Genomic DNA, 108909 nt, shown 5'->3' on the forward strand with positions numbered 1-108909 from the left:
AGGAGAAATCCCTAGTCACTTGTACTATTTGTCAAGATCTTGTGAAGACAGACACTCCACAATCCTCCTCCTCCCTGAGGGTACCCCTCTGTTTCTTCCTCCCAGAAATTCAGGGTTTGCCAAATTTCCCTAAGTGCTCTGCTTATGTTTGACCCTCATTGCTCTTAAAGAGAAAAGCTTTGAAGCAAATAGCTCCAATGGGGTAAGGATTGTGGGTAGGGTCTCAGAGCTTCCCCTAGGAAGCGAGCAGACGATTTGTTTATGTTATTCCTCAAAGTGCCATGTTTTCTGTCCTTGAAGCCATTTTGCTCAACGAGGAAAGGACTGGCAGGGTAGGAGTCAGACCTAGCACTGGCCACAGCTGCTGTATGCAAAGATGTATCGTTCTGGCTGTAACAAGGGAGTGAAGGCTGCAGGTTCTTCAGTGGTCTTGCGACTTTCAAAACAGAAGAGGGTGCCATGGGGAACAGGAGTCAGCCCAGGAAAGACAGGAGGCAGTCTTTCACCATCAGTCAAGGTTTCCTACAATTCCGTGACCTGGCTTACATGGCCAACCAGTTACTTTGCCCATAGTCACTTTTGGCAGTTGTGCACTAATGAGACACTCCTGGAAGCTGCTGGTGATGGAAGAGTTACTCACCATCTAGATCAGAGGGTCTGAACCTTGGTCAACATTAGAATCACCTGGGGACCTTTCTAAAATTCCAATTCCTGGCCGAGCGCAGTGGCTCACATTTGTAATCCCAGCATTTTGGGAGGCCGAGGTGGGTGGATCGCCTGAGGTCAGGAGTTCGAGACCATCCTGGCCAACACGGTGAAACCCCGTCTCTACTAAAAATAGAAAAATTAGCCGGGTGTGGTGGCGGGCACCTGTAATCCCAGCTACTTGGGAGACTGAGGCATGAGAATTGCTTGAACCTAGGAGGCAGAGGTTGTAGTGAGCTGAGACTGCGCCATTGCACTCCAGCCTGGGCAACAAGAGCAAAATTCTGTCTCAATAAAATAAAATTCCAATTCTTGGTTACCACATCTCCTAGAAATTCTAATGTGTTTCATCTGGGCCTCAGGCCAAGCTTTTTATTTATTTATTTGAGACTGGGTCTCGCTCTGTCACCAGGCTAGAGCGCAGTAGCACAATCATGGCTCATGGCAGCCTTGAATTCCTGGGCTAAAGTAATCCTCCTGCGTAGCTGGGACCGCAGGCACATGCGATAGCGGTACCTGATAACACTTGGGTAACTTCTGTATTTTTGTTAGGGACAGGTTTTGCCATGTTGCTCAGGCTGGTCTCGAACTCCTGAACTCAAGCAATCCGCCCACCTCAGCCTCCCATAGTGCTGGGATTACAGGTGTGGTCTGGGCCACAGTCCAGCTATTTAAAGCTCCCCATTAATTCTAATATGCAGCCAAAATTGAGAACTAGTGCTCTATATATTAATTTGAGTAATGGCATAAGAAACTTGGAAGGAAAAAACAGGCCTGATAGAGAATTTCCAAATAGGTGGCACATTTTTCTTGACTGGTAAAATAAATGAAGGATAGTGTGCTCTATTTTAGTGAATGTTGTTATAAATCATAGGTCAGGCTGGATTTCTTGTTAAAAAGTCTTCATTTTTTGGCCGGGCGCGGTGGCTCAAGCCTGTAATCCCAGCACTTTGGGAGGCCGAGGCGGGTGGATCACGAGGTCAGGAGATCGAGACCCTCCTGGCTAACACGGTGAAACCCCGTCTCTACTAAAAAATACAAAAAACTAGCCAGGCGCGGTGGCGGGCGCCTGTAGTCCCAGCTACTCGGAGGCTGAGGCGGGAGAATGGCGGGAACCCGGGAGGCGGAGCTTGCAGTGAGCCAAGATCGCACCACTGCACTCCAGCCTGGGCAACACAGCGAGACTCCGCTCTCAAAAAAAAAAAAAAAAAAAAAAAGTCTTCATTTTTTAACATTACATAAAAAGCCTAACTTGAAACTGCCATGCTGTGAGGAAGCCCAAGCTGTCCACATGGAGTGAAACAGATGTTCAGTCATCAGCTGTTTCTGCCATCCCAGCGTAAGCACTAGACAAATGAGTGAAGAAGCAATTTGGCACACTCCAGCCCCAGCAGAGGCAAAAAGAAGAATCAAGGAATCCATCTATACGCCAGGCACGGTGACTCACGCCTGTAATCCCAGCACTTTGGGGGGCTGAGGAGGACTGATCGCTTGAGGTGAGGGGTTCAAGACCAGCCTGGCCAATGTGGCAAAACCCCATATCTACTAAAAATACGAAAATTAGGACCAGCACTTTGGGAGGCCAAGGCACGTGGATCACCTGAGGTCAGGAGTTCCAGACCAGCCTGGCCAACATGGTGAAATCCCATCTCTACTAAAAATACAGAAAACTGGCCGGGCGCGGTGGCTCAAGCCTGTAATCCCAGCACTTTGGGAGGCTGAGGCGGGTGGATCAAGAGGTCAGGAGATCAAGACCATTCTGGGTAACACGGTGAAACCCTGTCTCTACTAAAAAATACAAAAAAATACCCCGGCATGGTGGCAGGTACCTGTAGTCCCAGCTACTCGGGAGGCTAAGGCAGGAGAATGGCGTGAACCTGGGAGGTGGAGCTTGCAGTGAGCCGAGATCGCGCCACTGCACTCCAGCCTGGGCGACAGAATGATACTCCATCTCAAAAAAAACAAAACAAACAAACAAACAAAAAACACAGAAAATTAGCTGGGTGTGGTGGCGTGTGCCTGTAATCCTAGCTACTCAGGAGGCTGAGGTAGGAGAATCGCTTGAACCCAGGAGGCGGAGATTGCAGTGAGCCAAGATCGCACCACTGCACTCCAGCCTGAATGACAGAGTCAAACTCAGTCTTAATTAGAAAAAAGAAAAATAAAAAGAAATCCAACTATAGACAGCAAGTATCAAAACCCCAGATATACAACCCCAGTTTAACTATTCCAGTGTTTTCCAGCCATTAGAGCCACCTTAGCTGAAGATTCAGCCATTGTGGAACGAGATGAATTGTGCCTCTGTGTCTTGCTTGAAATCAGACCACCAAGTTGTGAGCATAACAAAAGGGCTGCTCTTTCACACTATTAAGTTTTGGGGTGTTTTTCATGCAACAATAGATAAGTGGAACAACAGGCATGCATGAATAAACCTTGTAGAAGATTCAATGAATATAGATGTATGCAAACAAAATGAGGGTCTGGGCACAGTGGTTCATGCCTGTAATCCCAGCACTTTGGGAGGCCAACGGGGAAGGATCACTTTAGGTCAGGAGTTCGAGACCAGCTGGCCAACATGGTGAAACCCCGTCTCTACTAAAACTACCAAAATTAGCCGGGTGTGGTGGTAGGCGCCTGAAATCCCAGCTACTTGGGAGGTTGAGGCAGGAGAATCGCTTGAACCTAGGAAGTGAAGGTTGCAGTGAGCTGAGATCACGCCACCACACTCCAGCCTGGACAACAAAGCGAGACTCTGCCTCAAAAAAAGAAAAAAAAAAAAAGAGAGGGACTTTTCCATCACCCCCACCTAATGTCTCCATGCTGTGCATCCTCCCAGCCTCCTAAGGAACTTCATGTACCTATATGGATTAATTATATGTACATATCATGCTATACATATTTTGCAGATCTTCTTTTTACATATTAGCAGTGTGCCTTTGATATCTATCTAGGTCCAGATGAATAGGCCATTGCCGCTCTTAACAACTGTAGAGCATGCATACTATGCATATACCACAGCTGTATTGACTATCTCCCCATTTAGATTGTCTCCAATTGTTTCCTTTAACAACCAATACTCCAATGAACATTTCAAACATGCATATTTGTGTACATTGGATATAGTCTTAGAAATGGAATCACTGAAGCAAAAGGCTTGTGCTTTTTTTTTTTTTTCTTTTTTCTTTTTTGAGACAGGTTCTTGCTCTGTCACCCAGGCTGGAGTGCAGTGCCATAATCTTGGCTCACTGCATCCTTGACCTCCTGAGCTCAAGCAGTCCTCCCACCTCAGCCTTCAGAGTAGCTGGGACCACAGTCATGTGGCACCCAGCTAATTTTTTTATTTCTTATAGCAACGAGACCTCACTTTGTTGCCCAGGCTGTTCTCAAACTCCTGGGATGAAGTGATTTGTTCACCTCAGCCTCCCAAAGTACTGTGATTACAGGCATGAGCCACCGTGCCTAGCCTAGGCTTGTGCATTTTTAATTTTGAAAACTTGCATCAAATTGCCTTCCAAAACAGCTTCACAGGCCAGGAGTGGTGGCTGACACCTGTAATCCTAGCACTTTGGGAGGCCAAGGTGGGCAGATCACCTAAAGTCAGGGGTTTGACACCAGCCTAGCCAACGTGGTGAAACCCCATCTCTACTAAAAATACAAAAATTAGCCAGGCATAGTGGCGGGTGCCTGTAATCCCAGCTACTCGGGAGACTGAGGCAGGAGAATCGCTTGAACCTCACAGGTGGAGGTTGCAGGGAGCGGAGATTGCGCCACTGCATTTCAGCCTGGGTGACAGAGTGAGACTCCGTCACACACAAAAAAAAAGCTTCACAAATTTAACTCCTAACTTGAGATGTGAAAGTGCTTCTATGTCTGCATGCTCATTAAAGGTAACTGTGGCAATCATATTAATTTGTGACAATATAGTGGGTGAAAAATCATGTCCCCTCATCCAGGGGTGGTGGCTTAGGCCTGTAATCCCAGCACTTTTGGAAGGCCAAGGCAGGAGGACTGCTTGAGCCCAGGAGTTCTAAACCAGCCTTGGCAACATAACAAGACTCTGCCTCTATTTTTTAAAAAGTAATATCCCCTTGTTGCTTGTCATGTTTCTGATTACTAGGAGATTGAGCATCTTTTCACGTGGTACTTTGTATTTCCTCTCTGAGTTGCCTATTTTTTTTTTTTTTTGAGACAGAGTCTCACTCTGTTGCCCAGGCTATAGTGCAGTGTCAGGATCTCAGCTCACTGCAACCTCCACCTCCTGGGTTCAAGCAATTCTCCTGCCTCAGCCTCTCAAGTAACTGGGACTACAGGCACATGCCACTACGCCTGGCTAATTTTGTGTATTTTTAGTAGAGACGGGGTTTCACTATGTTAGCCAGGATGGTCTCGATCTCCTGACCTCATGATCCACCTGCCTCAGCTTCCCAAAGTGCTAGGATTACAGGCATGAGCCACCACGCCCGGCCATGAGTTGACTATTTAAGCCTTTGAGCATTAAAAAAATTGTAGTACTTTAACATTTCAGGTATTATTGTATGTACAAATACTTTCTCTGTCACCTTTTTAATTTTTATTTTTTGAGACAGGGTTTTGCTCCATCACCCAGACTGGAGTACAGTGGTGCAATCACAGCTCACTGCAGCCTTGACCTCCTGGGCTCAAGCGATCTTTCCAATTCAGCCTCCTGAGTAGCTGGGACCACAGGCGCATGCCACCATGGCCAGTTCATTTTGTCGTGGAGGGTAGATATGGGGTCCCCCTACACTGTGGTCTTTTAACTGTATTCATGGCTGTTTTTGTCATACTGAAGTTTTCTAATTTTTCTATTTACTTGAAGTTTTTAATTTTTTCAGCTTTTTGGTCTTGGTTAGAAAGATCTTCCTCACTGCAGGCCGGGCGCGGTGGCTCAAGCCTGTAATCCCAGCACTTTGGGAGGCCGAGACGGGCGGATCACGAGGTCAGGAGATTGAGACTATCCTGGCTAACACGGTGAAACCCCGTCTCTACTAAAAAATACAAAAAACTAGCCGGGCGAGGTGGCGGGCGCCTGTGGTCCCAGCTACTCCAGAGGCTGAGGCAGGAGAATGGCGTAAACCCGGGAGGCGGAGCTTGCAGTGAGCTGATATCCGGCCACTGCACTCCAGCCCGGGCGACAGAGCGAGACTCCGTCTCAAAAAAAAAAAAAAAAAGAAAGAAAGATCTTCCTCACTGCAAACTTTAAACAAATTTACAGATGTTACACTTTGTATTTCTTTAAATTATCTGGGCCCGCTGCAGTGGTTCATGCTTATAATCCCAGCACTTTGGGAGGCTGAGGCAGGTGGATCACGAGGTCAGGAGTTCAAGATCAGCCTGGCCAACATGGTGAAACCCTGTCTCTACTAAAAATACAACAAATTAGCTGGGCGTGGTGGCACATACCTGTAATCCCAGCTATTTGGGAGGCTGAGGCAGAGAACTGCTTGAACTCAGGAGGTAGAGGTTGCAGTAAGCCGAGATTGCGCCACTGCACTCCAGCCTGGGTGACAGCGTGAGACTCTGTCTCAAAAAAAAAACAAAATTAAAACTTACAGACGACACAGACGGAAAAGGCCAACTCCTACCCCCAATTCTACTCGAGAGATAGTCATGTTTATTTCTTGCATTTCGCTCCAGATACTTAAATTTTAACAATATTTTTTCTCTTATTTACAAACATTGGATCATACTATTTGAACTTTACTGCCAACGTGCTTTTTCTACTGAATAATACGTAGATCATCTTTGCACATTAGAACACAGAAATTCACCGCACTGGCGCCGGGCGTGGTGGCTCACGCCTGTCATCCCAGCACTTTGGGGGGCCGAGGCAAGAGCATCACACGTCAGGAGACGGAGACCATCCTGGTTAGCATGGTGAAACCCTGTCTCTACTAAAAATACAAAAAAGGAGCCGGGTGCAGTGACGGGCGCCTGTAGTCCCAGCTGCTGGGGAGGCTGAGGTGAGAGAATGGCGTGAACCCAGGAGGTGGAGCTTGCATTGCAGTGAGCCGAGATCGCGCCACTGCACTCCAGCCTGGGCGACAGAGTGAAACTCCGTCTCAAAAAACACAAAAACAACAACAAAAGAAATTCACCGCACTGTTTTCAGTGGATGCTGTGTAGTCCAAGGAATGGATTCACCATTATTCAGCCAGTGCCCGGGTAACAGACATTTAAGTGGTTTACAGCTTCTAACTAACTGGCACGTGTGGCAGGCAGGGAAATGATCTAGGATGATTACCATCATTTGTGTAAGAAAGTGCCCCTGAGACTACCATGAAGGTGAATACGGCCTCGATATGCTTACCTGAAGACAGTAATCTTGATGGGTAGGACTTAAATCGAATGTAGGAACTAGAAAAACAGACCATCTAGCTGGGTTTCCAAGCTTTTTTGTGGGCTGCAATACACTTGGATCAAAGGAACTCTTTCTTGACGGTTCAATATGTAAAACAGTTAAAAAGTTGTGGCTGATCTGGCATTAGTTGGTGGGGAGGGAAGGGAAGGAGGGAGGTCTATGCCTAAGAAGCTCCTGAAATAAGAAACCAGATACATGTGCCTTCTTTGAGCCAAACCATTACCTCTCCGGCTCATAGCATGTTACTAGATTCGTTCAAAAGCAAAAAAACAAGTTTCAGAAACTGTACTCTAGGGTTCTGAGGGGGCAGAGTTTGAGAATCCTTGCTCTAGCTCGCCTCTGCTAATTATAGATGAGAAAACGGCAGTGCTGCTGTTAGGCTGAAATATCTGTTCCTTTCACAGCTTTGTTATAACTGGTAATTACCATTTATCTGTTCTAGACCGCTTTAGAACACGGATCTTGCCTGACACGTGCATCCTCGCACGTGGCACGGTAAGTGGGACACAGTCGGCGCTTGTAAAATATTTGCTGTAAACGTGAACGAAAAACGGCGACAGGCTAATAACGGGTGGAAGTATTTTGGGGTCAGCATAGCCCCAGGACGTTCCATCCCCGTGGGCCGTGGGCCGCCCGAAAATACGACGACTCCACTTCCCGGCGCCGCTCCCGGGATACCAGCAACAACAGCTGCTCTTTCCCGGTAAAGGGCGCTCGGCCCCTCCGGCGAAAAGCCGCTATAGGCTGTCGCGGCTGCCAATCAGACCAACAGAGCCGCTACCCGGAGACCTCTGGGAGACGTGGGTCCCCGCTTACCCGCCCTCCAATTGGCTCGCGTGCTCCCGGGGCAGTCTGGGAGATGTGTTTCTGGGAGTGTTCCGCGCATGTGCGTGCGAGAGGGCGGGGCGCCGGGGTCAGAGTGGCGTGTCTGTCGCGCCTTCTGTGGGCCCCTCGGCAGAAGACACGCTTTCGGCAGAAATCGCCCTGGGTCCCTTCCGTCCCGCAGGCAGCCCGAGACCCCGGCGGGAACTGCACGCGGGTCGAGTCTCGCTAGACCCCAGCGCCTCTCAGCGTCCGGGCGCACTGCGGACACTTCCTCTATATCCTCGGCCGCTCTTCCCGCACGTCTCCTCCCCCAGGCCGCTTCCCCTTGGGGCGCCGGGCCGGAGACTCCCGGAGTGGCGCCGGCTTCCGCTCAGGCGTGGGGTCCGCGGGGCGTCGGCGGGAGGGGTCGGCTGTGCCGGGTCGGGACTCACTGTTCTCTCCACAGAGGCGCCCCTGACAGTCGTGCCAGGCGCCGCCCCGGGCTCTGGGGACGTCCAAGGACGCAGCTGGCGGTTCCTCCCGCGGTGCCCGGCACTGTTACTTCCCCGAATTCCCAGAACAACCCATTTGATAGGAAACGGAAGCTGAGAAAAATCGAGTAACTTACCCACGTCACACGGCCAGCAGATATTTGAATCTCGTATTTCCCACCACTTCGTGGCTTCCAGACTCATAAACAAGCAGTTGCAAAACAGGGTGATGCGTGGGAATGACAGCAGCAGGGGGCAGGGAGGGGAAGTAGGAAGCGCCTTAGACGCCAGGATTCAGCAAACGGAGCCTCAAAGGAGAGAGTGTCAGTGCTGCTTCTTGGTAAGAAAACACAGGGCCGGGCGCGGTGGCTCACGCCTGTAATCTCAGCACTTTGGGAGGCCGAGGCGGACGGATCACGAGGTCAGGAGTTAGAGACCAGCCTGACTAACACCGTGAAACCCCTTCTCTACTAAAAATTACAAAAATTAGTCGGGCGTGGTGGTAGGCGCCTGTAGTCCCAGCTACTCAGGAGGCTGAGGCAGGAGAATCGCTTGAACCCAGGAGGCAGATGTTACAGTGAGCTAAGATCGTGCCACTGCGCTCCAGCCTGGGCGACAGAGTGAGACTGCGTCTCAAAAACCAAACAAAAGAAAAGGAAAAACGGGGGGGGTAGTTGCCTTCCAGACACAGTTTTGTTATTTTTCTGTCCCTTTTGCTAGCCTGTCAGCCCTCTGGTGGCCGGGGACTGCGTGTCTAAAGCCTGGCTGCTAGTCATGTCCCTATAAATATATTGGTAGGACAGAGCGTTTTAAAGTTTTTGTAAGTTTTTTTTTTTTTGAGACAGAGTCTTGCCCTGTCGCCCAGGCTGGAGTACAGTGGCGCAAGATCTCAGCTCACTGCAAGCTCCGCCTCCCGGGTTCACGCCATTCTCCTGCCTTAGCCTCCCAAGTAGCTGGGACTACAGGCGCCCGCCACCACGCCCAGCTAATTTTTGTATTTTTTTTTTTTTTAGTAGAGACGGGGTTTCACCATGTTAGCCAGGATGGTCTCGATCTCCTGACCTCGTGATCCGCCCGCCTCAGCCTCCCAAAGTGCTGGGATTACAGGCGTGAGCCACCGCGCCCGGCCTTTATAAGATTTTTAAGCATAGGAAAGCTGAGGGAGTAACATGAGTACCCACGTACTCTCCACCTAGATTTAATAATCTGAATAATCTGTGTAGGCCTTTATTTTTTACAAACCCTCTTGTTTAACGTTACCGCATTCCACATGAAACTCATTGGTGAGTGGTGTGGGGATCTCTCCAGATCCCCATGACTGCAGCCCTTCAGCAGAGGTAAGGCCACCTGCCACACCCCACTTTGGGAAGCTGGCTTCCTCTCCCTCCGTTTCCATCCTGTTCAGGAGATGCCCTCAGAAAGATCAGTTACAAATATGGTTATCTGTGCGTAGGGGCCTGGGCAGCAGATCTCATTAATCTGGGCTGGGATAGGCAGGTGGGTTGGTCCAAATTAAGACGGAAATCCTACAGAAACTTAGCTGCCTGCAGGATTCAACACGAACTCCTTAAGGTAGCAACAAGGGCCCTTTGTAAAATCTGGCCAGAAACAGGTGTCCTAGATGCCTCTTCACACCCCTTAGTATACAATGTATCCATATCATGTCAGCCTGGCTTTCAAAATTACCCAGAATCTGACCCTTTTGCCTCCACACTGGCTCAGGGCCCTGCAGTCGTTTTCCTGCATTTTGACAATAGATTGCTTTCTCCTGTTTTCACCTTTCTCCTCTCTTGTCTCTTATGGAAGCCAGAGCCCCTCCCCTCCCCGGAAACAAGATTCTCGCTCTTTCACCCAGGCCGGAGTGCAGTGGTGCGATCACGGTTCACTGCAACCTCCGCCTCGCAGGTTCAAGTGATTCTCCTGCCTCGGCCTCCCGAGTAGCTGGGACTACAGGTGCATCGCCGCCACACTCAGCAAATTTTTGTATCTTCAGTAGAGATGGGGTTTCACCATGTTGGCCAGGCTGATCTCGAACTTCTGACCTCAGGTGATCCACCTGCCTCAGCTTCCCAACGTGCTGGATCACACGTGTGAGCCACCGCGTCCAGCCCAGAGTGTTTTTCTTAAAGTGTAACTCCAGTCATGTCACTGCTTTGCTCAAACTCTCCAGTGTCCCCTCATCTCAGAGTAAGAGCCAAGTCCTTGTTGTGTCCTGGGAGCCCTCCTACTTGATAGGCGACCCCATTTCCCTCTCTAACCCCTCCATCCACTCCTCCTCCCTGCTTCTGCCCCAGCCACCACTCTTCCTCAAACACTAAACACAAAGTTACCCCTTTTGCACTCTGTAAATAGGCAAAGACTGCTCATCCTCAAAATGAATACCTGGCTTACTCCTCGTCCTTTGGGTCTCTGTTCAAGCACAAAAGCCTTCTTCAAGTGCCCTATTAAAATATGAAACCGGGGGCACAGTGGCTCATGCCTGTAATCCCAGCACTTTGGGAAGCCAAGGCAGGCGGATCACTTGAGGTCAGGAGTTCGAGACCAGCCTGGCCAACATGGTGAAACCCTGTCTTTACTAAAAATACAGAAATTAGCCAGGCATGGTGGTGTGCGCCTGTAATCCCAACTACTTGGGAGGCTAAGACAGGAGAATCACTTGAATCTGGGAAGCAGAGGTTGTAGTGGGCCAAGATCGCGCCACTGCACTCCAGCGTGAGTGACAGAGTGAGACTCTGTCTCAAAATAAATAAATAATAAAATATGAAACCAATCCCCTATACTCACTATTATTCTGCTGTTTTTTCCCCCAGTTTATCACTCCCTGATACATTGTGTATTTGTTTGTTTATATCAATTCACACTTTCCTATAAGAATGTGGGCTCTTGGCTAGGTGCGGTAGCTCACACCTGTAATCCCAGCACTTTGGGAGGCTGAAGTGGATAGATCACTTGAGGCTGGGAGTTCGAAACCGGCCTGGCCAACATGGTACATTTTAGTCTCTACTAAAAATGCAAAAATTATCCAGGCGTGGTTGTGGGTGGCTATAATCCCAACTGCTTGGGACGCTGAGGCAGGAGGATCGCTGGAACACTGAAGGCAGAGGTTACAGTGGTGAGATTGCGCCACTGCCCTCTAGCCTGGGTGACAAAGTGAAATTCCATCACAAGAAAAAAAAAATGTGGCTTCTTCTGAAGGGCATTTATATCAGAAAAAAAAGAATGTGAGCTCTGCAAGAAATTTTTTTCTGTTCAGTTCTGTACCCATAGTACCTAGAAGAGCATCTGGCATACAGCAGGTGCTCTATGAGTAAATTAATGGCCCTGTGGTGCCTCTTCCTAGCTAGACATGTGTTCAGTATGTCAAGTAACCCATCTATACAGGGTGGGCAATTGTCCCAATTTCCCAGGACTGAGGTCGTTCCCAGAACTAGGCTTTCAGTGCTAAGACTGGGCAAATTGGGTTTTGCTCCTAAGCAAAACGTGTTGGTTACCCTACCTCTAAGCCTACATTTCGTCATCTGTGAAGAAAATAGTTGGCTGGTCACGGTGGCTCACGCCTGTAATCCCAGAACTTTGGGAGGCTGAGGCAGGTGAATCACAAGGTCAGGAGTTCAAGACCAGCCTGGCCAACATGGTGAAATTCTGTCTCTACTAAAAATACAAAAAAATTAGCTGGGCGTAATGGCGGGTGCCTGTAATCCCAGCTACTCGGGAGGCTGAGGCAGGAGAATCGCTTGAACCCGGGAGGCGGAGGTTGCAGTGAGCCGTGATCTTACCACTGCACTCCAGCCCAGGTGATAGAGTGAGACTCCATCTCAAAATAAATAAAATAAATAAATAAATGCATACATACTATATACCTCCTTTATCATGATGGTTTACGGGCACAGGACTGATACTCCCTTAGAAGTTAAGCTAATTCTGAAAGACTTTTTTTTTTTTTTGTAAATATAGAATCATGCTCTGTTGCCTAGGCTGGAGTTCAGTGGTGCAATCGCGGCTCACTGAAACTTCCGCCTCCCGGGTTCAAGCAATTCTCCTGCCTCAGCCTCCAGAGTACCTGGGATTACAGGTGCGTGCCACCTTGCCTGGCTAATTTTTGTATTTTCATTAGAGATGAGGTTTTGCCACGTTGGCCAGGCTGGTCTTGAACTCCTGACTTCAAGTGATCCACCCGCCTCGGCCTCCCAAAGTGTTGAAATTACAGGCGTGAGCCACCGCACCCGGCCTGAAACACTTTTTAAAGCTATCTTTTCTGCTTATTACGAATGTAATACAATCTTCATTTTTTGAAATCCCAAAATGTGCAGAAGTGAATGTCATAGGAAGTGAAACCCCTGGTGACCAGCAATGGAGTGAAGGTCGTGGCGTCCGAGCCACACATTTCCCAGGAATAACAGCAGAGAGTGGACCCTTTGCAGCAGCTTCGTAGGGTTTAGATTTGCCATGTCCCCCCAAATAAGGTCACACATCCAATGGCAGGGGCACACAAGAGAGCCCATGACCATTCCACTTTGATTATTAAACACTTAAATGACATCACAAGGGCAATAATTCTATTTTCACTCTGAGAAATTACTGGAACCCCTCCAAACAAAAGCTTTGTGAGCCTGCCTTGCCCTAGAAAGTCCAAAGTGGCGTCAAAACACTGCCTCCCAGAAGTCCTGCCTCAGAACAGCCTCTGTTGCAAAACGTGTCACCACAATTGCAAAATATCCTGCTTTAGACCAGAAAGTATCGTTCCCTGCCCAATTCTGTCATGGGGTTTTGGTCTCAGTTCCGAGGAGTTTTCTGACCAGTCAAGATGGGATCACACAGCACCCACAGCGTCACTGCACAGTCTCATCCTTTCTCCATCTGGTAGTGGGAGACTGCCTGGGAGGTGCTGGGTTGCCACTGTCCAGAATCAGGGACAGATGCTGGCCCCAGTGATACCCTAGTCAACACCCTTCTTCTGGCCCAGCCTAAAAATTCCAAAAATCTGTCATCTGCACCATCAATGTGCATTTCACCCATGGTTTTTTTTTTTTTTTTTTTTTTTTTTGAGATAGGGTACCTTGCTCTGTTACCCAGGCTGGAGAGCGGTGGTGCAATCACAGCTCATTGCAGTCTCAACCTAGACTCAAGCAATCTTCCCACCTCAGCCTCCTGAGTAGCAGGGACCACCAGTGTGTGCCACCACACCCAGCTAATATTTTTTCTATTTCTTGTAAAGGCAGGGTCTCCTTATGTTGCCCAGGCTAATGTCGAACTCCTGGGCTTAAGTAATACTCCTGTCTCAGCCTCCCAAGGGCTGGGATTGCAGGTGTGGGCCACTACATCCAGCCCAATTCACCCACTTTTTAGGGAAGATGCTGGGCTCAGAAAGATCTAGTGAACTGCATGTTTGTTGTCAGCTATGAAAATAAAGCAAAAGCACCAAATACTCTGTGAAACAGAAAACAGGTGGACCAGCTGGACAGTAAGTAAAATTCAACCAATCAGAACTCATCAAAGCCTTGAATCCCCGGCTGGGCACACACAGAGGCGCTCACACCCAGAGATGAGTATTCAGCTAGGCATCACAATGTTGTGACTGACCTGTGGAAGTGACCCATACGGGACCTCAGTGGTCAGCTGGAAATGGGACATCCATGGGTAGTCATGAATAGTAAAATCACAAATTATTGTCATGCAGGAGACGATGTTGTGAAGTGGTTTGATGTTTGGATCCTGGCTCTGGGCAAGTCACTAAGCTACAGATTCTTGGCCGCAGAGGGGGATGATAAATGCAGTCCTGCAGGGTGCAGTCCTAGAGATTCTAGGAGGTAGTGTTTATAAAGCAAGTGGTGGCTGGTGCAGAGGAAGTGCTGGTGAAGAGTAAATTGCATTATTAACAAAACTTCTGGACGGGCATAGTGGCCAGATTACAGGGATTACACACCTGTAATCCCAGCACTTTGGGAGGCCAAAGCGAGTGGATCGCTTGAGCTCAGGAGTTCAAGACAAGCCTGTGCAACATAGTGAGACCCTGTCTCTATAAAAAAAATACAAAAATTAGCCGGATGTGGTGGCGTGCAGCTGTAGTCCCAGCGACTTGGGAGGCTGAGGTTGGAGGGTCGCTCAAGCCCAGGAGGCAGAAGTTGCATTGAGCCAAGATCCCGGCAATGCACTGCAGCCTGAGTGACTGAGCAAGACCCTATCTAAAAACAAAAAATTAAAAAAATTAGGGTATGCAAGTAATTTTTTATTTTTTATTTTTTTGAGACAAAGTCCCGCTCTGTCGCCCAGGCTGGAGTACAATGGCGCAATCTCAGCTCACTGCAACATCCACCTCCCGCGTTTAAGCCATTCTCCTGCCTCAGCCTCCCGAGTAGCTGGGAATACAGGCGCGCGCCACCACGCCTGGCTAATTTTTGTATTTTTAGTACAGATGGGGTTTTACCATGTCGGCCAGGCTGGTCTGGAACTCCCAACCTGAGGTGATCCACTCACCTTGGCCTCCCAACGTGCTGGGAGCCACCACGCCCAGCCCTCAACCTGTAACTTCTGTTAGCTTCAAAGCCACCTCTGGGGCCCTGCACCAGACTATGAGCTGAAGGACACCCGTGCCTTTTCACCCCTGTAGCTCCAGCAGCCTGGCACACTGTCTAGAATGTTCAGTGAATGTGCATGGAAGGGCATTCTGGCTCCAGGGAGCGAGAACTGAGTCAGCTCTGGGAACAGATGAGTCAGGCTGGTGGTCGAGGCATTGCTTTTCAAGCCCTTCATGTGGCTGGAAGAACCAGACAACTGGAACTGGATCAACAGGGGTGATGGCGTGGCAAGAGTTATCCCCTGGCAGTGCCCTTCTGGCCTCACTTGCCTTCTTGGGCCAGGAAAGGCAAAGCTCACAGGGCTGTATTCACTGCCCACCCCTTCCCCCATCCCATGCCATTGGCTCTGGAGGGACTGTGAAACCTGGAGTCTAGAGGAGAACAGTTGACCAGCGGGGCTGGCCCTCAGCATAGTCCTCTCTGTTCCCACTCACCTGCTCTGCTAGCCCCAGATCCTGGCAGGAAGGGAGATTGGAGGGAGTGTCTGGAATCCAATCCCAGACCTTCCCTTGCAGACTTGCCTACCTGTCTGTGGTCTAGTGTGGAGATGAGGTCCAGGGTTTGGGAGGGGTGTGGGGACACATGTCTGCCAAGGCACTGAGCCCTCCCAGCTGGAAAATCCTCTGAGCCTGTAAGAGAACACAGCCAGCATGGACACACCCTTACCCTTAGTCTCAGTTCCCACCAAGACACAGAGCATTTCCTGTGCCTTTTCCGCTATTTCACAACCTGCCTTTTCTTCCTCACCAAGGTAGAGGCTTCTTCTCCTGCCCGAAGCCAGACAGCTGGCTCCAGCCTCTCCTGCTCAGCGCCATGGCTAAGACCCCTAGTGACCATCTGCTGTCCACCCTGGAGGAGCTGGTGCCCTATGACTTTGAGAAGTTCAAGTTCAAGCTGCAGAACACCAGTGTGGAGAAGGAGCACTCCAGGATCCCCCGGAGCCAGATCCAGAGAGCCAGGCCAGTGAAGATGGCCAGTCTGCTGGTCACCTACTACGGGGAAGACTACGCTGTGCAGCTGACCCTGCAGGTCCTGCGGGCCATCAACCAGCGCCTGCTGGCTGAGGAGCTCCACAGGGCAACCATTCAGGGTAAGCGGGCCCAGGCCGCCTCCTCACCCAGCGCTGAGGGCTGGTTGCTTTGTGGGAAAAGGGACCAGGAGCTCAGAGCAGCTCACTCTGACTTGGGGGTTGGGAGTCTCAGGTCTACCAAGATCCAGGTGACTTTAGTTCAGGAACGTCCCTTCCTTCACTCTGGCTTTTGGCACTGGGTTAGTAAACTTCCTTAAGGCTCCCAATGGGTTTTTGAAGAAGCAGGTCAGGGTCAGGAAAGGCAGGAGCTGGAGCACCTGTTCTTTGAGATTTCTTCACTTCATTTATGATTAACACTCATGTCAGACAAACATCTCTAGGTTAGCAAAAAGGGATTGCTATGCAATCATATGAACGGGGTTGGTATAGAATCTTCTCAGTGCTGTTTACCATGTTGGCCAGGCTGGTCTCAAACTCCTGACCTCAAGTGATCCTCCCGCCTCAGCCTCCCAAAGTGCTGGGATTTCAGGCATGGACCACTGTGCCTGGCTTATTTTTATTTTTGAAACGTATAATCTGGGTTTTGCTGACCTGTATAAGATCTTATTTGAAACAGTTGTCCTGCTTAAAACGTTTGAAAAGTATTATTTGAGAAATACATGGTGGCTCACACTTATAGTCTCAGCACTCTGGGAGGCTAAAGTGGGTAGATTGCTAGAGCTCAGGAGTTCGAGACCAGCCTGGCCAACATGGTGAAACCCTGTCTCTACCAAAAATACAAAAAAATGAGCCAGGCGTGGTGGCACACACCTGTATTCTCAGCTATTGAAAAAACAGAAAACAGGCTGAGGTGAGAGGATCGCTTGAGCCTGGGAGGCAGAGGTTGCAGTGAGCCGAGATCACATCAGGGCCACAGAGCAAGATCCTGTCTCAAAAAATAAAATGAGAGAGAGAAATATATTGCAACATCAAGCATGTTCTTACTGAATGGTAATTGACTGCCGTTGTCTAGGAAGTCCTGAACTTTTGTTTTTGAGATGGAGTCTCGCTTTGTCACTCAGGCTGGAGAGCAGTGGCGCGATCTCAGCTCACTGCAACCTCCACATCCCAGGCTCAAGCGATTCTCATGCCTCAGCCTCCAGAGTAGCTGGGACTACAGGTGCACACCACCATGTCTGGCTAAGTTTCGTATTTTTAGTAGGAACGTGGTTTTGCCATTTGGCCAGGCTGGTCTCGAACTCCTGACCTCAAATAATCCTCCCAATTTGGCCTCCTGAGAAGCTAGGATTACAGGCATATGCCACCACGGTCAGCTTATTTTTGTATTTTTAGTAGAGATGGGGTTTCACCCTGCTGGTCTTGAACTCCTGACCTCAGGTGATCCTCCCACCTCAACCTCCCAGAGTGCTGGGAATACAGGCATGAGCCACCATGGCCGGCCCGTTTTTTCCTCCATTTCTAAACTTTAATATCCATGGGGATTCTCTCTCCTCTCCCCTGAATCTTGGGCCCTAAACATGGGACAGCTTCATGACTGCAGCTGGTTGTCTTTCCAGAATATTCCACACAAGAAAATGGCACAGACGATTCCGCAGCGTCCAGCTACCTGGAGGAGAACAAGCCCGGGAGCCTGAAGACTCCAGACCACCCCGAGGGGAAGGAGGGAAAGGAGGGGAACGGCCCTCGGTCGTGCGGGGACTGGGCTGCCAGCCTGCGGTACAGCCAGCCCGAGGCCGGGAGGGGGCTGTCGAGGAAGCCCTTGAGCAAACGCAGAGAAAAAGCCTCGGAGGGCCTGGACGCGCTGGGCAAGCCTCGGACCCGGAGCCCGGCCCTGCCGGGCGGGAGAAGCCCCGGCCCCTGCAGGGCGCCAGAGCGGGGCCAGGCCGAGGTCCTCCTGCGCAGGAACTCCAGCTCCGCGGGGAGGCTGCAGGGGCTGGCGGGGGGCGCGCCGGGGCGGAAGGAGTGCAGGCTCTTCGAAGTGTGCCTGCCCTCGGGAAAGAAGCGGCCTAAAAGCCTTGAGCTCACCATTTCCACAGGGGAGAAGGCGCCCCCAAATCCAGAAACTCTCCTGACCGTAGAGGAAACGACAGCTGCGAATCCGGACTCGGCAACAGCCGCCCAGGCAAGGCGCACTCCGGCTGGAGGGGCGTCTGCGGACCTGGAGGAAGGCCCTGGGAATCCAGAACATTCGGTCACCGGTAAATTGTGTTCTTTCCTACTTTATATCGGCTGCAAAGAAAGAACAGCTGGTCGGGCACGATAGCTCACGCTTGTAATCCCAGCGCTTTGGGAGGCCAGGGCGGGAGGATTGCTGAGGCCAAGAATTTGAGACCAGTCTGGTGAACATAGTGAGACCCCCGCCATGTCTATAAATAAAATTTAAAAAATAAAAACCCAAAGGTTGGACAGGGCGCCATAGCTCACGCCTGTAATCCCAGAGCTTTGAGTGGCCTGCACGGGAGGATCTCTTGACCCCAGGAGTTCCATACTAGCCTAGGCAACACAGTGAGACCCCATCTCTACAAAAAATACAATAGTGGCACACGCCTGTAGTCCCAGCTGCTCGGGCTCACTTGAGCAGGGGGAGTTCCAGGCTACAGTGAGCTGAGATCATGCCAATGCACTCCAGCCTGAGCAACGTAGCGAGATTCCACTTCTACAAAACTAAAAAAAAAAAATTAGCTGGGTGTGGTGGCACACGCCTGTAATTCTAGCTACTCGAGAAGCTGAGGCAGGAGGATTGCTTGAGCCAGGGAGTTCCAGGCCTCAGTGAGCTGAGGTTGTGCGGCACTGCACTCCAGCCTGGGCAACACAACAAGACCCTGTCTCTTAAACGTTTTGCGGGGGAAAAAAAAGAAAGAATGTCCAATTGAAAAAGGCAGTCAGGTTTTATTCAGTGGCCAAAGAATAGAGAAGGGGAGCTCACCTCTGCAGGCACCTGCTTGCCAGGGATGGGAGGCAGGGGGATTTTAGAGTCCCAGGAGGGGAAGGGAGGTAGGTAAGCAGGTCCAGGGCAGGATTCCATACATGAAGGCGCTGTCCCCAGCGTGCTTTTTCCTACATCGCATGGCCATCTTCTTTTAGGGGAGGGGCCGTTAGCCTTACAATGATGTGTAAATGATCTAAAGGTAACTGGAAGTTACCTGTTCCAGTTTGCACTGGTTTTGCTCTGATCTTAACTTCCTCTGGTTTTTGGCAAGGGATCAGGCGGCTCCAGGCCATCTAGATTTTTTAAAGCAGCTGTCCCTATAGGTAAAGAGACCAGAGAAAAACTGTGAAAGAAAAATGCCACCAGTTTTTTTTTTTTTTTTTTGAGACAGAGTCTCAGTCTGTCTCCCATGCTGGAGTGCAGTAGTGTGATCACAGCTTACTGCACCCACAACCTCCTGGGCTCAAGCGATCCTCCCACCTCAGCCTTCCGAGTAGCTGGAACTATAGGTGCTCACCACCACACTGGTTAATTTTTTTTTTTTTTTTGTATTTTTTGTAGAGAGGAGGGCTCGCTATGTTGCCCAGGCTGGTTTTGAACTCCTGGGCTTAAGCAATCTACCTGCCTTAGCCTCTAAAAGTGATAGGATTACAGGTGTGAGCCACTACACCCAGCCTATGGAACACACTTTCTAATACATTGTTGGCTGGAGAGGAGAAATCACAGCATTCAAAGAGGAAAAATAGAACTGGGGGTCCAGGCCAGGTGCGGTGGCTCATGCCTGTAATCCCAGCACTTTGGGAGGCCAATGGGGGCGGATCACCTGAGGTCAGGAGTTCGAGACCAGCCTGCCAACATGGTGAAACCCCATCTCTACTAAAAATTCTAAATTTTCCGGGCGTAGGGGCGGGTGTCCATAATCCCAGCTACTCAGGAGGCTGAGGCAGGAGAATTACTTGAACCCAGGAGGCAGAGGTTGCAGTGAGCCGAGATCACGCCATTGCACTCCAACCTGGGCAACAAAAGCAAAACTCTGTCTAAAAAAAAAAAAAAAAAAAAAATTTGGGGGTCCAGGGACCCCTGAGACCTGGGAGGGAACAGGACATGGTGTGCTGCATAAGCCTTCAAATCCAGAAGTCCCTGGGTCTTCTGGTGAGAAAGGACCCTGGGATCTGGAAAACCTAGCATCCTTAGGAATAGTGACCTGAAAAGTACTAAAGTACTTCCCCCCTAATTTTCTTTTATCCCCACTGTATTTTTTTTAATTTTTATTATATATATATATTTTTAGATATGGGGTCTCGCTATGTTGCCCAGACTGGTCTCGAACTCCTGATCTCAAACAATCCTCCCATCTTTGCCTCCCAAACTGCTGGGATTATAGGTGTGAGCCACTGCACCGGATCCCCACTGTATTTCTATAATTGGGATTCCTGGGTCCCTCCTGGGGCCAGTTTGTTAATCTGGTGCAGGCTTAGACCCTGAAAAATGCATATATGCACAGCTTCACAAATGTCACATCAAATTTCAGGTAGTTCTTGGACACTCTGAAGTCCATCTTTAGAATCCAAGGGCTTTGTGGACACCAGGAAGAAAATCTGGGGAAGACTGGTTAAAAATACTGCCTCTCACAATAACCTCACAGCAATGTGTCATAATGGGGTTGAGATTCTACCATTTGCCTTTCCTGAACAGAAAGGAAAGCCTATTGGCTAACGTTCTAATTATCTACTGCTGAGGTAGTCATTAAAATTATGTTTGGTTGTGAATAATAGAAACACCCAAATAACAGTAACCTCAACAGAAAAGAAGTTTGTGCCTCCTTCACATAAATAATACACAGGCAGTCCCAGGCAGATCCGTGGGCCGGGACCCTGGGATCTTGCTGTTGCTCTGCTCCACCAAGTTTGTCCTCAAGCTCGTGCTCTCAGAAGGTGACGTCCTCATGCCAGGCAGCAAGATGGAGGAACAGAGGGGAATAGTATCCCTTAGGGAAGGCTTTAGAAATTTCTAGAAGCTGCTTGTAGATCCCTCCATTTACATCCCTTTGGTCATATTATGGTCAAACAGCCACACCTAACTGCAAAGGAGGCTGAGAAATGCAGAGCATTTGGGGGGCAATGGGAAGAAGGGAAGCAGTCCTGTGGACAATTAATTCTATCATGAAAGAAGGAGGAAGAATAACTTCTGGTGGCTACTAGCAGTCTCATTTACAGATGTGCTATGAATTTCTGGGACACCGTGAGGTAAGGAGGTAGGAGGGGCTAAAGGATTGAGTGTGTTTCTATATCTTTTTTTTTTTTTTTTTTTGAGATGGAGTCTCACTTGGTCACCAAGACTGGAGAGCAGTGGCGTGATCTCGGCTCACTGCAAACTCCGTCTCCCAGGTTCAAGCAATTCTCCTGCCTTAGCTTCCCAAGTAGCTGTGATTACAGGTGCCCACCACCACGCCTGGCTAATTTTTGTATTTTTAGTAGAGACAGGTTGTCACCATCTTGGCCAGGGTGGTCTTGAACTCCTGACCTCATGATCCACCTGCCTCAGCCTCCCAAAGTCCTGGGATTACAGGTGTGAGCCACTGCGCTTGGCCATGTGTTTCTGTTTCTTCTTGTATCTCCTGGCATGTCTGCTTATGAAGTTGCAATTAGAGTCTTGGGGTAGAGCTATTCATAACTGTTATGTCTTCATGAGTTCCACTCTTTAGCCCTATAATGCCCCCCTTCTGTGCTTTTTCTTTTAAGACAGCATCTCACTCTGTTGCCCAGGCTGGAGTGCAGTGGTGCAGTCCTAGCTCACTGCAGCGTCGACCTCCTAGGTTCAAGCAATCTTCCTGTCTCAGCCTCCCAAGTAGATGGGATTAGAGGTGTGCACCACCATACCTGGCTAATTTTTTAATTTTTTGTAGAGATGGGCTCTTGCCATGTTGCCCAGGGTGGTCTCAAACTCCTGAGCTTAGGCAATCCTCCCACCTCGGCCTCCCAAAGCGCTGGGATTATAGGCATGAGCCACCACACAGCCCCTTTTTTGCTTTTATTGAATGGTTATTGAACTCAGATGTGAGCAGTGGTCTATTTATTCCTTCATTCAATACTAGTTTTCCAAATGCTTACATTTGCCGGGTACTCTGCTAGGGGCTGGGATCCAGCTGGGGGCGAGGCACACAAGTCACCATCCCCTGGGAGCCTCCACTCACGTTATGGGCAGCCAGGGATGGGTTCAAGTGGCAAAGGAACACTGGTCAGAATGTCTCTTTCCTTGGCATCACCTGCTAGATCCATGTCTGTGCAGGAGGAATAGCACAAGGCCATGGATCTGTCTTTAGGATAAATGCCCAAGAATTCCAAGTCTCAGGAACGTCTGAGGTCTAGCCCTTAGCTCTCAGGCCCAGTGGCCTGTTTGCTGCCTCACTGGATGGAAGTCGGAGGAGGACAAGCTAGGAAGTGGGCAGTCTAACCAAGAACTCACAGGTCTCAGGCAAGGGCTGTTTCTGCTGTGCTTTGTGATACCCCTGTGTAAACAACTTGGGTTTGCCATTCAGGGGATTTTTCCACTGCATGTCCCCAGGAAGGCCACCAGACAAGGCTGCGAGTCCCCGTTGCCACGCCCAGGAAGGAGACCCTGTTGGCGCTATCTGTGTGCGTGATTCCTGCAGCTGCCCCGAGGCAGCCTCTGGGCACCCCCAGGCCTCAGGCAGCCGCTCACCTGACTGCCCCCGGTGCCAGGCCTTCCATGAAAGGAAGAGCATGGGAAGTCTAAGCCCCCAGCCCCTTCCACAGTGTAAGCGCCACATGAAGCAGGTCCAGCTGCTCTTCTGTGAGGATCACCGTGAGCCCATCTGCCTCATCTGCAGTCTGAGTCAGGAGCATCGAGGCCACCGGGTACGCCCCATTGAGGAGGCTGCCCTGGAACACAAGGTAGGCACTCCCTGCCTGTGGGCCCTTCTCTGCCAGGCACTTGGACACACTGGGCCTTGCTTCATTTTCCCAACAACTCTGGGATGTTGGTGCATTAGCCAGCATTCCTGGGCTGGAAATGGCTAGAACACAATATAAACCAGTCCAGCAAAGAGGGGAGTTACAGGTTTATGTTGCTCAGAGATCCAGGGGGAGCTAGTTTCAGGTATAGCTAAATCCAGAAGCCCAGAGGAAGTGCCTCTCAGCTCTGCTGCCTTTGGCGATGCAGCCATTCCTCCCTCCTCTTTTCTGAGCACCCCTCCCATGCTGCTGGCAGCAACACCCTCAGCCTTGCTACCAGAAGGAGATGTTCCCTTCCAGAATTGGCACCAGCTAAAGATGGCAGGAGCCAAATTCAAGCTTTTCAACAAGTGCTGTTTTTCCAGAAGCAAATTCAGAAGCAGCTGGAGCATCTGAAGAAGCTGAGAAAATCAGGGGAGGAGCAGCGATCCTATGGGGAGGGGAAGGCAGTGAACTTTCTGGTAAGGACAGTCGTGGCCGGTGGTCCATCCTTCCCTGGGAGGAGGGTGAGAAGAGTGAGCAGGGGTCCCCGAGATTCTGCTGTGGTTCACAGGGCAGCAGGGATGGCCACCTCCTCTCAGGGTGCAGAGGGGTAACCAGCAGCCAAGGGTGAACTCATCCCTGTAGAGGGAGACCACCCCCAGCAGGCAGGGGTCACCTCTGAGGATCCTGTCATGCTTTCTCATACTCACCAGAAGATAGTATACAGCAACCTATGCCGGTGACTGTCGCAGGAAGATGGGATTGAGGAAAGGGGAGGAGAACGCCACATTTTTTTTTTTTTGAGACGGAGTCTCGCTCTGCCACCCAGGTGCAGTGGCATGATCTTGGCTCACTGCACCTCTGCCTCCCGGGTTTAAGCGATTCTCCTGCTTCAGTCTGCTGGGTAGCTGGGACTACAGGCGCCCACCACTATGCCCGGCTATTTTTTGTAATTTTAGTAGAGATGGGGTTTCACCATGTTGGTCAGGCTGTTCTCGAACTCCTGACCTCATAATCCGCCCACCTTGGCCTCCCAAAGTACTGGGATTACAGACATGAGCCATCGCGACCGGCCAAGAACACTTTTAACTTTAAAATTCTCCTCTGTTTTTTTTTTTTTCCCAAGGTGGAGTCTCACTCTGTTGCCCAGGCTGGAGTCCAGTGGCACAATCTTGGCTCGCTCCAACCTCCACCTCCCAGGTTCAAGCAATTCTCCTGCCTCAGCCTCCTGAGTGGCTAGAATTACAGGCGCTTGTCACCGTGCCCGGCTAATTTTTGTATTTTTAGTAGAGACAGGGTTTCCCCATGTTGGCCAGGCTTGTGAGAGCAGCCTGAGACTCCTGACCTCAGGTGATCCACCTGCCTCGGCCTCCTAAAATGCTAGGATTACAGACATGAGCCATTGCACCCAGCCCAAATTTCCCCATTTTATAAAACAACATTTATATTGGATTAGGGACCCACCCAACTCCAGTAGGACCACATCTTAACTAATTACATCTGCAAGAACTCTATCTCCAAATAAGATCACATTCTGAGTACTGGGGGTTAGGACTTCAACATGTAAATTTTGGAGGGGACACAGTTAAACCTTAACACCAGGTTTGAGGACATTTTCCCAGAGCTAGTCCCAGCCATGCTCAGTCTGTTCTGGAAGGTTCCAGACAGTATTGCCCTCTGCTCTGGAATCTAGGCCTCGAAGAGGCAGCATAAGCCCACCTTTTATCCACCTCCAGGAGGTGAGCCTCTGGGGGTTCCTGGACATACACGTCCACCCAAAGCACAGATCCCCATACCTCCCTGTCCTCTGCTCCCCAGGAACAAACTGAAGCGCTGAAGCAGCGGATGCAGAGGAAGCTGCAGCAGGTGTACCACTTTCTGGAGCAGCAAGAGCATGTCTTTATGGCCTCGCTGGAGAATGTGGGCCAGATGGTTGGGCAGATCAGGAAGGCATATGACACCCGCATATCCCAGGACATCGCCCTGCTTGACACGCTGATTGGGGAACTGGAGGCCAAGCAGTGCCAGTCGGAATGGGAGCTTCTGCAGGTGGGTGTGCCTGGACCTGGCTTTCTTGGGTCCCCTGTGCCCATCAGGATGCCTCAGACTCCCAGCTCTGCCATCAGCTGTGCGGGAACCAGTGGGTGAAGCCCCTAAGGCCTAGGATAGGACTTGGTCTTGGTGACCCACAATGCCTCTTGTGCCCAGACCCCTTTGACCAGGTCTCTCAGGAGCCCAGGGTGGCCCAGCATCCAGGGGATCCCTGCCATTTCCCAGAAGGGATCAGCAGGGCTTGAGGGTCATTCCATTGCAGGCCTCGCCACCTGGGATGCCTGAATCTCTGTGGTTAGAATTAGAATTGAAGAAGGGTGCTCCACTTCCCCTGACACCCTAGGGCAGGGAGCCCTGGTAAGTGCAGGGGGGAGCTAAAAGTCCAGGAGCCTAGGAGTAGAGGCCACGTATCAGCACAGCCTCTAGGAGCCTGATAATGGACAGTTTCCTTCTTTTCTCTCCTAGGACATCGGAGACATCTTGCACAGGTACAGCAAGGTCCTATGGTGTACCCTGGGGTGTCTTGCAGGAAGCATTTGGGGGAGACAGTCCCAGAAGGGACCTGGGAGGGAGATGTTCCCAACACTGGGGTCTGTGATTCCAGACTCCTCCCTTTTTCTGCAGGTTCCCAAAGCCTCTGGATTTGCGTAGGGAGAAGGGGATCTGGTCAGCAGGGAGGCTGACCAGGTGTGGAGCTGCAGACTGGGAAGGGTGAATTCAGCCCATCCTAAGATGGAGGCTCCCTAAGAAACTTTCCGAGTGCATTGTGTCCCGTGCAATTCACCTTATGAAAACTGCCCCTTCAGGCCTACTGGTGGCCTTGGGAAGTTTGTTTGGAGTGAAGCTGGGTTGAGCCCAACAGGAAGGGGAGGGAAGGGACAGGAAGAGGCTAAGCCTTAAAATCACCTGGGAGCTTTACAAAATCCTGATGTCCTTTTGTGGCTGGCTTCTTCACTTAGCATAATGTCCTCAGGCTTCATCCATGTTGTAACGTGTATCAGAATTTATTTTCTTTTTATGGCTGAATAGTAGTCAATTGTGTGTTCATACTACATTTCGTTTATCCACTCATGGACATTGGGACTTTTTCTAACTTTTGGTTTGTGAATAATGTTGCTATGAACATGGACATACAAATATCTACTTGAGACCCTGCTTTCAGTTATTTTGGGTACATACCCAGAAGTGGAATTGCGGGACCATGTGGTCATTCTGTGTTTAATTTTTTTTGAGGAACCACCATCCTGATTCCCACAGGGGCTGCATTGCTTCCCATTTCCACCAGCAGTTCACAAGGGCTCCAGTTTCTCCACATCTTTGCCATCACTTATTTTCTTGTTTCTCTCTCTCTCTTTCGTTTTTTTGGAGACAGAGCCTTACTCTGTCATCCAGGTTGGAGTGCAGTGGCGTCATCTATGGCTCACTACAACCTCTGCCTCCCAGGTTCAAGGCATTCTCCCACCTCAGCCTCCCTAGTAGCTGGGACTACAGGAGCGCGCCACCATGCCCAGCTAATTTTTTTGGTAGAGACAGGGTTTCACCATGTTACCCAGGCTGTTCTCAAACTTCTGACCTCAAGTGATCCACCCGACTTGGCCTCCCAAAGCGCTGGAATTACAGACGTGGGGCCACTGCGCCCAGCCATTTCTCTCTCTCTCTCTCTCTCTCTTTTCTTCCTGAGACAAGGTCTCATTCCCATCACTCAAGCTGGAGAGCAGTGGCACAGTCACGGATCACTGCAGGCTCAACTTCCTGGGCTCAGGTGATTCTCCTACCTCAGCCTCCTGAGTAGCTGGGACTACAGGCATGTGCTACCACTTCCAGCTACTTTTTTATATTTTTAATAGAGACAGGGTTTTGCCATGTTGCCCAGGCTGGACTTGAACTCCTGGGCTCAAGTGATCCAGCTGCCTTGGCCTCCTGAAGTGCTAGGATTACAGGCATGAGCTACCATACCTGGCCTATTTTCTCCTGTTGTTGCTGTTTTTATAATAGCATCCTAATGGATGTGAAGGGGTATTTTATTCTGTTTCTTTTTCATTAATTACCATTTTTATTTCAATAGAAAGAAAGGGATGTATAATCAATTTGACATAGATAATTCTGGTAGATAATATCAATGTCATTTTAAGTCCATTCTGAAAACTCCTTGTGGTTTTGATATCCATGTCTTTAAAGCGCCCCAGTACATGACAATCTGTGGCCAAAGTTGAGGACCAATATTTAGACCTCTGAATCCAGGGAAGACTTTTCTTTGTGTAGCTCAGGCTGGGCTAGGTGTGCCCTGTGGAGAATGTAGATCATTTCCAGCTCACGGGTACTTGGGCCATCCCCTCGTTCCAGCCCTTTCTGGTCAACAGTCTTTTGTCTCTAGGGCTAAGACAGTGCCTGTCCCTGAACGGTGGACCACTCCTCAAGAGATGAAACAGAAGATCCAAGTGCTCCACCAGAAGTCAGAGTTTGTGGAGAAGAGCGCAAAGTACTTCTTAGGTAGATGGGCTTGGGAGAGGATTGGAGGTGCATGCTTGCTTCCTCCCTAAGATTCACATAGCTCAGGGCCCCTCACTTCCCTCCTCCTCCTCCCCTGGTCTTGCTGACCTGCCTTCAACCTCTCTTCCATCTGTCCCTGGCTGAGGGACCTAACTCCAGCTTCTCTCTGTTCCCTTTCCCACATTTTAGAAACCCTGCGTTCAGAAATGGAAATGTTCGATGGTGAGTCCAGCGGTAATGGTGTGTGCTGGCCTGGGATTGTTGCAGTGTTTCCTTGTGCTGTTGACTTGAGGGGCCCTATTTAGAAGACAAAAAAACCCAAAAACACCTGGAGCAAAGGCAGGAGAAAGGTCATGGCAGGCCCCCCAGGCTCTGTGCATGACTGCATGACTCATTGGCTGAGTTGACTCATTAGACCACAGTCCCCAACATGACCTGGGTTCCTGGGAGGAACAGGATTATACCCAACATAGCATGCAGGGCCCTAAGCAGGGGGTTCCCTGTCTTTCCTTGTTGTCGGGACATTGTAATTTAGCCCCTCTGAATACGAACGCTCAGGACTTTTTTCCCTATCTCATTTTCTCTGTAGTTCCAGAGCTGATTGGCGCTCAGGCACATGCCGGTAAGTGCCCAGATCAAGGCAAGTGGCCCTGGCCTGCTGGATCCCTATGCTCTCCCCCACCACGTTCGAGAATAACTGCCCTGTCCCTGTTTCCTGCAGGTGGGGATAACCCTGTAGGGATGTTGCCCATGGGCCCCTAGCTAGGTATTCAAATTTTCTTTGCAGTTAATGTGATTCTGGATGCAGAAACCGCTTACCCCAACCTCGTCGTCTCTGATGATCTGAAGAGTGTTAGACTTGGAAACAAGCGGGAGAGGCTGCCTGATGGCCCGCAAAGATTTGACAGCTGCATCGTTGTTCTGGGCTCTCCGAGCTTCCTCTCCGGCCACCATTACTGGGAGGTGGAGGTCGGAGACAAGACAGCGTGGATCCTGGGAGCCTGCAAGGCATCCATAAGCAGGAAAGGGAACATGACTCTGTCGCCAGAGAATGGCTACTGGGTGGTGATAATGATGAAGGAAAATGAGTACCAGGCATCCAGTGTTCCCCCAACCCGCCTGCTAATAAAGGTGCCTCCCAAGCGTGTGGGCATCTTTGTGGACTACAGAGTTGGAAGCATTTCCTTTTACAACGTGACAGCCAAATCCTGCATCTATACATTCACCAGCTGCTGTTTCTCTGAGCCCCTTCAACCTATCTTCAGCCCTGGGACACATGATGGAGGGAAGAACACAGCTCCTCTGACTATCTGTCCAGTGGGTGGTCAGGGGCCTGACTGAATGCCCAATACTGCATCTCTCCTCCAGCTTCTGGCCTTGTATCTTGCATTCACATACTCAACAGTCACGGAATGCCACCTGGGTGCCAGCTGCTATAGGAAATGCAACGAATAACAAAATAGTTACTGTGCCCATGGAGCCTACCCGATTATAGCAGAGCTAAGTTAGGAACGAACGTATTAGTAAATCTGGTGAAGAAGTGTACTGATGACACACCATGGATTTCAGAGGAGGAAGTCCAGGGTCGTTGCATAATCCATCCCTGGTGAATGGTACTCTCAGGTGCTCCTGAACAGAAGATTTGGCCCTCATTTTCCCTCAGAACCCCACGGCAAGGACATGTCTCCTGGTTCTCTCTGCTTCTGTCTTGAGGACATGGGAAGTCTAGAGAAACACAAGCAGACTGGATTGGGATAGAAGTATTTGTGTATCCGGATTAATGAACTATGATTTTTTTTTTTTGAGACGGGATCTTGCTTTGTCGCCCAGGCTAGAGTGCAGTGGCACTATCTCAGCTCACTGCAACCTCCACCTCCCAGGTTCAAGTGATCCTCCTGCCTCAGCCTCCTGAGTAGCTGGGATTACAGGCACATGCCACCACAATAGGTAGTTTTCTTGTATTTTTAGTAGAGATGGGGGTTTCACCATGTTAGCCAGGCTGGTCTCGAACTCCTGACCTCAGGTGATCCACCCGCCTTGGCCTCTCAAAGTGCTGGGATTATAGGCATGAGCCACCCCACCTTTTTTTTTTTTTTTTTTTTTTTGAGATGAAGTTTTGCTCTTGTTGCCCAGGCTGGAGTGCAGTGGCGCAATCCTGGCTCACTGCAACCTCCGTCTCCCGGGTTCAAGAGATTCTCCTGCCTCGGCCTCCCAAGTAGCTGGGATTATAGACGCCTGCCACCATGCCTGGCTAATTTTTTGCATTTTTAGTAGACATGAGGTTTCATCACGTTGACCAGGCTGGTCTCAAACTCCTGACGTCAGATGACCCACCCACCTCACCCTCCCAAAGTGCAGGGATTATAGGCATAAGCCACCATGCCTGGCCATGATTCTTGAGAGAATTGACTGGGCCTCATAAATAAAAAATTTAGAAAATCTGGTCATTTGCATTTGTCACTCAATCACTGTGGAATCCCATTTCCCGGCTGTATTTCATGAAGCAGATGGGACTACTGTATGGAAAAACATTTGGCATGTATTCCAAGTGTCAGATTATTCTGTCTTGGTTTGTATGGGAAAATCTTGGGTTGTGGAATATTAGGTTCTACTTCACACACATCCCGTGCATTGTCCTTCATTTAAAGAGATGTAAAGGGGCCGGGCATGGTGACTCACACCTGTAATCTCAGCATTTTGGGAGGCAAAGACAGGTGGACCGCCTGAGCCCAGGGATTCGAGACCAGCCTGGGCAATGCGGTAAAAACCCGTCTCTACAAAAAATACAAAAATTAGTCATAGGGATGGGGGTGGGAGGATGGCTTGAGCCCAGGAGATCGAGGCTGCAGCAGTGAACTGAGAATGGACCACTGCAATCCAGCCTGGGCAACAGAGTGAGTCCCTGTCTCCAAAAAAAGCTGGATGTAAGAAGAACAAAATCAAATGAACATTAAATTCCAAACTTCTATGCCAGCTCCTCTGTTTTCACTACTAGAGTCTAGATTGGACTCAGATACTCCATGGCTATGATGAGAGGAGGTAAACTTGCTGTGCTTTCCTCAAGGAGTTTTATTCTACAAGAGTAATCCACATCCTAGGAGAGTTCACATGACCTACGGCTTAGCTGTTCCCTATGGTGGGTCATGTATTACTCTCAATTCTCCCTTGTTATAAGCTTTTCATGAATATCTGTGTATATTTTCTACCCACCTCACCATATACGTATTTTTTCTCCTGTGTTATTCCTAAAATGGTTCCTGAATGTGAAATATCTGATAATGCTTGCTACAGGCTGCCACCCATCCTTTGCAAATATTTTTAAAATATTTCATGCCCAAAGCGATGACCACCATTTAAATTTTTTTTTTTTTTTTTTGCTAATTTAATAGGGATATAATGAGGCCTTACTTCTGTTTTATTTCATTACCTGTTAAGGAGGCTGTGAATTTTTCCATGTGACTTTCTGCTTTTTGCTTCATTCTATGGAAATTGTACAGTTCCTCTGAATACTTGCTATTTGGAATCTACATATTGAACTTTTTTTTGTTGTTGTTTGCTGTACTTCTTCATACACGTTTTAGGCTGGGTGTGGTGGCTCACACCTGCAATCCCAACAGTTTGGGAGCCGGAGGTGGGCAGATCGCTTGCATCCAGGAGTTCGAAACCAGCCTGGGCAACATGGCAAAACCTCGTCTCTACCAAAAAATAAAAATTATTAGCCAGGCATGGTGGTCAGCACCTGTAGTCCCAACTGCTCGGGAAGCTGAGGCAGGAGAATTGCTTGAGATTTGGAGGCAGAGGCTGCAGTGAGCCGAGATTGTGCCACTGCACTATCAGCAGCAGAGCAAGACCCTGTCTCAAAAAAAAAAGGAAAACAAAAACATAGATGTTTTAGATAGTACACATTTGAATCTGTCGGATGAAATTTCCCTGCCTAGTGGTTGTTTTATGGAGCTCTAAATCTATACCATAAAATGCATCCTTTTAAAGTGGAAAATTCAGTGTTTCTTATTATATGCATTGTGTGTATAAATATCACCACTATCCAATTCTAGAACATTTTGTCATATGTATTAGCAGTCACTCCCCATTCTCCCCCATTCCCCAGAGCATGCAAACCACTAAGCTACTTTCTGTCTCTATGGATTTGCCTATTCTGGACATAAGTGGAATCATACAATATGTGTTTTTTTTGTGACTGGCTTCTTTTGCTTAGTATGTTTTCATGGTTCATCCATGTTGTAGTATGTGTCAATGCTTTATCCTTTATCACTAAATAATCCATTATATGATTACATGTATATATCATTCTTGTTCATGCATTCATCACTTAGGGGACATTGGGTTGTTTCCACTTTTAGGCTAGTGTGAACATGTTTTTGTGTGAACACACATTTCCATTTCTTTTGAGTTTATACCTTGAAATTGAACTGCTTGTTCACATGGTAAGTATGTTAAGAAACTGCTGGCCAGGCGCGGTGGCTTATGCCTGTAATCCCAGCACTTTGGGAGGCCGAGGCAGGCGGATCACACGGTCAGGAGATCGAGACCATCCTGGCTAACATGGTGAAACCCCGTCTCTACTAAAAATACAAAAAAATTAGCCAGGCGTGGTGGTGGGCACCTGTAGTCCAGATACTCGGGAGGCTGAGGCAGGAGAATATCGTGAACCCGGGAGGCGGAGCTTGCAGTAAGCCGAGATCAGGCACACGCCTGTAGTCCCAGCTACTCAGGAGGCTGAAGCAAAAGAATTGCCGAGATCACGCCACTGCACTCCAGTCTGGGTGACAGAGGGAAACTCTGTCTCAAAAAAAAAAACTGCCAAACTGTTTTCCAGAGTAGCTGGACCATTTTATATTCCCACTAGCAATATAGGAGGGTTGCATTTCCTCCACATCCTCACCAATAACACTTTTATGGTATTTTTTATTATAGTATTTCTAGTGTGTGTGAAGTGGTATCTCATTTGGTTCTGATTTGCATTCAAGATCTTTTAAATAGGAAATTCTTTCTTCGCTTAGTTTTACTCCTAGATGATCAGATACTAAATTAACTCACCTTTCAAATAGTTCATTTTTTTCAACTACAAAAGGAACACTCGTTATTTGAAAATGCATGGATTTATAAAACATAAAAAGTGACAAATTCCCTCTAATCCTACTCCTGAGAGACAACCAATATTAACTCTCTCTCTCTCTTTTTTTTTTCCTGCCCCCTGGCCAACATTTCTGGAAAGCAACTGTTAATTTTTGTTATTGTATATTCCTCCAGTTAAAAAAAAAAAAAAGCCTAGGCTGGGCGCGGTGGCTCACACCTGTAATCCTAACACTTTGCGAGGCCGAGGTGGGTAGATCACGAAGTCAGGAGATTGAGACCATCCTGGCCAACATGGTGAAACCCCGTCTCTACTAAAAACACAAAAATTAGCCGGGTGTGGTGGCACACGCCTGTAGTCCCAGCTACTCAGGAGGCTGAGGCAAAAGAATTGCTTGAACCCAGGAGGTGGAGGTTGCAGTGGGCTGAGACCATGTCACTGCACTCCAACCTGGGCAACAGAGCAAGACTCCATCTCAAAAAAAAAGAGCCTAATATTTTATTTTTAAAACGACTTATTATACATACTGTTTTATAACTTGCCTTTTCACTTAATTTATCTCTTTTTAATGGGTCCGTTGGCTTCCACTGTATGAACATATCATGATTTAACCTTTTTTTGGAGATGGAGTCTCCCTCTGTCACCCAAGCTGGAGTGCAGTGGCACAATCTTGGCTCACTGCAACCTCCAACTCCCTGGTTCAAGAGATTCTCCTGCCTCAGCCTCCCGAGTAGCTGGGATTACAGGTGCGTATCTCTATACCCAGCTAATTTTTTTTTTTTTTTTTTTGAGATGGAGTCTTGCTCTGTCTATCGCCCAGGCTGGAGTGCAGTGGCGGGATCTCGGTTCACTGCAAGCTCCGCCTCCTGGGTTCCCGCCATTCTCCCGCCTCAGCCTCCGAGTAGCTGGGACTACAGGCGCCCGCCACCGCGCCCGGCTAGTTTTTTGTATTTTTAGTAGAGACGGGGTTTCACCGTGTTAGCCAGGAGGGTCTCGATCTCCTGACCTCGTGATCCACCCGCCTCTGCCTCCCAAAGTGCTGGGATTACAGGCTTGAGCCACCGCGCCCGGCCTACCCAGCTAATTTTTGTATTTTTAGTAGAGATGGGGTTTCACCGCTTTAGGCAGGATGGTCTCGATCTCCTTACCTCGTGATCCGCCCGCCTCGGCCTCCCAAAGTGCTAGGATTACAGCGTGCCCGGCCTGAAGTTTACTTTTTTTTTTTTTGAGACGGAGTCTCACTCTGTTGCCCAGGCTGGGAGTGCAGTGGCCGGATCTCAGCTCACTGCAAGCTCTGCCTCCCGGGTTCACACCATTCTCCTGCCCCAGCCTCCCGAGTAGCTGGGACTACAGGCGCCGCCACCACACCCGGCTAATTTTTTGTATTTTTTAGTAGAGACGGGGTTTCACCGTGTTAGCCAGGATGGTGTCGATCTCCTGACCTCGTGATCCACCCGTCTCGGCCTCCCAAAGTGCTGGGATTACAGGCTTGAGCCACTGCGCCCGGCCAAAGTTTACTTCTTAAAATAGGAAGTGCCATATTGCCCTCTTAAATAATTGTATTAATTTGCTTTCAGAATTCTGAATATTATTTTTGTAATTATTATTTTAAATTTCATTTCTTTAATTGTATGTGATGGTAGCCATCTTTTCATGTTAAAAGGCATTTATAGAGATATATATTGTTTACACCCTTAATTTATGGTATCATTTCAAATCCATTTATGTCATTTATTTTACGGATTAGATTCTGAAAACAGGATTCCATCCAATTGTTTTAAAAAATCTTTACCGCTCTTTTTTTCCATCAAATTAAATTAAAAAAAATCTTTATCGTTCTTTTTTCTTCCCCCACTCCTCCCGCCCCCGAGATGGAGTCTCGCTCTGTCACCTAGGCTGGAGTGCAGTGGCACAATCTCAGCTCACTGCAACCTCCGCCTCAAAGGTTCAAACGATTCTCCTGTCTCAGCCTCCTGAGTAGCTGGAATTATAGGCATGCACCACCACGCCCAGCTAATTTTTTTTTTTTTTTTTTTTTTGAGACGGAGTCTTGCTCTGCCGCCCAGGCTGGAGTGCGGTGGCCGGCTCTCAGCTCACTGCAAGCTCCGCCTCCCGGGTTCACGCCATTCTCCTGTCTCAGCCTCCCGAGTAGCTGGGACTACAGGCGCCCGCCTCGTCGCCCGGCTAGTTTTTTTGTATTTTTTAGTAGAGACGGGGTTTCACCGTATTAGCCAGGATGGTCTCGATCTCCTGACCTCGTGATCCGCCCGTCTGGGCCTCCCAAAGTGCTGGGATTACAGGCTTGAGCCACCGCGCCCGGCCTAATTTTGTATTTTTTAATAGAGATGGGGTTTCACTATGTTAGGCTGGTCTGGAACTCCTGACCTCAGATGATCTGCCCACCTCGGCCTCCAAAAGTGCTAGGATGAGCCACCACGCCCAGCCTATTGTTCTTTTTTTTTAAGGTTTTATTATCTTTAGTTACCAAATTGACATGTGCTCATTAAATGAAGTGACACAATAAAAAAAAAAAGTGTAATCTCCCCTTTTTCTCCATTTCCACTCCCTTCCTATGAGTAACTATTTTATTTTTATTTTATTTATTTATTTTGAGACGGAGTCTTACTACTCTGTCGCCCAGGCTGGTGCGCCTGTTGTTCAGGCTGGAGTGCAGTGGTGCAATCTTGGCTCACTATAACCTCCACCTCCACCTCCTGGGTTCAAGCAGTTCTGTGTCTCAGCCTCCTCCCAAGTAGATGAGATTATAGGTGCCTGCCACCACGCCTGGCTAATTTTTGTATTTTTAGTAGAGATGGGGTTTCCCCATGTTGACCAGGCTGGTCTCGAACGCCTAACCTCCAGTGATCAGCCCACCTCTGGCCTCCCAAAGTGCTGGGATTACAGGCATGAGCCACTGCGCCTGGCCATCCCATGAGTAACCATTTTAATAGTCTAATGTGTATCCCTGAACACAAACATACATAGGTGTTTTGTTTGTTCCAAAAATATAATTATGCATGATATATGTAGCTCTGAAACTTTTTCATGTAATATGGCCATCCCTCCAAGGTGTACCTATAGTTCCAATCCATTCTTTTTCATAGCTGGATAATTTCCAGAGTATGAATGCACCAATTTACTCATTTCCTTACGTATGAACATGCATGTCATTTCTAGTTTTTGTCACTATAAAGAATTCTACAAGAAATTTGTAGACATCAGATTCACAGATGAGATTGTGAAGGTCAAAGAGTACATATGTGTACTTTTAATTTTAGTATATATTACAAGATGACTTCACACACCATACTACCAGTAAAAGGAGTGCCTATTTCTCCACCTTCGTTGTTTGATAGGTGAAAAATGTTGGTCCCTTTAAAAGTGATAATCTTGACTAGTAGTGTGGTTAAGCATCTTTTCAAATGTTAATGACCAATTAGGTTTCCTCCTCTCGGGAAGAGCTCCTCATTGCCTTTGCTTTTTGTCAGTTGGCAGGGTGCATTTCGTCTTGGGAATGTCTAATCCTTTGTGTAGCTAATCTTTACAACTATCTTCCAGTCTATTTCTTGTTTGTTAACAGAGTCAAGAAAAAGTTCTTAAAAAATACAATCACACAGGTTTATATTTTACTTCAAGACATCTCAGTTATCTGTTTTGCCTCATAGTTCAAATCATACTGCTTTGATTAAGGAGCCTTTTTAGTAAATTTTGATCTGAAAAGGCAGATATTCCTTATTTTTCTAGAATGTCTTGGTGCCACACAGTTTTCATACTCGTTTCTTTGTGACATATTTTAAGCCATCGTTAAACGATTAGTCAGCTGTAATTAACTTTAAGAAGTATTCATTTATATTTTTACTTTTGTCAACTTTCTGGAGGCTGGTGTTACATCGAGAAATAAGGCCACACCTGCCCACAAGTTGTCCCAACCCTGATCAATGCCTCACTGGCGAACGAACCGAGTATGGATACAACGCACAAAGACAAAATTCTGTTCGGCCTCCGTAGGAAGCTAATATTGAGAACAGGGACAGTACGAGAAGGGCAATTAAGATATCTTTAAAAACAACACGGCCGGTGGGGACAGCAGTGTAGAAGTTAGCAAGTTGGAGGTGGCAACGTAGGGGCTCCAGCTCTAACCTATGGGAGTCAGCAGAGCAGAGGCGGAGTCCCATGCCGGCCACACCCTCTCCGCCTCTGCAGTCCTTTTACTGGAAAACCGCAGTAAAAGGCGGAAACGCGCGGAGGCGTCTTGATCTTCCGGTCCGAGAGCTCGCTTCCTTCAAGCCTCGGAGCGGGGGGACGGGGGGGGGGGGTTGGAGGGGTCTGCCTTGCCCCAACGTCCGCGCCTGACGGTCGTCCATTGGTTGTTTGCATTCGAACTACATTTCCCAGGAGGCCCTGGGGTTAGACTGGCCGTAGCTGGAGAAATGCCAGCCCGTCATGGATGACTGGAGCCAGCCTTTTACCTTCCGTCTTCCAGGCAGAGCCACAGAGAGACAGGCTGCAGCCGTCCTGGCCGACCTCCGGCCCTGAGAGCTCCCCAGGTCCATCTCAAGCGTTACCGTCTCAAGCGCAGATTGCCGGCTCTGAACGGGGAGACCAGGCTTCTGCACCGGAAACAAGGCACCGGTTGTGACGTGACAGCTGCAGAGCGCCCGACCTCCCAGAAGGCACCGCGTCCCCGCAATTCTCCTCAACTGGTCACGGCGCGAACGAATAGTCGCCGGTGACCTGTGAGGGCACTCGGAAGGGCGAGGGGAGGGCTCGGCCGCTCGCGCCTAGTTTTTCTATCTCTCCCGGAGCCTGAGTCTCTGAGCCGTCCCCAGCAAACGCTCAGGGGCTGCAGAGGCCCCGAGAGGTGAGGGGCTCCGTGAGGGCGGGAACCAGGCTGAGGCCGCCTCTGGGGAACGGAGCGTGTCCGTTGCTGAGGGAGAAAGGCCGGGTAGGGAGCCTGGTGAGCGCCTCAGGCAGGGGCGCACGCTGAGCTTTACGGTAAAGGTGTTCCTTGACCAGCGGAAGAGGCCCCAGAGTGAGCCTGGCCCGGCGGGCCTTAGTGGGATGTCGCCTGCCGCTCTCAGCAGAGCTTTGACGGCGGAGAGGAGTCGGCAGGCGGTGTGTGGACCCCTCCTCGGCCTTGCATCTGCTCCCCGGGAGAGTCACCAACCGCCTCCCCGCCCAAAGGGCACCGGAGGGAGCTTCGGTTCGAGGGGTACAGTATGGCCAGTTTCAGTGACCAACCTCCTTCTAGGCGGATGTCCTCGGTATTGACCCCAGATTTCCTGTCTTCTAGCCCATTGCTCTTTCTCTAAACCTGATTCAACCTCTTCCTGGTGGGTTTTACACACCGTCTTTCTGTCTTTTCTTTCTTTCTCATTTTATTTTCTTTCCCTTCCCTGACTCCCTTCCTCCTTTCCTTTCTCTTTTCCTTTCTTTTTTGGAGTCAGGGTCTTGCTTTGTCATTCAGACTGGAGTGCAGTGGCGCGATCACAGTTCACTGCAACCTCGAGCTCCTGGGCACAAGCAATCCTCCCACCTCCCGAGTAGCTGGGACCCACAGACTTGTGTCGCCTTGCCCAGCTAATTTTTTTATTTTTTTATTTTTTTATTTTTTTGAGGCGGAGTCTCGCTCTGTCGCCCGGACTGGAGTGCAGTGGCCAGATCTCAGCTCACTGCAAGCTCCGCCTCCCGGGTTTACGCTATTCTCCTGCCTCAGCCTCCCGAGTAGCTGGGACTACAGGCGCCCGCCACCTCGCCCGGCTAGTTTTTGTATTTTTAGTAGAGACGGGGTTTCACCGTATTAGCCAGGATGGTCTCGATCTCCTGACCTCGTGATCCGCCCGTCTCGGCCTCCCAAAGTTTATTTTTTTATAGAATCGGGGTCTTGCTGTGTTGCCCAGGCTGGTCGTGAACTCCTGGACGCAAGCGATCCACCCGCACGGGCCTTCCAAAGTGCTGGGATTACAGGTGTGAGCCACTGGTATTTCTCAGGAGGCTGGACCTTGACCTTCTCCCCGCCATTACTCCCTTCCCTTTGGACTTGAGATTTGCAGAGTCTCTTTTTTATTCTCAGGATCTTTCTTTAACATCTTCCTAAGCATATCTTGTTCAAATACTGCGTTTCAGTTATAATTTCCTAACCCCAGCTGTCATTTTCTTTAGATCTCATGTAACCTCACTACCCATGCCACATATTGGAGTGCAGTAATGCCCTGCCTGGTCTCGTGGGTAATCCCTGGTTTCTCTGTCTACAGCTTGGCTCTCTGGCAGATTTCCTCTAGTAAGAGGTGGCTCTGGAGGCCCCGCGAAACGAGTGTGGTGTGTGGTTGCAAGGCATGATGGCTGCAAAAGTGGTTCCTATGCCCCCAAAGCCAAAGCGGTCCTTTATACTGAGAGTTCCACCAGACTCCAAGCTGGGCCAAGACCTACTTCGAGATGCCACTAATGGGCCCAAGACCATCCACCAGCTAGTGCTGGAGCACTTCCTCACCTTCTTGCCCAAGCCAAGCCTTGTCCAGCCCAATCAGAAAGTCAAGGAGACCTTGGTTATTATGAAAGATGTGAGCTCAAGCCTTCAGAACAGAGGTGAGAAGCACATGCTTGTTTCACTAGAAGAGGAGGAGGAGGTATTGGAGTCTAAGATAGGCTTCTGTGTTAGTTATAAATTCAAATTAGGATGGTGTATATTGAAAAAGGAGTCAATTCTAGTGTTGGAAAGAGGAAATTCTTCTCAAGTGCTGGGTGTGGGTAAAGCCACAGAATAAACAGTTTGCATCTTTCTGTAGTGTCGGTTTTACCCAAACATTCTCAGGGAAATATCTTTTTGGGATAAATCAGATGAATTACTGAGTTAGGTTTATGTGGAATTTTAGAAATTTTCTGCTTTTTCTGGGCATCTTCACACTTTACATTGCCCCAAGCTCTCCTTTAGTAATACTCTATGGGAAATTCTGAAAGGTGCTTAGAGAAGTTATTATTTTCATAAAAGGGAGATGCCATAGGTTCAAGACTCTAGAGTTTATGGCTTGACCTCCATAAGGGCTCACAGGAGCAGAAAAGGCCATGAGTTACCTGTCAAAGGAATGAGGACAGCCTGACCTCAAGGTATGGGGAGTCTCTGTGTTAGAATCACTGAGTTTTTCACTAACGACACCTTCCTCTTTCCCCAGTGCATCCTCGTCCCTTGGTGAAGCTTCTGCCCAAAGGAGTCCAAGAGGAACAAGAGACCGTGTCTCTGTATTTGAAAGCTAACCCTGAGGTGGGTTTGGTTTTCCCATTCACTGTCTGAGTCCATCACTTTCCGTGCTTGGCCAATGTGTGTGTAAAAACACATTCTTAGGAGTTGGCCTTCTTGGGTGTTTTTCTTCTGCTTTTTCCTTGAGCCCTTCTCAGCCTGGCTGTCTTGTCTTTGCTGCACCTCTGTGGGATTTATAGGTCCCTCTTGCCATCCCTTCCCTTGATCTTTGTGTGTCAGCTTTTCTTACCAGTAGGGCTGTCAGTGAACCTCAGTTACTAAGATGAAAGGGGCCTCTTGCTCTTTCAGGAACTGGTGGTCTTTGAGGATTTGAATGTATTTCACTGCCAGGAAGAATGTGTGAGCTTGGATCCTACTCTCACCTCAGAGAAGGAAGATGACAGCAGTGTCGGGGAGATGATGTTACTGGGTAAGAATCACAGCCCAGCTGGGCGCGGTGGCTCAGGCCTGTAATCCCGGCACTTTGGGAGGCCGAGACAGGCGGATCACGAGGTCAGGAGATCGAGACCATCCTGGCTAACACGATGAAACCCTGTGTCTACTAAAAATACAAAAAATTAGCCGGGCATGGTGGTGGGCGCCTGTAGTCCCAGCTACTCAGGAGGCTGAGGCAGGAGAATGGCGTGAACCCAGGAAGCGGAGCTTGCAGTAAGCCGAGATCATGCCACTGCACTCCAGCCTGGGTGACAGCGCGAGACTCCGTCTCAAAAAAAAAAAAAAGAAATCACAGCCTTTGTGTGTTCAGGTTGTTTACTTTGGGACAAGCACGTCCTTCATCTCTAGCTTTGGGGGACAATTCACACCTGGTAAGCCTATGTACACACACATATTCTGTTTTACTTTTGTTTTATTCTATGTGGCAGAGCCTTGCCACAGCTCCAGCTGTGGGTGGGTGGGTGGCCATTTTCCCTGTATGTTGGGGACAATGAGGGGAGAGGTAGGGAAAACCTGCAGACAGAAACTGTGGGCATAGAAACTGTTCTGAACCCATTTTCTGAACTCTGTTCTCAACAGGTATATTTGAATGTTTTCATTGAACACATGACTAACTCTTCTAATCCCCCTCCCCTTTTTGATGTTCAATAGATGTGAAGACTACTAGCCTAAGTGAAAATATATTCCACTATTGATGAAAGTAATGTTTAACACTTAATGAGCTTAACACTTAATGAGCTTAATGTTTAACACTTAATGAGCTTAATGTTTAACACTTAATGAACGTGCTGTTACATGCTAGGCACTAGTCCAAATGCTTTTCATGTGTTTATTGTCTCATGTACTTCTCAGAGTAATACTGAGTGGTATAGAAATTACTGCCACCTTACAGGTGACAGAACTGAGGCAGAGAGGGGTTAAAAAATTTGCTAAAGGTCACACAGTTGTAAGCAGTGGAACAGGGATTTGGACTCAAGGAATCTGACATCAGAATTTGCAGTAATGGCCCAGGGCTGTTCTGCCTCCTAGATGCATTTCTCATAATTTCATTGTTGGTGAATGGGGCATTCTTTATTTGTCCTCATTTCCCGGTAGTAGTTGACAAGTGTCCCCCAGTGCTGTGTATGAACTGATCAGGCAGAGCCTCTCTATAATTTGCTTAGAGATGCTTTACCTTTTCTCTAGAAATGCTGCAACCCTAGAGGCGGAGGCCCACACAAATGTCTTTACTGGGTGCCTGACACTTTTTACTTTGCCTTCAGGGCTGTTTGCTTCTGAGGGTGAAGTTGTACAGAGAGTAGGTTTTAGGAGTTGCCTGGGGTGATAAAAATCCATTATGACTATCAAACTCTTAGCTGTAATTATACCATATGGTCAGAAGTATTGGTATGTAATGAGTCTAGTTAATTTCCCACGGGTTGCTCTATGTGATATCTTCTTTATTTTAGAGAAAAGTATAAAAAGATCAGATTTATTACACTGAGTTTTTCCTGAGTCATGGGCAGAGCTAGCATTTATTTTGGGTGGCCGGTTGGTGGATATATTGCCTCCAGTATCACTTTGACTATGCACTTTGGGGCCCCTAAGACCCAGTCCTCACCCTCTATTCCCCGCTTCTTCCACCCGTACCCTGAAGCTGGTGGATTAAGCTTAGTCATTTACCAGCATTTCATAAATGTACTTGTTTTTTCCTCAGGCAGGATTGGGTTCTGGAATTGTATTCATAGGTTACAAAGATGCTGTATTCCTGCCTTTTGTAACCTTCCAATTTGGTTTGTAAGACAAGTCATTCCTTAAACGATAAGCAGTGTGAAATGTTTATAGGTATAATGAGCTATCACAAGACTGAAGCAAGATTTGGACCCAGGAGCAGAGTAGGGAAGAAGGTGGAATTGATTTTGGATGAGATTGAATCCATGATAGGAAATAAAATGAGATTATCCTCCAGATATTTGGAAATTGGGGATTGGAGTTCAGATGTGAGGATATAGGGATTGGGGAGTCATCAGCTTATAGGTGATGATAATTGAAACAGTAACATTTAACCAATTTTTGTGAAAGAAAAACCATAACCGATTGAACATTGTGGTGACAGGAATCAAAGGAGAATCCTTAATAACCTAGGGAAACAGAATGTGTGTGTTGGCCAGATGAACCACATAAAAACAAGGAAAAACATAGAACACTTAAACAGATTCTCAGTAAGATAATTCTTATTATAGCTACTGTGTGTTGTGATAGGAGAATACACCTTTTCAAGATTGAAGAAAATTGACTAAATACTAGGCAACAAGGAAAAACTCAGATTCCAAGGAGTAGAAATAAAGTAGAATCTGTCATAGTACAGTACAACTAGAAATTAATAATAAAGGCCGGGCGCGGTGGCTCACGCCTGTAATCCCAGCACTTTGGGAGGCCGAGACGGGTGGATCACGAGGTCAGGAGATCGAGACCATCCTGGCTAACACGGTGAAACCCTGTCTCTACTAGAAACTACAAAAAACTAGCCGGGCGAGATGGCGGCGCCTGTAGTCCCAGCTACTCGGGAGGCTGAGGCAGGAGAATGGCGGGAACCCGGGAGGCGGAGCTTGCAGTGAGCCGAGATCGCGCCACTGCACTCCAGCCTGGGCTACAGAGCGAGACTCCGTCTCGGGGAAAAAAAAAAAGAAATTAATAATAAAGATCAGTAAATTAAAGTTGCTTCAACCTGGAAAATTTAAAACTCTTAAGCAACTGTCTTAGTCCATTTTGTGCTGCTATAAAAGAATACCTGAGGCTGGGTAATTTATAAAGAAAAGAGGTTTATTTGGCTCACAGTTTTCTGTAGGCTGTACAAGAAGCATGGTGTCAACATCTGCTTCTGGTGAGGGCTTCAAGAAGCTACTCAAATGGTGGAAGGAGAGCAGACTTCACATGACAAGAGAGGAAGGAAGAGAGTAGGAAGGTACCAGCCTCTTAAACAGCCACATCTTTAGTGAACAAAGAGCAAGAAATCACTTACTATCTTGGAAGTAATGGCATCAAGCCATTCAATGAGGGATCTACCCGGATGATGCAAACACCTCTGACTAGGCTCCACCTCCATCACTGGGGATCAGATTTCTCCTTTTTTTTTTGATACACAGTTTCACTCTTGTTTGAATTTGGAAGTTTCCTTCTTTTTATATACTCTGGAAATATTCCTAGCATTTGAATTATTTAATTTTTAAGAGTTTAGAAGATTTTCTGTGGAACTGTCTGAGGCTGGTGCTTTTCTTGGGTAGGTGGCTATTCTTTTTTGATAATTTCAATTTTCTCTATGGAAATTGATTTATTTTTGTTTAAATCTTAGTAGTTTTTTTCTGTTTTTAACTCATTACTTTCTATTTGGTGTTTATTAATACCTTTGTTCTTTTAAATCAGAGGCTTTATTATTCTCATTTTTCTAAATTAAACATGTTTTTACAGCCAAGAACTGTCTTATGAGCATCACTGTCAGTTATACCATAGATTCTGATATACACTTGTCCTTGGTATTCATGGGGGATTGGTTCCAGGACCCTTGCTCAGATAGCAAAATCCATGGATGCTCAAATTTATTATATAAAATGGTGTAACATTTGCATATACTCCACACATATCCTACCATATATTTTATTTCTAGATTAATTATAATACCTAATGCAAAGTAAATGCTACATAAATAGTTGTTACACTGAATTGTTTAGAGAATGACAAAAAAACTGAGTATGTATAGACAAAACCATCCTTTTTTTTCTCTCAAATATTTTCCCTCCTTGGTTGGTTGAATCCTCACATGCAGAACCCATGAATATGAAGGTCTGTATAATGTTTTCTAGAAAAAAATATGCAATTTTAATTTGTCTTTACCCCTCTGACCCAAGGTTGCTGATACAGTTTGGATATTTGTCCCCTCCAAATCTCATGTTGAAATCCAGTCCCCATGCTGGGCACAGTGGTTCACGCCTGTAATCCCAGCACTTTGGGAGGCAGAGGCGGGCGATACCTGAGGTCAGGAGTTTGAGACCAGCCTAGCCAAGATAGCAAAATCCTATCTCTACTAAAAAAAAAAAAAAAAAAAAAATACAAAAGTTAGCCCGGTGTGGTGGTTCATGCTTGTAATCCCAGTTACTCCAGAGGCTGATGTAGGAGAATCACTTGAACCTGGGAGGTAGAGGTTGCAGTGAGCTGAGATGGCATCATTGTATTCCAGCCTGGGGGAAAGAGTGAGACTCCATCTCAAATAAATAAAAAATAAATAGAAATAATACAAATCTATTAATATTTATTATATATAAAGGAGAAAAATCCTTTGTTTACTTGTATAGTTATGAAAAGATACTTGCCGGGCGCGGTGGCTCACGCCTGTAATCCCAGAACTTTGGGAGGCCGAGGCGGGCAGATCACGAGGTCAGGAGATCGAGACCATCCTGGCTAACACAGTGAAACCCCATCTCTACTAAAAATACAAAAAAATTAGCTGGGCATGGTGGTGGGCACCTGCAGTCCCAGTTGCTGGGGAGGCTGAGGCCAGAGAATGGCATGAACCTGGGAGGCGGAGCGTGCAGTGAGCCAAGACTGTGCCACTGCACTCCAGCCTGGGCGACAGAGTGAGACTCTGTCTCAAAAAAAAGAGAAAAGATACGTGACAAAATTCAAGCCTCTCCTTTATAAGAACATTTAACAAAATAGTAATTAACAGATACTTCCTTAATAAGTAGAACAGAGTAATCTGAAAACTTAAAAATAAGAACATTTGTTTGTCTTAACTACTCTAAAGGGAAAAAATGAGACCATTCACTAAAGTAGTGGGAGATAAAGTGAATAAACAGAAATCATTGGCTTTCACATATATAAACGAGTTCATTTAGAAGATACAATGGAAGGCCCCATTAGAATAGAAACATGAAAGTTTAAATACTTAGGAGTAAACTCAAGAAATGTGCAAACTTATGAGGAAACTTTAAAGCAAGTCTAAAGGACAGAAGAGTAGATTTCAATGAATGCAAAAAAATACTATGTTCTTTGCTAGGAAGACAATGTCGTAAAAACGTCGTTTCTCTTGTTGATTTATGAATCTGATGTCTTTTTTTTCAACAATACCAATAGCATTTTTCCCTTGGAACAAGACAGTGTGATCTCAGAAAGTCCCAAAATAGCCTCAAATATACATGGGAGTTTAGCGTGTGATAAAGTTGGTGTATTAGTCCGTTTTCACACTGCTATAAAGAATTGTCCGAGGCCGGGAGCCGTGGCTCAAGCCTGTAATCCCAGCACTTTGGGAGGCCGAGACGGGCGGATAACGAGGTTGGAGATCGAGACCATCCTGGCAAACATGGTGAAACCTCATCTCTACTAAAAAATACAAAAAACTAGCCAGGCGAGGTGGCGGGCGCCTGTAGTCCCAGCTACTCGGGAGGCTGAGGCGGGAGAATGGCATAAACCCAGGAGGCGGAGCTTTCAGTGAGCTGAGATCTGGCCACTGCACTCCAGCCTGGGCGACAGAGGGAGACTCCGTCTCAAAAAAAAAAAAAAAAAAAAAAAAAAAAGAATTGTCCGAGATTTGGTAATTTATAAAGAAACAGGTTTAATTGACTCACAGTTCAGCGTGGCTGAGGAGGCCTCTGGAAACTTAAAACCATGGCAAAGGCAAGGGAAGCAAGGCACCTTCTTCACAAGGCAGCAGGAGGGAGAAGTACCAGTAAAGGGGGAAGAGCCCCTTATACAACCATCAGATCTCATGAGAACTCACTATCATGAAAACAGCATGGGGGAAGCCCCTGCCATGACTCAGTTACCTTCACCTGAGTGGTGTCTCCTTGACATGTGGGGGTTATGGGGATTACAATTTAAGATGAGATTTAGGTAAGGACACAAAGCCTAACCATAAAGAGGGACTTTCTGATAAAAGGTGTTAGGACAACTGATAGCCATTTGATAAATTAGTACCTTACTTTACATCCCAAGAAAAAGTCCACATGGATCAAATATTTTAAATGTTTAAAACAAATATAAAAAGCACATTTAGAATATGAGTGATTCCTTTATAACCATGGGATAGGAAGGTTTTTGTAATTAAGACTCAAAAGCCCAGAAGCCTTGAAAGAAAAGACTGACAGATTCAAATACATAAACAAGGCTGGGCATGGTGGCCCACGCCTGTAATCCTAGCACTCTGAGAGGCCGAGGGAGGTGGATCACCTGAGGTCAGGAGTTGTGAGACGAGCCTGGCCAACATGGTAAAATCCCATCTCTACTAAAAATACAAAAATTAGCTGGGTTTGGTGGGGCATGCCTATAATCCCAGCTACTCGGGAGGCTGAGGAAGGAGAATCACTTGAACCTGGGAAGTGGAGGTTGCAGTGAGCCGAGATTGCACCACTGCACTCCAGCCTGCGTGACAGGAGCAAAAAGAAGTGCAAATTAAACCTCTAGTGAATTAACATTTTTGTATTTCATGTTTATAGAAATAAAAACACATTGATGGTGAGGTTGTTAAGAAACAGGTATATTGGCCGAGACGGGCGGATCACGAGGTCAGGAGATCGAGACCATCCTGGCTAACACGGTGAAACTCCGTCTCTACTAAAGATACAAAAACTAGCCGGGTGAGGTGGCAGGCGCCTGTAGTCCCAGCTACTCGGGAGGCTGAGGCAGGAGAATGGCGTGAACCCGGGAGGCGGAGCTTGCAGTGAGCTGAGATCCCGCCACTGCACTCCAGTCCGGGCGACAGAGCGAGACTCTGCCTCAAAAAAAATAAAAATAAAAAAAAAAAAAAAAAAAAAGAAACAGGTATATTGCTGGTGGGCATACAAAATGGTACAGTCCCTGTTTAAGGGTAAATGCATCTGTAAGTACCCATCTTACCCTTTGTTCCAGCAGTTCAGTTCTGGGAATCTGACCTACAGATACAGCAACAGAACACATTTGAAATGATGTACAAACAAGATTATTTGCTGTGGTATTGTTTGTAAAAACACAAGGTTGGAAGCAGTCCAAATGTAGTTAAAGAGGAAGAGTTCAGTTAAAAATTAAACAATAAATCATTGACAAAGATTTACATTTATAAAAGTCTTAACCCAATAGATTATTTGCATAATCAAAATCCAAAGTAAAACTACAATGAGAAACCATCTTATACCTATTAAGTATTTCAAGATTTAATGCTAACAAGATTAGGTAAAGTTAATATTCACGTATTGATGGTTGCATTGAAATTAGTAGAGCTGCTTTTGAAAGCAGATTCTGGTAGTTCATGTCAAGAGCTGCGGTAAAAATTGGCATTTCATTATCCTAAGGGAGTGATTAAAAAGAATAATTAAGGCTGGGTGTGGTGGCTTACACCTGTAATCCCCAGCACTTTGGGAAGATTGCTTGAGTACACGAGTGCAAAACCAGCCTGGGCAACATAGCAAGACCCTATCTCTGCCCCAAAAAACTCAAAAAAGTGAAATTAAAAAAAAAAAAATCTATTGATGTGAAACTGCGAAATCCAGCAGCGATTCCTACTCCAGCTTCAGGATCAGCCCCATGTCTTGGTGGTTAATTTGAACCCTTGACTCTGAGTAGTCCAGAGTTGAGGGGTCCCTTGTCACAAAGTATGTCCACAGCATGCTTGTTTTTCACTTTGTTACCTAATCTTTATAATCTGCTTACACTGACTTTTTTCTGAAGTATTACAGAAGTATAGAAAAAGCCTACCAATCATAAATATATAGCTGAAGTTTTCACAAAATTTTGTATACACTAATCACCACCCAAAATGGGGACTTTTCTTAGCATCCCAGAAATCCCTTTTGTGGCCTGCACCCAGTCATTACTTCCTTTCCTACCCAAAGAGAAACACTACTGACTTCTAATCCCAAAGCTTCATTAGTTGTAGTAATCTCTTTAATCGCCAAAGAATAAACTTTTTTTTGTTTTGAGACAGAGTTTCGCTCTTGTTGCCCAGGCTGGAGTGCATATGGCAGGATCTCGGCTCACTGCAAACTCCGCCTCCCAGGTTCAAGCGATTCTCCTGCCTTGACCTGCCTGGTAGCTGGGATTACAGGCATGTGCCACCATGCCCAGCTAATTTTGTATTTTTAGTAGAGACGGGGTTTCTCCATGTTCGTCAGGGTGGTCTCGAACTCCCAACCTCGGGTGGTCTCGAACTCCCAACCTCAGGTGATCTGCTCACCTTGGCCTCCCAAAGTCCTGGGATTACAGGCGTGAGCCACCACGCCTGGCCAGTAATAAGCTTTTGTATGAATATGCCGTGCCCTCTTTAATTTTGGTTATTGGAATTGTTTCCATTTTCTCATTGTAAGACATTATAATATTATTTAGTGCTATAGTAGTGTGATAATATTTAATATAGTGAAAACCTACAAGTAGTTCATCTTACTATTCAGTTACCAGACTCCTTCGAGATGATGAGTGGTGTCGTGTATAGATTTGTAGTCTCCATCCCTAGTCTTTAGCTGAGTGCTCTGCAGAGTATAAGGTGAATATGAACTTGTCGAGTAATTAACACCTATGAAGAGAACAAACATACGAATTCTTTCTGTGAAATCCCACTCATTTTTATTTCTTTAAAGTGTGTTTGCATTGTGGTAGGTGGAAAGATTTATCAGTTATGTATCCCACCCTCAATAAGTGTGGAAAAGGAGTGTGATGGCAGTATCCGCCACTCCTCAGATTGACTTTAAAGGTGGCTCTGGCTTAAGAAGCATGACTTGTTTTTTCCTGCCTGATGTCATATCTCTCAGAAGTTGTTAAATTCTCTTTGTTTGAACAGTCAATGGCAGTAATCCTGAAGGTGAAGATTCTGAGAGGGAACTTGTAGAAAATGAAGATTATAGAGAAAAGTCTTCAGATGATGATGAAATGGATTATTCCTTGGTCTCTCAGCAGCCTCCAGATAACCAGGGAAAGGAAGCAGTAAATACATCCATTCCACAAAAAAGGAAAATGAGAAATCTGTTAGTTACCCTTGAGAATGATGCTCCTCTAGAGGAACTCTCAAAATATGTAGACATCAGTATTATTGCACTTACTCGAAATCGGAAGACAAGGAGATGGTACACTTGTCCACTGTGTGGGAAACAGTTTAATGAAAGTTCTTACCTTATTTCCCACCAGAGGACGCACACTGGAGAAAAACCCTATGACTGCAGTCACTGTGGGAAAAGCTTCAATCATAAAACAAACCTCAATAAACATGAGCGAATTCATACAGGAGAGAAACCTTATTCCTGTTCTCAGTGTGGAAAAAACTTTCGTCAGAATTCTCATCGGAGTCGTCATGAAGGAATCCATATAAGGGAGAAGATATTTAAGTGTCCAGAATGTGGGAAAACCTTCCCAAAGAATGAGGAATTTGTGCTTCATCTGCAGAGTCATGAGGCTGAGAGACCATATGGTTGCAAAAAATGTGGGAGAAGATTTGGTCGGCTGTCAAACTGTACCCGGCATGAGAAAACTCACTCGGCCTGTAAGACTCGAAAGCAGAAGTAATACCAGGAAAGGGGTCTGATGGTGCTGCCTCAACCTGAGAGCTTTCATAAGTAGTTCTGAATTCCCAGGCTGCCTAAAAAGATATAAATATGTAAAAATCTCATTACTGTCAAAATTGGATAAATGCCCATCTTGGCTAAAACCTCAAATTGCTAGAAAATTCACAGGGAAGAAAACATTTCAAGGGCTATACCTCAGCATCTAGGCTTTCTGGACTAAGGACCTTTCCTTTTTGAAGTCATATGATAATGTACAGGTCACAGATCCCTTTCCCAAGACTTTGAAGATGAATCTGGAGTCTGCGTACTTACAAGGCAAAGAGTGACTTGTGTCTATTGGAAGTATATCCATTTTCCCCCCACATGGGGATTCATACTTGAGAAATAGTGCAAAGATGCTTATCTGGAACTGTGTTCTCGTGAAAGAACCAAACTACTGGCTTGTTGAGCCAACAGCTTCTGATAGCAATTCATATAACCCTCTAAGAATACCTGTTTTAAGTCTTGAGTGTTGAAAGGAATTGTTTACTTTGGAATATAGGAAAACAACAATTGAATGTCAGACTCTCATTTGTATGTGATCTAAATTTGCTATCATTTTCAATATTTGCAATTTGTGATAAAATTGACTTTTACAGATTCCTTTTCACAACATAATTTAAGTGTCTACTGTTCTTACTGTATTTTGTTCAGCTGTTGATCTCTCCAACAGGCGTCTCATGCCTCTCCCTTGCTAAAAGAAGTTTAGATTACTCAGGCAGGGCCATTCAGCCCCACCACTAGAAAAGCTCTTCAGAATCTTGTCACTCTGTTGAGCCCAGATCTCACATGCTAGGAAGGAAACCCCAAGACCCAGAGAGGAGGGGTTGACCTCGAGGCAGGAAAAAGTTGGCTTGGATCCATGTCTCATCAATAACCTTACCACATACTTAGGTCCCCTCTATGCCGTCATCAGACTTTTGGCAATGGGGTGTTCACTACCTCACAAGACAGTGTTGTATATTTAGAAATTACGTCTGTAGTGGTTAGCTCACATTGCCCCTCAAGAGACAGGTTTCCAGGTGTCTTCACTGTAGTGGGTATTCATTGTCTTCAGCCTCTTGATATCCAGACCTTCCTGTCCTCTGCCTAGAAGCAAGGCCAGCGGTGCCTTTACGGGACCAATCCTGTGGTGCGATTTAGGGATTCTTGATAAGTTTTGCTTGCTTTAGGTTTCTGGAAGTTATACATTGGTGTTTTGATTGGAAGAAAGAAATCCTATAAATAATTTGGGAAAAATTATAGTGTACATGTTTCCCATCCAGAAACATGTCTTTGTATTTATTAGAGTATTATATTCTTGTGAAAATTTTTCTAATTTTCTTCACGTTTTACACAATTTTGTTATTGTAGTTTTTTCCATTTTATATATATATATATATATATATTTTTTTTTTTTTTTTTTTTTTTTTTTTTTTTCTGAGACAGAGTCTTGCTCTGCCGCCCAGGCTGGAGTGCAGTGGCCAGATCTCAGCTCACTGCAAGCTCCACCTCCCGGGTTTTACGCCATTCTCCTGCCTCAGCCTCCCGAGTAGCTGGGACTACAGGCGCCCGCCTTGACGCCCGGCTAGTTTTTTGTATTTTTTAGTAGAGACGGGGTTTCACCGTATTAGCCAGGATGGTCTTGATCTCCTGACCTCGTGATCCGCCCGTCTCGGCCTCCTAAAGTGCTGGGATTACAGGCTTGAGCCACCGCGCCCGGCCTTCCATTATATTTTTATAGTTGATTATTGCTTTTACATGGGAAAGTTATTTTTTATTGTATATTTGTGTAACTAGTCACCTTACTGAATATTGTTAATTTGTTGTTAATTTTCAATAGTTTCTTGGTTTAGTTCTGTTATAACTTTTGGTAAAATGACACCATCTACAAAGAATAGTTTTGTTTCTTGCCTTCTGCCTACTGGTCTTTTTTATTTTGTTTGTTGTTATTAACATGTAATTCTGAGGTTTCTTGTTTTGGCACAAAGCATTCTGAAAGAAGGACATTCTATGATACAGTTCAGTCCTGAGTCATAATTTAAAAACAAATCCTCCACAACAGAGAAAGGCCACAAAAAAACTGTCTTTACCAACGTTATATTTGAAGCCAACAGTAAGTACCCTGTAAAGCCAGCAAAGCCAACAAAGCTGGCTGCCCACAACGTTATTCGCTTACTTGAAATTCTGGCCAGTGCACTACGACTGGGATCCCGAACTGTGTTTCCAGAGCCGGGAGGCTGTTACCATGTGCAGGGGACCTGCCTGTGTACCCAGAAAAGTAGCTGCCAGGCAGTGAGTGGTGAGAGAGTTTCCACTCACTCACTCTTTGGCACCCCTGCCCAGAGTCGGGTGTTTTTATCAGTCCTCATGCAGCCGTGGCACAGTACCCGAGACACTTTTTTTTTTTTTTTTTTTGAGACTGGCTCTGTTGCTAAGGCTGGAGTGGGGCGATCTTGGCTCCCTGCAACCTCTGCTTCCTAGGCTCAAACAATCCTCCTGTCTCAGCCTCCTGAGTAGCTTTTGTTTTTTTAAGTGTAGGTGAGTGAAGCCACCATGACGCACACCATCTCCTGCACTGGGGAGGTGCCCACGGTCAGGGTTGCTGTTGATCCGTATCCAGTGTCCCAGAGGGCAGGACACCGGCCTCAGGGTTTCCTTCCGCACCAGTGGGGCTGGGTGGGACTAAGAGGAGCGCCCCGACCAGGACCAGGTACGGCCTCCAAACTCAAGAGCCCCTGGAAAGTTGTCGGATGAGTAAGTTCTGTTACCTAAGGAGCCTGATCACCAGTTAAACTGAAAAAGTAGACAACTGCTAATAGTTTCCGAATACAACGGTAGAGCGAGAGTTGGAAAATGTAAGAGACCAAAGATCCAATTCCAGTAGTAACTACAGAAAATAGGCTGGGCGCGGTGGCTCACGCCTGTAATCCCAGCACTTTGGAAGGCCGAGGGAGCGGATCGTGAGGTCAGGAAATCGAGACCATCCTGGCTAACACGGTGAAACCCTGTCTCTACTAGAAATACAAAAAAATTAGCAGGGCGTATGTGGGGCACGCCTGTAGTCCCAGCTACTTGGGAGGCTGAGGCAGGAGAATGGCGTAAAATCCAGGAGGCAGAACTTGTAGTGAGCCAAGATTGCGCCACTGCATTCCAGCCTGGGAGAAAGAGCGAGACTCTGTCTCATAAATAAATAAGTAACTACAGAAAATGTTAATCCCCTGAAGCCGCAGCGCTAGGCTCACAGCCCATGGAGTTTACTGGAGGTAGAGCGGACAGAGGTCCAGAATCTCTCGCACATGCGTACCTGGCTACAAACTGACTGGTCTAGGAACCAAAGGATTCTAGAAGAGAATGAGGGCTCTGGGACACACAGACAGGAACAGACCATTTTTAGATAACGAAACGAGTGGCTGAAAAACATGAAAGGATGTTCAGACTTACATAATCTAAGAATTATAAATTGAAAGAACAAGATATCATTTTAGGTGTATCAAACGAGCAGAGGGAGGCCAAGCATGGTGGCTTATGCCTGTAATCCCAGCACTTTGGGAAGCCGAATCATGACGATGGCTTGAGGCCAGGAGTTCAAGACCAGCCTGGGCAACATAGTGAGACCCTGTCTACACACACACACACACAAAAATTTGGTTGAGTGTGGTGGCTAACGCTTGTAATCCCAACACTTGGGGAGGCCGAGGCAGGCAGATCACCTGAGGTCAGGAGTTCAAGACCAGCCTGGCCAACATGGTGAAACCCCATCTCTACTAATAATACAAAAAATAGCCGGCTGTGGTGGCAGGCCTCTGTAGTCCCAGCTACTCAGGAGGCTGAGGAAGGAGGATTGCTTGAACCCGGGGGGAAGCGGAGTTGCAGTGAGCCGAGATTGTGCCACTGCACTCTAGCCTGGGCTATAGAGTGAGATAGCGTCTCAAAAAAAAAATATATTTTTAAAATCTAAAAAGCAGTATCAAGATGGCATGGGGGCAGGTGCGTGTAGTCCCAGCTACTCTGGAAGCTGAGGTGGGAGGAGTCCTTGAATCCAGGAGTTAGAGACCAGCCTGGGCAACTTACTGAGACCACACCTTTTTTTTTTTTTTTTAAAGAAACAGGGTCTCACTCTGTCACCCAGGCTGGAGTACAGAGCTGTGATCATAGCTCACTACAGCCCTGAACTCCTAGATTCAAGAGATCCTTTCACCTAACTCTCCCAAGTATCTGGGACTGCAGGGACATGCCACCTCACTCAGCTAATTATTTTTATTTTTGTAGAAACGGGATCTTGCTATGTTATCCATGATGGCCTCAAACGCCTGGGCCCAAGTGATCCTCCTACCTTGGCTTTCCAAAGTGCTGGGCTCATCTCTTTAAAAAATAAAATCAGGGCCAGGCGCGGTGGCTCAAGCCTGTAATCCCAGCACTTTGGGAGGCTGAGACGGGCGGATCACAAGGTGAGGAGATCGAGACCATGCTGGCTAATAGGGTGAAACCCTGTCTCTACTTAAAAATACAAAAAACTAGCGGGCGTTGAGGCGGGCGCCTGTAGTCCCAGCTACTCGGGAGGCTGAGGCAGGAGAATGGCGTAAACCCGGGAGGCGGAGCTTGCAGTGAGCTGAGATCCGGCCACTGCACTCCAGCCTGGGTGGCAGAGCAAGACTCCGTCTCAAAAAAAAATAAAAAATAAAAAAATAAAATAAAATCAGAATAAATGGGAGGTTGACTCCAGCATGACAGTGTGAGAGAGCCTGCTCAAATGAGTGGCAGAATTAGGGCTTTCTGAAACTCTAAATAAATCCTTCTCTTAGCTGGGTGCAGTGGCTCACGCCTGTAATCCCAGCACTTTGGGAGGCCAAGACTGGCAGATCTGGAGGTCAGGAGATTGAGACCATCCTGGCTAACACAGTGAAAACCCATCTCTACTAAAAATACCAAAAATTAGCCAGTGGTGACATGCACCTGTATTCCCAGCTGCTCAGGAGGCTGAATCAGGAGAATCACTTCAACCTGGGAGGCAGAGGTTGCAGTGAGCCAAGATTGCGCCACTGCACTCCAGCCTGGGCAACAGAGCGAGACTCCGTCTAAAAATAAAATAAAAATAAAAATAAATAAAATAAAATAAATAAATCCTCCCCTTCCTGCCCCAACCAAAGTCTGATCTTTCCATCAGATGTGTTCGTGTCAAGGTCTCTGTTGTGAGAAAGACTAAACAACCCTGAAAGGAGTTGGCCTGGCCCTCACAGCAAGGTTTTTGTGTTCTACCGATAAACAGAATTTCACAGAACATCAGTATCTAACAAGGCCACATTCTGACTGTGCTAGAGCAAAACAAAGCATGACCATTCTGCAATGATGTCTCAACACAAAAACATGACATTGTCATAGCCACAAAAATAACCAAACATCCCCCTATGTTGGCTGAAAGAGTGACTGCTATTCCTTTGACAATCACAGCTTTGGCCTCTTCTTTCCTTCTAGATAAAATATAGGAAGATACCCTTTCAGAATTATCCCTATTCTGTAATGGCATCTACTCCAGAGCACAGACTAATTCCTAATTCCTCACCAACGTTACTAAAGTAGAGATCCTTTTTAGGACTCTTCCAATGAGACACCTCACTATTTCCGATGCTGTGTATTCTCCCTTGTTATAATGAGTAGTAAATCCAACTTACTGAACTACAGGTGTGTTACTTCTTGGTTTTGGCAGGAGGGCATTGACAACTGGAATTGTCAGGTCATTTAATTAAAGGATCTCTCTTTCCATCTTTAACCTGAAAAGTCTATATCAAGGGTTTTGTTCTCCCAAAATAGATACCAGATGTTTCTCTTTTTTTTTTTTTTTGAGACAGTCTCCCTCTGTCGCCCAAGCTGGAGTGTAGTGGCCGGATCTCAGCTCACTGCAAGCTCCACCTCCCGGGTTCCAGCCATTCTCCTGCCTCAGCCTCCCGAGTAGCTGGGACTACAGGCGCCCACCACCTCGCCCGGCTAGTTTTTTGTATTTTTTAGTAGAGACAGGGTCTCACCGTGTTAGCCAGGATGGTCTCGATATCCTGACCTCGTGATCCGCCCGTCTCGGCCTCCCAAAGTGCTGGGATTACAGGCTTGAGCCACCGCGCCCGGCCAGATGTTTCTCTTATAAAAGCAAATGCTGGCCAGGCGTGGTGGCTCACATCTGTAATCCTAGCACTTTGAGAGGCCAAGGTGGGTGGATCATTTGAGGTCAGGAGTTCGAGACCAGACTGACCAACATGGTGAAACCCCACCCATCTCTACTAAAAATACAAAAAAAAAAACTGGTTTCACATATCTGTAATCTCAGCTGCTCAGGAGGCTGAGGCAGGAGAATCTCTTTAACCCAAGAGGCAGAGATTGCAGTGAGCCAAGATCGCACAACTGCACTCCAGCCTGGGTGACAGAGTGAGACTCCGTCTCAAAACAAACACACAATGCTAAGTTTCATACAGTAGAAAAAATAAACAGAATTATCTCAGAAATTAGCTCCTTCTAGGAATTTCTTAGCCCATATCATTAAACAGAAAAGAATTTCAGAGCAATCACTTTTACAAGAGCCCCTTTTATGTCCTTGTTCCTCAGGCTGTAGATAAAAGGATTCATCATGGCAGTCACCACTGTGAATATCACAGCAGCTGCTATATCTGAGTTGAGTGGGAGGATGAAGGGCTGAAATACAGAGATATGATGGTACCACAGAAGAGAACCACAGCCAGGTGGGAGCCACAGGTGGAGAAGGCTGTCTATCTTCCCTTCATAGATAGGACTCTCAAGGCCGGGCGCGGTGGCTCAAGCCTGTAATCCCAGCGCTTTGGGAGGCCGAGATGGGCGGATCACGAGGTCAGGAGATCGAGACCATCCTGGCTAACACGGTGAAACCCCGTCTCTACTACAAATAAATACAAAAAAAAACTAGCCGGGCGAGGTGGCGGGTGCCTGTAGTCCCAGCTACTCAGGAGGCTGAGGCAGGAGAATGGCGTGAGCCCGGGAGGCGGAGCTTGCAGTGAGCTGAGATCCGGCCACCGCGCTCCAGCCTGGGTAACAGAGCGAGACTCCGTCTCAAAAAAAAAAAAAAAAAAAAAAAAAAAAAAAAAAAAAAGATAGGACCCTCAAGATGGCACAGCCGATGTGCATATAGGAAGCCAGGATGCAAAGAAATGGGGTGATCATGACTACGGCAGTCTCAGTAAGAATCATCACCTCGGCCGGGCGCGGTGGCTCAAGCCTGTAATCCCAGCACTTTGGGAGGCCGAGACGGGCGGATCACGAGGTCAGGAGATCGAGACCATCCTGGCTAACACGGTGAAACCCCGGTCTCTACTAAAAATACAAAAAACTAGCCGGGCGAGGTGGCTGGCGCCTGTAGTCCCAGCTACTCCGGAGGCTGAGGCAGGAGAATGGCGTAAACCCGGGAGGCGGAGCTTGCAGTGAGCTGAGATCCGGCCACCGCACTCCAGCCTGGGCGACAGAGCGAGACTCTGTCTCAAAAAAAAAAAAGAATCATCACCTCATTGAGGTGTGTGTCTGAACAGGAGAGTTCCAGGAGGGGAGTCACATCACACAAGTTGTGGGGGATGGTGTTCTCTGCACAGAATGAGAGTCGAGCCATCAGCAGTGTGTGCAGCAGAGCATTCAAGTTGGTAACCACCCGTGATCCAGTGACCAGCAGGGCACAGAGCTGATAGGTCATCTTTGCTGTGTAATGTCAGGGGTGGCACACAGCGACAAAGCAGTCATAGGCCATCACAGCCAGGAGGAAATTGTTCATGTCAGCAAACATACAGAGAAAACACATCTGCGTGAGACAGCTAGAGAAGAAAATGGTCTGAGTCCCAAGTATGTGATTGGCCAGCATCGTGGGGATGGTGGTGGAGAAGCAGACGTCCACAAAGGACAGGTTGCTGAGGAAGAAGTACATAGGGGTATGCAGGCGGGAGTCCGTGCTGACGGCCAGGATGATGAGCAGGTTCCCCAAGACGGTGGCCAGGTACATGCTCAGGAAAAGCACGAAGAGGAGATGCTGCTGCTGGGGCTGCCTGGAGATTCCCAGGAGGAGGAACTCGGAGACGCTCGACTGGTTTGTCCTGCTCATGGGCCTGATCCCAGATGCAGATAAGACAGACAGAGATCAGCAATGTAGAAGCTGAGGCTCCAGATGCAACAAGTCAAGCTTCAACCATGGCCATGTTAACAAACCTGTATTAGGGTCACTCAGTCAGGATCCACCCCTTGTCCCTACACCCCCAACTTCCAATGTCCAGTTCTGGATGATGTGGGTCTTGCTATACTCACTCTTTCAATTTTATAAAATATAACACAAAACAACATGCAGACCCATACATAGCCCTCTTGTGCGATTATGCAGGTCTCTTTTAGTATTTCCAGGCTTCTCCCACCCCCTAGGCACTCATAGAGTGGCAAAACAGCTGATTATTACTATGTCTGTGTTAAGCTCCAGCTGATGGATTCAGGACTCTTATTATTTCTCCCTGGATGTGGCATATTTAGAAAAGGAGCTCTTGGCCGGGCACGGTGGCTCAAGCCTGTAATCCCAGCACTTTGGCAGGCCGAGACGGGCGGATCACGAGGTCAGGCATGGCTAACACTGTGAAACCCCGTCTCTACTAAAAAATACAAAAAACTAGCCGGGCGAGGTGGCGGGCGCCTGTAGTCCCAGCTACTCGGGAGGCTGAGGCGGGAGAATGGCGTAAACCCGGGAGGCGGAGCTTGCAGTGCGCTGAAATCCGGCCACTGCACTCCAGCCCGGGCGACAGAGCGAGACTCCGTCTCAAAAAAAAAAAAAAAAAGAAAAGGAGCTCTCTCAAAAAACTCCAGTCATTAGTCATATATATCTGCTGTTATAATCTTACCTTGAAAGAACTTAGTTAATGCTCCTAATTATTCTAAGGATGGCAGAGTCTTAGAAATACAGGCAAGTCCTGAGCAAGTGAAGAGCAGATGTTTATGGCCTTATCCCTCTGTGCAGGATGAATGTTTGGGAGAATCACAAACGGGTATTTACGGTAGCTTCCATGGCCACTGGGACTAGACTCCCTGACAGTCTCATTAGAGACAAGCAGAAATGAATTATCCCACCTACTTCTTGGTCCTTTGGTACCCAGCAATGATGGCAAAGTATATTCTCTAACTACTGGGTCAGAACTTGGAGATAAAGCAATCTTGGTAGAGATAAGTCCCAAAGAAAATTTACTGAGACCTCAAGTTGCATCACTTTGCTGATCTGGGCTTATGTTTACAGGTTTGAAAAGTTGGTTAGGCCGGGCGCGGTGGCTCAAGCCTGTAATCCCAGCACTTTGGGAGGCCGAGATGGGCGGATCACGAGGTCAGGAGATCGAGACCATCCTGGCTAACACTGTGAAACCCCCGTCTCTACTAAAAAAGACAAAAAACTAGCCAGGCGAGGTGGCGGGCGCCTGTAGTCCCAGCTACTCGGGAGGCTGAGGCAGGAGAATGGCGTAAACCCGGGAGGCGGAGCTTGCAGTGAGCTGAGATCCGGGCACTGCACTCCAGCCCCTGCGACAGAGTGAGACTCCGTCTCAAAAAAAAAAAAAAAAAGAAAAGTTGGTTATCAGAAAGTTGTTCTTCTTAACTTCCTAGCTCAGAAGCTGAGATTATAGCAGCGTTATCTGAACCGTTCCTTTTTTTTCACATATATGGTCATTTACCGCATTGACTTGATGCGTTTGCCGATGGGGATGCAGAGGCTAGGGTGGGGCAGGTGTAAGGGTGGCATTGCAGAGTTGTGCTTAACTTTTTTTTTTTTGAGACAAAGTCTAGCTCTGTTGCCCAGGCTGGAGTGCAGTGGCATGATCTTGGCTCACTGCAACCTCTGTCTCCTGGGTTCAAGTGATTCTCCCACCTCAGCCTCCCAAGTAGGGGGGACTAACAGGTGCATGCCACCACGCCCAGCTACTTTTTGTATTTTTAGTACACACGGGGTTTCACTATGTTGGTCAGGCTGATCTTGAGCTCCTGACTTCAGGTGATCCGCCCGCCTCAGCCTCTCAAAGTGCTGGAATTACAGGCGTGAGCCACCGCGCCCGGCCTGTGTTTAATCTTTTAAAGCGTTTGGTGTAAAGGATACCCTTTTTGTAATGGGAGAATATATCAGGAAATGCACAGCATGCCATGACTGAAGAACTCTATGTTCCTAAAGTAGATTTCATTTAGGGATGCCTTCCCAGCTCACAATGGGTCAGCCTTTTCTGAAAATGGCCACCTAATCCATAGGTGTATGGACTCCAGCAACCCAGTTTATACTCTATCATCCTCTTCCCAGTGAGGATTCATGATTGGAGTAGGGCAATTGGAACTGGGACTGAGGGCCCACGGATCATACTCAGTAGGACTTGGCCTGTAACAGGTAATCCCAGAAGGTTGCAACTGTCTTTTGGCTGACTTATAGATGGATAAAGCAAAAGTCTATAGATAAGAGCAAAAGATGTAAACACACAGAGAGGAGTTGGAGAAAGTACGGATGGCTGTCCAGTTCACAGTTCAAGTCATTTTCTAATGACTGGCTACATTCTGGCCTCATTCGCAGTTCTTGGTTGCAAATAACAAACACCAACTCTTGCTGAGTTAAGCAGGAAAGGATTTCATGAAAATAATAATGAATACCTTTCAAAAACCCTGGGCAGCTGGAGAACCAGGCTCGGACGACCACACAGCAGCTATAGTGAAAAAAATAATACCAATGCAGCTGCTGCCTCCAAGCATAAATGTTGCCGTTCATAGTTTTGACACAGTTATCACTGGACATGAGGTGACAGTAGTAGCACTGCTGCCACTGCTGCCCCAGGAATCTATCTTGCTGCAATGGCTACCATTGCCAGAAAAGGTTCCTCTTGGTCTCTTCTTCCTTGTGGCAAAGGCTGAGTCAGGGGTATCTGATGGGCAGTCACATACCCACATCTTTGGGGCAAGAGAGACTGGGAAATCAGTTATTCTGGATTTCCTGTTTTATAGGAAGTAAGTTATTTTCCTAATAGTTATGAGACAAAAGATTACCTAAGCTTTGGAATGAGTTGCAGAAATTCAGAAGCCAAAAACATGGTAAATGCTCACTAAAATCCATCCCTTCAGTTGCATATGAATACACAACCCTCTTACCAATTTACCTCGAAGAAACAATCTGGCCTAACATAGTGCAGCTATATTTCCGACAATAGGAAACAATGCAAAGTCCCATCAGTTATGCCATCAAGGTCCATAACAGGATCCCCTCTACTCCAATCGTGATCCAATCCTGACATTCTGAAACTTCTGAATCCAGCTTGAAAGCTAACCAAGAACTACACATCCTGTGTATATAAAATATGGAGAAAATAGAAAGGATAAAAAGGAGGAAAATATGAACAAATACTGTAATCTTTATTTCTGCAGGTAGCCACAAACCCTTAGTTGATATTAATAATTATTCTCGTACATAAGGTAATCCCTTTTCCTTGTCTTTAGCCAATGTATCAGCTGTTCCAGGTTGTTTTTTTTTTTTTTTTTGAGACGGAATCTGGCTCTGTCGCCCGGGCTGGATTGCAGTGGCCAGTTCTCAGCTCACTGCAAGCTCCGCCTCCCGGGTTTATGCCATTCTCCTGCCTCAGCCTCCCGAGTAGCTGGGACTACAGGCGCCAGCTACCTCGCTCGGCTAGTTTTTTTTTGTATTTTTTTAGTAGAGACGGGGTTTCACCGTGTTAGCCAGGATGGTCTCGAACTCCTGACCTCGTGATCTGCCTGTCTCGGCCTCCCAAAGTGCTGGGATTACAGGCTTGAGCCACCGCACCCGGCCCCAGGTTGTTTTTTAATCTGACGTAATCACCCAAAACTTTCATGTCTGAGAGATTTGGCCTCCTTATAGTCCTGCTTATAATGTATAAGACTGTTCCAGTTTTTCATGTTATCAATGAACATGTCAACTTCAGAATTCTCTGAGATTTTTCTATCCATAATCCTCTTTGCTACCCCTGTGAAGCTGCAGAACTATGTTTTGTTGATAGTCAAAGCCATAACAATGTTAGAATCCCTTTTTTTTTTTTTTTTTTTTTTTTTTAAGAGACGGAGTCTTGCTCTGTCACCCGGGCTGGAGTGCAGTGGCCGGATCTCAGCTCACTGCAAGCTCCGCCTCCTGGGTTCACGCCATTCTCCTGCCTCAGCCTCCCGAGTAGCTGGGACTACAGGCGCCCGCCACCTCGCCCGGCTAGTTTTTTGTATTTTTTAGTAGAGACGGGGTTTCACCATATTAGCCAGGATGGTCTTGATCTCCTGACCTCGTGATCCGCCCATCTCGGCCTCCCAAAGTGCTGGGATTACAGGCTTGAGCCACCGCGCCCGGCTGAATCCCCTTTTTGGTGAGTTTATTCAGTAACAAATGGAGCCCAAATTGGCCAGCAAGAAGTCTCCACAAAGTCCGGTGTTTCCAAGATAAGAAACAAAATTTTGCAAGTAAATCATTAGGTACTACAAGAAGACGTGTCCACTTGTACCCCTCGTTTCCTTGCTCTATAAATTCCTGGCTGAGAAAAAGTTCCACATATATTGTCCACTGATATGAATCTTACAATAACCATAAAATAGCACCCAAAACTTATAGGGTAGCTTCAAATGGTGCCAAAACTGAGTGCTTAAAAAAACCATCTCACTATTCCATAACGTCAGCTGCTTGTGTTGATGGTGTACAATACCCATGAATCCCGCGGACACCAGTCGGACCCCTTGTGTTAATTACCTATTGTTGCATAACAAATTATTCTAAAATTTAGCAATTTCAAACAGTAAACATTTCCCTCACGCAGATCTTGTGAGTCCTGAATCTGGCCGTTGTTTAGCTGAATGGTTCTGGAACACAGTTTCTCATGAAATTGCAGTTCAGTTTTCAGCAGCAGCTCAGTCATCTGAAGGCCTGACTGAGGCTGAAGGATGGGATTCCAGGATGGCTCCTTCACATTATTGTCAGCAGGAAGCCTCAGTTTCTCACATGGACCTCTCCATAGAGCTAATAAGACATGTTCTCACACATAACAACTTTTTCCCCCAGAGCAAGTGCTTCAAGAGAGCAAGATGGAAGTTACAGTATCTTGTACCACCCAGCTCCAGATGTCATACATCATTTCTTACATCCACTATTGCTGAGTCTATCAGACGAATTCAATATGGGAAGGGATTACGCAAGGCTAGCATCGAGAGTCATCTTGGAAACTGACTACCATGTCACTTTTCCTATAAGTTGGGTACCTTGGTTAGAGACAATGTCTGTGGGATGCCAAGTTGGTGAATAAACCCATGCATCCCTAATACACATTCCGCCTTTTCTTTCCACCTCAGATTGACTGAACGCCTCTTTTTATACCTTTCCTGGGTGCTTGTGCACATTCTCAAGCACCCATGTTCACTGTAGGTTTTCTACCTATAGCATCCCACATCACAACTTTCGTTATATCATCCTGATTAGGTGACCAGTGATGTCTAAGAGGTCATAAAGATCCAGAGTGTGACTCACAAGTCTCAGGTCTTATTATCTTCATTAGGTTTGCAGTATAGGCCACCGTCTGCACAGCCAAATGCAGATGTCAACATTGTCTCCTAGACACAAAATCTTGGGAAGCATAAGGCAGCCATTTTGAAACGTTAACGCGCACATAAATCACCTAGGGATGTTATCAAAATGAAGATTCTGACTCAGGAGGCCTGAGATTACGTATTTCTAACAGTCACCCAAGCGAGGCCTGTCCTCAGACCTTATTATAAGCCCTAAGGGCTTAGGTTGAGAAGAAGAGAACCCGACCCACCTACATCCATTTCTGCGCTGCTGGCTCCTCAGCCAACCTCGCCTTGTTAAAAGATATCCAGACTGGGCCGGGTGTGGTGGCTCACGCTTGTAATCCCAGCACTTTGGGAGGCCGAGGCAGGCGGATCAGGAGGTCAGGAGGTCGAGACCATCCTGGCTAACTCGGTGAAACCCCGTCCGTACTAAAAATACAAAAAAATTAGCCGGGCGTGGTGGCGGGCGCCTGTAGTCCCATCTACTCGCGAGGCTGAGGCTGGAGAATGGCGTGAACCCGGGAGGTAGAGTTTGCAGTGAGCCGAGATTGCGCAACCGCACTCCAGCCTGGGCCACAGAGCGAGACTCCGTCTCACAAAAAAGAAAAAAAAGGAAAGAAAGAAAAGAAAGAGAGACAGAAAGAGAAAGAACGAAAGAACGAACGAACGAAAGAAAAAAAGAGAAAGAAAGAAAAAAAAAAAACTAGAGCCAACGCAGAACCCTGGCCCAAGTGGCTGACTCCTGGCGGCGGTACTCCAGGCGAAATATGGCGCCGCACTTCTTCACGGAGACGGCGCCGAGCTTAGGCCCCGCTCCCTTCAATGTAATTGGACAGGAGGGCGCCAGCGGAGAGAATAGTCCTCTATTATTGGATAAGCAAAGAAAAACCTGCAGGGGGCGGGGCAAGGAGAGCTGGACGACATAGCCTCGGATTGGTCCCGTTCGAGGGCTTGTGCGGCGCTTTCTCAGGGAGGGACTTCCGGGTTCGTCCCTGCCGCCCTGCGCCTGCGCGTGGTGGACTAGCCAGGGGCTGTTTCCTTGCTAGGAGAGGTCGTTTGCGTCCGTGAGACTTCCGATCTCGCGCAGGCAAAACTGAAGCACGCGCAAAACTTATTGGGGCCAAAAAAATTTAGTAATGAAGATAAATAATATTTTAATGCGATATTTTTAAAAAGCAAACTTAATGCAAAGACCAGTAAGATACAAGCTATATTTTAGCTCTTCATTTGGTCAAAAGACATTGTCAAATACTCTGGCAATTCTTTCAGTTGAAACCAAGATAAGCAAATAATTAGATTTTGAAAATACAGTTGATGTTTGCTACCACGGGCGCTGGGAATGTAATACAGTCGTGGGCCCCCAAATGATGTTTCGGTCAACAACAAACCGCATATACGACTATGGTTCTCTAAGATTATAATACCGCATTTTCTCTCCACCTTTTCTGCGTTTACATATGTTTAGATACGCAAATGTTTGTGTCGCAATTGCCTACAGTGTCTGGTACAGTAACACTCTTCGGGTTTGCAGCCCAAAAGCAACACATGTCTCAGAGGGTATCCTCCTCATGAAGCTGCACATGACCGCATTTTAAAATATTTTGGTTTGGGGCCGGGCGTGGTGGCTCACGCCTGTAATCTCAGCACTTTTGGAGGCTGAGACAGGAGGATAGCTGGAGCCCACGAATTCGAGACCAGCCCGGGCAACATAGCGAGACCCTGTCTCTATTTAAAAAAAAAAAAAAAAAAAAAAAGCTGGCTGTGCTGGCACACCTTTATTCCCAGGTACTTGGGAGGCTGAGACAGGAGGATGGCTTGAGCTGGAGAGGTTGAGACTGCAGTGAGCCATGATTGCACCACTGCACTCCAGCCTGAGTGACAAAAACAAGATCCTGTCTGGGTACAAATCAGTGAAGCTTAAAATAGTTTGAGTTGTTTTTTGTTTTTTTGTGTTTTTTTGACGAAGTCTCGCTCTGTCGCCCAGGCTGGAGTGCAGTGGAGATCTCAGCTCACTGCAAGCTCCGCCTCCCGGGTTCATGCCATTCCCCTGCCTCAGCCTCCGGAGTAGCTGGGACTACAGGCGCCCGCCACCTCGGCCGGTTAGTTTTTTGTGTTTTTTAGTAGAGACAGGGTTTCACCGTGTTAGCCAGGATGGTCTCGATCGATCTCCTGACCTCGTGATCCGCCCTCCTTGGCCTCCCAAAGTGCTGGGATTACAGGCTTGAGCCACCGCGCCCGGCCCAAAATGGACTTTTAAAACAGAAAAAGAAAGAGGGTGGATTCCGTATCAGAGGCAATTGCTGGTCTTCACATCTTTTTTTTTTTTTTTTTTTTTTTTTTTGAGTCCCACTCTGCCACCCGGGCTTGGAATGCAATGGTGTAATCTCTGCTGACTGCGACCTCCAACTCCCGGGCTCAAGCGATTCTCTTGCCTCAGCCTCCGGAGTAGCTGGGATTACAGGCGACCGCCACCACGCCCCGTTAATTTTTTTGTATTTTTGGTAGAGACAGGGTTTCACCATGTTAACCAGGCTGGTCTCGAACTCCTGACCTCAGCAGATCTGCCGGCCTTGGCCTCTGAGCCACCGCGCTCTGCCCTGTTTCGTTTCTCACCGGGATGGACGCCCGCATTTGAAGCCAGCGCGTCGTTCAACCCGCACACGGGTCGCGGTAGCTGTTTTTTTATTGTTGTTTTGTTTTTTGCCTTTTTTTTTTCTGTTTTCTTTTCTTTTAAATAGTAAATGCAATTAGCACAATGAGTTAGCTGTCTTTTTAGGGAGGATTCTCTCCTGTTTCCGTAGGGGCAGGAAAGGAAGGAGGGAGGGAGAAGGCCCGAGGCGCAGGGTCTGAGATTCGGTCCAGAACCCGGGCTCTGAGCAAGAAGCACCCTCCTGGGCCGGGATACGCTTCCCGGGGCACGGCTGGTATCGTGCTCCGGGGGACACGGGGCCTTCCGCCACCAGAGTGCTCACTGGGTGACACGCCAATCTGGACAGCACTTGCTGGACCCCAAATCCTGGACCGACGCCAAGACTCCACCCACGAGGACTTTCACGCCCAGGAGGCACTATCAGAAGTCACAGAAGGGCGGTGGCTCACGCGTGTAATCCCTGCACTTTGGGAGGCCGAGGCAGGAAGATCACTTGAGCCCAGGTGTTCCAGACCAGCCTAAACGACATAGCGAGACCTAAATCACTCATGATCATAAACCAGATTAAGTCCACGTGATCATCTGCCCACCTCACTCCACAAGTGCCCCCCTGAAATTCCAAAATAGACTTCGGTTTTCTACTGTTCCTGTTTACTTTTGACCTACATATTTTTCCATTTTACTAGAATCTCTTTTTTCTCCCCTACTCTCCTCTAGCCCGAGTGCCAAGAGCCTTTGGCACTGATCATACACAAACATTTGGGGCCTCGGAGTCGCTGCTTGTTTCGTAAGAAGTGTGTCACACATCTCTCCCGTGGGGTATGTCCAAGTCAACCAGGATAGATTGATAGTTAGATAGATCAGATAGTTCTTTTCTGAGGTTGAACAACATTAATGAAACAAAACGTATTCAATTAATCCCCTATTCATGGTCATCCCCTTCCCGTTTTTGAACAAAATTACAGCAGTAAAATATCCCCGTACACGTAGAGTACCATGGTACCTGTATTTCTATGAAATGCAACTTGTGGGTCAAAGAGGTGTGTATACAAGGGTTGCTTTCTGAAACAAAAAACCAAAGCAAACCAAACAAACCAAAACAGAAAACCAGCCTCCAACATTTTCACACTTTGATATATACGAAAACTGTACAGTTTTTTCTTGTCCCTTTGGTGTGAAGAGAGGTAAATGTAAAATCTTCACTATCCTCTTACTAGAGAGACAGAGATTGAGAGATTCTGTGTCTTTGAGTTTAATGCCCTGGTTTTCTTCCAAATTCATGCCTTTTCTTATTTTTGTAAGTTTTTCTACCTGTGTGTCTCTATGCTTTGTCCTTTATAAAAGGTCATTGGACAACCAAAGGTTACCCCATTGCCTTATCCCAGGTCACCAAAGGTTGAGGTTGTCTTACCCCAGGTGGGACTCGAACCCACAATCCCTGGCTTAGGAGGCCAGTGCCTTATCCATTAGGCCACTGGGGCAGCTGTCAAATAGCCTACTGAGAATATTAAAAGACAGAATAACTCATTACGGGGGGCTAGAAAATTACCCTAGAATTGGTTTGGGCATTTATTCAAGAAAGTATTCCAGCTTGAGCAACATAGGGAGATCCCCGTCTCCACAAAAAAAATTTAAAATTTAGCCAGGTGTGGTTGCGCTCACCTGTGGTCCCATCTACTGGGGAGGCTGAGGCTGGAGGATAGCTTGAGCCTAGGAAGTGGAGGCTGCAGGGACCCGAGATGGCTTCACTATACTCCAGCCTGGGCCACGGGAGTGAGATCCTGTCTCAAAAAAAAAAAAGTCTTAGCTGAGTTCTTCCAACGCAGCAGCCTCCATTCGGGTCGCCGAGGACGCCATAGAGAATGAGAGAAAACCCCCAGTCCCCCAGAGCTCTGCAGGCTGTGTCCTCGCGCCCCCGGCGCTGTCCTCTCCCGCGTGGTTTCCGCTCCTCATGGGCTTGGCGGAGTCTGACTAGTCTGATCCTCCAGAAGGGAGTCCCAGGGCCCGCAGGAACTAAATTTTCCTTCGGAGTCAGAGAGAAACGGAGGGTCTCGGGCTGGGTGGGTGGGTCGGTGGAGCACTGAGCCTTGACGCGAGGCGCTTGACAGCCCTACTGTGTTTTTTTGGTTTTTATTTTTGAGACGGAGTGTCGCTCTGTCGCCCAGGTTGGAGTGCAGTGGCGCGATCTCGGCTCACTACAAGCTCTGCCTCCTGGGTTCACGCCATTCTCCTGCCTCAGCCTCCCTAGTAGCTGGGACTACAGGCGCCCGCCACCACGCCCCGCTAATTTTTATTTATTTATATATTTTTTAGTAGATAGGAGGTTTCACTATGTGAGCTGGGATGGTCTCGATCTCCTGACCTCGTGATCCGCCCGCCTCGGCCTCCCAAAGTACTGTTGTTTAATAAAAGTCAGGTCCACCTGGGGCCTAGCGCGTGACAAAAGATCCTGCAGGGGCTGGGCGCGGTGGCTCGCGCCAGTAATCTCAGCACTTGGGAGGCCAAAGCGGGTGGCTCACTCGAGGTCAGGAGTTCAAGGCCAGCCTGACCAACATGGTGAAACCCCGTCTCTACTAAAAATACAAAAATTAGCGGGGTGTGGTGGCTCCCCCAACTACTCGGAAGGCTGAGGCAGGAAAATCGCTTGAACCTGGGAGGTGGAGGCTGCAGTGAGCCGAGATCGCTCCACTGCATTCCAGCCTAGGCAACAGAGGAAGACTGCATCTCAAAAAAGATTTTAAACATTTTGTAAACATTTTTTAAATCCCGCAGGGCACAGTAACGGAGAGGAAGATTTCAGACGGCGCTGGACAGACACCTCACCGGACCTCCAGAAGCTCAACTGCAAGCCCAAGTCAGCGCCCTCTTAGCAGCACCCAACGCCGCACCCCAGGGCCGAGCGCCACGACTCAGAGCGGGGCCAACGTCCGGGACATGGAGGCGGCCCGGGAGATTCTACCCAGGACCTGGCTTTTCCAGGCTTGGCGCGAGAGGGGGAGCAAAGCGCCAGACAAAGCCCTCCCCTTGTGGCTGCTCAAAACCGACGCCCCCAGGATCGTGGACACGGCCCATGGAATCCACTGTGACTGTCATTTACCCAGTGGTAAAAATTCAGCAGAAATGGAGCTGTTCAAGATATTCATCCCACCAAGGGAGCTTCCGGGACCTCAGAGACTCATGAAACAAGACGATCTAATATACAATCCATATTCTAAATTCCCCCAGTAAGTTGATATTTTATAAACTAAAGGAAAAAAAATCCAGGACCAAGGGGTTGAGTCTCACCGGAGTAAACCCTGGACTTGAGCACTTGAAAGTGCATAGCTGTTGGCTGGGGCGGTGGCTCATGTCTGTCATCCCAGCACTTTGGGAGGCCGAGGCAGGCGGATCACGAAGTCAGGAGTTCGAGAGTAGCCTGTTTAACATACTGAAACCTCGTGTCTACTAAAAATACAAACATTAGCCGGGCGTGGAGGCGGGCGCCTGTAATCCCAGCTACTCGGGAGACTGAGGCAGGAGAATCGCTTGAACCTGGGAGGCGGAGGTAGCAGTGAGCCGAGATTGCGCCATTGCACAGCCTACGGGACAAGAGTGAGACTGTTCAAACAAAAAAAAAAAAAAAAAGGAAAGAAAGTGCATGGCAGTAGAAAGCCGAAGTCTCCTACGGACTCTACTCCCCTAATGCCCTGAGCTGGACCTAGTGTCCTGCCGCGGGATCCCTGCGGACCCCCAAGGTTCCAATTAAAAATTAAAAGATGCCGGGCGAGGTGGCTCACACCTGTAATCGCTTCAGCCTGGGCAACATAGGGAGACCCTCTCCCCACCTCCCGGCCCCCTACCCCAGGTCTCGATAAAATAAAAAACAAAATAAAGTTAAAAGACCTCAGGACCCAGTTTGAGCCTTTTCAACATTTATTTTTATTCCCTCCTATGGTGTCGGGTTTCCCTTGGAAATCAGAGTTGTCAGAGGTTCTCAAATCTCTACAAAAAAGAAATGTTGGCCGGGCGCGGTGGCTCAAGCCTGTAATCCCAGCACTTTGGGAGGCCGAGGCGGGTGGATCACGAGGTCAGGAGATCGAGACCCTCCTGGCTAACACGGTGAAACCCCGTCTCTACTAAAAATACAAAAAACTAGCCGGGCGCGGTGGCGGGCGCCTGTAGTCCCAGCTACTCGGAGGCTGAGGCGGGAGAATGGCGGGAACCGGGAGGCGGAGCTTGCAGTGAGCCGAGATCGCGCCACTGCACTCCAGCCTGGGCGACACAGCGAGACTCCGTCTCAAAAAAAAAAAAAAAAAAAAAAGAAATGTTTTGTGAAAAAGTAAGGGCTCAAAAGGCCAGGCGCGGTTACCCAGGCCTGTAATCCCAGAACTTTGGGAGGCTGAGGCAGGCGGATCACGAGGTCAGGAGATGGAGAACATCCTGGCTAACAAGGTGAAACTACGTCTCTACTAAAAATACAAAAAATTATCTGGGCATGGTGGCAGGCGCCTGTAGTCCCAGCTACTTGGAGGTTGACGCAGGAGAATGGCGTGAACCCGGGAGGCAGAGATTGCATTGAGTCCAGATAGCGCCACTGCACTCCAGCCTGGGCGACCGAGCGAGACTCGACAGAGTCTCAAAAAGTAAGCAGAAAGGCTCCTCTGGGACTCGAATCCAGGAACTCCGGTACCTTAAAGGAGAATCATACCCTTAGACCAACGAGCCACGGTAGTAAGAGATTTACTTTTCTTTGGGGCAGTGGTGGAGTACTTGGAGCAATACAGCTGAAGCCGGTGAAAGCAAAGTGAGAGAAGACTGGGATTGCAGACTTGCTGGAAAGGGGTAAATTCAACAGCGGGTGGGCCAGCGCCCGCGCACCTCCCGCACCGCACAAAGTGGGGAGAGGCCCCTGCGCCCCTCATACCCATCCTGTGGCCCCTCCGTTCTCACCCACCCCCGTCCCTCTGCCTCCGGCTGGCAACCAGCCAATCCCGGTGCTGCCTTTGGTCACTTCACGGACAATCCTCGCTGCTGCGTGCGCGCGGGGACCAAAATTCAATGATGGAGGAGATACCATCACAGAGCGCGATGTGGCACCTAGCAGTGTTCATTAAACGCTGGCTGTTTCCAGAACTCCAAGGTAGCAAGGAAGAAAACAAGTCGCCCAACGTGGGGCTCGAACCCACGACCCTGAGATTAAGAGTCTCATGCTCTACCGACTGAGCTAGCCGGGCTCCCTTAAGAATACTTTATGTCTAGTAAATGGCGGGGTTGCATGAGAATAGTAGAAACTAAGTGACATAATGAATCAGCCCCAGAAACCAGGGCGACTGGGGGTCCCCCACAACAGTTTCAGTTCCGCACCGATGCCCCCGCTGGTGTAAGACTTCGCTCACCACTCTGTGATCTCCCATAAATGGGGATGACCCGCCAGAGGCTCTTTCCACACCGCCCCGGCATAAATCTGTATTCTTTGCCGTCCGCTGAAATGTCCTCCTTTCAGAAAGAGAAAAAACATACCCACACTGCATGCACCTGAAAGAGTCAATGACAACCTCTTTTTTGAGGCCACTCGAATTACAGGAACAGGAGAGTTCTGCTGTGTGTACGGCAAATGAACCCATCCTCAGAGGTGCAGACAAAATGCCTGAAGCTCACTTGGAGCTCGCAGAAGCCCCCGCAGGTGCCGCTCCGCCCTGTAACCTGCTGTGAGGTGCATCTAGCTGTTCTATTTCCATTACTGTGTGCTTTTATATCTAGAACTATTTGGTTCTTTTTTCAAACTAGAAGGTTGAAAGGAGAGCATTTTACATAGGTCCTGTTGTCAAAGATATTTTATTTATTGCCTTTCATAAGGATAATTGTATTACAATCTTCCTAATACTCTGCATCTAAAATGTTTGCAATTTTGCTTCTGTTGCCTACTGTTGATGATGTTGTTCAGTTGTTCATGATACCTTGTTTTGCTTGCCTTTTTTTTTTTTTTTTTTTAGATAGAGTCTCACCTTCTCACCCAGCAGGCTGGAGTGCACTGGCGCCATTTCGGCTCACTGCAACCTCTGTCTCCGGGGTTCAAGCGATTCTCCTGCCTCAACCTCCCTAGCAGCTGGGGTTACAGGCGCCCGCCACCATGCTGGACTAATTTTTTTTTTTTTTTTTTTTTTTTTTTTGAGACGGAGTCTTGCTCTGCCACCCAGGCTGGAGTGCAGTGGCCGGATCTCAGCTCACTGCAAGCTCCGCCTCCCGGGTTTACGCCATCCTCCTGCCTCAGCCTCCCGAGTAGCTGGGACTACAGGCGCCCGCCTCGTCGCCCGGCTAGTTTTTTGTATTTTTAAGTAGAGACAGGGTTTCACCGTATTAGCCAGGATGGTCTCGATCTCCTGACCTCGTGATCCGCCCGTCTCGGCCTCCCAAAGTGCTGGGATTACAGGCTTGAGCCACCGCGCCCGGCACTTTTTGTATTTTTAGTAGAGACAGGGTTTTATTGTGTTGACCAGGATGGTCTCAAACTCCTGACATCAGGTGATTCACCCGCCTCAGCCTCCCAAAGTGCTGGGATTACAGGCATGGACCACCGCATCTGGCCTCCTTGTGCTGGGTCCATTTTCCTTGCAAATTTCTTTGATTCTTGGTTGAGAGCATGTTCTCAAATCCAGCGTCCCAAACAAAAATGAAGTCCCTGCCAATAGAATCTGTCCTCAGAGTAGATCAGAGGAGGCCCCAGTCCTGGTGGTGCTGGGACTCAGGACCAGGTACCCGGGCTCCAGGGTTCAGTCCGTACTCCTTCCAAAACTAGGACACGGGAGCAGAGCAGCCCCAGGAGGCTACACGCAGGTGAGGAGTGATGGGACATGCGGAGGGAGAGGCCTCTGGACCCCAGATACAAACGCCCATATCCCATCTCCTCTGCTTAAGTGTCCGGCTCCCTCTCTCGTTAAGACTGTGACTGAGCCGGGCGCGGTGGCTCAAGCCTGTAATCCCAGCACTTTGGGAGGCCGAGACGGGCGGATCGCGAGGTCAGGAGATCGAGACCATCCTGGCTAACACGGTGAAACCCCGTCTCTACTAAAAATACAAAAACTAGCCGGGCGAGATGGCGGGCGCCTGTAGTCCCAGCTACTCGGGAGGCTGAGGCTGGAGAATGGCGTAAACCCGGGAGGGGGAGCTTGCAGTGAGCTGAGATCCGGCCACTGCACTCCAGTCCGGGCAACAGAGCAAGACTCCGCCTCAAAAAAAAAAAAAAAAAAAAAAAAAGACTGTGACTGCTAGAGCCAGGGATAGTGGGTGGGAGTCCCAGACTGGACCTTTTAAGGCGTCTGACTGTGAAGATTCGGCTCTTATTGTATATAGGGACTTGTCTCTTCTTCGGTGCCTTGAGTTTGCACTGACAGAAGTAACAAAAAAACAAAACAAAACAAAAAACCACCAAAAACCAAACAAAGGACAAAAAGTAGCTTGTCAAAAGGGCTCTGGCAACACTGGTGACAGAATTCTAGATGAATTTTAAGAAGAGGTAGTGGGATAGTAGGCGGCGTCAACATAGCTTAAGACCTTTGTACAAATTACCTTTGAAGGGCGTCCATGTCTAGCGCTGAGGTCTGTAGGCCGAGCCGAATCTAAAAAAGAGCAGGAAACGACTTTTCACCTGGACCAAAAGCCGGGCTCCTCCGGGATTTGAACCCGGGACCTCTCGCACCCTTAAGCGAGAATCATACCCCTAGACCAACGACCCACGCAACTTACACTTTAAGGTTATCTTTGTGGGCGTGCTAGCATTCTGGGGGCGGCAGGGGCGGACACAGCAGGACCCCGGTGAGTAGACTCTTATTTCAGACCCGCCTGGAAAGGGTAATTTCAAGGGTGGATGGACGTGGCGGGAGCCCAGAGCCCCAGCCCCTCCTCCGCACCGCACAAAACGGGGAGCAACCCTAGCGCTCCGACAATCCGGGAGCTCCCTGGATCCTCGCCCGCCGCCGCCACTAGGCCCTGGGCTGGGGATTAGGCGTCTGCGCGCAGAGCAGTGAGGAGCTTCAGCTTCCGCAGGACATGGGAACCTCCCGATAGCAGGCAGCGGCTGCGCTGAGGGTCTGCGAGCCGCGATCACTGGATACCCGCCTTGGAAGCGCTGCAGTCCCTCAGCGTGGCACCAGTGGGTGTTCAATAAAGGCCTGCCGAGTGCACGAGGCACCAGCCATGCAGCGGCCATTGAAAATAATATGCTAGGCCGGGCGCGGTGGCTCAAGCCTGTAATCCCAGTACTTTGGGAGGCCGAGACGGGCGGATCACGAGGTCAGGAGATCAAGACCATCCTGGCTAATACGGTGAAACCCCGTCTCTACTAAAAAAATACAAAAAACTAGCCGGGCGAGGTGGCGGGCGCCTGTAGTCCCAGCTACTCTGGAGGCTGAGGCAGGAGAACGGCGTGAACCCGGGAGGCGGAGCTTGTAGTGAGCTGAGATCTGGCCACTGCACTCCAGCCTGGGCGGCAGAGTGAGACTCTGTCTCAAAAAAAAAAAAAAAAAAAAAGAAAAAGAAAAAGAAAATAATATGCTAAGAATAGATAAGGCTCAAGGACAGTATCTCTAGCTAGTTGCACTTTCAATGAACTCCAGTAGTCAAGGACAGTATCTCTAGTTGAAATTTTAATGAACTCTAGTAGGCGCCAAGAAGGCAGACAAAATAAGAAAGAACTTAGAGACAAGGAACTAAGCAGAAGGTTATATCTGGGTGCAGAAAGTTTGTTTTGCATTGTGTTATTTTTGCTGACGTGGGATTTATGGAGTACAAATAAAGTGAGGCGGAGGCTCTAGGTGCGGCGGCCATGTTCTCTGTTTGTCTTTGTCTCTTGTGCCTGTTCATTCTCCACCACCCCCGGCAGGGTCCCCAATACAGCCACAAGGCCCCCTACCTCGCCGCACCCTTCGCTTCTCCGGCTCCGGTCCCCCCTTCTCCCCAGGGAAGCCAAAACCCAGAAAGCGAACTTCTCATGTGGGCCTCCAACCCTAAAGGCTGACGCTGAGAGTCTGTTTGCTCCACCGACTGAACCAGCCCCGCAGCGCCCGCCTGGCCTCAAGCTCCCAGGATGTCTGAGCCCTCGGAGAAGACGGCTTAGGCCACCATCCACACTGCGCACCACGGGCGATTCAGCGATCCGCCCCCTTGCCCTTCACTGGGGGGAGCTGGCGGAACCTCCTGTTCCCAGGACGTGAGGAGGAGGAAGAATGAAGCCCGTGGGGCAGCAGGCGTTGGGCGTCGGTTCCGAGGCACCCTTTACTGTCGCTCTGCCCTGTCCTGTATCCAGATTTCACCTGATTCTCGAGAATCCGGCAGATCTGGGCTAAAAGGGGCTCCCCGTCCCCTCCAGATCCAAGCTGAGAATTTCTTGGCACTCAGTGGGAAGGCCCCGGGGTCTGGGCATGGAGACAGAGGCCGAGACCCCCACGCCGCCAGGGCCCACTGAAGTGCTGCTTGCGGATGCCCGGTCTTCCCCTCCTCCCTCCTCTCACTCACTCCCCTCCATTCTCCCCCGCTTCCCGTGTTCTCCCCTTCTCCGAATAAACTGAAATTTTAAGCGGAGTAGGGCTCACCTGGGACTTGAGCCGCCATACTCTCGAATCCTAGAAAAAATTTATGCCCCTGGAGCGACTAATGAGCCCGGTGCATTCTTCCTTATTCTAAATAACCTCCTTATAAATAACTTCCTCCTGCTGCCCGGGGTCGTCTCCTTTAACAGCGGTTGCAGCAGTTGGCCGCGCTGGATCCCATTTCAGCAAGTGGAGCGATTCAGGCCCCTCCGTCTGCATCCCGGGACCCCGGAAGGTCTCCACTGAGGCCCTGCCAACAGGAGCCTACCTCCGCCTTCCTAGTCTCACGTCCTTGCTGAAAATGCGAAAAGGGAGAAAAGAAAAGGAAAAAGGGGCTCGTTGGGGATTTGAACCCAGGACCTCTCGCACCTAAAGCGAGAATCATAACCCTAAACCAACGAGCCACCGGCTTCTCGTTTTTTGTTTTTGTTTTATTGGTGGGAGATATGTCTTTCCGCCCCTGACGCGGAGCAAGACGCTCTCCATCGGCACAGTAGCTCAGTCTTTAGCGCGCGCACCTGCGAATCTGGACTTATGGGTTCGTGGCCACCCTCAGATTTCCGAGGCAGGTTTTACTCCTGCTGGATAAACCAACAAGGTTACCCGCTGAGATTACGAACTGGTGGTTTAAATGTCATGCTGATATGAAATACAGGTGCATTTGCCTATTACTAAGGTAAAAGGATTTCCAGGCAGAATAGTGATGTCAGAAATCACAAAGGAAATGTACAGATTTTACCCAAGTTTTTAAAATGGCAAATGACAATCCAAAGAAAATACAATCTAAATTACAAGCTAAGGGCTTATTACTGGGTTACGCAGTTTTCAAATCCTTTACAAAATATATAGGCTTTTTTTGAGACGGAGTCTCGCTCTGTCGCCCAGGCTGGAGTGCCGTGGCGCGATCTCGGCTCACTGCAAGCTCCCCCTCCCAGGTTCTCGACATTCTCCTGCCTCAGTCTCCTGAGTAGCTGGGACTACAGGTGCCTGCCACCGCGCCCGACTAATTTTTTGTATTTTTTTTTATTAGAGACGGGGTTTCGCCGTGTCAGCCAGGATGGTCTTGATCTCCTGACCTCGTGATCCGCCCTCCTCGGCCTCCCAAAGTGCTGGGATTACAGGCGTGAGCCACTGCACCCAGCAAATATATAGGCATATTTTAAAAAGACATTTAAGAAAAGAAAAGCAATGAAGATCTGTGACAGAAACGGCTTCGTCTTCCTTACCTGCGACTATGGAGCATAAACGCTGCTTGCCGCAGCTTGTCTGGCAGACAAGTGTAGCCCTGGGCTGGCCCTAAGGAGCATAGGTGGAAAACAACTGAGCCTTGAAGTGGGGAGACCCGAGAAAAAGAGATTGTCCTAGAGCTTGCATGGGAAGAGTTTCGGGACTCAGAAACTGGAAACACTGGATTTCTGTGACAAAGTTTCCCAAGCAGCAGTACATGGTGCAATGGGTGTGTCTGGAGGCTGGGGTGAGGAGTTAAAAACGGCAGCCCACTGCTTCAGTGACTTCCTTAAGACTCAAAAGAGGCCAGGGAGAACCCTGTCTACTCACCTGCAGGCATCTCTCCTGAGGTCCTACGGATTGCCTGCTCTGGAAGTCACAGAAAAGTGAAGGAGGCTGGGCGCGGTACCTCCTGCCTATAATCCCAGCACTTTGGGAGGCCAAGGCGAGTGGATCACTTGAATCCGGGAATTCGAAACCAGCGTGGCCAACATGCAAGACTGCTGTCTACTAAAAATACAAAAATCAGCCGGGTGTGGTGGCGTGGGCCTGTAGTCCCAGCTACTCAGGAGGCTGAGGCACTAGAATCGCTTGAACCCAGGAGGCGGAGGTTACAGTGAGTGGACACTGAGCCACTGCCCTTCAGCCTGACAGGGTAAGACCCTGTCTAAAAAAATTTTTTTTTAATTTAAAAAATTGAAAAAAAGAGGGAAACTAAGAACAGATTCCAAGATTCCAACTGCTCATTCTTGTCAGTTACTGAATAGGGACTGGACTCTGATGGTTTCCATGAGGTAACTCATACTGTTTTCTCTCTCTCTCTCTCTCTTTTATTTTTTGTGGAGTTTCGCTCTTTTTTGCCCAGGCTGGAGTGCAATGGTGTGATCTTGGCTCACCGCAACCTCTGCCTCCTGGGTTCAAGCAATTCTCCTGCCTCAGCCTCCTGAGTAGCTGGGATTACCGGCATGTGCCACCATGCCTGGCTAATTTTTGTATTTTTAGTAGAGACAGGGTTTCCCCATGTTGGTCAGGCTGGTCTTGAACTCCCAACCTCAGGTTATCCGCCTGCCTCGGCCTCCCAAAGTGCTGGGATTACAGGCATGAGCCATTGCACCCGGCCTCATGCTGTTTTCAACAGATGTACAAGGAGGACACCATTATCTTCATGTCTACAGATGACACAACTGGAGCCCTGGAAAGGTTAAGAAAGTAGTTCAAGTTCACACAGCCAGGAAGTGCCCTGGAAAGTCTGGCTACAGAACCACATGAATAGCTGTCTTTGCACACCAACAGGTAATTCACAGAAAAAGGAAAGCAAACACACACACACCCACAGAGACATGCACAGACGGCCAATAAACATGGAAAACCACTCACCTCACTAGTAAAGTTTCTTTCCCCACTTTCTGAACTGCCCACAGCATCAGTTCCATTCTAGGCCTTGTTTATCTCATAGCCTTACCACAGAAGCCAGTGGGGAATAGCTATATGTCTGAATTCTCCAATTTTAGCATATGCTTTGACTCAGTATATTGATAATTGAGATATACTACACAAACCATAAAATTCACTAAAATGTATAATTGAGCGGTTTTTATATATTCATGAAATTGTGCAACAGTCACCACTATCTAGTTCTAGAATGTTTTCATCATCCCAATTCAGTACCCATTAGCAATCCTCCCTGTTCCTCCCTCCTCCCATCTTCTGGCAACCACTAGTATGCTTTCTGTCTCCACGAATTTGCCTGTTCTCTACATTTCGTATAAATGGAATTATACCATAGTGGTCTTTCATGTCTGGCTTCTCTCACTTAACATAATGTACTCAAGGTTTATCCTTGTTGCGTATATCAGTAATTCATCCCTAATTATGACTGAATAATATTTAATATTATTGAATAATACTATATTAGTTTGCTAGAGTCGCCACAACAGTACCATAGACTGAGTGGATAAAATAACAGAAATTTATTTTCTCACTATTCTGGAGGCTGGAGTCTGAGACTAGGTATGGGCAGGGTTTGTTGGTGCAGAGGCCTCCTTCCTTGGCTTGGGGACAGCTGTCTTCTCCCTGAGCCTTCATGCCATCTTCCCTCTGTGTATGTCTCTATTCAAGATCCAAATTATTATTATTATTATTATTATTATTTTGAGACAAGGTTTGTTACCCAGGCTGGAGGACAGTGGTATGAACATGGCTTGCTGCAAGCCTCCACCTCTAGGGCTCAAGAGATCCTCCTACTTCAGCCTCCTAAGTAGCTGGGACTACGGGTGATTGTCACCACACTCGACTAACTTTTTTTTTTTTTTAAATGGAGTTTTGCTCTGTTGCCTAGGCTGGAGTGCAGTGGCACGATCTCAGCTCACTGCAACCTCCACCTCTTGGGTTCAAGCAATTCTCCTGCCTCAGTCTCCTGAGTAGCTGGGATTACAGGTGTTCGCCACTACGCCTGGCTGATTTCCATATTTTTGTAGAGATGGGGTTTCACCATATTGACCAGGCTGCTCTCGAACTCCTGACCTCAGGTTATCTGCCCGCCTCGGCCTCCCAAAGTGCTGGGATTACAGTAGTGAGCCACCCTGTCTGGTCGACGAATTTTTTAATTTTATTTATTTATTTATTTATTTATTTTATTTTATTTTTATTTTTTTGTAGGAGCGAGGTCTCACTATGTTGCCCAGTCTGGTCTCAAACTCGCACCTGTTTGAGGCCGCACTTTGGGAGGCCAAGGTGGATGGGTCACTTGAGGTCAGGAGTACAAGACCAGCCTGGCCAAGGTGTTGAGACCCCATCTGTACTAAAATTACAAAAATTAGCCGGGTGTGGTGGCATAGTCCTGTAGTCTCAGCTACTCGGGAGGCTGAGGCAGGAGAATTGCTTGAACCCAGGAGGCAGAGGTTGCGGTGAGCCGAGATTGTGCCACTGCACTCCAGCCTGGGCAACAAGAATGAAACTGTGCCTCAAAAAAAAAAAAAAAATCAAAAATCTATGAAGCCCAGTAATAAGCCCTTGATTTGTCATTCAGATTGTATTTTCTTTGGATCATCATTTGCCGTTTTAAAAACTTGGGTGAAATCTGTTCATTTCCTTTGTGATTTCTGACATCACTATTCTGCCTGGAAATCCTTTTACCTTAGTAATAAGCAAATGCACCTGTATTTCATATCAACACGACATTTAAACCACTAGCTCATAACCTCAGGGGGTAACCTTGTTGGTTTATCCAGCAGGAGTAAAGCCTACCTCGGAAATCTGAGGGTGGCCGCGAACCCACAAGTCCAGATTCGCAGGAGCGCGCGCTAAGGACTGAGCTATGGGGCGATGGAAAGAGTCTCACTCTGCGCCAAGGGCAGAAACACATGTCAAAAAAAAAAAAAAAAAAAAAAAATTAAAGCACGGCTCGTTGGTCTAGGGGTAAGATTCTCGCTTTGGGTGCGAGAGATCCCGGGTTCAAATCCCGGAGAGCCCTTTTTCCCTCTCTTTTTTCCCCTTTCGCATTTTCAGCAAGGACAGGAGACTAGGAAGGCGGAGGGAGGCTGCTGTTAGCAGAGCCTCAGTGGGGACCTCCCGGGGTCCCGGGACGCAGACGGACGGGCCTGAATCGCTCGCCTTGCAGTCTGTCCGTCACCCTGAAATGGGATCCAGCGCTGCCAACTGCGGTAACCGTGGTTAAAGGAGACGACCCGAGCAGCAGGAGGAGGTTATTTAGAATAAGGAAAAATGAGCCAGGCTCGTTTATTTACGGGCATAGATTTTCCGTAGGGTTCGAGGGTATGGCGGCTCCAGTCCCAGGTGAGCCCTACCCTAGCTAAAAATGCACGGTATTGCGGGGAGTAATATGTGTGGCGGGGTGCCAGTGGGAGGGGAGTGAGGGAGAGATGGAGGGGCGAAGGCCCGTACATCCACTGGCAGCACTTCAGTGTGCCCTGGGGGAGTGCGGGTCTCGGCTCCCGCCTCCACGCCCAGACCCCGAGGCCTTCCCACTGAGAGCCAGGAAATTCGAGGCTTGGATCCGGAGGGGATGGGGAGAGCCTTTCAGTCCAGATCTGCCGGATTCTCGGGCTCCGGGTGAAATTTGGACACAGAGAAGGACAGAATGACAGTAAAAGGTGCCCCGGAACCGACGCCTGGACGCGGCCTCTGCTGCCCCAAGGAGCCTCTGCTTCCCCACGTCCTGGTGACTGAAGGTTCCGCCAGTTCCCCAGTGAAGGGGAAGGAGGTACATCGCTGAGTCCGGCGGGCGCCGCGGGCCTAATGGAGCGAAGTGACGCTCAGTGTCAGCCTCTTGAATTGAGGTTCCAAGTGGGAAGCTCGCCTTCTGGGTTTTGGCTTCCCTCGGGGAGAAGGGAGGACCGGGGCGGGAGAAGCGTGGGGTGCGGCGAGGTAGCGGGCCTGGTGGCGGGTTCCTGGTGCAGTCGCCAGGCCTTTACTGACCACCCATCGGCACCACGCCGCCGGGCTGCAGCGTTTCCAAGGCGGGCTTCCAGTGGTCGCGGTTCGCGGACCCTCAGCGCAGCAGCTGCCGGCTCTTGAGGCGTTCCCATGTCCCGCCGGAGCTGGAGCTCCTCACTACGCGGCGTGACGCGCGGATCCCTAGCCCAGGGCTGAGTGGCGGAGGCGGGCGAGGGCCCGGGGGGTCCCGGATTGTGGGGGCACAGGGGATGTTCCCCATTTTGTGCGGCGCAGGGAGAAGCGGGAGCCCAGGGCTCCCTCTGTGTCCACCCGCGCTTGAACTTGTCTCTTTCAGACTTCAGGAAATCGGAGTCTCCTCCTAGCTCTGTTCTGCTGGGCCACGAGGATGCCACGAAGGCCACAGAGAGAAGCTGGAGTTAACAGAACGTGTGGCTCGTTGGTCTAGGGGTATGATTCTCGCTTAGGGTGCGAGAGGTCCCGGGTTCAAATCCCGGACGAGCCCAGTTTTTGGTCCAAAACATCGGTTCCTACCCTTTCCTACTTTAGATGAAGATCAGAGATCCAAACAACTCTGACAGGTCAAAGCAGTCCGAGTCCTTCGAAGTTAGTTTGTTTGCTTGTTTTGAGACGGTGTCTCTGTCCACCCAGCTGAAGTGCAGTGGTGCCATCTCACCTCACTGCAACCTCCGCCTCCTGGGTTCAAGCAATTCTCCTGCCTCAGTCTTCCAGGTAGCTGGGACTACAGACACGTGCCACCATGCCTGGCTAGTGTGTGTGTGTGTGGTGTGTGTGTGTGTGTGTGTGTGTGTGTGTGTGTGTTTAAGTAGAGACGGGGTTTCTCCATGTTGGCCAGGCTGGTCTCCAACTCCTTACCTCAGGTGATCAGCCCGCCTGGGCCTCCCAAAGTGCTAGGATTACAGGCGTGAGTCACCACGCCCAGACTTCGAAGATAATTTGTACAAAGATCTAAAGCTGTCTGACACCACCAGTGCCACATTTAAAATTTATTTGGAATTTTGTCACCAGTGTCGCCAGAGCCCTATCCACTGATAAGCTTATTTTGTTTTCTGCTTTTTTATTTTTATTTTTTGTGACACTACTTTCGTCAGTAGGAACTCACTCGAGGCACTGAAGAAGAGGTAAGTCCTCCCTATATACAGTAAGAACCGAGTCTTCACAGTCAGTTACCTTAAAAGGTCTACCCTGGGATTCCCACCCAGTGTCCCTGGCTCCGGTGGCTAGAGCCTTAACGAGAGAAAGCCGAGCACTTGAGCAGAGGAGAAAGGCTATGGGCGTTTGCATCTGGAGTCCAGAGTCCTCTCCCTCCCCACATTCTGACACTCCTCACCTGCGTGTAGCCTTCTGGGGCTCCTCTGCTCCCCCATCCTAGTTCTGGAAGGAGTGCAGACGGAACTCAGGAGCCCGGGTATCCGCGTCCTGAGTCCCAGCGCCCACCAGGACTGGAGCCTCCTCGCATCTACTCTGAGGACAAAATCCATTGGCAGAGTCTTCCTTTTTGTTTGGGATGCTGGGTTTGAGAACATGCCATGAACCAAGAGTCGTAAATAATCCAATTTTGAGCACTTGAGAACCAAGTGGAAACAAACTCAAGCCGATTTAAAGTGACCAATCTCTGGTTATGCCCTTGAGCCCGTGCAGAAGCAAAGAATAATTTGTGTGTGTGTGTGGACAAATACATTTGTATTCCAGATCTCACAGAAATTCCTACACAAAGAAATTTACAAGGAAAATGAACACTGCACCCTAAAAATTAACAAGAAACAAGGTTCCAGGAGCAACAATTCATTAACAGGAACAGAAACAAAATTGCAAACATTTCAGAAGCAAAGTGTATCAGACTTATAATACAACTATTCCTACAGTGTCTAAAAATATGAAAGGCAATAAAGAAAATATCTTTGACAACAGGACCTCCAACCTTCTAGATTGAAAAAAGAACCAAATAGTTCTAGATATAAAAGCACACTGTAATGGAAACGGAACAACTAGATGCACATCACAGTAGGTTACAGTGCGGAGCAGTGTTGCGAGGGCTTCTGTGAGTCCCAGTGAGCTCTGGGCGTTCTGTCTGCAACTGCAAGGATGGCCGATACACAGCAGTACTCTCCTGTGCCTGTAACTCGAGTGTCCTCAAAAAAAAAAAAAAAAAAAAAAGGTTGTCATTGACTCTTTAAGTGCGTGCAGTCGCAGTCTGGGGACATTTTTTCTCTTTCTGAAAGAAGGCCATTTCAGCGGAGGGCACAGATTGGGAGAACACAGATTCATGCCAACGTGGTGCCGAAGGAGACTCTGGCGGGTCACCCCCATTTATGGGAGAACGCAGGGTGGTAAAGGAAGTCCTGAACTAGCGGGGGCGTGGGTGGGGACTGAGCCTGCTGTGGGAGACCCCAAGTGCGCTCTGGTTTCCGGGACTGATTGATTACCTCACTTTGTTTTCACCACCCTTAGGCCACCCAGTCCATTTGTAGATATAGAAAAGCATCCATAAGGAAGCCCGGCTAGCTCAGTTGGTAGAGCATGAGACTCTTAATCTCAGGGTCGTGGGTTCGAGCCCCATGTTGGGCGTGTGTTTTGTTTTTGGCTGTCTCTCCAAGAATCTACCCTCTATCTGTGGAGGTAGAGGCCCCTGACAGATGCAGACTTGTTGGTACCTTTTAGCTGTACCCCGAGTGTACATCTTTTCCTCCCAGCTCTCTGCCCCTGGCAGTGCAAGACTTGGTGAAAGAAGAAACTCAGGCTGGGCGCGGTGGCTCAAGCCTGTAATCCCAGCACTTTGGGAGGCTGAGACGGGCTGATCATGACGTCAGGAGATCGAGACCATCCTGGTTAACACGGTGAAACCCCGTCTTTACTAAAAAATACAAAAAAAAACTAGCCAGGCGAGGTGGCGGGCGCCTGTGGTCCCAGCTGCTCGGGAGGCTGAGGCAGGAGCTTGCAGTGAGCCGAGATCCGGCCACTGCACTCCAGTCTGAGCGACAGAGCGAGACTCCGTCTCAAAAAAATAAAAAGAAACTCAAGCAGAAGATTTAAAGTGACCAAGGTCTGGTTATGCCCTCCCCTGCTTATTCCAGAAAGCCGTCCTGGGTTCCTGCCCCATGGATGCAGTTCCTACCTGGAAGATCATGAGAACAGCAGTTCCTCGCTCCTTGTTAGCAGAGGCCCTGGGGAAGACCCCCACTAGGGTTTCCCTCTTCTGGGATCATAGCAGGGATGTCCTCATTAAAAGAGAAGAAAGTCTGAGAACGTGGGCTTGTCCAGGATTGGACTCTCTTGTACCCTAAGCAACAGTTATAGCCTGGACAAGGAGCCATCCACGAAACTTTTCTCTGCTCATCTCCCGTCGTCCTTATGCCCGCCTCCACCCTTGTCCAGCAACACTGCCCAGATGCTGATCCCCAGGGGGTCATGTCAGGGAAAATTTGACTCAGGTCCCATCAAGTAGAGGGAGAGGGGGATCCCAATGTTCACGAGCTTGAGAGTCCCAGTGTCTGGCTTTCCTGCCTTCCTCTCTGATTAGAGGCCTCCAGTCCAGGGAGGTAGGTGCCAGATCCTCCCGGAAGTGCCCAGTGCAGCCAGAGGGAGCAGCTCTGGTCTCCTGAGTTACCCAATCTCCCTCTACCCAGACCATCTGGGTGCATACAACATTTCACTGGATGGCTGCTTCTAGTGCCAGCCTGGTGCTGCCGGTACCTGTGTGCAGAGTTGTGAGGCTGGTTATGGTGACCCAAGGGGGCAGACATTGGGATGTTGAATATTAGCAGTAGACGTAGCTAATGCTTATTAAGCTCACCATGCCTAACACTCTTCTAAGCTCTTTACTTACCTAAACTCATTTAATCTTCACTACTGGCCAGGCGAGGTGGCTCAAACCTGTAATCCCAGCACTTTGGGAGGCCGAGACGGGCAGATCACGAGGTTAGGAGATCGAGACCATCCTGGCTAACACGATGTAAACCCCGTCTCTACTAAAAAAATACAAAAAACTAGCTGGGCGAGGTGGCGGGCGCCTGTAGTCCCAGCCACTTCGGAGGCTGAGGCAGGAGAATGGCATAAACCCGGGAGGCGGAGCTTGCAGTGAGCTGAGGTCCGGCCACTGCACTCCAGCCTGGGCGACAGAGCGAGACTCCGTCTCAAAAAAAAAACAAAAAACAAAAAACAAAAACAAAAACAAAAAAAACTTCACTACTATACTCTTATTATTGCATTTTCAGACAAAATTGAGGAGCTGGGATGGAAACATGGAAACTCAGTCAACCTGCCACAGAATGTGCCCTCCCAACCCCAGCAGGTCAGGGAAGGGGACGGCAGGGAAGAGAAGGACTGCTTGACTTTGTGTCGGCATTCCTGGGGCAGTGAGGTTTATTGACTGAATGATTTACTGATTGAGATGAGTCTCCCTCTGTCACCCAGATTGGAGTGCGATGATGTGATATCTGCTCACTGCAACCTCCGCCTCCCAGGTTCAAGGAATTCTCCTGCTCAGCCTCCCTTGAGTAACTGGGATTACAAGAACGCGCCACCATGCCCGACTAATTTTTGTATGTTTTTAGTAGAGATGGGGTTTCACCATGTTGACCAGGCTGGTCTCGAACTCCTGGCCTCAGATGATCTGCCTGCCTCCACCTCCTAAAGTGCTGGGATTACAGGCGAGAGCCACTGTGCCCGGCCGGATTTTTCAGAATAGTTTGTGTGTGTGTGTGTGTGTGTGTGTGTGTGTGTGTGTGTGATGGAGTTTCACTCTTGTTACCCAGGCTGGAGTGCAATAGCACCATCTCGGCTCACCACAACCTCCGCCTCCCGAGTTGAAGCGATTTTCCTGCCTCCACCTCCTAAGTAGCTGGGATTAGAGGTATGTGCCACCACGCCCGGCTAATTTTGTATTTTTAGTACAGATGCAGTTTCTCCGTATTGGTCAGGTTGGTCGCAAACTGCCAACCTCCAGGTGATATGCCTGCCTCAGCCTCCTAAAGTGCTGGGAATACAGGCATGAGCCACCATGCTTGGCCTATTTCGAATAGTTTATAATGAAAAATACATTGGTGCAACTCCTTGGGTATGCTCCCTAATGCTGGGGCAAGGAACACCACTCAAAATCCAGACCTGGCCTTCTGAGATAGGTCACGCTGTAAGGTCACTTGGAGCCCACTGAGGAAAGTGGCACTGGGTTGGACACAGTGGCTCACCCCTGTAATCCCAGCACTTTGGGAGGCCGAGGTGGGTGGATCGTCTGAGGTCGGGAGTTCGAGACCAGCCTGGCCAACATGGTGAAACCCTGTCTCCACTAAAAATACAACAGTTGGGCAGGCATGGTGGCAGGCGCCTGTAATCCCAGCTACTTGGGAGGCTGAGGCAGAAGAATCACTTGAACCCAGGAGGCGGAGGTTGCAGTGAGCCGAGATGGCGCCACTGCACTCCAGCCTGGGCAACAGAACCAGACTCTGTCTCAAAAAAAAAAAAAAAAAGAAAGAAAAGAAAGGAAGGAAGGAAGAAAGAGAGAGAGAGAAAGAAAGAAAAGAAAAGAGAGAGAGAGAGAGAGAAAGGAAGGAAGGAAGGAAGGAAGGAAGGAAGGAAGGAAGGAAGGAAGGAAGGAAGGAAGGAAAAGAAAAGAGAGAGAGGCCGGGCGCGGTGGCTCAAGCCTGTAATCCCAGCACTTTGGGAGGCCGAGACGGGCGGATCACGAGGTCAGGAGATCGAGACCATCCTGGCTAACACGGTGAAACCCCGTCTCTACTAAAAAAAAAAATACAAAAAATTAGCCGGGCGAGATGGCGGGCGCCTGTAGTCCCAGCTACTCGGGAGGCTGAGGCGAGAGAATGGCGTAAACCGGGAGGCGGAGCTTGCAGTGAGCTGAGATCCGGCCACTGCACTCCAGCCTGGGCGACAGAGCGAGACTCCGTCTCAACAAAAAAAAAAAAAAAAAAGAAAAGAGAGAGAAAGGAGGGAAGGAGGGAGAGAGGGAGACAGAGAAAGAGAGAAAGAAATGGAAGGAAGGAAGGAAGGAAGGAAGAGGGCACTGATCAGTAGGCCTACTTTTCCTGAAATTTTGAGATAGGGTCTCATTCTGTCACCCAGGCTGGAGTGCAGTGATGCAATCACAGCTTACTGTAGCCTCTATCTTCTGGGCTCAAGCAGTCCTCCCATTTCAGCCTCTCAGGTAGCTGAGACTATACGCCAAGCCACCATGCTTGGTTATTTATTTTTGGAGTAGAAGTAGTAATACTAGAGATGGGGTCCCTCTTTGTTGCCCAGGCTGGTCTTGAACCCCTGGGCTCAAGTAATCCTCCCATCTCAGACTACCCAAGTTCTGGGATTATAGGAATGTGCCATCAAGCCTGACTCGGGCATGCTTTTCGTATAAGGTATAAGAGATCTCAGGTTCTAGTCCTGCATAAGCCCAAAGTTTTTCCTTCTAAAATCACTAACATTCTAGGTTAGGGGCTTGGTTCCTTCTGTTCCTGTGGTCCTGAGGAGTAACTGTGGGGAGTAAAGGTGGAGAAACCAGTGCCCTCCAGTTTCCCTGCAGGGCTCGCAGGGGATTGGGGATCGAGTCCTGGAGACCCTACAGGTAAAGAGGAACAATCTTGGAGGACAGCAAGAGTCGGTGTGAAGGATCAAGAGTTGCTGGTTGTAGGCCCGGCACGGTGGCTCACTCCTGTGATCCCAGCACTTCGGGAGACCGAGATGGGCTAATCACTTGAGGTCAGGAGTTTGTTATATATAAAGTTTCGGTGCCGCAGAAGAAATATAACTCAAATACAAAATTTTCTTTTAAATTTTTAGCAAGGCGAGGTACTTCTATAGAAGGGTGTGCCCTTACAGATGGAGCAATGGTGAGCACACACTTGGACCAGGGAGGGGAAGGGGTTCTTATCCCTGACGCACGTGGCCCCTGCAGCTGTGTCCTTCCCTTGTTGGCTAGGGTTAGACCGCACAGGCTAAACTAATTCTGATTGGATAATTTAAAGAGAGTGACGGAGTGAATGGTTTGGCGGGAAAAATGGTTATTACAGAGCAGGTAGTCGGAATGAGTCAGGGTGGAGTAGCTAATCAGAATGAGTCAGATGGAGCAGATGATTGAAATGAGTAGGGTGGAGCAGGTAATCTAAAAAGGTTGCTTTACGAGGAAGTTAACTTTAAAAGTAGAAGGTAGGCCGGGCGCGGTGGCTCAAGCCTGTAATCCCAGCACTTTGGGAGGCCGAGACGGGCGGATCACGAGGTCAGGAGATCGAGACCATCCTGGCTAACACGGTGAAACCCCGTCTCTACTAAAAATACAAAAACTAGCCGGGCGAGGTGGCGGGCGCCTGTAGTCCCAGCTACTCAGGAGGCTGAGGCAGGAGAATGGCGTAAACCTGGGAGACGGAGCTTGCAGTGAGCTGAGATCCGGCCACTGCACTCCAGTCCGGGCGACAGAGCGAGACTCCGCCTCAAAAAAAAAAAAAAGTAGAAGGTAAAGAACTGAACATACTGACATATTGAATCTTTGAAAAGAAATTTAGAACTTATATCTAACAAGCTGGAGACCAGATTGGCCAACATGGTGAAACCTCGTCTCTACCAAAAAATACAAAAATTAGCTGGGTGTGATGGCACGTGCCTGTAATCCCAGCTACACGGGAAGCTAAGGTAGGAGAATCGCTTAAGCCTGGGATGCAGAGATTGCAGTGAGCCGAGATCGTGCCACTGCACTCTAGCTTGGGCAACAGAGTGAGACTCTATTAAAAGAAAAAAAAAGTGTACAGTTTGGTAAGTTTTGGCAGTCCATCACTCTGCTTTCTGTCACTGTATTGTTTTGCATTTTCTAGAGTTTTACATACATGGGATCATCATTGTATAACATTATTATTATTATTATTATTATTATTATTATTTTTGACACGGAGTCTCGCTCTGTGGCGCAGGCTGGAGTGCAGTGGCCGGATCTCAGCTCACTGCAAGCTCCGCCTCCCGGGTTCACGCCATTCTCCCGCCTCAGCCTCCCGAGTAGCTGGGACTACAGGCGCCCGCCACCTCGCCCGGCTAGTTTTTTGTATTTTTTAGTGGAGATGGGGTTTCACCGTGTTAGCCAGGATGATCTCGATCTCCTGACCTCGTGATCCACCCGTTTCGGCCTCCCAAAGTGCTGGGATTACAGGCTTGAACCACCGCGCCCGGCCCTATTATATAACATTATTTGTTATGACCACGTTATCCTCCATTTTGGATTTATGATGATAATTTCATTTATCCCCTATTTTGGGGCTAGTAGATTGTTTCCATTTGTTTTTTGTTTTGTTTTGTTTTTTGAGATGGAGTCTCGTTCTGTTACCCAGGCTGGAGCGCAGTGGCGCGCCATCTCGGCTCACTGCAACCTCCACCTCCCGGGTTCAAGCGATTCTTCTGCCTCACCCTCTCCAGTAGCTGGGACTACAGGCACGCGCCACTACGCCCAGCTAATTTTTGTAGTTTTAGTAGAGATGAGGTTTCACCAGGCCAGGCCTGTCTTGAACTCCTGACCTTGTAATCTGCCCGCCTCAGCCTCCCAAAGTGCTGGGATTACAGACATGAGCCACCACGCCCAGCCTGTTTCCTGGTTTTTAAGTATAATCTGAGGATAAATAATTTTTGATGCAAAATATCTATGTAAATCTATTACACTTTTCTAGGATACAAGCCCTGGGTCAGGCTGGTGGGAATGTAAAATGATCCAGCCACTGTGGATAACAGCCTGGCAGTTCCTCAAAATGTTAAGCACAGAACTACCAAATGACCCCAAAACTCCATTCCTAAATGGAGTTCCACTCCTATGCTCAAGGAAATTTAAAACATATATTCATACTAAATCATGTACACAATGTTCACTTTAATGAGCTGATTTGTGACTGTCCACCATCCATGTGTTGAAGTTCTAACTCTCAGTCCCTCAGAATGTGGCTGTATTTGGAGATTGGGTATTTAAAGAGGTAATTAAGACAAAATGATGTTATTAGGATGGTCGTTAATCCAATATGACTGGAGTCCTTGTAAGTAGAGGAAATTCAGGCCAGGAACGGTGGCTTATGCCTTTAATCCCAGCACTTTGGGAAGCCGAAGTAGGTGGATCACCTGAGTCAGGAGTTTGAGACCAGCCCTGCCAACATGGTGAAACCCTGTCCCTACTAAAAATACGAAAATCAGCAGGGCATGGTGGCAGGCGCCTGTAGTCCCAGCGACCAGAGGGGCTGAGGCAGGAGGATCCCTTGAACCCGGGAGGTGGAGGTTGCAGTGAGCCAAGATCATGCCACTGTACTCCAGTCTGGGCGACAGAGTGAGACTCCATCTCCAAAAAAAAAAAAAAAAAAAAACGGAACTTGGCCTGGGTGTAATCCCAGCATTTTGGGACGGCAAGGCAGGAGGATCTCTGGAGACCAGATTGAAAAAAAAAAAGAAAGAAAGAAAGAAAAGAAAATATTCTATTTTTAATTTTGTCTGAAAGTGCACTTACAAGAGTATAGCAGTGAAGACTGAACAAGTTAAGGTACAGAAAGGGGCTGGGTGTGGTGGCTCAGCCTGTATTCTCAGTACTTTGGGAGGCAGGTGAATCGCTTGAAGCGGCATGGTGAGATTTTTTTTTTTTTTTTTTAGATGGAGTCTCGCTCTGTCATCTAGGCTGGAGTGCAGTGGCCGGATATCAGCTCACTGCAAGCTACCCCTCCCGGGTGTGCGCCATTCTCCTGCCTCAGCCTCCTGAGTAGCTGGGACTGCAGGCGCCCACCACCACGCCTGGCTAATTTTTTTTATTTTTAGTAGAGACGGGGTTTCACTGTGTTAGCCAGGATGGTCTCTATCTCCTGACCTCGTGATCTGCCTGCCTCAGCCTCCCAAAGTGCTGGGATTACAAGCATGAGCCACCGCGCGCGGCCAGACATGGTAAGCTTAAGCAGCGTTAGCTACATCTACTGTTAATGTTGAACATCCATCCTCTGACCACTCCATTACCAACCTCAGAATTCTGCATGCAGGCACCCCCTGCCCTAGATTTCACAAGAGAGATCCTGTGAAATCCTGTGGTTTCAGGGTGGAGGGAGGCCAGGCAATTGGAGAAATTAGAGCCTGGCCTCCCAAAGACCTGCTCCCTCTGACTGCACTGGGCACCTCTGGGAGGATCCGGCACCCATCTCCCTGGGCTGGAAGCCTTTAATCTGAGGGGGAGGCAGGGAAGCTAGACACTGGGACTCCCAAACTGGTGAACATTAGAATACCCATCCCCCTGTACTTGATGGGACCCTAGTCAAACCTCCTGACAAGATGACACGATCCCCTAGGGATCAGTGCCTGGGCAATGTTGTTGGACAAGGGTGGAGCCGGGCATAAGGACGACCAGAGATGGGCGGGGAAGGTTTCGTCGGTGGCTCCTTGGTCTAGGCTATGATTGTTCCTTAGGGTGCAAGAGTCCAATCCTGGACAAACCCATGTTCTCAGACTTTATTCTTTTAATGTGGCACAGTCTTGCTGTGGTCCCAGAAGAGGAAAACCTTACTGGGCAGCTTCCTCACGGCAGCTGCTAACAAGAGCAGGGAACGGCTGTTCTCCTGGTCTTCCAGGTAGGCTCCACGTCCTTGGGCCCCCATAAAGGGTCTACAGCCATACTTAGAGTAAACGCACCCCAGCTCAGGAACCCAGGATGTTTTCCTGGGGTGAGCAGGCATCTGCTTTCACCAAGTCTTGCATTGCCAGAGACAGATGGCTGAGAGAAGAAAATCGACCCACGTGGAACAGAAACTCACAATGCTATCCCTGTGGGTGAGGCTCGCAGTAAAAGCAGCCGCCCAACGTGGGGCTCGAACCCACGACCCTGAGATTAAGAGTCTCATGCTCTACCGACTGAGCTAGTCGGGCTCGTTGCAGCGAGTTTCTTCTGGATTTCTAGATTAAAGCAGACTCCGGGACCAGGAGACGTCGGTGTTGGTACTACACTGTGGAACACAGTTGCTCTGCGACAAGCGTCTTCCTCAGGCCTGCCCCAAAGGCGAGGCGCAGACCGATGCCCCCAACGGTGGCTGGATCCGGGTCCTTCTCTGCGTCCGAGGCCCACCCGCGGACGCCCCCAGCGTGGCAACTCCTGAGTCCGCTGGAGGCGGATGGATGGAACCGCTTGAGGCGACTCCAGGGATGTGGGGCCCCGCCCCGACTCACGGCCGTGGAAGCGGGTCTGACTTGTGGATTCCTCATTCACGCGAAATATCTTTGCTGAGCCCCGACTTCGAGCCCAGCCAGGTCCCATGGAGGCAGCAGACCCTGGGCATCCAGCCCCGTCGGAGGGGGTGGCACAGAGCCGGGGCGGCCAGACTGGGGCAAAATATTGTTGTGATTCCTGCCCAAAGTGTAGGGGTGGGGGTTCGGAGGAGAGAGGGGCTGCGGGAGCTGCGAGGCGCCCCGGAAAGGAAACCGTGTCCCCGCCAGGGGGAGGTGGGCTGGGCTGGGGTGCAGGGGGCCGGGAGAAGGTGGGGAGCGGCGGGCAGTGACGGCGGGAAGCTGACAGGAAACCTCCGCGACCCAGCGGCCTCCTGCGCTGGGTTCCGTACCTCGCATCCCCCCTGGGCAGGTGACGGTTTCCCGTTCCTTTCTAGGACCCTTGGCCTTTGCCACTGCTGTTCGGCTGCAGAAGAATCCTCTAGGTGGGATTGGTGGCTCATGCCTGTGATCCCAGCACTTTGGAAGGCTGAGGGGATAGGATCGGTTGAGCCCAGAGGCTGGGGACCAGCCTGGGCAATATAAGTGAGACCTCGTCTCTACAAAAAATAAAAATTTAAAAATTAGCCGGGCGTGGTGGCGCGCGCCGTGAGTCCCAGTTACTCGGGAAGCTGAGGTGGGAGGATCCCTTGAGTTTGGGAGGTTGAGGCTGCAGTGAGCTACGATTGCACCATCGCACTCCAGCTTGGGCAACAGGGCAAGACCCTGTCTCAGAAAAAAAAAGAATCCTCCCGAACCCTCAGCACATGCATCTCCCCAGGTTCTAGTCTCCTCCTTGGCGGGGCTGTGGGGGGAACGGCTTCAGGAGCCCCGTGGACTCTTTTTCCTGGCTCTTCTGCTCTCACTCCACGCTGAGGTCCTATTTTTTCCAGGACCCCAGAGTTCAGCCAGGAGGGGGCGCTCCTTAAACCCTAGGTCCAAGGGTTAAGGGAGATGCCTGAGAGGGCTCAAGCCACATTCCTGAGAGTGGCGGGTGGGGGGGATGGAGTCTCATCTCGACTCACCTAGCTAGCCAGACTGGGGCAGGCTATTATGCTGCCGTGCTGGTCGGGCCTTGGGGGAAGGCGATCCGGACGGGAAACCAGCAGTTTAAAAAAGAAAAGAAGGCCGGGCGCGGTGGCTCACTCCTGTAATCCCAGCACTCTGGGAGGCCGAGTCGGGCGGATCACGAGGTCAGGAGGTCGAGATCATCCTGGCTAACACGGTGAAACCCCGTCTCTACTAAAAATACAAAAAATTAGCCGGGCGTGGTGGCGGGCGCCTGTAGTCCCAGCTACTCGGGAGGCTGAGGCACGAGAATCACTTGAAGCCGGGAGGCAGAGGTTTCAGTGAGCCAAGATCACACCATTGTACTCCAGCCTGGGCGACAGGGACTCTGTCTCAAATAACAACAATAATAATAAAATAGCCGGGCCTGGTGGCTCATGTTTGCAATCCCAGCATTTTGGGAGGCTGAGGCGGGCAGATCATGAGGGCAGGAGATTGAGACCATCCTGCCTAACACGGTGAAACCCCGTCTTTACTAAAAATACAAAAAATTAGCCGGGCACGGTGGCGGGCACTTGTAGTCCCAGCTACTTGGGAGGCTGAGACAGGAGAATGGTGTGAACCCGGGAGGCGGAGCTTGCAGTGAGCCGAGAGCACGCCACTGCACTCCAGCCTGGGCGACAGAGTGAGACTCAATAAATAAATAAATAAATAATAATAATAATAATAATAGGGCCGGGCGCGGTGGCTCAAGCCTGTAATCCCAGCACTTTGGGAGGCCGAGATGGGTGGATCACGAGGTCAGGAGATCGAGACCATCCTGGCTAACACCGTGAAACCCCGTCTCTACTAAAAAATACAAAAAACTAGCCGGGCGTGGTGGCGGGCGCCTGTAGTCCCAGCTACTCGGGAGGCTGAGGCAGGAGAATGGCGTAAACCTGGGAGGCAGAGCTTGCAGTGAGCTGAGATCCGGCCACTGCACTCCAGCCTGGGTGACAGAGCAAGACTGTGTCTCAAAAAAAAAAAAAAAAAAAATAATAATAATAATAATAATAATAAACATGTCTGTTTCTTATTTGCCAGTATGGCCCCACAATGGGCTGGTAATAATAATAATAAAATAAACACGCTTGTTTCTTATTGCCAGTATGGCCCCACGATGGGCTGGTAAGAGGTCTCAGTTAAACTCACAGATTCAGGGCCCTAAAAGGCTGCTAAATGTGGAGTGAAGACCTGGAGTAAGAGCTTTTGCCTTGAGTCCCCACCTCCCTTAGAGGCCTGATGTGCATGCAGAGGAGCATCTCAAGCGGAAACAGAGCTGGCACCAGAGGCAGGCAGACCAAGGTTTTCAGCCCCTTCCACCCATTCCCAGGCTATGGGGGACTTCAGAGGCCGGATCAAGGACTGGATCCCTGACAGTCTATGGCAGACAGATGCTCTATGGCAGGACCTCCGCCAGCCTGCTCCTCCTGGCTACCCTATGGTCAGGGCACTGCCTTGAGTCCCTTCATTCGCAGAGCTGAGGAGGCTTGGGGAGGTTTGAAATCCAAGCCAGTTCCTCTGCCAGGAACTGGGGTGTAGCTGTAGTCCCTCAGTCAGTGGGACAATGGGACATTAGGACCTGCCTCCTGTGGCCTGGGGCCTTTCTGCCCAGCCCCTTACCTGCTGCCTTCCTCCTCCAGAGACAAAACATTGCCTTTAGGATTCCCATGGAGCAGTTTCAACATTCCCCCTGTGGTATCCCCCAGTTGGGCAACCCCATGTGTGATAATCTTACCACCCACCCATGGAAAAGATGTGACTCTCATTCAGAGTGAGGGGTGGAGGGGACCCTACCCAGCCAAAGCCAAGTCCCGGGTAAGGCAGGAAGGCCCCAGTTCGTGAAGGAGCAGCACCTAGACCACACCTACGGGAGCTGCCCCTCCATGCCTGGCTCTGCCTCTCCCTGCTTAAGCCACATCCCCCAAATAGATCCTCAAACGTGGAAAATGTGAGACAGAAAGCATCCCCCCAAACCAAAGTCAGAGATCCAGAACAGAGGACCCTCCTCCTCATGCAATGAGGCAGCTGGGAAGTCTTCTCAGGGTCTCTCCAAGCAGGATTCTGTGTTGCTTATAAGGTCTAAGCTAGTCAAAAGGTATACTTCGCCCAACGTGGGGCTCAAACCCATAACCCTGACATTAAGAGTGTCATGCTCTACCGACTGAGCTAGCCAGGCAAGTAGAGGCAGGTGGTGTTCTTTTTCCCTGGATCTGAGGCCTTAGGTGACTTACCTGTTCCTGTCAGGCATTCTCCTATTTCCAACATCCCCTATGTCAATAAGGACTCCGGATTCTGGGGCTGAGTCCCGTAGACCAGCCAAAGTTCTAGAGTTGGGACCTGGGGAAATGGAGGGCAGGAGTGGGGCTCGAATCCCAGGACTGTGGGCAACTCACCGGAGCCATGGTGGGCAAGGAACCACATCCCCTTCTCTGCCACCTCAAACAGTCCTCGGGGCTACCTGCTTGCTGGGGTAGTTTGGGGTCTGGAGTTGCTGAGTCACGGCTGCTTGTTTCTTTGTTAGCCAGGCCCTGGGTCCGAGCCCTAAGGACGTTGTTGTGGAACAAAAGCAGCAGCTGGGATTACAGCGCTCGGGAGTCCCTGACCTTGCCTTTGGCACTTTGGAGGCAGGAGCAGAGCTGCGGCAATCCCACCTGCCTTAGAGCCACCTGGGACCTGGTCTCCACAGGTGTTCCTTTCTGTCTGGGCCCAAATCCTGGGAAGAGAAACACTGAGAAGAGGACACGTAGACTGGGTACAGTGGCTGGCACCCATAATCCCAGCCACTTTGGGAGGCCAAGGTGGGAAGATCACTTGAGGCCAGGAGTCCAAGACCAGCCTGAGCAATATAGCAAGACCCTGTTTTTATGAAAAAATTTAAAAAATTAGCCAGGTGTGGTAGTGCAGTGACTCACACCTGTAATCCTAGCAATTGGGGAGGTCTAGGTGGGTGGGTCCCTTGAGGCCAGGAGTTTGAGACTAGCCTGGCCAACATGGCAAAACCTCATCTCTACTAAAAATACAAAAATAAGGGCCAGGCGTGGTGGTTCACACCTGTAATCCCAGCACTTTGGGAGTCCGAGGCGGGCAGATCATGAGGTCAGAAGTTTGAGACCAGCCTGGTCAATGTGGTGAAACCCTGTCTCTACTAAAAGTACAAAACATTAGCCAGGCATGGTGGCAGGTGCCTGTAATCCCAGCTACTCAGGAGGCTGAGGCAGGAGAATCACTTGAATCTGGGAAGCAGAGGTTACAGTGAGCCAACGAAGATCGTACCACCGCACTCCAGCCTGGGAGACAGAGTGAGACTCCATCTCAAAAAAAAAAATTAGCCAGGCATGGTGGCACCCACCTATACTCCCAGCTACTTAGGAAGCTCAGGAAGGAGAATCGCTTGAACCGTGGAGCACAGGTTGCAGTGAGCCAAGATGATGCCACTGCACTCCAGCCTGGACGACAGAGCGAGACCTTGTCTCAAAGAAAATTATAATTATATAATAAAATTATATTATGATATAATCATATTACTAATAGAATTATATGATACATATATACTACATATAATATAAACATATATAAAATATGTATGTTTAGGTATAACATACACATGTTTTTCATATGTGTGTATATTATTCAATACCGTAGACATGAAATCTAATTTCCATGTGTAATGAGATGAGATATCTTATTTTTTTCGTACCAAGTCTTCAAAATCCCGATGCATATTTTGTACTTACAGCAGCACATCTCAAGTGGACCAGTCGTATTTCAAGTGTTTAAGAGCCATGTGGATCGAGACCATACTGGGTAACACGGTGAAACCCCGTCTCTACTAAAAAATACAAAAAAAAATCTGGCCGGGTGAAGTGGCGGGCGCCTGTAGTCCCAGCTACTCGGGAGGCTGAGGCAGGAGAACGGCGTAAACCTGGGAGGCGGAGCTTGCAGTGAGCTGAGATCTGGTCACTGTACTCCAGCTCGGGCGCCAGACCGAGACTCCGTCTCTAAAAAAAAAAAAAAATATATATATATATATATATATATAGCCATGTGTGACTCCTGGCTACCTTCCTGGCCAGGGCAGCAGGGGGCCATGGGGTCAGGCAGCTTTGACCTGCTCTCAACGAGCTTCATCTGCGGATCTGCCTTGGCCTGCAGAGATGTAGGTTTCTAGGGCGAAGAGGGGAGGTCGAGGAACGAGTAGCTCTCCAGGCCCCACCTGGACCGCGCACCCCACTCTGATCACTCAGAACCCGACTACCGGCCTCCCCCATACGGGGAGCCCATGTGGAGCTGAGCGACCCGGGCTGCGGAGGGTGCAGCTTCTCTGGGGCTGGTAAAGAGGAGAAGGGTGCGGGACTCCAGCGAGACTGAGGCAAGTGCCGACCAGGCCAGCCTCAGGAGCATCCTGGTCCCTTGCAGCTGAGGCACAGACCTGGACCGACCTGAAGCGGAGCAAGGCGACTGGTGGATGAGGATTCAGGCTCGGTCCCCGATTTTCAAGTTCTATATTCTCTAAAATGACAGGGGAAAAGTAACCACTTTTGGGGCTCGTCCGGGATTTGAACCCGGGACCTCTCGCACCCGAAGCGAGAATCATACCCCTAGACCAACGAGCCTCCCAGGCGTGGGCTTCCGCTGACATTTCAGACACCTGCCTCCAATCCGACGCGAGTCGCCTGATTCCGAAGTGGATAGAGCTCATCCCTGTACCCAAGTGATTGGCAGAATTCTGGGGTCGCTGCGGGGAGACCCTGGTGAACCAGCCGGGTGGAGACAGAGCCCACCCACACTGGGCTCTGCAGGGGATGCTCAGGGTCAGACCTGCAACCTGGGGCTCCCTGCTGTATTTTCCCCTGTCCCGGGGTTAACGGGTCTGCGCTCAAACCTGGGGCTGCTGACTCATACCCAAGACCTTGCCCTAGGAGGATGGCTGAGCGGCCAGCTCACTTTGCATCCACTGCAGCCGGTGGCTGGCTCCATCCCACAGGCGCCCCCATAGCCTCCCTTGGGTAGAGCCCAGAGCCTCTGCCCTGACTCAGAAGCTAGCTCTGTCCTGTCTCTGCCTCTGTCAGCAAGAATTGAGGAAGTTCAAGGAGGTCACTGGGGATGAGCAGCGATGGCAAAGGGCATGACAGTGACACACACTCTCCGCCTCTGTTTCTCTCTCACTCTGTCTTTAGGCGCTGGTGGCTTTGAGGTTATGATTAGGGTGAGAGTGGGCCTCAGGTTCAAATCCTGATGGGCCAATACTGCAACACCTTCTGGATCCTTCTTTAAGGACGTGAGCAGTTTGGAAAGCCGGTGGACACGGCCTGGATGTGGAGAGGATCCAGCGAGTTCCGCGTGTGATGGGCGAGAGGGTCCTGCCCATCGCCACAGGCCACCCGCCCTATTTTGCCCTAGATCAACCCCACCCCAGAGCTGAGCGCTGTCCCACTCCGGGGACTCCCTCCTCCCCTCTGGTTGGGCTTCTCGCTGCCGCTTCCCGGCCACACCCCCAGCGCTGGCATCGACGTTTATGGAGAGCGGAGAATACAAAGTTTTGGGTTCCAGAAAGATAAAGGGGGGGGGTGGGAGTGGGGGAGCAAAGATGGTGCTTCCTGCCACCGAGGTCTGTTGGCCTAGAGGTATGAGTCTCGCTTTGGGTGCGAGAGGCCCCGGGTCGGAATCCCAGAGGAGCCCAGGCCGCCGTGATCAGCTGTTGTTTGTTAGCCTGGGAAATCCAGCGCGCAAGAACAACAACGGAGCACATGAAAGAATCTTTCGCAGGAAAAGCAGGCCCTGCCTCCCTCTCCTACCTTCTTCGGTTTCTCAAACTGCAGGTGCGACCCCACTAGGTGGGGTTTAGGAACCCGGGAATCAGCTACACCGCGACCTCCTGGATCCAGGACTGAGTACTCCGGACAGCGCGCATCTGGCCCTTTTTCTTCTTTTAAGGAAGTACTGCGGGTAGAAGGGCTTGACTGCGGGTGGGAGTGAATGAAGACGGTGTCCGGGGGCCCGGGTGGCCGCAGCTAACTCAGTCTCCGCGTCCCTCACTTGTTGACCCAGAGAAGTAAGCGAACGCAATAGACGCCTCCCCCGGCAGGAGCCTCTGTACTGCCCGGGGGCAGGCGGGCGGCCCAGCCCCAGCGGATGGAGCCCGGGCACCCGGGCACCCCGCCTCCCAGATTCGCGGGCGCAGTGGGCACAGAGGCCCAACTTCCTTCCCTCTTCGACCCCCTTCCCTGCCTGCGATCTGAACTGAACCTAGGACACTTCTGAAGTTAACACCCCTCTTCCAAAGTAAAAGACCCAGACCATATTTTAATTTTTAAAAAAAGAACAAGTCGACCGGGGGCAGTGGCTCATGCCTGTAATCCCAGAACTTTGGGAGGCCGGGGCGGGCGGATCACGAGGTCAGGAGTTCTAGACCAGCCTGCCCAACACGGTGAAACCCCATCTCTACTAAAAATACAAAAAAGTAGCCAGGGGTGCTGGCGCATGCCTGTAGTCTCAGCTACTCGGGAGGCTGAAGCAGGGGAATTGCTTGAATCCAGAGGCGGAGGTTGCAGTGAAATGAGATGGGGCCACTGCACTCCAGCTTAGCGACAGAGCAAGAGTCTGTCTCAAAAAGAAACAAAAAAGAACAAGTCAAACTGGGCGGGATGGCTCATGCCTGTAGTCCCAGCACCTTGGAGGCCTAGGCGGGCAGATCACTTGAGGTCAGGAATGAGACCAATCTAGCCAACATGGTAAAACTCTGTCTCTACTAAAAATACGAAAATTGTCTGGGCTTGGTGGCACACACCTGTAATCCCAGATATTCGGTAGGCTGAGGCAGGAGAATGATTTGAACCCGGGAGGCGAAGGTTGCAGGGAGCCGAGATCACCTCACTGCAGTCCAAGCTGGTAGACAAGAGCAAGACTCCGTCTCAAATAAAATAAAATAAAATAAAACAGAACAAGTCAGGTCTAGATTTATCTACATGGACTCAAATTTTTTATTCTCAAAGATCATAGGCATCATGTGTTAAAGCATACACCTAATTTTTTGGTGGGCACATGGCGGGCCGAAAATAAAGAGCACACAGTTCAAAGTGAAGATTGAAAATAACCAAGAATAATATGTTTAAAAAAACAGCCAGTGTTCATTTTCTGGTGTTGATGTTGAACCATAGTCATGGAAGTCTTAGGGGAAACTGGGTGAATGCTACACAAGAGTTTTCTATACTTTTTTTTTTTCTTTTTGGCAACTTACTGTGAATCTATAATTATTTTAAAATAAAAAGTAAAATAGGCTGGCCCAATGATGCACATCTAGTATTTTGGGAGGCCGAGGAGGGAGGATCACTTGAGCCCAGGAGCTCAAGACCATCCCGGGCAACATAGAAAGACCTGGTAACTAAATTTAAATAAATCAATCAGGCCGGCTCTGGTGGCTCACACCTGTAATCCCAGGACTTTGGAAGGCCGAGGTGAGCGGATCTCTAGAGGTCAAGACTTCAAGACCAGCTTGGCCAGCATGGTGAAACCCTGTCTCTACTAAAAATACAAAAAAATAGTCTGGCGTAGTGGTACATGCCTATAATCCCAGCTACACTGGAGTCTGAGGCAAGAGAATCGCTTGAATCTGGGAGGTGGAGGTTGCAATGAGCTCAGTTTGTGTCACTGCATTCCAGCCTAGGTGACAGAATGAGACTTCATCTAAATAAATAAATAGGCCGGGCGCGGTGACTCAAGCCTGTAATCCCAGCACTGTGGGAGGCCGAGACGGGCGAATCACGAGGTCAGGAGATCGAGACCATCCTGGCTAACACGGTGAAACCCCGTCTCTACTAAAAAATACAAAAAACTAGCCGGGCGAGGTGGCAGGTGCCTATAGTCCCAGCTACTCGGGAGGCTGAGGCAGGAGAATGGCGGGAATCCGGGAGGCGGAGCTTGCAGTGAGCTGAGATCGGGCCACTGCACTCCAGCCCGGGCGACAGAGCAAGACTCCGTCTCAAAAAAAAAAATAAATAAATAAATAGGCCGGGCGCGGTGGCTCAAGCCTGTAATCCCAGCACTTTGGGAGGCCGAGATGGGCGGATCACAAGGTCAGGAGATCGAGACCATCCTGGCGAACACAGTGAAACCCCGTCTCTACTAAAAATACAAAATACTAGCCGGGCGAGTGGCGGGCGCCTGTAGTCCCAGTTACTTGGGAGGCTGAGGCAGGAGAATGGCGGGAACCCGGGAGGCGGAGCTTGCAGTGAGCTGAGATCCGGCCACTGCACTCCAGCCTGGGCGACAGAGCAAGACTCCGCCTCAAAAAATAAATAATAAATAAATAAATAATAAATAAATAAATAAATAAATAAATAATAAATAAAATAAAATAAAATAAATAAATAAATAAATAAATAAAATTAGCTGAGTGTGGTGACACACGTCTGTTGTTCCAGCTACTTGGAAATCTCAGGTAGGAGAATTCCTGAGTCCAGGAGGCTGAGACTGCAGTGAACTAGATCACACCACTACACTCCAGCCTGGGCAACATAGCAAGACCCTGTCTTGGAAAAAATAAAAAATAAAATGAATAGACTTTCAAAAATTACAGGCTGTCATAATGGTGTTGTCAGATACAGATGAGTTCTTGACATGGGAACAATGAGTCTAGGAGTGACATTAAAGCTCAGACAGGAGAGAAAATAAGGGGCTAGTCAAGAAAGAGGAGGAAAAACGGCATTCCAGCTCAGGAACTGGTAGCTGATGGGAGTTGAAACAAAGCCGGAAAATAATGGGTCAGCACAATGTCTCACGAGAGGACCCCTTGAGCTCAGGAGTTTGATACCAGCCTAGGCAACACAGTGAGGCCGCATCTCTACAGAAAACACAAAAAAATTAGCTGGTGCATGAGGTGGGAGTATTGCTTGTGCTGAGGAGGTTGAGGCTGCAATGAGCTGTGTTCTCACCACTGTGCTGCAGCCTGGGTAACAAAGTAAGATTCTGGCTGGTCGCAGTGGCTCATGCCTCTAATCCCAGCATTTTGGCAGGCCAAGGTTCACCTGAGGTCAGGAGTTCGAGACCAGCCTGGCCAACATGGTGAAACCCCAACTCCACTAAAAATACAAAAATTGACTGGGCGTGGTGGGCACCTGTAACCCCAGCTACTCCAGAGGCTGAGGCAGAGAGAATTGCTTGAACCCAGGAGGTGGAGGTTGCAGTGAGCCGAGATTGCACCACTGCACTCCAGCCTGGATGACAGAGCAAGATTCTGCCTGTAAAACAAACGATTAATACAGGTGTGAATTGCATCAAGCGCCCTTCCAAACATTAAGATCGCCACATGACTTCTTTTTTTATTCTGTTAATATGATGAATTATTTTGATAATTTTCTTGAATTTAAGGCCAACCTTGTATTCTTGGAATATACCTAGTTCCGCCTTTATTTGATAGCTCCAGTCTTTCTTTGTTTTTGCTTTTTTTTTTTTTTTTTTGAGACAGAGTCTGTCTCCCAGGCTGGAGTGTAGTGGTGCAATCTCGGCTCACTGCAAGCTCCGCCTCCCAGGTTCACGCCATTCTCCGGCCTCAACTTCCCCAGCAGTTGGGACTACAGGTGCACGCCACCACACCCGCCTAATCTTTTGTATTTTCAGTAGAGATGGAGTTTCACCGTGTTAGCCAGAATGGTCTCAATCTCCTGATCTTGTGATCTGCCCGCCTCTGCCTCCCAAAGTGCTGGGATTACAGGCATGAACCACCGCGCCTGGCCTGATAGTTCCAATCTTCCTAAAAAGACGCAAAGGTAATCACAGGACAGCCCTATCTCGTCCCTGAAAAATGCGCAAGATGGATCGTTTCAGACAGAGGGCACCAATCCCCAACCCACCCCTGGCTCTGCAACCCTCACAGGCCAAGGATACAAGTGACCCCTAGCCCCATTCCCCATGCATCGCTGTGACACAGGGTCATGGTTATAAGGCCCCATAAGCCAACATCCTCCAGGTGGGATTCGAACTCTCACCAGAGGCTGAGGCAATAGTGCCGTATTATTAGGACCTGGGCTGGTGAGATGCCTGTAGCCTTTTGTTCCAGCCTCTGATCTGCCTTCCTTGGGGCCCCCAGACAGCCTCTATCTCAGCACCCCCACTGGGAAATGTGTCCAAAACCACTCTAAAGCCCAGACATTAAGGTTTGACTCCCATTCCAAAGACACACCTTGGCTGGTTACAACCATAATGCAAACCTACACTCAAAGTCCAGGGAAGGTGCCAGGCTGAAGAAAAAGACCAACAAATCATCTTCCTTAGGAAAAAAACATTTAATAGGGACTTATGAACAGAATCTGGGTCTGGGTCTCTGGTGGCAGGGGGACAAGATAGTGGGTCTCCATGCCTTACTGCCCAGACCCAGGGTCTACATACCACAGGGAAATGGTGTATGTGCTTCAGAAGGAATGTATAAGGCACTTGCTTAAGGTCAAGATTTATGGTAAATGCAATAGCAGCAAGGTTGTTTTGACCTAAGGGCAGAATTTATAGTTAGTCTTACACAAGAAACAATAGATGAACTGGAACTCTTGGAGGCTGTCCCAGAAGTGGGATTAATCAGATCATTAATCATTAGTTTGTAATAATTACTCTTTATTCCAATATTATAATAATCCTTGCTCTACAATCATAACCTAGGAAAACCCAGGCCATACAGAGATAGGAGCTGAGGGGACATAGTGGGAAGTGACCAGAAGACAAGACTGTGAGCCTTCTGTTATGCCAGGGCAGGGCCACCAGAGGGCTCCTTGGTCTAGCAGTAACGCCAGCGTCTGGGAAGATGCCCGTTACCAAGCGGACCGTGGTCTAGTGGTAGCATCGGCGCCAAGGAAAAGCACCCGCTACTTAGCAGGCCGGGAAAGGGAGTCTCCCTTTCCCCGAGGGAGTTTAGAGAAGACTCCATCATCTCTTGTGGAGGGCCTGACATCAGTCCGGCCCGCCCGCAGTTGTCCAGAGGCCTAACCGTCTCCCTGTGATGCTGTGCTTCAGCAGTCATGCTCCTGATCCGCTTCATGTTCCATCCTGTACACCTGGCTCGGCCTTCTAGATAGCAGTAGCAGAATTAGTGAAAGTATTAAAAGTCTTGCCGGGCGCGGTGGCTCAAGCCTGTAATCCCAGCACTTTGGGAGGCCAAGACGGGTGGATCACGAGGTCAGGAGTTCGAGACCATCCTGCCGAACACGGTGAAACCCCGTCTCTACTAAAAAATACAAAAAACTAGCCAGGCGAGGTGGCAGGTGCCTGTAGTCCCAGCTACTCGGGAGGCTGAGGCAGGAGAATGGTGTAAACCTGGGAGGCGGAGCTTGCAGTGAGCTGAGATCTGGCCACTGCACTCCAGTCTGGGCCACAGAGCGAGACTCCGTCTCAAAATAAATAAATAAATAAATAAATAAAATAAAAGTCTCTAAAATGCAGAAATAATGGCGTAAAATGCAGAAATAATGTCTCTCCTCTCTCTCTCTCCGCCTCGGCTGCCAAACAGGGAAGGGCCTCTGTCCAGTGGACACGTGACCCACGTGACCTTACCTATCATTGAAGATGGCTCACACTCCTTACCCTGCCCCCTTGTCATGTATCCAATAAATAGCAGCGCAGCCTGGCATTCGGGGCCACTGCCAGTCTCCGTGTCTTGGTGGTAGTGGTCCCCCGGGCCCAGCTGTGTTTTCTTTTATCTGTCTCGTGTCTTTATTTCTACGGTCTGTCATCTCCGCACATGGGGAGAAAAACCCACAGACCCTGTAGGGCTGGCCCCTACATTGACCCATAGTCTCAGCTGAACTGGGTGGGTGGACGCTTCTCCCTTGGCTGAACTTCAAAGCAGCACATCCACCCCTAGCCCTGGGACTGAGTCTCCTGGGGGAGGGGAAGAAACTTTGGGTCTTATGCTAAGGGTAAGGGATCCAGGTTCTTTATCCCAGTCTAGGGGTGAGCAGACAGACCTTCCTGGGGTGCAAAATCTCCTGTTTTTTTCCCAAGAGACCCTGGTTCTGGGACACCCATCGTGAGAGAAGACACAGCAGCTGTCAGCTTGATGAATTTGGAAGGTGGTCTTCAAAGCTCTCATGGTGACACAGATCGAGTTGGGACTCAACGAAAGTTTACTTTCCACTTAGGGGCCAAGCATAGGAACCTGTGTCACTTGTGATGATGCTGAATTCTGTGTATCAAGAATGGTAAAAGCTGCGCCCAACGTGGGGCTCGACCCACGACCCTAAGATTAAGAGTCTCATGCTCTACCAACTGAGCTAGCCGGGCTGACATGATTTTGTTGGCTTCACACCTTAATGTTCAGAAAACTCAAAGCAGGTGCTGCCAAAAAAAACAACAACAACAAAGACTGTGGTGACTCTAGTCCTGAGGAGGTGGTGCAGGCATGGCTACCCGTGGAGCCGGCCTCTGGCACTCAGGTAGCTGGGTACACAGTCCCTGCTGGGGTCTCCGGACGTCTGGGAGCCCCTAACCTCCCGTCTCAACGAGTTGTGGGCGGACTGTGAATCCCTTAACCTCAAACCGTGAGCCTCCAGTCAGCTGGAATGTGTAGTCAGGGACCATTAGCCATGGCTCCAGGCCGGGACCGTTCAGAGTCGTCCTGAGTGGGAGGTGGGGAGGAAAGGAACAACCTTTCTCTGGGGCCCAAGTGCGGATCCAAAGGGGTCTAGGTCCAAGCTTCGCTGCCAATATAAATCCGAATTCCTACTTAATATTGAGCCTGGCCTCTGTATAGCTCCAAACTATTTCAAATGACCCAAAGAGCCCAATTCTTCCCACTCCCCTGTAAATCTGTGTGCACGGTGGAGGCAAGCAGCTCATGACAGGGGTTTCTCCATGTTGGTCAGGCTGGTCTCAAACTGACAGCCTCAGGTGATCCGCCCTCCTCCGCCTCTCAAAGAGCTGGGATTACAGGCGATCCCCGCTGCCGGCCTGCGCGGCTTCTGAGTCGGACTCAGGGGGGAAGGGGAAGCCAGGAAGGAGGGGCTGAAGGGAAAGAGTAGAATGGCAGGGTAGGGCCTGTCCTGAGTGTGCACCTCACGAAATGGACCCCCCCGACTTGGGACCCAGTTCTTCCTCGTCTCCCCTTCCCTTCCTTAGATCGGAACAGGAACTGCAGGCCGGCCTCTGTCAAGCGCGTCCGCGTCCGTGAGAAGACACCGCCAAACAGGCTTTGTGTGAGCAATAAAGCTTTTTAATCACCTGGGTGCAGGCGGACTGAGTTCCAAAAAGGAGTCAGCAAAGGGAGATGGGGAAGGGGTTGCTTTATAGGAGTTGGGTAGGTAATGGAAAATTACAGTAAAAGGTGATTATCTATTGTTAGCAGAGGAGGGGGTCACAAGGTACATGGTAGGGAGGTCATAAGATTTATTTTCCAAAAGAAGAATGTCACAAAGTCGACTGATCAGCTAAGGTAGGGCAGGGACAAGTCACAATGGTAGAATGTTGTAATGTTGGTTAATCACTTAAGGCAGGAACTGGTGTTTCACTTGTTTGTGTTTTTTTTGGCTTCTTCAGACTTCTTGGCTCCTGCAGGCCATCTGGACATATTTGTGCAGGTCACAGGGGTTATAATGGCTGAGATTCGGCTCAGAGGCCTGACACCTCGACCTGTGACCCAGGACCCAGCAGCAGCCTCTGGCAGCCTGGCAGTCATGGGAAATCGGCCCAACTTTCTCTTTGTCCACATGGGGAGCAGTCCCAGTCACCCCTCCTGCTCCCAGCCAGGGAGTATCATCACAGACCTGGTCATTCTAAAACCCAGGAAAATCCCTGGAAAATCCCAACTTGAAAATGTCAGTCAGGCCTGGCACGCAGGGGTTGGGGCACAGACCTGTAATCCCAGCACTTTCGGAGGCGGAGGCGGGTGGATCACCTGAGGTGAGGAGTTGGAGACCAGCCTAGCCAACATGATGAAACTCCATCTCTCCTAAAAATACAAAAAATTAGCCAGGCATTGTGGCACCCACCTGTCATCCCAGCTACTTGGGAGGCTGAGGCAGGGGAATCACTTGAACCCCAGAGGCGGAGGTTGTAGTGGGCCAAGATGGCACCACTGCACTCCAGCCTGGGCAACTCCGTCTCAAACAAACAAACAAACAAACAAATAACGTCAATCAACGGACAACAGACATCAACACCAGTGTTGGACCACCTGACAGGATGACAAAGATGGTGAAGTGGCCACCATAAACATGCTTCAGGCCGGGCGCGGTGGCTCAAGCCTGTAATCCCAGCACTTTGGGAGGCCGAGACGGGCGGATCACGAGGTCAGGAGATCGAGACCATCCTGGCTAACATGGTGAAACCCCGTCTCTACTAAAAAATACAAAAAACTAGCCGGGCGACATGGCGGGCGCCTGTAGTCCCAGCTGCTTGGGAGGCTGAGGCAGGAGAATGGCGTAAACCCAGGAGGCGGAGCTTGCAGTGAGCTGAGACCCGGCCACTGCACTCCAGCCTGGGCGGCAGAGCGAGACTCCGTCTCAAAAAAAAAAAAAATAAATAAATAAATAAATAAATAAACATGCTTCAAGGAGCAACCGCTGCTTCATGCAAATGAAAAAATACGAAGTCTCAGCAAAGGAGTAGCAAATATAAAGAATAACCAAGCGGAAATTTTAGGCCCAAGAAATACAAAACCAAAGGAAGGAACTTTAATGAATGGGTAACAGCAGAATGGAAGAAAACAGAAGACTTCGCAAATCTGAAGACAGAACAATAGAAATTACCCGGAGAGAAAATAAACTAAAAAAAAAAAAAAACAAACTGGGCGCAGTGGCTCACGCCTGTAATCCCAGCACTTTGAGAGGCCGAGGCGGGTGGATCGCGAGGTCAGGAGATCCAGACCATCCTGGCTAACACAGTGAAACCCCATCTCTACTAAAAATACAAAACTACAAAAATTAGCCGGGCGTGCTGGCGGGCGCCTGTAGTCCCAGCTACTCGGGAATGGCGTGAACCTGGGAGGCGGAGCTTGCAGTGAGCCGAGATCTTGCTGCTGCACTCCAGCTTGGGAGGCAGCGAGACTCTTTCTCAAAATAATAATAATAATAATAATAATAATAATATAACAGAATCTCGGGTGTTTGTGGGACTTTAACAAAAGATCTAACATCACAGTTATTGGAGACCCAAGAGAAGAAAAATATGGGCTTTACAAACGAAAGCCGGCCGGATACCGTGGCTCACACCTGTAGTCCCGCGCCCCGCTAAAATGTCTTAAAATGGCCGCGTGCAGTGGCTCACACCTCTAATCCCAGCACTTTGAGAGGACGAGGCAGGTGGATCACGAGGTCAGGACTTCAAGACCAGCCTGGTCAAGATGGTGAAACCCCGTCTCTACTAAAAATACAAAAATACAAAAAAAAAAAAAAAAAAAAAAAAGGATTACCTGGGCATGGCGGCAGGCGCCTGTAATCCCACCTACTCAGGAAGCTGAAGTAGAAAATTGCTTGAACCCGGGAGGCAGAGGTTGCAGTAAGCCGAGATTGCGCCACTGCGCTCCAGCCTGGGCGACA

At 48.9% G+C, this 108909-nt stretch overlaps 3 protein-coding genes and 11 non-coding genes across 20 annotated transcripts; 5 read left to right on the forward strand and 9 right to left on the reverse strand.

Moving 5' to 3' along the window:
- The first annotated feature begins 15687 nt into the window (after positions 1-15687).
- Positions 15688-29854, forward strand: MEFV (MEFV innate immuity regulator, pyrin). Of its 2 annotated transcripts, XM_033235991.1 has the most exons (10): positions 15688-16044; positions 17541-18182; positions 22478-22827; positions 23253-23348; positions 24688-24918; positions 25387-25409; positions 27296-27411; positions 27601-27633; positions 28001-28033; positions 28199-29854. In XM_033235991.1, the coding sequence occupies exons 1-10, from the start codon at positions 15768-15770 to the stop codon at positions 28750-28752; spliced, it is 2355 nt and encodes a 784-aa protein (XP_033091882.1). In that variant the 5' UTR covers positions 15688-15767; the 3' UTR covers positions 28753-29854. The 2 variants fall into 2 exon arrangements, with proteins under 2 accessions (XP_033091882.1, XP_033091883.1); XM_033235992.1 differs by lacking the exon at positions 23253-23348 and having other exon boundaries at positions 28199-29307.
- A 6890-nt stretch (positions 29855-36744) lies between these two features.
- ZNF200 (zinc finger protein 200) lies at positions 36745-50350 on the forward strand. Of its 6 annotated transcripts, none has more exons than XM_033235993.1 (5): positions 36745-37839; positions 38761-39091; positions 39676-39764; positions 40050-40170; positions 48976-50350. In XM_033235993.1, the coding sequence occupies exons 2-5, from the start codon at positions 38842-38844 to the stop codon at positions 49692-49694; spliced, it is 1179 nt and encodes a 392-aa protein (XP_033091884.1). In that variant the 5' UTR covers positions 36745-37839; positions 38761-38841; the 3' UTR covers positions 49695-50350. The 6 variants fall into 6 exon arrangements, with proteins under 6 accessions (XP_033091884.1, XP_033091889.1, XP_033091886.1 ...); XM_033235998.1 differs by having other exon boundaries at positions 36745-37242; XM_033235995.1 differs by having other exon boundaries at positions 36746-37770.
- A 5770-nt stretch (positions 50351-56120) lies between these two features.
- LOC117097750 (putative olfactory receptor 1F2) lies at positions 56121-63694 on the reverse strand. Its single transcript, XM_033236000.1, is given in 4 exon segments — positions 56121-56490; positions 56831-56923; positions 57231-57819; positions 63526-63694. Coding segments are annotated over 3 exon segments (702 nt in total). The 5' UTR covers positions 57816-57819; positions 63526-63694; the 3' UTR covers positions 56121-56466.
- Positions 63695-67335: 3641 nt separating this feature from the next.
- Positions 67336-67408, reverse strand: TRNAR-CCU. Its single transcript has one exon. It is a non-coding gene; the product is annotated as a tRNA-Arg (tRNA).
- Positions 67409-71067: 3659 nt separating this feature from the next.
- On the reverse strand, positions 71068-71140 carry TRNAK-CUU. Its single transcript has one exon. It is a non-coding gene; the product is annotated as a tRNA-Lys (tRNA).
- Positions 71141-73565: 2425 nt separating this feature from the next.
- TRNAL-AAG lies at positions 73566-73638 on the reverse strand. Its single transcript has one exon. It is a non-coding gene; the product is annotated as a tRNA-Leu (tRNA).
- A 2184-nt stretch (positions 73639-75822) lies between these two features.
- On the reverse strand, positions 75823-75894 carry TRNAL-UAG. The gene has a single exon. It is a non-coding gene; the product is annotated as a tRNA-Leu (tRNA).
- Positions 75895-80117: 4223 nt separating this feature from the next.
- Positions 80118-80188, forward strand: TRNAP-UGG. The gene has a single exon. It is a non-coding gene; the product is annotated as a tRNA-Pro (tRNA).
- Positions 80189-81563: 1375 nt separating this feature from the next.
- On the forward strand, positions 81564-81635 carry TRNAP-AGG. The gene has a single exon. It is a non-coding gene; the product is annotated as a tRNA-Pro (tRNA).
- Positions 81636-83646: 2011 nt separating this feature from the next.
- On the forward strand, positions 83647-83719 carry TRNAK-CUU. The gene has a single exon. It is a non-coding gene; the product is annotated as a tRNA-Lys (tRNA).
- Positions 83720-91938: 8219 nt separating this feature from the next.
- On the reverse strand, positions 91939-92011 carry TRNAK-CUU. The gene has a single exon. It is a non-coding gene; the product is annotated as a tRNA-Lys (tRNA).
- Positions 92012-95497: 3486 nt separating this feature from the next.
- TRNAK-CUU lies at positions 95498-95570 on the reverse strand. The gene has a single exon. It is a non-coding gene; the product is annotated as a tRNA-Lys (tRNA).
- Positions 95571-97935: 2365 nt separating this feature from the next.
- Positions 97936-98007, reverse strand: TRNAP-CGG. The gene has a single exon. It is a non-coding gene; the product is annotated as a tRNA-Pro (tRNA).
- A 7579-nt stretch (positions 98008-105586) lies between these two features.
- TRNAK-CUU lies at positions 105587-105658 on the reverse strand. The gene has a single exon. It is a non-coding gene; the product is annotated as a tRNA-Lys (tRNA).
- Positions 105659-108909: the final 3251 nt, after the last annotated feature.

Source organism: Trachypithecus francoisi, unplaced genomic scaffold (genome assembly GCF_009764315.1).
Source record: "Trachypithecus francoisi isolate TF-2019V2 unplaced genomic scaffold, Tfra_2.0 Lachesis_group15, whole genome shotgun sequence".
In the NCBI taxonomy this organism is placed as follows: Eukaryota; Metazoa; Chordata; class Mammalia; order Primates; family Cercopithecidae; genus Trachypithecus; species Trachypithecus francoisi.

Coding starts and splice junctions, on each gene's coding strand:
- ZNF200 (XM_033235993.1), top strand. CDS start 38,842: ATGATGGCTGCAAAAGTGGTTCCTATGCCCCCAAAGCCAAAGCGGTCC. Junction 39,765..40,049: donor ATTTGAAAGCTAACCCTGAG/GTGGGTTTGGTT, acceptor TTGCTCTTTCAG/GAACTGGTGGTCTTTGAGGA. Junction 40,171..48,975: donor CGGGGAGATGATGTTACTGG/GTAAGAATCACA, acceptor TTGTTTGAACAG/TCAATGGCAGTAATCCTGAA.
- MEFV (XM_033235991.1), top strand. CDS start 15,768: ATGGCTAAGACCCCTAGTGACCATCTGCTGTCCACCCTGGAGGAGCTG. Junction 18,183..22,477: donor TCCAGAACATTCGGTCACCG/GTAAATTGTGTT, acceptor GCATGTCCCCAG/GAAGGCCACCAGACAAGGCT. Junction 25,410..27,295: donor ATCGGAGACATCTTGCACAG/GTACAGCAAGGT, acceptor TTTTGTCTCTAG/GGCTAAGACAGTGCCTGTCC.